General features: G+C 44.0%; 3 protein-coding genes and 7 non-coding genes across 10 annotated transcripts; 4 read left to right on the top strand and 6 right to left on the bottom strand.

The window, feature by feature from the left end:
* Positions 1–6,453: 6,453 nt before the first annotated feature.
* Positions 6,454–6,527, bottom strand: TRNAN-GUU. Its single transcript has one exon. It is a non-coding gene; the product is annotated as a tRNA-Asn (tRNA).
* A 12,611-nt stretch (positions 6,528–19,138) lies between these two features.
* On the top strand, positions 19,139–40,486 carry LOC111161994 (putative neuroblastoma breakpoint family member 7). The gene is made up of 8 exons (XM_022526121.1): positions 19,139–19,316; positions 22,048–22,147; positions 24,147–24,382; positions 27,795–27,846; positions 28,974–29,134; positions 31,090–31,197; positions 32,199–32,373; positions 40,129–40,486. The coding sequence occupies exons 1-8, from the start codon at positions 19,139–19,141 to the stop codon at positions 40,484–40,486; spliced, it is 1,368 nt and encodes a 455-aa protein (XP_022381829.1).
* Positions 40,487–56,031: 15,545 nt separating this feature from the next.
* On the top strand, positions 56,032–56,104 carry TRNAV-CAC. Its single transcript has one exon. It is a non-coding gene; the product is annotated as a tRNA-Val (tRNA).
* Positions 56,105–58,660: 2,556 nt separating this feature from the next.
* On the bottom strand, positions 58,661–58,734 carry TRNAN-GUU. The gene has a single exon. It is a non-coding gene; the product is annotated as a tRNA-Asn (tRNA).
* Positions 58,735–64,041: 5,307 nt separating this feature from the next.
* TRNAH-GUG lies at positions 64,042–64,113 on the bottom strand. The gene has a single exon. It is a non-coding gene; the product is annotated as a tRNA-His (tRNA).
* Positions 64,114–64,717: 604 nt separating this feature from the next.
* On the top strand, positions 64,718–64,791 carry TRNAN-GUU. The gene has a single exon. It is a non-coding gene; the product is annotated as a tRNA-Asn (tRNA).
* A 4,116-nt stretch (positions 64,792–68,907) lies between these two features.
* On the bottom strand, positions 68,908–68,980 carry TRNAV-CAC. Its single transcript has one exon. It is a non-coding gene; the product is annotated as a tRNA-Val (tRNA).
* Positions 68,981–72,803: 3,823 nt separating this feature from the next.
* Positions 72,804–72,875, top strand: TRNAE-UUC. Its single transcript has one exon. It is a non-coding gene; the product is annotated as a tRNA-Glu (tRNA).
* An 18,112-nt stretch (positions 72,876–90,987) lies between these two features.
* Positions 90,988–99,503, bottom strand: LOC111161935 (myomegalin-like). The gene is made up of 4 exons (XM_022526007.1): positions 99,311–99,503; positions 93,989–94,222; positions 92,544–92,675; positions 90,988–91,223 (listed from the first exon to the last, which is right to left on the bottom strand). Exons 1-4 carry the CDS (start codon positions 99,477–99,479, stop codon positions 91,144–91,146), a joined length of 615 nt encoding a protein of 204 aa, XP_022381715.1. The 5' UTR covers positions 99,480–99,503; the 3' UTR covers positions 90,988–91,143.
* An 82-nt stretch (positions 99,504–99,585) lies between these two features.
* LOC111161993 (myomegalin-like) lies at positions 99,586–114,073 on the bottom strand. Its single transcript, XM_022526120.1, has 4 exons — positions 113,976–114,073; positions 101,497–101,732; positions 100,322–100,373; positions 99,586–99,697 (listed from the first exon to the last, which is right to left on the bottom strand). The coding sequence occupies exons 1-4, from the start codon at positions 114,071–114,073 to the stop codon at positions 99,586–99,588; spliced, it is 498 nt and encodes a 165-aa protein (XP_022381828.1).
* Positions 114,074–118,829: the final 4,756 nt, after the last annotated feature.

Here is a 118,829-nt window from a genome sequence, read left to right as displayed (position 1 = left end):
CGGTTGAGGGAGGTTGGTTGGGCTGCGTGCGTGGAAGGCGTCGGGAGTCTCAAGAGTGGTGGGGAGAGAAGTGGGCGTGTGTGAAGAGTGCAAGGCGTGTGCTGCTGGTGTGGGGCGTAGGGCTTGGAAGTCATACTTACCTGGCAGGGGAGATACCATGATCACGAAGGTGGTTTTCCGAGGGCGAGGCTTATCCATTGCACTCCGGATGTGCTGACCTCTGCGATTCCCCCAAATGTGGGAAACTCGACTGCATAATTTGTGGTAGTGGGGGACTACGTTCGCGTTTTCCCCTGAAGTTTGTAAGTTTAAACGGTAGTCTTAGTTTTTTTCTTGGTAGTTTTGTGGTTTTACTACTTGCGCAACGGAAGTATTTTACATTGGCATTTATGTTCTTGTACGTATTATAGGGTGTCTTGTCAGGTATGGTGCTTTTAGAAAACATAATAGAAGAATGCCTTTTTTTCTTTTTAAAGAAGAATTTAAGGCGGAGATTTTGCCTGAGTAATTGTATTAAGAACTGAAAAGTGTTTGGAAAGCACAGAAGGGTCAAAGGTTTTCAGAATAGTCTCATACCTGTTATAGGAACTTTTACATACGTGTATTTTCAAAAGAAAAGAGACTGTTTCTTTCATTTTTACCATTTTTATTTTTATTTTTACTTGTTTTTTTTAAGATTTTACTTATTTATTTGGAAAAAATCACAAGTAGGCAGAAAGGCAGGCAGAGAGAGAGGTGGAAGCAGGATCTCTGCTGAGCAGACAGCCCGATGCGGGGCTTGACTCTAGGGCCCTGTGATCATGACCTGAGCTGAAGGCAAAGGCCTTAACCCACTGAGCCATCCAGGTGGCCCTTCCACCATTTTTTTAAACAAGGGAAGTATTAGTGGTTTTGAGCCTATCTTCTGGAGCCTGGCTATCTTAGGCTCAAACTCTTGCTTTCAAGTCTCGCCCACTCAAGTGTCCAGACTAACAGCATTCTCTCCGTATCTGTGTTCTCACGCGGCAAATGAGGGCAATTTGGTATCAGTGGTGTCTGTCGAAGGAGTCATTGAGTAAGTAGCGCATTTAAATTTGTAGATTAGGCCTGGGACCCAAGCACTCTACCTATCATCATTGACTGGTAGGTCGTTACTTGGGGAGCCACACTGCAGACACACTGGACATGAGGAAAACTGATTTTATCAAAAAGTTACACCAGGGATCATTGTTCAGTGGCTGTGGACCCCCCAGGGACTGTGAAGTAACGCTTTCTGTGGTCAGAATGACTGTAATCTCCTGGGCTGGGAAGCATCTCCGAGTTAAGACATTAGCTCAGCCGACCGGCTCGGTAAAAGCGGAATAAGGATTCAAGGCCTTGCTTCAAAAACAGGCTAGTGCACTTCCAATTTAGGTCTCCGAACCATCGACCTCAGAACTACAGCACCCTCCAGTGAGTGAGCAGCGGCAGCACAACCTGACAACCCGTGCAAAGAGAGGTCGTTCGGCGGAGGCCCTCGCGGTGTAGCATTTAGTGGGGGCAGCCGCCAGGTTTTACCGGAGGCGGACCCCCACGAGAGGCGGCACTGGCAGCGATCCTCTGGTGGGGAGGATGTGATACGCGTCCTTGAAGCTGGTGATGCCAGGCTCGCTCAGGGCGGAACCCGCCTGCTTCCCTTTTCCGTTGTCTCCCCTGCCCCAGAGAAAGCCCGCTGTTAAGGTAATCCCTTTAAGTGCTCTACTCTCCCACAAATTCCAAGCTGCTCGACCAGGCACACCCTCGTTAGTACTCTTCTTGTTTACTTGTAAGACTTGCGATTAAGTATGACTCAACATTCCTTGTTTACCTACAAGACCTATGACTCATAAATAACGGTTGTCTTCTCCTATGTTGGTTGTTAGGTTGTATCTAATAAATATGGGACGGAGTTGTGGTTTGGGGCGATGGTACCGTCGTCACCTGTCACCTGCTCCCTCTCTGGCAGCTGACGTGTTTGTGCTTCATTCTTCTCCCGTGAGCGGTCAGGAAGCGGCAAAATAAATCTTAAAACAAATCTGAAAGGAAATCTGTAACTTTTTTAAAAAAAGATTTTAATTTATTTGATGGAGAGAGAGCGAGCACTGGTAGGCAGAGCAGCAGGCAGAGAGAGAAGGGGGAAGCAGGCTCCCTGCTGAGCAAAGAGCCAGATGCGGGGCTAGATCCCAGGACTCTGGGATCATGACCTGCATTGAAGGCAGAGGCTTTAACTCACTGAGCCACCCAGGCACCCCCCGTTCTAATTTTTCTAAGGAGTCACCTGTGTTAATAAAAAAAATACAACATGACATAAACTTTTTCCATGACCTTTATATGTCACATATTTAAATTATTTAAAAATACTAATTCTGGCACCTAGGTGGCTCAGTCGTTAAGCGTCTGCCTTTGGTTCAGGTCATGATCCCCGGATCCTCGTATTGAGTCCCACATGGGGCTCCCTGCACAGCCAGAAGCCTGTTTCTCCCTCTCCCACTCCCCCTGCTTGTGTCCCTCTCTCGCCGTGTCTCTGTCAACTAAATAAATAAAATCTTTTAAAAAAACACTAATGCTCCTCTCCATTATCAACTTCCATTTCTCTTCTCTCTCTCTCTCTTTTGGGTACCACGCAGTCAAGGTCGTGAATTAAATTTGGGTTTTTTCCGTGTTGCAAATTCAGGAACAAAATCTTTAAGGAAATATCACATTTAGGGGTGCCTGGCTGGCTCAGGTGGCAGAGTATGTGACTCTTGATCTCCGGGTGATGAGTTCAAGCCCCATACTGGGTGGGGGTGGGGTGGAGCCTACTTTAAAATGATTAAATATCATACTTATAACATACATAATAATTTTCCCAGATAGTCTTAATTTCTTATTTTAGTTTGTACATAAATTATTATTACTACCCTGATCAAATTTTTTAAAGGTTTTATTTATTTATTTATATGACAGAGAGCCATCACAAGTAGGCAGAGAGAGCGCAGCAGACTCCCCACAGAGCAGAGAGCCTGATAGAGGCTCGGTCCCAGGACCCTGAGATCATGACCCAAGCCGAAGTGAAGCCCGAGCCAAAGGTAGAGAGGCTTAAACCATTGAGCCCCCACACGCCCCCACCCTTATTAAATTTTTAGAGACCTAATTGTCTTTCCCTGCAGAGGAAGAGAAAATATACTGATTTGTTTCTAAGAAAACATATTTATTAAAGGGAAGAATTCCATCAGACTAATGGGCATTCTAAAGGAACTAATTGTGGTAAGTAACATCATTTAATGTGGAAACAAAGGCGACCTGTCTATGAACAAGTCTTGCTAGTGAAGGACACAAAAGGAAATGATTAAACAGTAGGAGGTCCCTGAAGGACCCCCTCACTGCTGAAAATCAGAGTAGTTCTGTGATACCCTTTTGAGTCTAACAGGACATTCTCTTTCCCTGTGTATATATCTGCCCATGAAGTCATTGCTTTTCATCCATTCTTATCAAACCAAACTTGCTTACCATTATGAAAAGTAATAAATCTTGACTTGTCAGAAAAGCACATGTTGTTGATTTAATTGCTTGTCTGTTATATGTTTTTCCTTTACTTAGTGTTGTAATTTAAAATAGAATCCTTAATAGACATTAACATTTTTTACTCAACTATTTAGAAAATTGTATATACTAATCAAAGAAGGTTGCCCCTTGCATGTTAAAAATTTTGTTTTCTTCTTAAAAAAAAAAANAAAAAAAAAAATTTTGTTTTCTTCTTGTGCTAAGATCCCTTTTAGATATAGTAGTTATTAAAGCCAAGAGTTCCTACAGGGAGATCACTATGTATTAAGGTCATCCTTATCATAGACATTCCACTTTTGCAGATATTGATAAGTACTGGGTTCATACCAAATATTGGGAAGATAAGCTTCTTGTTGCTGTAGTATCAAATACCGGAAAGTACTGACCAGAATCCTCGGGACAACAATCAACAAGACTCAGAGGCCAGATTAGTTGTCATCTCTGACCTAACAGGGAGTAGATCCCCATCAACCATCACTTGGTTGATCCCCATCAACCAATAACTCATCAGAGATTAGCTCCTGGAATTTATTTCATAAAATTAAACCACAATCACACACTGATGCCTGCTGACAGGAGAAAACAATGATGCACAATGAGAGAGAGAAAGAAAGTTTTCCAGTCACCCCACTTAGTATATAAAAGGCAAAGAGCTCACTTTCTGCTCATGAGATTTAACAGAAGACTGAGCCAACAGCACCAATGGTCCAGGTGTGCAGGAGCTGGTCAAGGGCAGGATTCTATTGGCTCCGGTGAGATGTCTCAGATGGGCTAATTTTTATGGACATCGCAAAAAGCAAACTGTCAAGGAATACTGTAGTTAAATCTGCATGCCAGTTCACCATTGCATAGCAAGGAAGACAGGCATGAGAGGTTGTTTCCATCAAATAAAAGCAAAACCAACATTTATCTTTTTAAAGTTTTATTTATTTAAGCAACCTCTACAGCCAACATGGGGCTCACAATCCCGAGAGGCACCCCCAGAGAGAAAAAAACATCTGGAGTCTGGAGCCAGAGGGATTTTTCTCCTCTTGGATAAGCTACTTGGCAGGAGGCAAAGCCATCACTCTGAGCAGTCCGTCCTAGACTCAGCTGAGTACAGAAAACAATGACAGTGATTGGAGGACTCTGTATTCAATGACTGCATCCTGAAAGGTTAGCTGTCCAACATATGCAGTAGAATGTCTCTGTGTGATGTTCACAAAGACCCTGTGTTGTACCTGCCCTTAGTTAAGTCAGGAGGGCACCATTTCCCTTTTCAGAATATCTTAGAGGTTCAGAGAGATTGTTGTCTTGGCATGGAAACAAAGGGACATGGACAGGTTGGGAAATAAATGGAAATACAATTTGGTTATTGCTTCTGTGGAAGGCGAAGTTGCAGGATTTCCTATAATTAGGAGCCTATGAATATTATAATATATAGCACTTCCAGGTCTGTAAACTATAGGAATACCTGTACAGGTGGCCAAAGGCATGTGTGTGAGCATGATGGCTACAGCCTATTCAGAATCATAAAATCATATAACTGACTTAAATGCAAAAGCAATATGAAAGAGGTTAAATAAACAGTACACATACTACGGAAGAAATGCCTCTGTCAAAAGAAATACAGAGGATAATTATGATGAGGGTTCCAATGATCAGGACATTATTAATGGAGCAGTTACCAAGTCCAGGCACTTCCTGGGGACAGGTTACCATTGTTGGCCTCATGACACATATGAAAAAAACTGAGGCACAATCAACACGGAAATGTTGGTGAAGACGTAGAGCAACAGGAACAGTGGTTTACTGCTGGTGGGAATGCAAAATGGTACAACAACTTTGGAAGACAGTTCGCAATTTCTTACAAAACTAAAAATATTTCATTAATATAGGTGCCAGTAGTCAGGCTCCCTGCTATTAGCCAGAGGAGTTGAAAGTTTAGCCCACACAAAAACCTGCCCACCCATGCCTATAGCAGCTTTACTCACAATTGCCGAAACTTAGAAACAACCAAGGTGTCCTTTAGGAGGTGAAGGGATAAGCTGAAGTAATAGTACTCAACACTTACAAGAAATGAACTGCCCTTGAAAAGACATCAAAGAATCTTAAATGCATATTACTACATGAAACAGCTGATCTGAAAAGGCTACATGGTATGATTCCAACTATAGGACATTCTGGAGAAGGCAAAACTGTGGAAACAGTAAAAGGATCAGTGGTTGCCAGAAAGGGGGCACAGAGGATTTTTAGGGGCGTGAAAATCCTTTGTGTGAAACTAATGGTGGATAGTTATCTGTTTGTCCAAACCCAAAGAATGTAGACTGCCAAGAGTGAGCCCACAAGGTAAACTATGGCCTTTGGGTGATTATGATGTATTAATGTAGGTTCATCAGTTGTAACAAATGCAGCACTCCAGTGGGGGATGTTAACAATGAGGGAGTCTATTCATGTGGGGGTGGAGGGCAGGAAGTATGTGGGAAATCTCTGTACCTTCCCCTCAATTCGCTGTTAACCTAAAACTGCTCTAAAAAATAACAGCCTTAATATTTTTTAAAAGTAAGCACCCTTAAGAACAATCCTCCCAAAGTAAGCAATTTTGAACAATGAATGCAAACAAATTTACACTTTTTAAAAATTGAGTCACCAAAGTCTAAGTTATTCATCCAATCTTTTAAGGGCAGAATAAAAAATTGTACCCCACCAGATCCTGGGTTCTTCTGTCAGGAGTTCAGGTTGAGGGGTATAAAGCTGATAGGTTAGCAGATACTCTTTTATTACGAGAATCAGGTTGGGGAGGTGGGTCTTAATTAAGAGTTAGCTGATACGAAGCGGATAGGACCCAGAATCAAGTAACAGATTTCCTGTGAGGAAATGTGCAGGTGATAAACAGCAGGAAAGACACAGAACTGAGTTAAAAGTCACGCACACCGTCCCTGGGTGGGCTCGAACCACCAACCTTTCGGTTAACAGCCGAACGCGCTAACCGATTGCGCCACAGAGACTTGACAGAGTGCTGTGGTTGATTCCATAAGCAATTGGAACTCCCACCCCGGGATGTACTGTGCCCATTCTGCGGGAAAACCGCAATTTCTAAGGCTTTGCAGAACAGAAATGAATCACGTTGTCCGTCTCATTTGAAACTGGGTGCGCTGGGTGATTCCGAAACTAAAAGGGCAGCGGAAAGGCCTTGCGCACCTTGCTCCTTACCGGCCTCATGGCCAGCACCTGCAGAGACCCCGAGGCCGCAGTTCCCCGCACCTGAGCTCCGTGGGGTCTGCGGGAAACTGAAGGCCTGTTGTGCTCCCTTGGTGGCTTTTTCCACTGGTCCACCTTCACCCGAGAATGAAAGTTTGCCTGCCCTTCCTCCAGAGCCCTACGGGAACGGTGTGTTTGGTTTCCCGTGTCTAACACCGGACTCCAGGAAGGTTGGGGTCGTGGGGTCTCCCCTCAGAGAACAGAGTCTGCAACTCACCAGGAAGCACTGTCAAGACCTGTTGAATACATTGCTGTTTAGCTTCTAGTCCCACGAAGAACCCTGAGAATGGAAATAAGGAAGTTTTTCAAAATAGAAAGTTCTTTGTATAAAGCCTTTATTCGGATTGCTCAGCCTCCCGTGCAGCGGCAACGGGAAAGGCCCAGGGAGCCCCCTCGGCGCCTGAGCTTCCCACTCCCAGCCCCGCGAAGTTGTGTACGGGTTGGAGTAGGCGGAAATGAAACCTCAGCTAGGGGAGGGAGCCGGGGGAGGGGAGGAAAAACGCACGAGACCTCCTAGGAGGCTTGTGCGCGGGGAGGTGGGGGGGGACGGAAGGCGCGTCCAGAATAGTAAGAATTGTTTTTGTTTTATAACTGTGGGGGAAGGGTCACAGCCGGTGCGGGGGTTGAAAAAGAGGAGGGAGAGAGGAGGAGGGAGGGAGGAAGACAGGAAGGGGATGAAAGCATTTATAATTCCATCTCTCCCTCATTTGCGCTCTCCCTCTCTTTTTTCTTCCGATCGCTGCAGCTGAAGAACTCTGATACCCTGAGGTCTGAGAAGACAGACCCAACTACTGTATGCTCCAGAGGACGAGCTCTTGGTTGTAAAGATGGTTCTGTCCTTGGTGGCAGGGTGGGGGGTGAGGGGGGGGGATGAGTGAAATAGATACATGGGATTAAGAGTACACGTACATGTACACGAGCGCAGAGTAATGTATAGAAAATTTGAATCATCATATTGCACACCCAAAACTAATAACAGTAATCATGCTTAAGTTAAAAAAATGCTTTTTGCCCTTGTATGGCTTGGATAAATACACTTCAATGATCTCATTCTTTGTTCTGTAAAATGGGACTAAGAGCGTTCTACTTAATTCTGTTGTCATTGTGCTTGGATTTAGGAAATACTGGATCATTCATGTTAAAAGCTGCAGAATCATGAATATTGCCATTATCTTCTGAATCTTTTGACAACCACTATCCTTATTTATTTCACCTTAAATTAGTTTTGCTCTTTCTAGAAACTCCTGTAAATGGGATCATACATACAGAGTATGTATGCTTATGTCTACTTACTCTTCCCTGTATAACGTCTTCGAATTTAACCCATGTTACTGAGTGTATCAGATTTTCATTCCTTTTTATTGCGGAGTAGGATTCCATCGCATAGATATTTCAAAATTTCTTTACCATTCTCATAATAATAGATATTTGGGCTGTTTCGAATTTGAGCTGTTGTGAATAAAGCTGCTCTGAGCATTCTTATAAGTGTTTCTGTAGACACATTCTTTCTAAATTTCTCTTGGACAGACACCTAAGAGAGGATATTTGATGGAATCAAAAGGGGAGGGGTGTATGTTTAATTTTATAAGAAACTGCCAAAATGTTTCCCAAAGTAGTTGTACCATTTTATGGTCATGCCAACAATGTATGAGGGCTCTGGTTGTTGACAAAAATTCTCTCCTTAACCAGACTCTGTCAGGCCTCTAAACTATCTTCTCAAGTAAGCCCTAATTTTCAAGCTTCTAGGTTTGTCTTTGTGTGTCCAGTTTTAGCAAGAAGCCTGCCAAGTCCTGTCAACCGGGATTCCCCCTCCCCAGATACTTGGTCAGGTTCCTCATCCTCCACCATCCTCCAGGGTGGTGTCTGATCATTTTTGGCCAGCCTGCAGCAAGAGTCCCTTGGATTGATTTAGCCATATTCTCCCTTACTTCCCGTGTTTCTTTCCTCTTAGTAAATTTTCATTCAGTAACCTTCTCTCTGTTCCTGCTTTAGGCTATACATTCCCACAGTATACATACATTCCATCCCTTGTTGGAAGAAAGGCAGCTTTCTGCCTTATTGTTCATTAACAAATGTCATCAATGATTTTTTTCACATTGTTCCACTTCTTTACCAAGATTTGGTGTTTTCAGACTTCTAATTTTATTTCTTCTACTGAGTGTAATGGTATCTCAATGTGGTATTAATTCCCATTTTCTTGACAACTGATGATACTGAGCACTCTTACGTGTTTATTGACTATTGTATCTTTAAAGTGTCTGTTCAAGTCCTTCAGCCATATTTTAAAAGATGCATTATTTGATTTTTAAAAAAAATCAGGAGGTCATAATATATTCTGGACACAGATACTTGATCAGTTACATTTTTTGGATACTTAGTCTATCGCTTGCTTTTTTCCTTTCATAATGGTTTCTTTTTCAGTAGATTTTTTAAAATGCCGATAAAGTCTGATTTACTATTGCTTTCTCTTATAATGATTTTTTTTCCTATGCCCTGTGCTAGGATTATTTGCCTACCCAGTTCACAAAAGTATTTTTGTATGTTTTCTTCTAAAAACTTAATGTTTTGATCTGTGAGTTACAAAAAATTAACTTTTGTGAGGCAGGAATAGAGTTTCTTCCAGCACCACTGGTTTTTTTTTTTTTTTTTTAAGATTTTATTTATTTATTTGACAGAGATCACAAGTAGGCAGAGAGAGAGAGAGAGAGAGAGGAGGAAGCAGGCTCCCTGCTGAGCAGAGAGCCCCATGTGGGACTCAATCCCAGGACCCTGAGATCATGACCCCAGCAGAAGGCAGAGGCTCAACCCACTGAGCCACCCAGGTGTCCAACACCACTGGTTTCAATTACATTCCTATACCCACTGAATTGGTTTAAGTCTTTATTGAAAAACAGCTGACCATATGAATGAGTCTACAGGTAACCATAGGTGTGAGTCTATTTCAGGCCTCTCAACTCAGTTCCATTTATCTATATTATCTTCCATATGCTTACGGCCCACTGTTTTGCTTAGAAGAGCTTATAGTAAGTCTTAAAAGTTAGGTAGTTTGCCAGCTTTTTTTTTTTTTTTTTAAAGATTTTTATTTATTTGAGAGAGTGAGAGCCAGAGCAGGGTGAAGGGCAGAGGAAGAAGCAGACTCCCTGCTGAGTGGGGAACCTGATGCCGGGCTCCATCCAGGGACTCCAGGATCATGACTTGAGCGGAAGGTGGTCGCTTAACCAACTGAGCCACCCAGGCACCCCCCCTTCCTTTTTAAAGAGAGAGAACAAATGAGGAGGGGCAAAGGGAGAGACAGAATCTTAAGCAGACTCCATGCCCGGGGCAGAGTCCAATCTTAAGAAACCTGAGATCATGACCTGAGCTGAAATCAAGAGTCAGACCCTTAACTAACTGAACCACCCAGGTATCCTTAAGTTTGCCAACTTTGTATTTTTTTTTTTTTGCACAGCTCAATAAATTTCAAAATATGCATATGCTTATGTAATCACACAGATCAAAGTATGCTGTATTTTGCCCCTCTCACTTTAGTATTGTATCCATGTCCTTACATGTCCTGGTTGATCATGTGGCTAAAGATACTCTTTTGTACCCTCCGAAGAGAATAAATACTTGGTTTTCTGCAAAGATAATGGAGAGGCACAATGTCTACAATACTTAACATTTCCTCTGGATTTTTTCTTGAAGTAAAATTAGTTCACTTTCAAGGCCTTTTGATTATTGCTGATCATGAAAAATAACGTGTTATTTAAATTTTCTGCTTAATTTATAGGAAGAGTTATGGAGAGCCCCATTTATTGGGCTGATTTGTCAGGCATAAGGTTGCAAAGTGGCAACAGGAGAGTGGATTTTTTTTTTTTCTTTTTGGCATATGAAGGAAGATGGGAATGAGGTTTACATACAGTAGGAGAAAGAATAAGCTGGAACCAGTAAACTGATTTTAGGGTTTGGCCATGGATATCATCAGATTTTGGATAAAAGGAGGCTAAATGGTTATATATAAGAGAGCAAGAATTTTAATGGACATACCAGGTACTTAAAGGCTATCTTACCACACTTTATCATTGATTCTTCTTTTCTGTGTAAAGATAGCAAAAGGTGGACTTGATGTATTTGTTACATATTCTTTTAATGCATATTTAGGTAAGTTCCATAAACAATGCATGGAAAGTAAGACAGGCGCAACCTGGGGGTCAAACCTAGCTGAAGTGCCGCAAGGTGTGTGACACTCTCAGCTGTAGTTGCTGTGGTGTCCCTTGTTGGAATGGGGCCCTCAAATGTGGGGCCTGCCTGATGGGGTGAGGGGGGTGGTGGTACCGGTGGTAAAAGCATTCACCTGAGGCAGAACAAAGGAGATAGAAGTTTGTTGAATACACCTCAAGGAAGCAGTGGGCAGGTCAGCAAAGCAGAGACTTCTGCAACCAGGCAGTGGGTGCCGGCTGTATTTAGAGGAGGAAGATGAGGTATAGCGATGTATGGCATTTTCCCTTTTTTGGTAACTGTGTCTGGTTGTAAATAGCCCACTGGTTATTTAGGGCCTACAGATATTTTGAGGGGGGTCACCTGGTATTCAGCTGGAGGGGGTGGCATGGGCCCTTTCTACATTCCATCACTCAAGCCGGTTGCCTAAAAGCGGTTTCTACAGTTGCTCCCACACCTTAAAGTCTTCATTTAAAAGCCATCAGAAACAATTTCTTTTGAGGGGCGCCTGGGTGGCTCAGTCATCAAGCGACTGCGGCTGCCTTTGGCTCAGGTCATGATGCCAGGGTCCTGGGATTGAGCCCTGGATTGGGCTCTCTGCTCAGTGGGAAGCCTGCTTCCCCCTCTCCCACTCCTCCTGCTTGTCCCTCTCTCCTGTGTCTCAAAGAGACAAATTAATATCTATTTTAGACAAAATAATAAAATTAGTAAATAAAATCTTTTAGAAAAGGAAATTGTTTCCTTTTCTAAAGTACTCTTTAAGTGCATTGAAAATAATCTTAACCAGGGGTGCCTGGGTGGCTCAGTTGGTTAAGCTTCTGCCTTTGGCTCAGGTCATGTGCCGCTTCCAGTCAGCAATGGGAGAAGAATTAGGCACAAACAAGTCAGCTGCCAAGAGATTGGGAGCAGGGGACAACAGTCGAAAAGACTGCTGCCACAAGCAACTCCACAGTCTCACTTTTATTAGATAGAAACAATAGCCAACAGAAGGACCCATGAAGGTCAAACGTTAGTCACATGTCTTGCGGATAAGCAAGAAGGAGGACAAAGTTTATAGTTAACCAAGCACATTCAAAGGACACATCTAAAAAACAACAGCCGCTGCTGGGAAGAGAAAGGAGCGATAACGGAAAAGGGCAGCAGGCGGTTTTCGTTCCACCCTGAGCTGACCAGGCTTCCCGGCTGCCCAGCTTCTGTGAAAGGGCGGCCTTCCGCCCTGAGCAAGCCGGGTATCCCCAGCTGCCCAGCTTCATGGTCGTTTATCGTCCTTCTCCCCAAAGACCTGTTGCCAGTATATGTTTTTCTTAAGGCCATCTCTAAATGTGCTTGGCAACTAGGAAAATCCTCCAGGGGTTTAAGTAACAAATTGTTCCGAGGGGCAGTAGCAGTCATGATCTCCTGGGACCAAGCCCACGTTGGGGCTCCCTGCTCCTCTGGGAGTCTGCTTCTCCCTCTCCCTTTGACCCTCCCCTCACCTGCCCCCTCATGTTCTCTCTCTTTACCAAATAAAATCTTTAAAATTTTTTTTAAATAAATAGACTTACCAGTTGTATGCTTGGAATCCACAGAAAGCCCAGGGAGAGATGTTCAAGTGCCAAAAGGAACAGGGGCTGCTTACTCAACTGGTAGATGATGTGGGGAAAAAGGCAGAAGAAAAGTTACTAAATTTCCTTACCAGATAACAGCCCATTGACAAGTCCTTGAAACAGGCAGAGTGACATTCCTTTAGGAACTCAGCTGCCTGGATGTTAATATTTTGCTAAGACCAAAAGGCAATCTTAGCCCAAACCCCAGGATCCTGTAAGTCTATCTTAACAAATAAAAATTCTTTTGGAAACTTCTTTCTCTACCCCCAAAATATATGTTGGCAAACATCTCCAAAGTATATGACCCACCAATATATCTCTGAAGGATTTCATGACTTGGGTTTTACTAGACAGTAATAAATTACCTTTTCCCAACAATAACTAGTCCCCTCAAGGTCTTGGAAACCTTGCTTCCAAAATTCCTTAGAGATTTACGCTATTCCTAATCCCCTCCCAACGTTAGAGTGTGTAGTCAGCCACTCCTCATGACCCCACAGGGCAGCTCCTTCTGCCCACAGGTCCTGAACCCCTGCTGTAATAAAATCACCTTTTTGCACCAAAGACATCTCAAGAATTCCTTCTTGGCCCTCATCTTCAAACCCTAACGTCTCTCCTCCACCAATAGCCAGGCAGGCTTTGGCTCCCACTGGAGAGGGGGACTCGACTCAACCGTCACCCGCGACCGGACCCCAATTTCATCTTCATGCGGTTTTTAGATGAGGAAAATCCCATGGAGTTCCTCCTTTCTCTTGGCTCTGTTTCCACCTCTCCTTTTCTGTCCCTTCCAGAGCGTTCTGGGAAGCTAATATCGGACAAGACCGAAAGGTGAGGCTGCCCTTCTCCTCCGGGTCCTTCCTGCTGGGGCGTCTTGGGTGCTCAGTCCCGCCGGGACGTTAGGGCCCGCGGGTGCGGACTACGGGGCCGCGAGGGTAGTCGGCGCGGGGCTCGCGAGTTCGCCGCCTGCGGCCGCGCGCGTCGCAGGTCCGACCTATTTCATCGACTCTGCCCGGAGTTGGCGCGCAGGCAGCAAGCAGGGGTGCGGACCTCCGACTGGCGAGAAGGGCCGCGCTGGAGGGCCGGACCCTGCCTCTCGAGGCCGGACCCCGAAAAGGCTCGTTGAACGCGTAGAGCCCAGGAAGAGGCTCCAAGGCGGCCCAGCCCGGGGTCCGAGCGTAGTCCTCGCCGCCGGTGTCGGGAGAGTTGTTCGCCACAGGGGGGCCGCCGGAGAAGAGCGTGTGGCTCCGAGACCGCGGCCGAGAAGAGAAGAAACGCGATTTCGGATGGAGCGGCTGTGTGGTGCGAGAGAAAGGTCGGCGTCTAAGAGGAGTGTTCAGGCCGAGCGTGCAGAGCAGCGGCTAAGATAGGGGGGAAGCGAGGGCGGCGGTTTGTACGGGGGCGGGACCCGGGGTCCGGTTCGGGGTCGCCGAAGCTTCCTGAAAGCGGTCTCGGTCCGCGCCGCCTGGGTTGCTGCGTCCCCCGGAGTCCACCGGCTGATGCTGGGGACCCCGGGGTGTCGCGCCGGGCGCCTCTCCTCGGCAACCTCGCCCACTCTTTGCAGAGGAAAAGAGTTGATGAAAACAGGACTAAACAAACGACTGGACTCCAAGAACCTTCCTTTTCCAGAGTCTCCCCCTCCAGAGCCAGAGATTGTCACGGCCCTCCCCCAGTGCTGCTTACCCAGAAGCATTAAAAATGAGGCTTCTCCCAAAGGTCTCGCTTAGGGGAATATAAAATAAGCAGGGTGATAAAAATGATTTTCTCGTATGTGCTGCTCTCTACGTGTTCATTCTTGTCCGTAATTTTACCAAGACCACGGAAAAGTCTGTAGCTTCCCTCACACCCACACTAATTCCTCCACACAAAGCTTTCCTTTCCTTAGGCGGCTAATGCCTTCCTAATCACCAGGGTGTCTGCTGGGCCCCACAGCTTCTCTCCTTCCTGGACCTTCATTTCTTGATATTCGCTGCAGAGTGAGACGCTGCTCAGTGGTCAGCCCGAGATCCAGCATGGGTGGACCTGAATACAGTGATCTGATGACACCTTAAATTCCAGATGCCTGCCAGCATAAAGATCAGAAGTAGCAGTGGCTTTGGTGTCAGGTATTCAAAATGACCCACCATACTCACCTGTCCTTTCAAAGACAGAGAGCTATGAAAAATATTTCGTTGTTGAGACCCCCCAGCCTGTCCTGCTCTGGAATTAACCTAAGGGATATAGTTGCCCTTTTTCCTTTTTAGCGTTGCCTCCTGAGACCCACAACCCTGTAATAAGCTGTCTTGTTAGTGCAATAGGTAATAGAGAGCACTGGGCACATAGAAGTGCAAGGAAAACCCTTCTTTGACCAGCAGTGGAACCCAGACCTCCCACATGGAAGGCCAGAATTCTGCTACTGAACCACTGATGCTTGTTTCTCAACTGCAGGTCTACTCAGAGTCTCTGGAAGGACTTCGAAAAAGCAATTCTAAAACAGCTTTTTACACAGCTGTTCTCTTTGGAAAACAGGTGGCACGTAGAAAACACTTGCGGCAAAGCCTTGCAATGGGGATTTATGTAAAGTAGCACTATAAAGTAATGTCACTCAAATAAAAATGTCTGATTTGAAAGTGCCCAATTCTGGAGGGGGGTATGCGGGACTCTCTTCCCAAATAGATAATAGACTTCTAGAAAAATATCCAAAAATGGGGTTGGCTCAGTTGGTGGAGCATGTGTCTCAGTCTCAGTGTTGTGAGTTTGAGCACCATGTTGGATGTAGAGATTACTTAAAATCTTTAAAGAAAAAGAAATTAGTTAGACTCTTGTCTGGTCCTAAATCTAGTGTGGACCTACGGAAAGCTAATTTCCTCCCTGGCTGAAGCAGTCTCTTTGCTCTCCCATTGCTTGGTGCCTCCCAAACCCTTTCCTTCCATTTTTTTCACCAGTTCTTTACACAGTGAAAGTTCAGGAGGCTGGCTCATTGGGTATGGGCTGAGTTACACAGGAAAATTGGGGTAATAATTGAATATTGCACCTCTGAAGCTTCTTTTGAGTGTATAGAAAAGAGCAACACACCATCTTGGCCACAGAAGGTAGCCAGGGAAAAAGAATTTGACATTTCCTATTGACTCTAGAATATCCCTTCTTCAACCAATTTGAAAACTTCCCCCTGCCTTTGTCTTTGTATGAGAGTCCAATCTTCACTTACAGTTAGCCTGGTACAGACCTGCACTATTTTTGATATATATAGCTGGAACTGACTTTTACACCTAATTTGAGAGGATCTGAATTCTTTGTAATTGGTTGTATTTAGTGTTGGTTGGAGATTGCTGACAGTTGTTTTTCACTTCCACCACCTCATTGTGTGATTTCTATTGCTAAAAAAAAAAAAAAAAAAAAAAAAAAAAAAAGAATTTCTCCCTACCTGAGTCCTGAGATTGAGTCCCACATTGGGCTCCTTGCTCAGCAGGAAGCCTGCTTCTCTCTCTGCCTGCTGCTCCCCCTGCTTGTGTCTCTCTCTCTCTCTGACAAATGAATAAACAAAATCTTAAAAAAAAATCTTGCAGAAGATCAACAAGGAGATAGAAGACTTAAACAATATGACATAACAGACATCTATAGAGTGCTTCAGCCACCAAGAACAGAATAATACAGTTCCTCTCAACTGCGCTTAGAACATTGTCCAGGATAGACCATACACTAGGCCATGAAAAAAGCCTCAGTATGTTTAAAAGGACTGAGATCTTTAAATTTTGAGACATCTCACAAACCAGTACTATCACATAGTCTAGTTGCAAGTTGGCAAGTGTGCTGGGTAGTTTGTTTGGTCCTTTTTCACTTTGTCATAATTGTTCAGTGACACATACGGAGGTGGCCATGGTCACACATAATGTGGGCCACTAACCTGGGAAAGCAAAACAGCTAAACGGAAGAGACAAATATTCCAGAGAAGTTTCTCTAGTGTCAGGCTCACAAAACCAGGGAGAAATTGCTCCATGGAAAGTAAGGAGGTGTCAGAGGATCACTTTCTCTCCTAACTGCGTCTCTCTTTAAAACTTCAGCCTCTATGTCACAACATGTCATTGCATAGAAATGCTGTGAATCACCACCAACCACCATACACCCATGACCTTGATTTTTACCTTGCTCTGACAAAACAACCACAAGTCAGCAGATAGGGGTCAACACAAACTGTCAATCTGTGTTCTACAAAAACTGCTCTGGACATAAGAATAATATTACTTTGGGGCTCCTGGGTGACTCAGTTGTTTAAGCCTCTGCCTTCAGCTCAGGTCATGATCCAGGGTCCTGGGATGGAGCCCTGCATCTGGGCTCCTTGCAGGGAGCCTGCTTCTCCCTTTGCCTGCCACTCCCCCTACTTGTGCTATTTGTCTCTCTTTGACAAATAAATAAATAAGATCTTAAAAAAAAAAAAAGTAACACTAGTGTATAAGTCACCACTGCATGTATTCAAAGACATGTACAAAAACTCTTTAAATGACTTTGACAAATGGGAAAGATACCCTGTGGAGCTAGAATGATTTTCATAAGTGACAATCACAAAATACCTGTATAGAAATTAACACAGAACAATCCACACATACAGGAGGAGGGCAAGGCTAGGAAATAGGGATGTCAAACTTGACTTCAAGTTTAATGAAAACCTAATATACTTCCTCAATGAGGGAACAGCAGCAGACATAACCCTGGGCTATGGCAAGAAGAAAATTCAGACAGGATAGAAATCTTTATAAATTAATTATTCACACATTGAATATTATACTCATATTTTTTCTTATAATGTTAAACTAACCTGGAATAAAACTAGAGAACCAAAGAAGAACACCAAGACCCGGGGCACCTGGGTGGTGCAGTGGGTTAAAGCCTCTGCTTTCGGCTCAGGTCATGATCCCAGGGTCCTGGGTGCTGGGTTCAGGGCCGGCATTGGCATCGGCATCGCATCAGGTTCTCTGCTCAGCAGGGAGCTTGCTTCCCCTCCTCTCTCTCTGCCTGCCTCTCTGCCTACTTGTGATCTCTGTCAAATAAATAAATAAAATCTTAAAAAAAAAAAAAAGAACACCAAGACCGTCAACAAGTTTTAAATTTTTTTTTTTAATAGGAAATAGTTTTATTTCAAAAAAGTATATACTGAGGGCATCCTACTATCTTAAATAGGATCCCGGGACAAGTTTTAAATTTTAAAACTTTGAAATTTTGGGGCACCTGGGTGGCTCAGCGGGTTAAAGCCTCTGCCTTCGGCTCAGGTCATGATCCCAGGGTCCTGGGATAGAGCCCCACATCGGGCTCTCTGCTCAGTGGGGAGCCTGCTTCCTCCTCTCTCTCTCTGCCTGCCTCTCTGCCTAGTTGTGATCTCTGTCAAATAAATAAAAAAATAAAATCTTTAAAAAAAAAAAAACTTTGAAATTTTTCCTGACAGAAAAGTGACTTCATGACAATCTTTAAGATGATAAAAGAATTTGGGAAAATATTGATTCCTTATGTTTTCTATGCACTTACAAGAATAAACAATGAAAAATATGCTTATATTTTAGAGAGAGAGATGTGGTATCAGCACCTGGGCACACAAATACTGAGAGTGGCTGCTGGGGGTGGGTGGGCTCTGCATCAATGGTGACCTTCACAACAGACCAGGTGACCTTGTGTATAGGCAAGGCCTCAGCAACTGGAAGACAGGGGCTCCTAAGATTCCATGACAGCTCTGACTTTCCAGTTCTGTTATTGTGACTCCGAACAGTTACCTGGCAGCCTGGGTGCTCTGTCTGGCATTCTTACCAGAGCCTGAGCTGTAGGCAGTGCCCCAGAGGGACACAGCTATAGGCAGTGCCTCAGAGCTCTGAGCTCTGGTATCTTCTGCCTTGTTTTTGTGGTTAAGAATTCTTCCAGTTGTGGAATGCTGACAAAGTTTGGCCCCAACGTGAGTATGAATTTCATCTACATATTTTCAACTTGTTTAATTCCATTTTTTCCCTCGCTTAATGAAACTTCAAGGTATAATTTACAAATTATAAAACTCACTGGGATTGTATATTTCAGTGATTTTTTTTTAGTAATTTACCGGGCAGTGCAGCCATCACCATAACCTTTTCTCTCTCTCTCTCTTTCTTTTTTTTTTTTAAAGATTTTATTTATTTATTTGACAGAGAGAGATCACAAGTAGATGGAGAGGCAGGCAGAGAGAGAGAGAGAGAGAGAGAGGAAAGCAGGCTCCCTGCTGAGCAGAGAGCCCAACGCGGGACTCGATTCCAGGACCCTGAGATCATGACCTGAGCCGAAGGCAGCGGCTTAACCCACTGAGCCACCCAGGCGCCCTCTCTCTCTTTTTTTTAAAGATTTACTTATTTACTTGACAGAGATCACAAGTAGGCGGGGGTCGGGGTGGGGGTGGGGAGCAGGGTCACCGCTGAGCAGAGAGCCCTATGCAGTGCTGGATCCCAGGACCATGAATCATGACCTGAGCCGAAGGCAGAAACTCAACACACTGAGCCACCCAGGCACCCCACTTTTCACTTGTTTCTAATTATTTGTGGGATTTCTGCTCCCCAGGTTCTGGCTATACTTCTTCTACCACCACAAGCTTCAGCATGGCAGAATCTCTCACCACCTTCTCTGATCCAAGGACAGAAATGAGCATCCTGGAAACCAACCAGTACTTGTGCTCCCAGCTGGAAAAAAGCAAACAGAACTTCCGGGACCTCATGGAGAAATTCCTCACATCCAAGGCTACTGCTTACGTCCTGGCCAACCAGCTGCAGAAATACAGTAAGCCCCTGGGTTCACAGTCACCAGAGTCATAAATGATGGCCTGTCTTCCCCATGAGAAACTAAACACTGTCCAAACGTTGTTCTCCCTCCATCCAAAATCTTATCCTGAATATACTCCTGGAAAGGTAGAAGTGGGTATTTTACCCTCAATTTGCAGAAGATGGAAACATTGAGGCACAAAGGAATAAAGTTTACAGTGAGAGGTGGGAGGCGTAGAGGCTAAAACCTAGTTCCGACACTGAATTATTTTTTCTCTCTTAGGAACATGTGTCAGATTCTAGAAACGTATAACGTCAATGTTGGCTCAAATATCTCAGGGATTCAATTCCAACTTTGACTAAGTACCCCTTTGCAAAGCATTGTGCTAGCTGCACTAGGAGTGTATGAGTATTCTTTCCTGCTTTATAGGAGCTTAAAGCTGTCTGTTCCCAACTGAACTGCAGATATCTGGAGATCAGAACATCGATAGCAGACTCAGAGGGAAGTCCTGATGCCTGGAGCAAGATTTTTTTTCCCATATGAGTTCTAAGAAGCTGTTCCTCACACTCTGGTGAGATTGAAAATATTTCCAGGAAAATCAGAGACTGTAATACCTTTTTCGTCTCTCCCTGAATATGAACTTTGCAGACAGCAAGCTAGTCCAGGATCTGGGCTTTGAGACGGGTAGCCAGAATAAGGGTGAGGCTAAGGGGCAAGCAAGGCCTCCAGTCCAGCAGACCCAGTCAGTGTAGGAGCTGGCCCTTTCCTCTCCATGCTCAGCTCTCACATTTGGAAATCCTTGGACAATCCCAAACCTGTTGGTAATGGGGGCCAGGGAGGGGGTTGATGTAGTGACCAAGGGAACCATGATGGAGTGAGGACACATGAGAGACAGGAATATTAGAGGAAGATTCTTGCTGATATTAAAGTGTGCTTTCAGATTTCTACAGTTATTTTTCACTAAATCAATGGGGGATAAAATTTGCTATCCAACTTACTAGACATGGAGAAAAAAGCTAAAAAGCCTACTTATTGGGGCTCCTGGGTGGCTCAGTGGGTTAAAGCCTCGGCCTTCGGCTCAGGTCATCCCCAGGGTCCCGGGATCGAGCCCTGCATCGGGCTCTCTGCTCAGCAGGGAGCCTGCTTCCTCCTCTCTCTCTGCCTGCCTCTCTGCCTACTTGTGATCTCTGCCTGTCAAATAAATAAATAAAATCTTTAAAAAAAGAAAAGCCTACTTATTAAAGAAGGAAAAGATGAGATTTGGGATGTGGAAATATAAGGTTTTCTTTTTTGTTTTGTTTTTTGTTTTTTACATCACTCATTAAAATCACAATTGTAAGACAAATTTTTTGAAGCTAGAAAAGAAAAAAGATACCACCCTAGATCTTAGTGTAAAGGTATTACAGTGCAGTGATTAAGAGCACGTATCCTGGGGCCAGACTTCTGGGGTCAAATCCAAGTTACCCTCTTTGTACCTCAGTTTTCTCATCTGTAATGGTAATAAGAATAATAATTACCTTTTCAACTAGTAGTGGTGATTACATGATACTAATTTTTTTCTTTTTCATTTCTCATTTTTTTTTTTAAATATTTTATTTATTTGACAGAGATCACAAGTAGAGAGAGAGAGAGAGAGAGAGAGGAGGAAGCAGGCTCCCTGCGGGAGCCTGATGTGGGACTCGATCCCAGGACCCTGAGATCATGACCTGAGCTGAAGGCAGAGGCTTAACCCACTGAGCCACCCCCTTCTTTCTTATTTTTTTTTTTAAAGAATGTTTATTTAGGGACACCTGGGTGGATCAGTCGGTTAAGCGTCTATCTTTGGCTTAGGTCATGATGCCAGGGTCCTGGGATTGGGTCCTGCATCAGGATCCCTGCTATGTAGAGAGTCTGCTTCTTCCTCTCCCTCTGCCTGCTGTTCCTTCTGCTTGTGCTCTCTCTCTTTCTCTCAAATAAATAAAATCTTAAAAAAACAAGGCAGCTGTTTAAAAAAAAAAGAATATTTATTTATTTGACACAGAGAGAGAGGGAGAAAGAGAGCACAAGCAGGTGGAGTGGTAGGGAGAGGGAGAAGTAGGCTCCCTGCCGAGCGTGGGCTTGATCCCAGGACCCTGGGATCTTGACCTGACCCAATGGCAGACCCTTAACCGACTGAGCCACCCAGTCATCCCTACATGATACTAATTCTTGAAAATCTAGTAGAACAATGCCATGAAGGTACTATGTATTAGTTTTCCCTCTAACACAACACCTGGTAGCATTTGAACATACATCTTTCAGATTTTTGCCCCTCGGGATACCTGTTACATAGTTGTATCCAGATAAACTTGGAAATCTTTGAAATTTTGGGGGCATTATTGAAACTCTCAACATGGAGAGCTATGGAGACTTCCCCAAAACACAGGATATCAGTACTTCATGTCCTAGGTTAACGGTTTACCTAAGAGGCTATGAGGCTTGGTAAAGTGGCCCAAGATTTGGAGTCAGACCTCAGGAGATATGAATTCTGACTTGTCTCCTTCCATTTCAGTCATCTTGAGTAAGTTACCTGCCCATGAGCTTCTATTTCCTCATATCTAAAGTGCCATATAGTGTGGGAGATTGAGGAATGAGATGTGGGAATCCCAGCATGGAGCCTGGTAATGGGGTTCCATTTGTCCTCGGGATGGACCCTGCCGCCTCATCTGAGGGCAGCAATCACAGCAGCATGTCCAGCTTTCCACTGAGGCAGGTGTGTGTATTTTCTCAGAGAGTGAAGAGTACAAAGGCCTCATCAAATCCGTGCTGGAGGAGGAAGTGCAGTTTGACGGGGAGCTGGCAGAGAAGACGAGACGGACTGCAAGGCTTGGGTAAGGAGGTACCTGTGTGGGAAAGTGGGAATTACTATGTGAAGTGGGGCAGCCCAGGCTGCTGGTATAAAGAGCGCTTTTGTCCAAGGAGAGGGATAAAAAAGTCCATGGCAGGCACAGAACTAGATAAAGACCACTGGCGGGGCTGTGGGAATTGGGTGGTAGAGTAGCTAGGTGTCTGGGGTTCTCCCTTAAATAGCATATGAATGAAATGGAGACAGATACCTGAGATGGAACACTAGCAGTGTGGCTTCTAGCTGTGTGAGCTTGGGCAAATTTACTTGACTTTCCTGCATCTCAGTTTCCTCCACTACTTTACCTGTAAAATGAAAATACAAACAGTATCATAACCCTCAGAGGGTTGTGAAGATTAAATGCATGATTCCGGGGCACCTGGGTGGCTCAGGGGGTTAAGCCTCGGCCTCCAGTCCAGGTCCTGATCAGGGTCCTAGGATGGAGCCCCTCATCTGGCTCTTTGCTCAGCGGGGAGCCTGTTCCCCCTTTCTCTCTGCTTGCGTCTCAGCCTCTTGTGATGTCTCTCTCTCTCTCTGTGTCAAATAAATAAATAAAATCTTTAAAAAAATGCATGATTCCAAGTTAGAATCATCTCTGACACATACGAAGCTCTCAACAAATATTTTTTATGATTATTATACTTTATTTTTTATAAGTGTGGTGGTTATCATTAATGGACTAACATTTTCTACCACAAGAGAGATTTTCCCAGCTTTCCAAAATGCCTTTTCATGATATGTTTCTTCTCAACTTTGATTTTTTTTCCCCTAAGTACCATACTATGTGGAGCACTAAATGTAGGGCTATTGGGCAGATGGATGACCAGGCAGCTGTTATCTGGAAAATAGGTTATTAATGTGCTGAGGACTAGCATGGTCTATCCTCAGAGGGTTTCAAATATAGGCCGGATTGTGGAATTCAAGATGTCTTTTAGCCCTCTGTTGAAATGAAATCTGAGAAGCTCAAGTGTGTAAAATCTACTAAACCAGAGATACCTGATTGCAGGAAGCCTAGGTCTGGAGCCTTCACCAGCTCTGACACTTTATAAAAGCTCTGTGGGATAGGGTTTGAAAGACGGTCTGTGGAATATCACTCAGTAGGAAAGCAGGGAGGAGATTCAGGCATCAGATGAGACAGATGACTATAAATGTCTAGTCCAGCTTTAGGATTATGTGGTTCTCAGTATTAACTGAATACCTGTTTGTGTGTGTACACTCTGTCGAGCGCTGTAAGTTGTGTGATATGTGGTGCTGTCTCACATTTTGGATTGAAGTCCATGCTAAATATTTGTATAATCATTCAAAAATGGTGAAAACCCACTTAGTGTGATGTAATTGTTGTTACTCAGAACTAACTTACTTCATTGTCTCCTGATTATGGCTTATTTTCATGGCACTCAAAAGAATGCTATCCTTCTTGACCCTTTCATTGATTTTTCTTTTCATCCTTTGAATCAATACCACGTGCACCCAGCCAACACTTCTATATCTGGCTTGTGTGTGTGTGCACCACATTTTCTGCATAATGATTGATGACCTATAGTCCATGGAAATGGATGTGGGCTGAATTGAGGAACTGCAGGGGCATCTTTTCAAAGTAAAGTTAATTAAAAAAGAAACAAACCCAGTACTGTTTCCTCATTCCCTCTGCCATAGGCAAGTCACACAACTTGTGTAAAAATTCAACTTGGGGGGCGCCTGGGTGGCTCAGTGGGTTAAGGCCTCTGTCTTCAGCTCAGGTCATGATCCCATGGTCCTGGGATCGAGCTCCACATCGGGCTCTCTGCTCAGCAGGGAGCCTGCTTCCTCCTCTCTCTCTGCCTGCCTCTCTGCCTACTTGTGCTCTCTGTCTGTCAAATAAATAAATAAAATCTTAAAAAAAAAATTCAACTTGGGAAATTTCTTAGGGGCCTTCTATGAGATGTCTCTGCTGAAACTCCCATAAGCTGTGTGCCATTATATTTTACTTTTTTTTCTTACTTTAGGAAATATGATCCCCTGATTCAGGCTCAGGCACGAGAACTGACCCACTTACGACAGAGGATACAAGAAGGGAAAGGTGTCTGTTATCTTTTCATTCAGCATACAAAGAGCACGGTCAAGTCTTTTAAGGGCATCCTCAGGAGCACTGACATTGCCCATTACCAGGGACAGAGATTCTGTGAACAACTGGCCCACGGAAGCCAGCTGGCAGAGAACCTTGCCAGCAAACTCGTCACTGGTAAGTTGGCTTACAAGCTATGGAGACCCTTAGATCCTCCCAAAGGTCCTCTCCTCCCGTAAGTCTCCATGCTTCCATGACTCTAAGAGTGACTTTTTATCCAGATGTCCTGTTTTGTGCCCTTCTCAGCCTATTGATAGTGATGCTGTCGGGTAGAAATACCTAGGAGCACTCACCTGGGCCGAACGTGAGCCCCCACAGACATTTCCTCTTTCTTTTAAGGATAATTGATTTACAGTAAAATGGCACACTGTAGTGTCAGTGCTGTGAGCTTTGAGAAAGGCATACACAGAGGTGTAAGCATGGCCACAACCAGGATACAGAACAGTTCCATCACCACTCAAAGTTCCTTTGTGCCTCTGTGTAGTTGAACATTGTCTCCCGCCCCAGTTTCTGGCAGCCACTGGATCTGTTTTCTCTCCCTACAGATTTTCCATCTCCTGAATGTATCAGTCATTTCTTTGTTTTTCCACTGTTGAGTACTATTCCATTATATAGATACACCACTTTTATTTATCTACTTGCCCAGTGCAGGGCATTTGGATTATTTCCAGTGTGCGGCAATTATGAATAATAGCTATCAAGATTCACATACAGGTTTTTGTGTGAAAATACATTTTCGTTTCACTTCACTTGGGTAAATACCTAGAAGTGGGATTGCTGGGTCACGTGGTAAGTGTATGTTTAACCTAGAAGAAACTGCCACACTGTTTTCCAGTGTGGCTATACCATTTCAGAGTCCCGCTGGCATTGTGTGAAGGTTTCAGCTGTTCCCCTATATCAACTTTTAATAATTTCAGGTTTTTGTTCTTTTGCTTTTTATCTTTTTAGCAATTTTAATAAGTGTAGGTGCGGGAGAAGACACTGTGGTCTTAATTTGCATTTCCTTAATAGCTAATGATTTTAAGGATCTTTTCATAAGCCCATTGACTGTCCTTATATTTTTGGTGAAGCCAGTATTCAAACATTTTGTCATTTTAAAATTGAGTTGTTTGTTCTTATATTATCAAGTCTTGAGGGTTCTTTACATTTCTGGATTCGAGTCCTTTATGAGATATTTAACTTGCGAATATTTTCTCCCGGACTATGGTTTATCTTTTCATTCTTTTAGCAGTGTCCTCAGAGAGCAGAATTTCTTAATTTTAATGAAGTCCAATTTATGGATCATGCTTTTGTAGTTACATATCTGAGAACTCTTTGCCTAAAACAAGATCCTTTTCCTTTCCATATAAATTTTACATTCAGCTTACCATTACCTGTTTTTTTTTTTTTTAAGATTTTATTTATTTGACAGAGATCACAAGTAGGCAGAGAGGCAGGCAGAGAGCCCGCTGAGCAGAGAGCCCGATGAGGGGCTCAGTCCCAGGACCCTGAGATCATGACCCGAGCTGAAGGCAGAGGCTTTAACACATTGAGCCACCCAGGCACCCCCATTACTGTTCTAAAAAAACAGCAGCAGCAACAAAATCCTCTTGGGATTTTGAGTGGCATTGTTTTGAATCTATGAAAAGTTTGAGGAGGATTGACAGTTTTAATAATGCTGAGTTTTTTGTTTTTTGGGTTTTTTTTGCCAGACAGAGATCACAAGTAGGCAGAGGCGGGGGCGGGGAGCGGGGTGGGGGTGGTGGTGGCGAGGAGCAGGGTTCCTGCTGAGCAGAGACCCTGAGATCATGACCTGAGCCCAAGGCAGAGGCTTAACCCACTGAGCCTCCCAGTGCCCCAGTGCTGAGTTTTCTGGGGCACTTGAGTGGCTCAGTTGGTTGAGTGTCTGACTCTTGGTTTTGAATCAGGTCATGATCTCAGGGTCCTGGGATTGAGCCCTCTGTGGGTTCTCTCCCTCTGCCTCTCCCCTGCTCGCTCTCTCTCACTCAAATAAATAAATCTTAAAATAATACTGAGTTTTCTAATGATCATAGTGCCTTGTTAGGTTGAGGAAGTTCCCTTTTTAAATTTATTCATATTTGAATGAACAAACAAATCTTTTGTTTTTTGTTTTATGATGGTGACTGCTGACAGTAGGGAAAAAAATTAAGTCTCCTAATGAAACATGAGCAGGCATGGTCCAACCAAAAATGTTTCCAAGTTATTTGAGAAAGTTCCTTTTTATTCCTTATTTTCCAAAAGTTTTATTTTGAATAGCTGTCGAACTCGGACAGATGTATTTTATTTATTTATTGAAATGATTAGATATTGTATCATAAGACCCTGGGTCCTATTAAAACCCTGTGGAAATTATTTTTTAGCAGGCAGTCAACCCCATTAGGTTCAGACTCCCAAGTTCTGTCTCACCTTTCAGTGCCTCTGATAGGCAGCTGTTTGGGTTGGTCCAGCAAATATGTTACTCAGGTTTAGTCTGGACTAGGTGGTAGTTTATGTGGTGATTCAGTTCTCTAATCCTTTGTCATGATTCGTTGGGTCTATTCCACACATATTCGGTTTGGGGGTGAGTCCTGGCACTTTTGTCAGCTCATAGACCATTTTCTAGCCTTTCTTCTCTCTGGTATTTCTTCCATACTTTTTAGTTTCCCAAGGGTCCCTTTTCCAAATTCCTCTGTTCAGAAAGATTGAGTTCACTCAGAGATTTCTCTTCTCACACTATGTTGCAGTTCTGCATCACTGGGGCTACTTTGAGAGCAAGGAGACAAGAAAATAGAGAAATAGAAAATAAAAGGGAGCATTCTTCACACTTTTTAGGCAAGAGGTCCCTTCTTCCTGGTTCTTTTGATCAAAAAGAGTTAGATTCTCTTTTGTGATTTAGGTCACAATTCAGCTGCCTTGACAATATAGTTCTGCAACTGTGGTGGTCTCTAGTTGGGGTCAGGGAAAAAAAAGGAAAAAATAAAAGAAAGGGAGATTCTCTTCATACACTCTGGCATGCACAGGTGCCTTTGTCCAGTCATTTGGTTAGAAGGGCTAGGTGGGTTCTCCTGAAGTTTTTGCTCCTCAGAGATCGCAATGGGTTCTTTATGAGAGCCAAATAGGACACACAACCATGGTCTAGCCAGCAGCTAGCTGTGTGGCAAAAATGGATGTTACAGCTGGAGAAGTCCACAAGGCAGCTAAGCAAGGATTCTGTGCATCGGACAAAAGACATTTTAAACTTTTTGCCTTGGCTTGGTAGCAGATGTCATGGTAATGATTTGCCATACCAGGAAAACACCATTCAGTGTTTCTCAGGAAAACCTGCCAGGCTACTTCTCTAAAGACACAACCTAAGCCGCCTCTCTCAGAGCCTTCTGAACAAACATGCAGAGTGTTCGTTTCTGATCATATAGGCCCTCATATTTGTGATCAGATAGGATCACATATGATCAGAAACACAGTACTGATCATACAGGCCCTCATATTTGTAATGTGTGAAATGGGACTTGCTCAATTTCTGACTGGCTATTTCTGTTTTTTTGGCTCACAGAAAATTACAATGATAAGAAGGATGAAGATGGACAGGAGCCATTGGCACCCAGGTAAATGAATATGAAGTGATGATAGAATGGTGAAGTTTAGAGAAGATTCCAGAAGCAATAGCCAAGAGGTCAAATGCCCAGATGCAGGGAAAAAAACTCAGAAACTGCTGATTGTACCTATTTCTTTTTTTTTTTAATTTTTAAAAAAGATTTTATTTATTTGAGAGAGAGAGAAAGCATGAGAAGGGGGGGAGAGTCAGAGGAAGAAACAGACTCCCTGCTGAGCAGGGAGCCCCATGCAAGACTCCATCCTGGGACTCCAGGATCATGACCTGAGTCGAAGGCCATTGCTTAACCACCTGAGCCACCCAAGCACCCCTGATTATACCTGTTTCATTCATTCATTGTACAGTATTGTGTTTGTCTTTTGAAACAATGTTGTCTGTTCTCTGTGCAGTTCTTATATTGGTTACCATTTCCTAATAATTCATGAAGTTTAGTTAGTTAGAGTCAGTCTGACATAAGGGCCAGAGATCCCTGGTTTCTGTATTCTGAAAACCTGTACGGTTAAAAAAAAGAAGAAAAAAACAAACCAGAGTGAGACATTGTCTCAGGAGCCAGTATTTAGGGGACCACTTCATATTATATTAAACAAAAGTTGTCCACAACATTTTGAAACTGTTATCCTAGGTCTTTGTGTGTCCTTAAGTATATTTTCTCAAATAGCCGGGTCTACTTCCTTATCCACATGTTATGCAATCAGCACACAGAACAGCTGCTGCTGCTCCCTTCTGCCCAGCTCTATGTACAGTAACCCCCTGTCAGAAGTGGATTGTTTTTTTTTTTTAAAGATTTTATTTATTTACTTGACAGAGAGAGATCACAAGTAGAGAGGCAGGCATAGAGAGAGGGGGAAGCAGGCTCCCCGCTGAGCAGAGAGAACCCGATGCGGGGCTCGATCCCAGGACCCTGAGACCACGACCTGAGCCGAAGGCAGAGGCTTTAACCCACTGAGCCACCCAGGTGCCCCAGAAGTGGATTGTTAATGCTTTCTTTCTCATCCAGTTGGCCTCTTTGATTTCTGGTGTCTCTTCCAGGAGCTTCAGATAGGACCACTTCTAAAGCTGAGGTTCCAGGTTGCCTTAGTTTAATCTCCTGATTTCTCTCCTTCCTTGCCCCCACCCCAGGCTCAGCAGGGAGCTCCAGGAGGAAGTGAATGAAGCCCAGGAAGACTCACTAGATGAACAGTATTTGACTCATTCCAGTCGCTGTGACTCTGACCAGCCTCCCAGCAGCAGTGCCTTCCCCTCTGATGTGCAGGAAGCCAGCTCTGCTGTGGAAGTCACCAGTGAGTATTCCCATTGTAAAGAGAATAAAACCACCAACACTGGAAGAATGGAGAATAAAGCTCCAGTAGCTTCTACATGCTTACTGCCTCTGTCTAGGCTGCATGAGATCATCTCTGCAGGCAGGCCCTAAAGATTGACCTCGAAATAGTGCTTAGGCTGAACACAGTTCTGGTACCAAGTTTCAAGTACAGGTCCCTGGTGGCTCAGGTAATTTGCATTGTTCCTGGTCCACACCTCATCTCAGTCATTCTGGCCCCCGCTGGCATGTGCGAGCTGGTGGACTCTAGGCAAGCCAGACTGAGGGTGAGGGGATCATGACAGGCTCTCTGCTCTCACTTCAGCTGTGTACAGAAATCTAATAGACCTCCTCTAAGATGAAGCATCTTAGTTGTATGTGTATAGGTATTGTTTATGTATCTGAGCATTGCCTGAGAAATACCAGCAGTTTTGCCTGTATTTTTGGAGGTGGAGTATCATTGTTCTAGTCTCCAGTCTTCATCTCCCCTCAGATGACTTGCTTCCTTAAAAAGTTCCATCTTAGTACCAGAACATCTGCTGGCTTCCCTAAGGACAAGACTCAGCTCTTAGTAACCCTTGGGTACATGGCTAGGGTTCCCATCCTTTGGGTGACACCATTTTTTAAAAATGTCTGTGGGTTTAGTCTCAGTGCTATAATCTAAACCAACAACCAGCCTATCTACTGGGAAAAAAAGGCCTAATCTACCAGCCATGCCGCTAGCATGCCCCTTTCCTAAGAAACCCCAAACTAGTCAGTGTAGTTCCTCCAGGCATATACGAGTCCCTAGGGGAAGCAGCCTCACGGATGTGTGTGTGTGTGTGTGTGTGTGTGTGTGTGTGTGTGTGTGTGTTTGGAGATTAAAATCTCAACCTTCATCTCCTTTTCCTTTTTTGACTTTGACTTTTCTTTGAGGATAAAAGTTTGGACTGTTAGAGAATTACATGTCTTAAGTCCTCTTGTAGGCATGAGTAAGAGATTTTTTAAGATTTTATTTATTTATTTGAGAGTGAGGAGAGAGCAGGGGGAGGAGCAGAGAGCGAGAGGGGCAAATAGATTTTTTGCTGACCACGGAGCCCGATGTGGGGCTCGATCTCACAATCCTGAGATCATGACCTTAGCAGAAATCAAGAGTAAGATGCTCAATCTACTGAGCCACCCAGGCACCCCAGAAGGAGACTATCATTTTTTAATTTTTTTTTAAAGATTTTATTTATTTATTTGACAGACGGAGATCACAAGTAGGCAGAGAGAGAGGAGGAAGCAGACTCCTGCTGAGCAGAAAGCCCGATGTGGGGCTCGATGTGGAGCTCGATCACAGGACTCTGGGATCATGACCTGAGCCGAAAGCAGAGGCTTTAACCCACTGAGCCACCCAGGTGCCCCAAGAAGGAGACTATCTTAATCCACTCAGTGTTCGCTGAGTTTTTTAATGTGATATAAGCCATGTTAGGTTTTGTCTTTTTGCCAATGGTGGGTGCCTTTTATTACCCAGGCAGTCCCCTTACAGAGGCTTCCTCATTCCTACTTTCCATTTCACCTAGAGATGTGACATCTATTAAAGATGTTCAGTCATAAATCATGTGGGAGAGGTATTTAGTAGAGACATTCCCTGTACCGGAAAGTCTTACCTCAGAGGTGCCCACACCTCCTCTCCCTTCTGAGTAGGGTTCTTTGGTATTTTTCTGCCTTGTGTCAACCCCCTTTATGCTTCCCAGATCCTTGTGTGAGAGGTGGTCCTGTGGAGTTTGCTTAGCACTGGACCATGCTTTGAAGTTCTTTAAAGGGCTGTTAGAGGAAGTTCCTTTGTTTTCCCTGATGAAAGAGGAGGTTGGCAGAAGAATGGCAAAAGGCAGGGATCTTATTGAAAGGCCACCCTATTAGCGATAAGGATTCTTCATCTTCTACCTCATTCCCTGTCTGGTGGAATGGCTGCAGAAGATGAGATCCACAACCTGCACCAACACCTGAAGGAAGTTCTTTTAATCAATGACTGCCTTCAAGAAAAGCTGGAACATCATTTCAGCATTTCTGACCAAGGAAACGGTAGGGAGGGGCCCAAGACTGCCTGATTCTGGCATTATGTACCTTTCCAAGGATTTGCCATGTATGTTTCAGGGCTTCACAGATTGCAAGAACTTGATATACCTCACTTCATTTACTCTTAACAAATGGCCCAACTAGGGAGAATAGGGCAGTTATGAATATTCCTACTTTTTAGGTGCGTAAATAAGCTCAGATAGAGATTTGCCCCAAGGCTGAGCTATGCCTCCATCTTTGAGTTGTCTGGCCTCCTAAACCCTTCTTATGACTCCTCTGCTATATCCTTTCTGTTGCCCCTCTCCTCTCACGTGGTGGTCATCCAGTAGGACTCAGGTTGCTGAGTAGCACATTCAGCAGAGTGAGGGTCTCTGCTGCTGCCATCCTCATCCCCTTCTCTAATGTCTTCATTACTCTTCATTGTCCTCAGCGTGGTTCTCCTCACATCCTTCTCCTGGATTGCACTCACACAGGGGCCATCATTCCTCAGTCTTGGATTGGGTCAGAACAGTGACTGGGCCTCTCTCCACACCAAAGCAGCAGCTATATCGTGAGAAAAGTGTCCTTCATAATTTCAGCCATTGGGTGTGATAATAATAATGAGCTGTCACTTGTTAAGGGCCTTGTGAAAATGAAGCTTCTCTCCCATTACACCAAAGACCCAACCTTTGAGTCCCCTAAGTTTTCTTTTCTTTTCTTTTTTTTTTTTAAAGATTATTTATTTGACAGAGAGAGAGAGAGATCGCAAGTAAGCAGAGAGGCAGGCAGAGAGAGAGGGGAGGAAGCAGGCTCCCTGCGGAGCAGAGAGCCCGATGCGGGGCTTGATCCCAGGACCCTGGGACCATGACCTGAGCTGAAGACAGAGGCCTTAACCCACTGAGCCACCCAGGTGCCCCTCCCCAAAGTTTTCTTATGGGCTGAGAAAGAAGAGAGAAGGAATTGCAGAAAGCATTATCTCAAGTGAATGTGTTTAACTTGGCCTAAACTGTAATTATTTCCTGGACTAGGATGCACGTCTAACCTTAACAGGCAGAGCTTGGAGTCTGCTGCCCAGCTGTACAATGAAAACAGAGGTATCAGGGAAGAAAGTCTGAGCCTTCTGGCTCACCTGAATCGTATTTCCAGAGGTAAGTGGTCAAAACCCACAAGAGACGGTCACTCTCAGCCTTCTTGTCTCTTGCCGTACCCAGCTATAAAAACAAAAAATGATCAGGAGGCCACAGCTTCCCAAAGCCTCATGACTCATAATTCTCAATCTAGAGAGGGCTCCCTCCTAGGTGCTCCCTCTACAGGTCCCCAGACTCCAGGCTCCAGGAAGGAGTACCTCTGAGAAATGCACCATTTTAGATACAAACCGCACCTCACTAATGCAAGCCTGAGAAGAAAAGAACAATCCTCAAAGGTGAGAAGACATAAGAGAACAATTATTTTAATTGAGTAAAATTTGACAAGATTAGATAAAGTCTGTCTTAGAATGCTGAAAGAACAAGCAAACAGAATTTAGATTCTAGGTCAGTAGTCTTTGAGGCAATGTGAGGACCAGAAATGAGCTTAAAAGGAGCAAAACCCCAATTTTGAAACGGATGAAAATAGAGTACTAAAAAATTGAGATAAGTGTAGCTTATATTGATCCTTGGAAAAATACAAATTTATTGCACTCAAACGATAATATTCCAGTCACCGTATGGTTCCCAACTCGTACTACTGAGCAAAGTCAAATCAAACCAAATTACCCTCAGATTGGCAAAAATATTCACAAACCTGCAAAGTATCTTCCACCTATGCCCTATACACCAGACTCAGTATTTACGAAGTTTTTGCTGTGTGTAATGCCCACCCCGATAGACATTCCTGCCTGATCTTGTAGGTGTCAGTTAAGAAAGCTCCCGTAAGGGGTACCTGGGTGGCTCAGTGGGTTAAGCCTCTGCCTTCGGCTCAAGTCATGGTCTCAGCGTCCTGGGATTGAGCCCCACATCAGGCTCCCTGCTCAGGGTCCTGGGATTGAGCCGTGCATCAGGCTTCCTGCTCATCGGAAAGCCTGATTCTCCCTCTCCCTCTGCTGCTCCCCCTGCTTGTGTCCCCTCTCTTGCTGTCTATCAAATGAATAAATAAATAAAATCTTTTAAAAACAAAAAATTAAAAAATGATTTTACTTACTTGAGAGAGAGAGCACGTGTGTGTGCACAGGCTGGGGCAGGGGCGGTGGGAAAGTAAGAAGCAGACTCCCGACTGACCCACTGAGAGGGAGCCCCATGTAGGCTCTCAGTCGCAGGACCCTGGGATCATGACCTGAGCCAAAGGCAGACAAAACTGGGCCACCCAGGCACCCCTCCTTTTGCCTTCTTGTACCTATGTTGCTTTTGTTTCCAAGGACTCTTCTAAATAGGACAGACCTCAGATTACTGGAACCAGTTGCCTGGTGGCTCAGAGAGTGGAAGGACCTGGGAGTTTGTATCAGTTCCAGAGACCCTACCTGTAAATCATTATCCATGATCTATAGGTATAGGCAAAGGAAAGCCCAGCTGCTTGACTTGAGGAAGACTTTGTGGTGAATTAACTTTGGGAAGATGTAATCTAGAGGTGAACTTGGTAAATAAAGACCCAGATAAATAAACAGAAGGAAATCCAATTGAGAAAGAGATTCACCTCAGATCAAAAGAGGGAAGAGTTAAATCTTTAGGTCCCATGGGAAAGCAGCCCATGGTGGGACAGCTAGAGAGAAAGAGAACCATGGGAAATAGGGCTGGTCTCCCAAGTAGCTTAATTTTTTAAAATTTTATTCTTATTTCTTTATTTGACAGAGACACAGCGAGAGAGGGAACACAATCAGGGGGAGTAGGTGAGGGAGAAGCAGGCTTCCGGGCTGAGCAAGGAGCCCCATTGTCAGATGCTTAACAACTGAGCCACCCAGGCGCCCCTCCTGAGTACCTTTAGCTCATGCTGTCATTGTAAGAACCTGGTCAGGTTTTGCCTAACACAAATGCCCAGATATCACAGCTAGAGATTCTGATTAAAATGGTTTCACAGGTGTTTGGGGTATTAGTTTTTAAAAGTTTCTAGGTGATTCAAATATGTGGCTACCAATGAGCAGGACCACCAATCTACTAAGATCTCAGCTCATCAGTACAGAAGTATCCCAAATAATGCAGTTACTTATGAAAGGCCCATACTAGCCATTAATGGGATTTGCATTCCTCTTTCAACAGTCTTGTTTGTATAGCACGGAAAAAAAGAGAAAAGAGGTAGATGAATGGGTTAGATCTATAACCGGTCTCTCTAGAGCAGATAAAGGAGATTAAGGTTTTAGATATTTTGGGGGGGGGGGATTGGATGTTTTAACTTGAAAATAATCTTTACACCAAATCTAATGCCTTCAAAAGCTTTTAGATCTTACTGTCCTAAAGAGAATATAGCAGCAAAAAATCTAAAACTTTACAGAACAAATTTGTATTTATACTTGGCTTCCCTATGCTGAAGTGAAATATCTAAAAATAAAATCTTTCGGGACGCCTGGGTGGCTCAGTTGGTTAAGCAGCTGCCTTCGGCTCAGGTCATGATCCCAGCGTCCTGGGATCGAGTCCCACATCGGGCTCCTTGCTCATCAGGGAGCCTGCTTCTCCCTCTGCCTCTGCCTGCCATTCTGTCTGCCTGTGCTTGCTCTCTCCCCCCCTCTCTCCCTCTGACAAATAAATAAATAAAATCTTTAAAAAAAATAAATAAATAAAAATAAAAATAAAATCTTTCCCCAAGAATTAGTTTGGAAAGAATTTAGTGATAAGGAACACCTAAGAATGAGAAATTACTTTTTGAGTTTTCACTTAGAAACTCAGTTGATCTAGTGGAAATATTCCTCCAAATATTCCTAAGGAGCGTCAGTGTTGCCATGTGAACTGGGGAGACCTCCAGCCTTTGGTGCTTCCACCTAGCCAGACCAGAACGTGTTACTGAAGGTTCTTGGTCTTGTCACGAGAAGAAATTCAAAGACAGACACGTAGCCCAGTGGATTGAGTAAAGAAGCAGGAAAGTTTATTAAAGCAAAAAAGTACACTCTTAAGCTATGAGAGCAGGCAAGCTCAAGAGAGAGGTAGAGCAGCGTCCCCTGGGGGTTGGGTTTCTTATAGTTGTTAACTAGGGGGCGGGAAGCAGGGCTTTGACTTTTTCTTCCTAATTTGGTCAGGGGGTTCCTGTAATGGCATTGCCATCTTAGCTGGTCTGGTTTGATCTCGCTTCTTGTAGTGTGTTGGCCAGGACAGGCCTCTGACCCTCCCAGTAGCTGCCCTGACCATCTCGTTGACCTCCATATCCTGTCAGACCCTAACTTCCTACTCTAACAACCTGATGGAAAATTAATGTTACAGGCTCTTGGCTCTAAAGGGTGTAAATGGATCAGTACAAGCTTTAACTTTGCTTTTATTTGCTAATTTTCCCTTTTCTCTTTCTGATGACTCCTTTCTTTCTCTGTAATCTCTTAAGAAGAGACTCTATAAAAGTCTTATTCCTGTCCCAGCCAAGGTACTCAATATAGCTTGGAGCCTGTTGGCTTCCTCCAGATTGGAGCCTTTCCTCTCCCTTTTTTTCTTAAACTTAGTGACATAGTAAAAAGGCTCAAAGCATGGATTTTAGTCTCAGGATTTTCATTTATGGGTCTTGTGTCTTTAATTACTGCTTGACCTATTGATAGCACGGTTTCAAGGCCAAAAGTGGAATTGGATTTGGATAAATAGATTCCAGTACCAATTCCAGCTTGGAGGGGGGATGTTTCCACACCAACAAGCAATTTTTGGGATACCAAAAATTGAATTCCATTCTGATATTACCTACCAGGTTTACAGAGTAGAAGATAGCATTAGGTTCCACAGGTTAGGGGTTCAGTCCTGTGAGACTGCCCCCACCCTGGCCCCCACTTCAGATTCTGGTAGCAAATCCAGGTTGTCACCTGTGTATCTTGACTATAAATCAGTTCCCTGAGAACCCCCTCCTAGGGTCTGATTAATTTGCTAGAGTGTCTCACAGAAGTCAGAGAAACATTTTACTTACTAGATTACTGGTTTATTTTTTCCATGTATACGTGTGTGTGTGTGTGTGTGTGTGTGTGTGTGTGTGTGTGTGTGAGAGATCTCTGCACCCAGTGTGGGGCTGGAACTCATGACCCCAAGATCAAGAGTTGCATGCTTGGGCCGCCTGGGTGGCTCAGTGGGTTAAGCCTCTGCCTTCCGCTCAGGTCATGGTCTCAGGGTCCTGGGATGGAGCCCTGCTCTCTGCTCAGCGGGGAGCCTGCTTACCCCCCTCTCTCTCTGAGTCTCTGCCTACTTGTGATCTCTGTCAAATAAATAAATAAAATCTTAAAAAAAAGTTGCATGCTCTACTGACTCAGCCAGCCAGGAGCCCTGATTACTGGCTTATTTTAAAAGGGTGTAACTCAGGAACATCCAGAGGAAGAGATGCATAGGGCAAGTCATGGGGAAAAGGTACAGAGATTCCATGCTTTCTGTGGGAGCTCTACTCTCCCAACACCTCTACGTGTTCACCAACCCAGAAACTCTCTGAACCCACATCTTTTGGGTTTTTAATGGAGGCTTCATTACGTAGGCATGATTGAATATATCACTGGCAGTTGATGACTGAAGTCAACTTCAGCCCCTCTCTCATCCTCAGAGGTCAGGGGGATACGTAAGACTAAAAGTTCGGGGCACCTGGGTGGTTCAGTGGGTTAAGCTTCTGCCTTCGCTCAGGTCATGATCTCAGGGTCCTGGGATAGAGCCCTGGATCAGGCTCTCTGCTTAATGGGAAGCCTGCTTCCCCCTCTCTCTCTCTGCCTGCCTCTGCCTACTTGTGATCTCTGTCAAATATATAAAATCTTTAAAAAAAAAACAAAACAAAAACTAAAAGTTCGGACTTTCCAAATCGTACTGTTGGTAATCACCTTCCATCCCTCCAGGGCTTTCCCAAAGTCACCTCATTAATATAACAAAAGACTAATGCCAAGCATTTTAAGAGTTCTGCCAGAAACTAGAACAAAGATCAAATTTACATTTCTTATACATCACAATATTACAGATTATATGTAAGGACTGTGTTGGTTTTCACGTTCTAGGACTCCTACCTTGGCACCACCCTCCTATTTAAAAAAAAAAAAAAAGAATACACACACACATAGACGTACATATATGTATACTATTATATATATATACACACACACACACACATATATATATATAAATGACGTATTAGGAGCATGAAAATCTTTTTTCATGCAAAATATGCTCTTATTTCTAGAACAGACTATTTCTGAATATACATGTTTGAAGCAAGGCACATCTCCTGGGAGGTGTGAAAGGTCTTCATTTTTCTTCAGGAGAGAAGAATGAAGAATAAATTGATCCTAAGGGAGGTGATGGTAGGGATCTGTCTAGCCCACTTGCAGCAGTTTGAGCAGGGCTATCAGCATTATGAGGTGGTGCGACCCTGTATTCCACACCACAGGGCACATGATATATTTTAGAGGACTTACCCTCTAATCTGCTAGTGTAACTCTTTCCAGACTGTAGTTTACCACCACAACTTACCCACTTTTCAGGTTGCACTCAGCTTCACTTCTTCCTTAGCTGTCACTTCAGCCTCAAATACCAGCAGAACTAATAAAAAATTCTCATTTAATTTTTTTTCTCTTCTATTTCAGGTAAGAACTAACAGTGGAAATACGAAAAGTTCTTATTTCAGCTATGCTTAGTCACAGTCTCCCCATTGATGAGAAAAACTAAAAAAAAAAAAAAAAAAAAAAAAAAAGTGAAATTCCCAAATAGGAAAGCAAGAAGACTTCATCTCTCAGAATCAACTTTCACAGCCACTCTAGGTTTTTACTCCAGATGGATCGTTTGCAGAAATCACAGCTCTTCAGCCTGCAAATTTGACAACTACATAAGAAACAGCAATACGCAGATTCACTGATGATCGTGAGATGCCTCACCCTTTTCTCTCCCCATCCCCATCCTGTGGATAACTGGAGTCAGCAGCAGCTGGAAGAAAATGTCAAGGACTTGGATCAAGAATAAGTCAGAATAATGTCATTGCTGACTGTTATCAGCTCTTCAGCACATGTCCATTTCCTTGAAGGATGAAAGTTTAGAAATCTCAAAGAATGGAGTTTATTTTATATATAGTCTGTTGCCTGTCATTTTTAACAAATCAAATTTACAAAGTGTTCTTTCTCCAGCTAACAACAGGAAACTCGGTATGTCTGCTATATTTATACCCCAGAATGACAGCAACCAAGGCTGGATGCATCACTTCATTCCAAAATTAAATGTTATTGAGCACCTGGTATTAGATACAAACTTCATTGTGTCTCACACTCTGGGAAAGGAGATAACTCAGGCAAAAATTCTGCCTTTACAGGTGTCTGTAAGCAGGGCAGCAGTCTCATACGTGTCTCCTGGTGAGGAACCCAAAGAAAGGATGATACAATCACTGCCGGAGAAGGGTCCTGAGATTTTTATTCACCCTTGTACTTCCTGCGTAGGTCTGGCAAAAGTTGCATCCTAGAGGTCTCTGTTTAGAGTACACAGGGAGAAATAGTATATCTACAGGAACTGGTAGGTTTCAGATAACTCCACTCTCATTTGGATTTTTTTTTTTTAAAGATTTTATTTATTTGACAGAGATTGCAAGTAGGCAGAGAAGGGGGCGGGGGGCCCTCATTGGATTTTTTTCCCTGAATAAGTATCCATTGATTTGTCTTTTGCAATTAAATATGAAAGCCAGACATCATATTCTGAAGCTTTGAAACATTAAAGTAGCCTCAAACTTACCAGATTTCCAGGCTTGAAGGTTGATTAATGTAGGCAGAACAAATCCTAGGTGGCAGGAAAGGATCCTTTAGATGGGTGTGTACAGCAAACTAGTGACTTACATTTTCTTGTACTGGTAGGTAGTATTGAGGACTGCCATACCTTCCTGCAAGGGGAAGACCCATAGAGGGCCAATTTTTAGTCCAGGACTGAGCTGTTCAGTATCCTAAATTTTACAATCAAAATTATTTTCTTTGAAACATTTCCAACCTACAGAAAAGTTGAAAGAATATAAAAGGTCCCCCAATAATGGGTCCGTGATTAAAGGAGCGAGACTGATACAAGGCAAAGGTCAAGCAAAGCTTTATTTCGAGCCAAGCATCCAGAATCAAACCGACCTTCAGACCGGTTGGGGCCGCCTCTTACAGAGAGGGCGACCCCTCCCTGCCTTACAGACTACCTTTTATAGAGCAAAGGCCATGTGGTTGGGCCTGGCCACGCACAGGTGGCCAATGAGATTATAACACACAGAGAAAGCTGCACAGTCGTGGTAGGTCCCACATGGGTGGCCAATTGAACTACAATTCACCCCATAGTAGCTATTTGAACTAGCCTATCACCTTGGTCAGAATTGGCGCTCAAAAGGCACCCAAAAGGCGGGGACCACACTCCTTGGTAGCTAGGGAGACAGTATGTGAGGTCTACTGATAGGATGTCTCCACCTGACCCGACTCATCCCTGCATTCGGGCCATTATCTCCACCTGACCTGACCCGCCCTTGTATTTGGGCTTTGTTACCTGGGACTGGCTCCCGGGACTTGCTTTTAAGTAAGTTCCCCTGGACTCGGTGGGGTGGGGCGGGGCAGGGTCAGTTTAAGTTTTACTGCGTAAACAACAAAATGGCTGTTCAACCGAGGTGGGGCCGCTCTGGCTAAATAGGCCCTTACATTCCCCCATTTGCTTTGGAGATTAGTCAAATCCTTGACTCTTCTAGTCTCTTTTCATGGCTGCCAGCCTGTTTTTAAGGACTCCAGTGTGATTTACCCAGAAACAGCATTCCTCTCCTAGGTCTACGCAGAGCCCCCCTTTTCTTAGAAATAGTATGTCAAGCCCTAATTGTCTATATTTCCCACCTATACTTTACTAATAGGAGCAACAATGAACTTAATGAACTCATCATTTTGAGTCTTAGCTTTAGTCCACGATCAGCAGGGTCCAACGGCAAGTGGCATCCATCTCTGGAGGGCGTTCTCGTCCTTGGCTCGTTTGACCTAACCTGCACAAATCCAGGCTCCGTCGCCCTCAACTTCCACCGCCGTGGGGGTGGTTGGGATGATAGCAAACGGTCCCTTCCAGTGAGGCTCCAAGCCTCCCACTTGGCGGCGGCACATCCAAACCAAGTCCCTAGGTTGACAAGGATATGGCTTCACCTCCGTCTCTGTCCCAGTGTGGGCAGTTCAGATCCCTGCAAAGGCTCCTTCCAAGACAAACTGCAATGCCTGCAGTGACTGGAGTATAGACTGATCAGTCATTTCTGCTAGGGCAACCTCTTGTAGCCGAGGGCAGAGCGGCAGGGCGGGGGGTGGGGTCTCCCAAATATTATTTTAAATGGGGTCACCTTGTTTAAGCAGGGTGTACATCACGCCCTGAGAAGGGCTAAAGGAAGGAGATCCACCCATCCACCGCCAGTCTCCAGAATTAGCTTTGTCAGTGTCCCTTTAAGAGTCCAGTTCATGGGGCGCCTGGGTGGCTCAATGGCTTAAGCCTCTGCCTTCAGCTCAGGTCACGTTCTCAGGGTCCTGGGATCGTGCTGCGTCGGGCTCTCTGCTCAGCGGGGAGCCTGCCTCCCCCTCTCTCTCTGCCTGCCTCTCTGCCTACTTGTGATCTCTCTCTCTCTGTGTCAAATAAATAAATAAAAATTAAAAAAACAAAAAACAAAAAACAGAAGAGTCCAGTTCATTCTCCCTCCTTGCCTGGAGCTCTGGGGCCTGTAGGCACAATGTAGTTTCCAATTAGTGCCCATGGCCTTGGCCAATGCCTGTGAGACTGAACTCACAAATGCAGGGCTGTTGTCTGATCTGATCACAAGAGATAACCCAAACCTCTAGTAACTTTTGGCTACCACTCCTGCCATCTCATGTTTGGCAGAAAAAGCCTCTACCCAGCCTGAAAAAGTATCCACAAAAACTAACAGATCTTTGAGGAAGAATTAACTTTCCTGTTTTAGTCTTAGCCCAATCCCCTTCATAGTCTAATTTAGTCCATTTCTGTAAATATACTTGCATCCTTGACCAGGAGGGCTGTGCAGCAATTATGCGGAGGCAACAGGGAACCCAGCCACTACTGGATCTAGTTTCTTGCTAAGATAGGCTACTGGCCTTTGCCAAGGCCCCAGAGTCTGAGTCAAAACTCCTTCGGCCACCCCTGCCTTTTCATCCACATACAAGTGGAAGGGCTTGGTAACGTCTGGGATGGCCAATGCTGGGGTACTCAGTAAGGCTGTCTGTAATTCCCGAAATGTTCTTTTTGCCTCAGCTGTCCACTCCATCATAGTTGAGTCCTCCCTTAGTTCGTAGAGAGGTCAGGCCATCTCTGTGAACCGCGGTATCCACAGCCTACAGTAGCCCACCGTCCCAAGGAACTCCCTCGTAGAGATCAAAGACTAAGTAAGTGGCGTGGCTCTGACAGAGCTGTGTTTTCATTGCTGACACCTGATACCCTTTGCCCTGCAGAGTCTGTAAGAGAGCTCTCGTCCCCCGTCCCCCGCAAGCATGACCCATAGTCCTCAGCGGCTATTTCTGCTATTCCCACTAACTCAGTAAGATTCTTTCCTTAAAATCCTTTAATTTTCTGAAGTTTCCTCTTTATATTTGGGGCTGACTGACTGGCAGAAGCAAGGTCATCTAAACGAGCTATCGTGCAACTTCTCTGAAGTTTACCTCAAGTTGTCTAGCTTAGGTAAACAAGCATTTAAAAACAATCAAATCCAGAATTTAACACCCATAAAGGTATGTTATTAAAACATAATTTTTCTCTCTAAAATAACCCTCATTTCCAGAGATAGCCAAATCAGAACTAATTCATTTGAAAAACAAGTCCAGTTTTAACAAACTTGGCCTAATTATTTACATAGGCTCAGCAAGAACAGTTAAGTGATCATATTGATCTTTTAGAATTTGCTTTGCTGGAATTTCTTATAAGGAATCTCTAGGTTGAACTTTTAGTAGCCTCTCCGGGCCAGAAGCCAAGCCACGTACTTGCCATCAGACATGCCTGCAGTACCTGTCAGATTTGGGCGAATTACTCTTCCTGAGGTTCCTGAACCTGCCAGGAAGGACATCCTTTACTCACTTGGTGAGGCTGCTGGGAACTCTGTAAGCAAGGTATCAGGCCAACAGTTCCAAAGGGCTTTACGGCTCCAGGTTTATAAAGTCAACCTTAGTTCCTTTAAGCTGTCTGGTCATTTCTGAGTCTTTTCAAATATGACATTCCAGTCAGAGCCTTGGTAAAATAACCAGTGTTTCCAATGGTGTCCTGTTACAAGGAGAACAGATTCTTATTGAACTTATGCAAATAACTGATTGCCATGGAAGAAAGAATGCTTGCTGAGACCTTGAGTTTCAGAGGGTTCAGACAGAAAGAGTTGAATGCCTTGATTTGTTTACAAATGAGTACTTTTACATCTCTGTAAGTTACAGGTAACTTAAGAAAAACTTTCCCTAGTCTGGAGGAGCAAACATTACAGAACCAATAATTGTTTAAAACATTAAGAGACACAACATTACAATCTTTCCGTTCATCTAGTCCCATGTTGCTAATTCTGGTTTAGTCCGAATGCAGCTTTTACTTCTGGAAATTCTTACCCATTTCAGTTCCAGGATTTTAACATATCAAAGACCTGTATTTGTCCTGAAAGTCTTCCATATGAATTTTCTTCAGGGCGGAATTCATCTTACAAGAGAACTAAAACAATTACAAATGACAAAAACTCAGAATAGATATGGTTACATACCAAGTGATGACCCTTATCAAAACATTAAAACTTTAGGAAATGTATAGAACCTCTAGAGTAGTTACAGCATTTACCCAATGTAACCCAAGGTTTATCATTGGTTTAGCAGTACTCCCTGAGTAACTTAGCATATCAAGGAAAAAAAAGCCTTATGAGTCAAAGAGACCTCATTTACAACTCTGCGCAGGCAAAGAGAAAACCACTTACATTTTTTAACAGATCAATTAACCTAAGAAAACTTTGCCCTTTTAAACAGAGAGAAAACCAGCTTTTTTATACCAGTGTCTTTCCTTTTTATTCTTAAGCATGCAGTCTTAAGATAGTGGGTTTACTGGGTTTCCTTCCCATTGTGAATGATGTCGCAGACAAAAAGGAGGGGGAATCTTTCAGATGTTGTCCTGCTTGCGTCCCTCGCAGGAACTTAGGAGCGTCTTAGCTAAGGTCTGTCCGTGTAAGACCCGGACGAGGCTACTCTGTGGAGTAGGTGACTGGTATGCCATATCATGCCCTGCGAGACTCAGGGTGCAGCCCACTTAGACTCCATAGCTGAAGCAGTGGAGCCATACAGACAGATTCACACAGTCAGGCACTCTTCAAATTTAAACAGGTTGGACACCCCCCTCCCCCGCCCGGGTATCCCTGGCTAATGGGAGGTGATCAGTCTCCCCTTCCATTCTTTATGAATGGGTCTGGCTCAGACAGTGGCCCTGGGGCTTTCCTGGCTCAATGGGCGGATCCAGTCAGTTGTCCCTGCCCTCCTATGGTTGGTCCAGCAGGGCGGAGGTGAGCCTCGGCTGTCCAGGAGAGCCCAGGCTTGGGTCCGCTGAAATCAGTGGGGCACACCTAAACCCTAGGGCAGGTGCTCCGTTTGCCCTTCAAGGCCCCGCTCCTGTCCCACACCAGTGGTACAATGGGGGATGGTAATGGGGTGTTTTCACAGTCTCTCAAGGCCAAATGGCCCTTTCATGTGGAAATATAATATATATAGATGCACCTCAGGAGGGTGCTAAATCACCTTGGGGCTGTTTTTCTTTCTTTCTTATTCAAACAGGATCAGGCACCTGGTCTTTTTCTCTCTTTTTTTCTTAGTCCGTCCTGACCATACCTAAATTTTTTTCTCCTGAAGATTTTCCTTCACAAACCTGTAACTTTCCTTTACATTCAGGTTTTGTCCCAAGTCACTTTCTTCCAAACAACCATTTCATTTAGGACAAAATTACCTTTTCTTACTTTTAACAAAATGTATTCCCATTCCTTATCTTTTTTACATAACTCCTACTTTTCTACATACAGAGTTGCTTCCCTTATTTCCATCAGTCTTACACTTAACAGAATTTTGTACTCTTAGAAATACCTTAACCTCTAGTGAAGACTAAATATAAACCAATTGTGAACTGTTACAACAGAATTCTTAGAAGGCAAACTTAGGAATCAGTTAAGCACAAAACATGTTTACCAACAGATTTCAAAAGCACAAACCTAGTTCCAGCAACCAACGCTCTAGCATTTTATCACACTTGGTTTAAAGTTTCAAGTTACCAAAGACTTTGAAAGCTACTTTAACAATTACCCATTAGGGACGCCTGGGTGGCTCAGTGGGTTAAGCCGCTGCCTTCGGCTCAGGTCATGATCTCAGGATCCTGGGATCGAGTCCCGCATCGGGCTCTCTGCTCAGCGGGGAGCCTGCTTCCCTCTCGCTCTCTCTTTGCCTGCCACTGTCTACTGTGATCTCTCTGTCAAATAAATAAATAAAATCTTAAAAAAAAAACAATTACCCATTAAAACTTTGAGACAGACAATTAACCATCAGTTTAGTCATCTCTTTGTTAACAGATTTTAACAAATAACACGAGTTTATTTGACCTTAAGTAAATACTCTGAAGTTTCACATTTACTACTGTTAACTCAAAAGATATGTTCATCCTAACTAACCCAACAAACTTAACTTAGTTCAAATACTGATTTACGTTCCATCTGGGCCCACTCCGCTTTGAATATTTACCTGAGACCCGGGTGGGAAGATCCGGAGTGGGGGGTGTTAGGTCCAGGAGGCGCTCTTTTTGTTTCCCAACAGTGAAGAACAGAACAAAGTGCCACCAGAAGGCAGAAAAAGGGTTCCCAGTTCTAGAGCTCACCAGCTCCAAGAGAGGAGCAGACGCCATGCTTTCCCACCAGCAAGGGGGAGGGGCTAGTCAGTCCCCACCGGGCCAGAGTGGGCAAGGAACTTCCCCGAAACAAAGGGAGTTTCGGCAGCTGCTTGGAAATATTCCTTAAAGTCTCTGTCTCGAGTTAGACTAACCACAGTTGGCTCCAGTTATAGCCAGCCATTAACACAAGAAATGAATAAGGGAGAAGCCCCACATCTATTAGGAGGAACAGAGAGATGAAAGTCGGAGTCCTCTTACTCTCTGCTTGCCCCAATTCTTCAAACACAACAAACAACACAACAGACAACAAAAAGACAGGACAAAAACAACCGCAGACCCAGCGGTCCTCACCCAGAGCCTGCTGCTGGTGGGGGTTTTCTCGGCTCCCTAGAGACTCTCGCCAGTGGGGATTTTCTCGGTCCCCTAGGGACGAGCAACACAACAGGCAACAAAAAGACAAGACAAAGACAACCAGACCCAGCAGCTGGTGGGGATTTTCTCAGTCCTCTGACTGCCTAGGGGCACTCGAACCCCTAGACGATCTACCGGAAGAGGGATGGGGCATCCCCGCATCCACTCCAACCCTGGGGAGCATGGCTGCATCCAGCTTCTCCCCGGTGGGCCATACCCTGGAGCTCCGCAACCAGACAGACAGACCGGATCTCACAGAATAAAATCTGGAGATCTTACCTCTGGAGGCTTTTCCCAGAAATTCTGATGCTGGCTCAGTTCTCGTCGTTTGATCGCGGACAAGCCCCCAATGTTGGGTCCATGGTCAAAGGAGTGAGACTGATACAAAGTGAAGGTCAAGCGAAGCTTTATTTCACACCAAGCATGGAGAATCAAACTAGCCAGGGCTGTCTCTTGCAAAGAGGCGACCCCTCTCTTCTTTACAGACTAGCTTTTAAGGGCAAAGGCCATGTGGTTGGGCCTGGCCATGCACAGGTGACCAATGAGATTGTAACACAGAGAAAGTTGCACAGTCCTGCTAGGTCACACATAAGTGACCAATTGAATTATAATTTACCCTATAGTAGATATTTGAACTAGCCTATCACCTTGGTCAGAATTGGCGCCCAAAGGGCCCCCCAAAGGGCGGGGCCCATACTCCTTGGTAGCTAGGGAGACAGTATGCGCCCCCACCGATTGGATACTTCCACGTGGCCTGACCCACCCTTGTATTTGGGCTTTGTTACCTGGGACTGGTTTCCGGGAGGTTTTTTTTTTTTTTTTTAAGATTTTATTTATTTATTTGACAGACAGAGATCACAAGTAGGCAGAGAGGCAGGCAGAGAAAGGAGGAAGCAGGCTCCCCGCTGAGCAGAGAACCCAATGCGGGCTCGATCCCAGGACCCCGGGATCATGACCTGAGCCAAAGGCAGAGGCCCTAACCCACTGAGCCACCCAGGTGCCCCTCCGGGAGTTGTTTTTTTTTTTTTTTTAAAGATTTTTATTTATTTATTTATTTGACAGACTAGATCACAAGTAGGCAGAGAGGCAGGCAGAGAGAGAGAGAGAGAGGAGAAAGCAGGCCCCCTGCAGAGCAGAGAGCCCGATGTGGGGCTCGATCCCAGGACCCTGGGATCATGACCTGAGCCGAAGGCAGAGGCTTTAACCCACTGAGCCACCCAGGTTCCCCCGGGAGTTGTTTTTAAGTAAGTTCCCTGAAGGGGGGCAGGCAGGTTCACGAGGGAGCCGCTCTGGCTAAATAGGCCCTTACAGTACTGACTGGTTTTTTGGTTTGCTTTTAATCCCAGCACTGACTGTGACTCCTTTGCCGCCAGGGATTTACTGTGGACTCTAGAGCACAATGTGGTCAGAAGGGAAGGAAGACCCACAGTATAAACACTCCTAGAGCCAAGTGTTTGGGAAACTTGAACATGCCCCATGTATGAGCATGTGCAGAAACAACTCCAAAATGCTTCCTCTCCAGGAGATTGTAATTGCCACTGATGAAATAGTGCCCTCATAGCTGTTTTTCTGATTGAGAAATGTAAAATACTGTTTTGTTTTTTTTAGGAGAAATGAAGATGAACTTAGTGCATTTTAAATAAAATCCAAACTCCTGTAGCCATAGGCCTACACAGATTTATCTCCATTCTCTATCAAAATGGACACTAGTAGTTCTAACACCATGTATTGAACCTCTTTGAACTGGTTTTTACTGAAAACCAGTTGACCAAACAGAGGTTAGTTTTAGGGGTATTCAGCCTACTTATTGGTGTATCCTGTTGTCACTAGTACATTGCCTTGCCTGCTGTAGCTTATAATAAATCTTTTTAAAGAAAAGATTTGTTTTAGAGAGAGAGGGCAGGGGTGGAGGGGCAGAGGGAGAGGGAGAAAATCTCAAGCAGACTTCCTGCTGAGCACGGAGCCCACTGCCAAGGGGCTCCATCCCATGACCCCCGAGATCATGACCTGAAGCAAAACCAAGAGTCGGATGCTCAACTGAGTGTCCCAGGCACCCCAGTGAGTCTTAAAGCAGGTATTGCTCTTCCTCTTCTTTTCAACAGCTCAATTTTGAAAAATGAAAAACTATGTTAACAATTTTATAGATTAAGACATGCTGTCATTTTCATCCCTCTCATTTCAGTGTAGGACACATCCCCACCTAGTTATTGGTTGACCCCTGTGGTCCAAGGTTCTCTATTGTACCCTTTAGGAAAGAGAAATCTCCTGTTGTCTGCAGGCTGAGGAAGAGGCAGAAAGTCTGCAACACTCAGTGGAGTGTGGATTTTTCCTGAGCAACAAAAAAAAATTTCGATCATGTTTCTGGACTTTGATCTTAGGAAATGTTTCCTTTCCTTACTTCTGGAACATTTCCAATTGTGAAATAAAGCCTCGTGTTATTTATAATTTTTCTTTCTAGGAAAATAGATTTCTATGGAAGATCCCTTATTTGCTAACCTGATTGTAAGATCTAATGTTGCAAATTGAAGATTAAGGTAGACTTGACTTTTCTCTGCATATGAAAGAGACAGGAGAGAGGCAGAGGACCAAAGTGGGAAGAATAGTTTGGAACCTGAACACTAATGTTAGGATTTGGCAGTGAATGTCAGAGTTTGGAAAAGGGAAGAGACTGGATGGCATATCTAGGGGGAAAAAAAACTTCAGTGTAAACAACAGATAGTTGGAGCACCAGGGCAGATAGTTGGAATGCCTGCCTGACTCAGCTGGTAGAGCATGTGACTCTTAAACTCAGGGTTGTGAGTTCAAGCCCCATGTTGGGCATGGAGCATACTTAGGAATAAATAAAAATTAAACAACAGATATTTAAAGTCCCTTTTATGACATTGCTTATTTGCTAATAATATAATTATTTTCCATCTTTGTAAATGTGGTATAGTTGAACTTGATGTGTTGTATGTTTTTTTAGAATGTATATTTTTATTTTTTTAGGTATGCTCTACGCCCAATGTGGAGCTTGAACTCACTACCCTGAGATCAAGAGTCCCACGTTGCTCCAACTGAGCCAGTCAGGCGCCTCCTTTCTTCTTTAAATAAGGGCAAATGACCTCCAGTTGTACCCTTGGAATCCACAGAAATTCTGGCTAAGGAAGTTCAAGGCAAGGTTAAAGACTGCCTGCTCACTGGTAGCCTGGCCAAGTTTGTTTGTTTCCCTTACTTGAGTAAGGAGACTCAACTCACTTTAACCAGCCATGGGAAGACAAGGGTCAGATGAGGCTGACTTATGGTAACTTTAGATCCTGAAATCTCACGGGACTTCTTCCCTTCTCTTTGAACTATCTCTTGCTTACCTAACAGGAGGGATTCACTGCCTTTCTTTGTCCTTTTGCGGTCCCTTGTGGACATGTCTGAGGTAGGCAGCTGGTTTCTTCTATGTGTCTTTCCCAATCTGGTTGATTTTCAATGACCAGAAGTGACCCACGACATAACTCGCTGCGTGTGGGACCAAATGGATGTGGATAGCACAAACTCTAAGAGATTACTCACAGTTAAGGTCTGGGTCCTGAATGCACAGCTCACTTGCTGCCTGGGTTTTCTGGTAAAGAAGAAAATACGATCTCTAAATCCTCTCTGCAGGACAAACTGAATGAAGTGGGAGGTTCCAAAAAGGTCAAGAAGAGCCTTACTGAGTCCACCCAAACCCCAGCCTGGCCTTCCGGGACAGGCTTGAATGAGGCTGACTGTAGGATAAACCCAAAGAAAGAGAGCAATGGTATAGCACAACCCGAGGATACAGAGACCAAAGACTCCAATCTTAACCTCTGAATGAGGTAAGGGCCATGAGTTGAATCAGTTTCCCACATTTATGAAGAGAGTCTTTAGTCCAGCTTCAGGGAGTGAGAACGCACATCAGGGATTCTGGCCCATCCCACCCCCTTTCCCACTAGGACATTTGGCAATGTCTGAAAACATTTTTATTATCACGACTTGAGGGTGTGTTTGGCTTCTACTGGCATTTAGTACACAGACATCTGGGAAGCCCCAGCCCACAGTGCACCCAAATAGCACACAATGCACGGGAAATCCCTCCCCAACAAATAATTACCCAACCAGTATCAGTTGGGCGAGGTTGAGAACCCCTGGTGTAGATCAATGTCCACACTTTATTTACTAGACAACACTGATTACCGGATATGGAAGCTGAGGAAAACTGGTGTCAGGGAGAACTCAGATTTTGGCCTGGGCACACGGAAGGATGGAGATCGCACGAACTACGGCGGGAGAACTGCAGGGGCAGCAGGTTGTAGGGTGTAGGGGGTAGATCCGGAACCGAGTTCCGGGACGCCAAGCCTTCCATGAAAGCGGTTCCAGCGGGCGATGTCGCGGACCCCGGGGTGTCACGCCGGGAGCCTCCCCTTCCGCGCCCTGGCGGCGACCTCCCGTCTGCACGCGGCCGCCTTGCGAAGACGCGTCACCAGGGCGGCTCTGAGGGGCAACTGGACCGGGGCAGAGCGACTGGCGCGCCGGGACTTGCGGACCTGGCTGGACCCGCCGCGCGCCTTTGGCTTCTCCCAGTGCTCAGTGCGTCGCCTGAGGGCTTCGTTTTGAGGAAAGCTGGAAAGGAACAGTCTTCTGGATCTTCCTCGGAAGGAAGGGCGGCAGCCCCAAGGGTAGGTGAGTAGTCGAAGCTTCTGGGTGCGCAATTCTAACGGAGCTACAACGGGTCGCAGGCTGCGAGAAAACTAAGTGGCACGGGGTGCCCTGGTGACGCGGCGGCTGGGACCCGGCGCTTCCCCCCTCCCCCCATGGCTTGGTCCCGTCCCGTTTTGGCAACGGGCCCCTTCCCTCAGGAATTGTGTTTATCTCTGGGTCCTTGGTGTGTTGCAAAGGACGGATGCAGAAGCGGCTCCGCAGCGAGTCCCCAAGCTCCGGGTGAAGAAAGGGAAGTAATGGCGGTCCGCGGGGTTGCTTCTCCGACTCAGCGCTGAGCACCCCGCTCCGCCCGCTCGCCACAGCAGGCTCTCTTACCCGCGCGCGCTTTTTGCCCTCGGAGCATCCTTGTTCTGATCGTATCTCCATCTCACACGAGGGCCCGAGCGGCTCTACCGCGAGAGTAAGCCGACTTGTCCAAACTTCCGCAGCCAAGCGCGAAGGCGAAGTCTCGCACTGGTTCAGGCCGAGCCACGCTCTTGCTCTCGCCGCTCCTGAGGCGCTCTGCAGACGGTGACAGTCACAGCTGGAAGCGGGCTGGTCGGCTCAGCTTCTGTGGTTCTCCTTGCGTGTAAACTGCGTGTTGGGCGTGTGCAGCAGGTGCCTGCAGGAGACCTGGCGAGGAAGGGAAGGAGCCGAGCCAGGGGTGAGGTCCTCGTCGTAAATACATATTTCTCAACAAATGGAGATAGCAGTTTCTTTTCCTGCCTCATTCTCCCGTTCCTGTTCTCGAACTCCAAATCCGTTAGAACTTTTGATATCGCCCTATAGGTTGCTAAGGTTCTGTTTATTTATTTTTCAATAATTACCAAGCACATTTAGATAAGGCCTTAAGAAAAACATACACTGGCTACAGGTCTTTGGGGAGAAGGACGATACGTGACCGTGAAGCTGGGCAGCTGGGGAGGCCCGGCTTGCTCAGGGCGGAAGGCCGCCCCTTCACAGAAGCCGGGCAGCCGGGAACGCCCGGCCCGCCCAGGGCGGAACGCCGCCTGCTTCAGGGAAGCCGAGCACCCGGGAACGCCCGGTCAGCTCAGGGTGGAACGAAAACCGCCTGCTTCCCTTTTCCGTTATCGCTCCTTTCTCTTCCCAGAAGCGCCCGTTGTTAGTTAGATGAGTCCTTTGAATGTGCTTGTTTAACTATAAACTTTATCCTCCTTCTTCCTTGTCCACAAGACATGTGACTAATATTTGATCTTCATGAGTCCTTCTGTTGGCTATTGTTTCTATCTAATAAAAGTGAGACTGTGGAGTTTCTTGTGGCAGCAGTCTTTTCGACTTGTCCTCTGCTCCCAGTTTCTTGCAGCTGACTTATTTGTGCCTAATTCTTTTCCCGTTCGCCAACAGGAAGCGGCACTCTCTCTTGAAATTCATTGCATTTTTGTCATTTCTAATATGCAGTTAAATCCATCAGTGGTTGTTTTTTGAGTGGCAGTTAAATCCATCAGTGGTTGTTTTTTGAGAATTTTGCTTTCCAATTTCAAAATTTACATTTGGTCTTTCATTTTCTACTTCTATTTCAAATAATTTTTTCTTTTTGTTATGGTTATATTTTCCTTCACATTCTTGAAATAGTTATAGTTGTGGCTTAGTATTTCTTGCCTCCTAGTTTCAACATTTGGTCAGTCTCCCATGATTGTCTTATCTTGAGCATGGGTAAAGTAATATCAGAGTAATATGTCAGTATTTTAGATTGTATTGTGGATACAGTGAATGGTACACATAGAGATTCTGGATTGCTGTGTATTACAAAAGCACCGAATTTTTATAAAAGCAGGCCTGGTTGATATCAAACTGCAAATTCTCTCCCTTGTAATGGATGACAGGTGAAATCTCAGTTGTCACTTTAGCTTTAACTGAACTACTTGGAGGCTGCCCAGCATGCATTATGCAGGAGTTAGCCAGAAACTTGGGCAGAATTTTATAGGCAACTTTCCTTTTCCTTTCTGAGATTCCTTTCCACCTCTTGGTTTTTCAACTGCCATGCTTGCCCAAACATTGTCCTCTGCTCCTTTAATCCAGTAAGACAGTTTGGTTTTGTACTGGAATTTAGCTGACCCGAATAGGGCAGACCAAGGTGTGTTCTCAGCCAAAACCTTGTAAAATAGAAAACTCACTATATGCAGTTCTGTCTTGTGTCTGCCTGCTTTGTTCAGTCTCCCCAGCACTTTGAGATAATATTTTAGAAACGTATTTTATCCTCAGTTTATAGTTGTTATCTGGAGGAGTACTCTTGAAAAAAAAGTGAGCAGCCATGACCAGAAGCTTACCTCATTGTTTCAGTAATGGCAGCTTAGCAAATTGGACTTGAATCTCTGCATGACTGTCTAAGCTTTGACAGATGCTGCTTAATGGGTCTCTAAAGTCACTCCTGCCCCAAGTGTGAAAAAGGAGATATGACTAAAACCAGGATGTGTGGAGGAAGATAAATAGGGCATACAGGTAAGGGGATTGACCCCTCCAGAGGGTGAGGAGCTGGGCCAACCTCAGCACTTTTGGGAAGGGACTAGAGTAGATCGCCATCATTTTTCTTCCTTCATCCATTTTAGGGCTTCCCAAATTGCAGGGAGACCAGATTCTTCTGCATCTACTACATTATGGTACACCGCCAAACTGCTCTGTACACAAAGGATATTGCTCCTGGGTACTGAGACTTTACAAGAAAGCACATTCCCTAGCCAGAAATAGAGTCTGGTCCGCAGTGGTGAAAGCCTTGAATCCTAACCACTAGACCACCAGGGAATTGACCTCTAGGTCTTCTCTCCAGCCGTCTGATGAGAACTCCATTGGAATGGTGCTCTAGCTGGTTTCTTCGTCTCATCCTTCCCTGTCTTGCCTGCCCCTCCAGGGATGGCCTAAAGATCCTACCCTCCAAATTTTCTCCAAGAGGCAAGCCCACAGGGGATTCACCAGGTGCTCTGTCCCCCAAGAGGCACACCGCCTAGGCAGCCAGGTATACAAGTCACAGAGGGAATTTCCACCTCTAGGCTACAGACCTGGAGATGCGCCTTTTCACTGCAACCAGGAGGAAACCATCTGATTGCTGGGAGGATGCAGGAGGGGAGGCTTCCAGGTGAGGTGAAGCTGAGCACTTAGACCCAGGGATCAAAAACAACAGGATTCAGACACATGCAGGAATGGAGACAGGATGGATGGAGATCTCTTTCAAGGTCCTGAACAGAACTCCCTGTATTCTCCCTAACATATTTTGTACCTTACAGTGTTTCCTTCTCATTTGGAATCCTTTGTTCCCGTCCTTCCAGTGCTCTGAACAAAAAAATTTAAGAGTTCTTTTTGACTCCAGTGTTTTGCTCAACCCTCACATCTAATTAGTCAGGAATTCGTGTTTTCCTGTCAGGCAAGTATGGGTGTTGGTCTGTACTATCCGCCTCTTTCTTGATCTCTGAATTAGAGTGAACAACTCTCTTGATAAAAGTGGAGAGATCAATTTAAACAAGTGATTCTTGGCTCGCTCAAGGTCTTAGGTTCTAGACACTTAGTCTCAGGATGGTTGGGTAATGTGAGTTGATGTTTGGGTCTGAGAGTGAACAGTAAAGAAAGAATTGTTGAGATGTTTTCAGTGCAAAAAAGGGGTTTTATTAAAGCAGAGGCATAGGACTCGGGGGAAGAAAAAGTTGCATTATAACTGAGAAACGACTGATAATATAAGGTTTTGTTTTGTTGTTGTTCATGTTTTTTTTTTTAGTCCTGTGGAGGGAAAGGTGACTTTAGGGCCCCAGGAAGTTGAGTCTATAGGTTCCTGGAGGTCTGGCTATTTTTAAGATCGAGTTTTTCTTGTAAATCACGAAGACAATAACAAACTGATAGAGTTTCATGTCCTGCATGACAGTGATCTTTATCAGTTGACCATTACCATTTGTTTTTTTCTTTGTTCTTGGGCAGTCGTTAGTGCTTGAGGAATGTCACACTTTATTGCACCTTGGGTGGGAGGGGAAGGAGTTTGTGGAATGGCAGTTTGCCTTTCCCCTCAGCTTGCCTTTTGTTAATCTCACCAGTGGGGTTGGCTTATCTTCGCACCTTTTCTTTGGCTCAGCCCTCAACTTCAGCCTCTTATTGGTGCCTCCTTATTTGTGCCTCCTCTCCTCTAGCAGAGTCAGGAACCCCATACTCTCCTGTTCAGCCTGCTGCGTGGTGCTTTGGTGAAGTTTGGCAGGATCCTGAGAGGCTCAGGTGCACTCGAAGTGAGTTCGTGGTTTCCCCAGTGACGGCAGCCCTTCACACTCCTGTAAAGGAAAGGCAACTGCTCCCTTTGTTTTGTCCAATAGGGACCCCAAAGTGTCCTACAAATAGAAGAGAATGAAAATAGAAAATAGAAAATAGAACAACAGAACAATAGAAGAACAGAAGAACAGAATAGAAGAGCAGAACAATAGAAGCAACAGAAAATAGAAAATAGAAGAGAAGAAATAGAAGAGAATGATGGATCTTCTCTTCTGACTGGGCAGTGAAAGAGGGAGATAGATCAAGGAGAGAAAGAAAGGGGGGAAATATCATGGAATTTCCTGATCTAAAGCTACCCTGAAGTCCGCCTCTTCTGGAAAGATGCCCTCCACCGTGCCCCACAGTAGCTGATGAGAGTGATACGGCTCATTCCTGCCCTGGTCTCCAGTTTGAGCCAGAGTTGAAAAAGGGCAACCACCTCGGCCTGGTGTCTAATAAACCCATTAGATCTTTAATTACTCAGTTGCATTTTTGCTGTTTAACTGAGACAAACCTGAAAACTTTTCAGACATTACCTTTTTCTGAAAACTGGCCTTAACCTCTTTGCTAATAAAACTTACATTCCAAAACCTGTTCGAGTTTTCCTCTGAGCAGGAAAACTAAAAAGGCAAGTAAAAAGATGTTTTGGGTGTTGTAAAAGTTGAAATAAAGCTGCCCCTAACAAAGAATCAAAAGACCAATGAGGGAGAAATCTTGTGATCATAAAATCTGCAGGGGGCATCCCAGGCTCCTCCACCTTCAGGCAAATCTGAAAGCTCTCTGGTCTATGTTCCGCCTGGCAGCCTGATCTTCAAATGAATTTAATATAAAGCAGAAAACACGGTTTGGCCTATGTTGGACATCTTCAAACAGACAAATGCCCTAGGGACGTCAGCTTCTACTAGGGAATAGGCTAAAAGATGAAAGTGTGGTTAAAATATTGGATTTAAGTTAGTTGACTAGAGTAAGTGACAGCAGCGGGAATCGTAATCGTAATCGTAATCGTAATCCAGAGGACCGCGGAGAAGCGCAGAGAGAAAGGGCCCGCGAGGGCAGAGCGCGCAGGGCAGGCGCGGCCGGGCTGGCGGGAGGCCGGGCAGAGCTCGTCCGCCGGTTCCTAGCACCGAGCAGCGGCCACGAGCCGAGAGCACCGACCGCCCCGCAGCGAAAAGGGGCCACCGACAGCCCGGGAGGGCGGGTGACCCCCGGCCGGGCGGAGGGGGCGCCTGGGGCTCGGACGCACGTGACCCGCCCCCTCCCGGAGCTGGAGAGTCGGCGGGGCGCCTTCGGCACCGGGGCGCGTCGTTCTGGATCTGGAAGCCCTGCGTTTGATGCGGATCCCGAAGCCAGAATGACGGCGGCCCCCGGGTCTTCGCTTCCTGGGGGAAGACGCGGGATCCCAAACCGGCGCCGCAGCGGGGCTGCGGTCCCTTTGCCTGGAGGGTCGCGAGGGCTTTCAGGGGCTTTTTGCACTTAGGAAAGAAGGTGGTGGGCACAACAGTAGGGGTAGGATGGAAGCTGTTCAGGCTCCGGCATGATTTCCGCCGCGTGTTTCGTTTCCGTAGTGTAGTGGTTATCACGTTCGCCTCACACGCGAAAGGTCCCCGGTTCGAAACCGGGCGGAAACAACATTTTTTCCCCCCTCAAAGTTAATCCTCCGTTAGGTAACGTTAGGAAAAAAGACAGGGACATTGGGAAGCAATAGCTGCACCTGTGATTCTCAGGAACTTTGAAAGAAAGTGCCATTACTGCCCAGCTCTGTGATTCTCAGGAACCTTGAGAGAAAGTGCCATTACTACCCAGCTAGCCCACTATCTATGAGCCAGTACCCATTCTCTTCTCCGAAGCAGGTTGAACAGGCCAGAAAGTGACGGGGTTCCCTCCGGAAGCAAGCAACAGTGCCCACTTCGGGTTAGATTTTATATCAGGCAATCCCTTAAAATTCCCTTTGTTACCTTCTACCCGCGAATCTTCTCCATTGGCCGACATCGGAAAACGATTATGTATCTCAAGTATTTCCTAAAGGATACTGTTGAGCTTCCCTCACTCTGGAGCAAAATTGCAAAACAGGTTAATTTCCATGATAAAGCCAAAGTAAATAAATCTAAATCCGTATCTGGATCTCAAGCCAAGGATTTATGGAATCAATATTCCGTATGCATACCAATTAAAGGTATATATTTTTGTATTTTACCACAGTTAAAATAATAACAGCCAAGAACCGCTATATATATTTTTCAAAGACATTACCTTATTTACATATACAAAGAGATACTGGAATAAAAAGACATGGTGAACCCCAGAGAGTGTAAAATTCTGGAGGTGGAAAAGGGAATGGGTGTGGATAAACAGAAAATAACTGAAAGACAAGTATGAAAGAACCTTGTTAGGGCATCTATGTTAATGTTTCCCGAAGTAAGGAACATAATACTTAATCATGTACCCGGGATCTAAAAAATATGTATATTAACTAATCAGGGGGATGGAATTTTTTTAAAAGATTTTATTTATTTATTTGACAGACAGAGATTACAAGTAGGCAGAGAGGCAGGCAGAGAGAGAGAGGAGGAAGCAGGCTCCCTGCTGAGCAGAGAGCCCCATGCGGGGCTCCATCCCAGGACCCTGGGATCATGACCCCAGCAGAAGGCAGAGGCCTTAACCCACTGAGCCACCCAGGCGCCCCGGGATGGAATTTTTAAAAAAAGATTTTATTTATTTAATCGACAGAGAGAGAGATCACAAGTAGGCAGAGAAGCATGCGGGGGTGAGGGGAGCAGGCTCCCTGCTGAGCAGAGAGGCCGATGCCAGGCTCAACCCCAGGACCCTGAGATCATGACCTTAGCTGAAGGCAGAGGCTTAACCCACTGAGCCACCCAGGCACTCCAGGAATGGAATTTTTTAAACGCTATAGGAAAACAGCAATTTTTATCTATGTAAATCAGTCTAGTGAAAAACAAAAGGAAAATATTTTTTTAAATATACGATATGGTGGAAATGAGACCAACAATGTCAGGGATCCCTAACACAAAGACTAAATACTGCTAATTATAATGGATTCAAGTCTCACGGCGGGTATAAAAGTAAGTTCCGGTTACAGCAGTGTAGTAGACAAAAAGGGGATAAATATTAAGAGTAGCACAAATCTGTTCTAAGCTACGCATGAAAGAACTAAAAATGGGGGAAAATATTGTTTCAGGATTTCTTTTTCTTTAGTGCCCACAGGTCTTGCTCACACTACTTCTAAGAATGAAGAGGTAGAGCAAAGAGCAGTGGGCAACAAAGCGCAATTTCTTGAGTAAGAGTATAAAGCTCCTGGAGAGGGAGGAGGGGGGCCCAAGTGGGTTGCCTTTGGTGTTTCTAAGTTTAGGGGTTTTCATGAGCTCTTCTGCATAATATCTTAAGCAAGCAGGATGTGCTGAGTCGTGCCAGTCAGGGCTCTGGTCAGGCATCTGCCTACCTATTAGGTTAATGTCTCGCTGATGGTCTTTTTTTTTTTCTTTTTTAAACATTTTATTTATTTATTTGAGAGAAGAGAGAGACAGTGAGAGAGAGCATGAGCGAGGAGAAGGTCAGAGGGAGAAGCAGACTCCCCGTGGAGCTGGGAGCCCGTTGCGGGACTCAATCCCGGGAATCCAGGATCATGACCTGAGCTGAAGGTAGTCGCTTAACCAACTGAGCCACCCAGGCACCCCTCTGCTGATGGTCTTTTTTTGCTGATGTCTTAACCTCCCCTTGCCTGTGATATCGACAAATGCTTTGTAGTTAATTGTCTTATCTCAGAACACTTTGCAGAATTAATTTCTGCAAGGGCTGCAAAACAGAATGTTAGGGTGGTCCTATCTAAACTGCAAAACAGGATGTTAGTGCTGTCTTATTTTAGCTGTCCTGACTCCATATTTTCTTGTTGGGGACTCTGGCCCTGACTACTTGTGCAACTAACTCTTAATACATAGAAGGTTAAATAAACACTAGTACACAGGGTATGGAAAGTGAGGCAGAGAACAACACTGGTTGTTCTTGCTTTCCCACATATGCTTTAAATAGCTCTTCCGAGAATCTGGGATGATCTTCCCATAAAGGATCCCATAAAGGATCTGCACAGGACAGAATGGTCATAAGATAGACCTCCTTCATTTTGAGAGAGAGAATGCCACAGAACAAAGACTTCCCAAGAGCAAGCACCATGTCCCTGGGTGGGCTCAAACCACCAACCTTTCGGTCAACAGCCAAATGCGCTAACCAGTTGCGCCACAGAGACCTGTGAGAACCCACTTACTCCTTCCAACAAGGAGCAAGCCGAACTGCTGGTTGCTGTGGGGGGAACCAGAAAGATAAAGGGACAGGGGAGCGTAGGGGGATAAGCGGGAAAGAGATCAAGGGAAAAGAGGAATGTGAAAAGGAGCAAAAGAAACAAATATGGATGAGACGAAGGGACTGCTAGGAAATCTGTGAAGAGGCAGAGTTGGACCTGAGAAATGGAAGTTGTTTTATTATGTAGAAGAACAGGGAGGGAGAAACAGAGAACAGTATGAAAGAGACCGGCACAAACATCTGCAGGCGTCCAAGAATAAAACAGCCAAAGAAGTGTAAATAAAAATTATAGTAAGCGCAGTGGCTGCCAGTGGGATTGTGGGGCACCATTACTGTATACGGGTTAGTGCCCTTGTGGCTACAGCAACCTCGGTTCAAACCAAGGTGTAGGTGTTCGTAGTAGGTGCCTAACCAATCTTTGGGCTGCTCTTCATCCCAGCACCGGCTCGGCGCCTTAGTTAGCTGCAGTCAGAACACAGGATACTTAGGAGCCAAGTACACCCGCTAGCCCCACGGCAGGTGCAGTCAGAAGAGGGATAAATTCCACAGTGTACAAACCTTTGGGTGGCGGACCAAAGTGAAACCTTGGAAGTTTCCTTGTCTCCTTACTGAGCAGAAAATATCCCCAAAGATGAAATACTGCCTTTCAAGGAGACTGGCCTATAGTTTTCATGAATGAAATAGTGTCCTCATAGCCTTTTTTTCTGGTAAAGATATTTCAAGTATCAGTGTGTGTGTGTGGGGGGGGGAGGGTTAACACTAAATGAGAACAGGTCTCTGCGTTTACAATAAAATGCAAACAAGTTGTCAGGACAACTACATGACAGCTTGTCTCCATCTGCCACCTGCTAATTTTTATGGAAACAGTAAATTATTGAACTATAGTTCACACAGAGTAAAAAATCACAAATCTTTAGTGTACACTTTGTTGAATGTGGGCAAATGTAATCATCACCCAAATCAAGTTATGAAAAATTGCCATCATCCCCGAAGTATAGGTTGAGCTCCTTTCCGGGTAATTCATACCCTATCTCGCTTAGTTAATTATTATTTTGAGGTCTATTTGCTATAGGTTACTATTGATTATTCTCAAAATTCAAATGAATGAATGCTTATTTTTTGCATTTGCCTTTTTTTTGCATTTGCCTTTTATTTATTTATTTATTTATTTTTTTAAAGATTTTTTTTTATTTATTTATTCATTTGACAGATAGAGATCACAAGTAGGTAGAGAGACAGGCAGAGAGAGAGGAGGAAGCAGGCTCCCCGCTGAGCAGAGAGCCCGATGCGGGGCTCGATCCCAGGACCCTGGGATCATGACCTGAGCTGAAGGCAGAGGCTTTAACCCACTGAGCCACCCAGGCGCCCCTGCATTTGCCTTTTAATGCAATATTCTGTTCATTAAATATATCCATATTGATAGGTACATAACTTGATTTTGGTATTATTGGAGAAACTTTGGTGTTATTTGGTATTAATTAGTATTATTGATCAATATTCTTAGTGTTTGTTGAATATTCTGTACCAGTCTTTCTATGTACTTGTGCATTGATAGGTATACTGCAGTTGCTGGGTCATGGAGTAGGTATGAGTTTAACTTTATTATAAACTGCCAACAGTCCTCTAGAATAGTTTTGAACAGTAACTACAGTTGCAATTGTTCCACAGTCTTATCAGCATTTGGTGTACTAATTCTTTTTATATATAGCCATGTTGGAGAGTGGGTAATATTATCTCCTTATATTTTAATTTGTATTTCCCAAATAAATAAAATATCAAGAATATATTTTTTAAAATAAGTTCCACACCTTGGACTCACAGCCCCGAGATCAAGATCTGACCTGAGCTCAAGAGTCAGACACTTAATCGACTGAGACACCCCTCAAGAATGTTTCATATAACTTTTGGTCATTAAGATATCTCACTTTGTAAAGAAAATCTATTCAATATTTTGCCTTTTATTTGGTTTAGTTTTTTAAAATTAACTGATTTAAAAAATCGTCATATATTTGAATAATCAAGACATTTTAAAGTAATATGGCTAATATATTTTCTCAGCTTGTGATTTAACTTTTTTTTTTTTTTTTTTTTTTTTGGTCAGAGAGAGTGAGCACAGGCAGACAGAGTGGCAGGCAGAGGCAGAGGGAGAAGCAGGCTTCTTGCTGAGCAAGGAGCCCAATGTGGGACTTGATCCCGGGATGCTGGGATCATGACCTGGATCCCGGGATGCTGGGATCATGACCTGAGCCAAAGGCAGCCACTTAACCAACTGAGCCACCCAGGCGTCCCTAACTTTAAAAAAAAAAAAAAAAGATTTTATTTATTTATTTGACACACACAGAGAGAGAGGGAATATAGCAAGGGAAGCGGGAGAGGGAGAAGCAAGTCTCCTGCGGAGCAGGGAGCCCAATGTGGGGCTCAATCCCAGGACCCTGAGACCATGACCTGAGCCAAAGGCAGAGGCTTAACCCACTGAGCCACCCAGGAGCCCCTAGAATTTTAAAAGTTTTAATTAAAAAATCTGTGACATATTCTCAAAATAAAAATATTCTGGGGAGCTATCAATGACAATGCACAGAAAACACTTCTAAAATGCTCTTAGAAGAATCCATTAGGCTCCTGTACTTGTAGGAATGATGGTATTAGCATACTCTATGGTCCCAGGAAGATTCAGATATTATCTTTCAAACCTGTCAAGTGCTGAGTGAAAATGATTCTTTTGGAAATCTTTACAACACAGTTTTCCCCTAGTTGAAACGGATGTTTACTGGATCCAGGGAAAGTCTTCGTAGATTACTTGCACAGGTATTTTCTTCCTTGGTCTCCGCCTCCGGCTCCCTGTCTGTCTCCTTTTTTTTTTGTATTTTCTGAATTACATTCTTCCCAAGGCTATCTCCAGTGTTTCCTCCATAGGACATAGCATTTTATTTTTTAGATGGCACTTTAAAAAGCCCTGAGAATGCATCATGCAAACACACGCATACAAACTCACATTCGTCATATTTGAACACTTACCTCACTTACACATTCCTCTTCCTCACGCCCATCTAGGGCAGGTACCTGATCCACAATCCATCCAGGACCAATTCTAGAAGGTCCTGGGATGGATCCAACATCCCCCAGAATTGATCATCCAACCAATTTCATGTATCTCCTACTCCAGACCTTGATGACAAACATTTGTGGCTGCCTCACACCTACGTTACAAGGTGCCCGTGGGCACGGGTTCATAGCTCCAAAGCACAGGAGCCAAAGGCCTCTTCTGCGCTAGGGTTTGTGTGGAAACACTGAGGCTGGTTGGGTCAAGTGCGTTTCTCCCTCTTGGTATTGGGTCCCCACCCTCATACCCTGGCTCTCCTCCCTCATCCCCCCGGGCTCTCCTATTTCGTAACCGAAGTCCATGATGTAACTTCTCGCACAACGCCTCCTGTCCAAAAGGTGCCAGAGGTACACTCGGCGCATTCCCTACAGCCGAAGTGTCTGTGGGCGCTCCTGCGCCGGGACCCTGCCCATCGAGCTCCGCACCAGGCGCGAAATTTCTCGCAGGTTCGTGGGCGAATACCTGCCGAAGAAATTCCACGCGGCGTATAATGGTGAGAAAGCACGGGGGACGTCGCCCGAAGGCCTCTACATTCCCTCTGGGGCCAAGTCAGAAGGAGACTCCCCTTCCAGAAACGTGGGGGCCCGAGACCCGCCTTCGCATTCAGGCTCCCGGTGCCAGCGCGACCTCTCGGTCCCTGCCCCGGCTAGCCAGCTGTTCCTCGCCTCTCCTGGCTTCTCCCTCTCCCTCCTTGTTTTCCGCTCCCTCTGTGCTCTTTGGGAACCGGAAGCCGCCACCCCTCCCACCCACCCATCTCCAACCCGCGGAAAGGATCCAGCCTCCTCTCCCGTGCCTGCGGAGGAAATTGGATCCATGTTTGCCAAACAAAGGGAGGAGAGAAAACCTGCGGCAGCTCGCAACCGGTTCGGTGCTCGTGCTCCTGGCTCAGCCCTTCGACGGGCCTGGAACCCGCTAGAGACACGCGCGGCTCACGGAGCTGGCCCAGTTAGCGTCTCTCCCACCGCACCTCCGGAAAGAGCAGGAATATCCTGTGGGGGTCGCTCTTACGGTCCAGAAGACGCACCTGACAACGGGTGCTGCCGGAGCCCAGACTTTGCACACCGGACCGCTTCTCAACGTCGTTTCGTCGTCTGGTCCATCCCCGGGAGGGCCTTGGAGACAGGACGAAGGATGGAGGAGGACGCACTCTTCAGTGGCAATAAAAACTCCACTTTTCTGTGACTTGCCTCACTGTTCCTCTCCATTCTTCCGGTCTAGCATAGAAGAACGGTGGTCTTGCTCACCTTGGAGACGTGTGTATGTGTGTGTTTTGGTCCATGGCTCCCTTTCCTTCAGTGGACATTTAGTCACATATACACAAGTGACTTGTAGAATGGCATTTGTATGAGTCCTCAATTGCTGCAGATTGAAATCACTCAAATATCTATCATTTGTCTTTAGTTTTACGATAATATACTTATCATCACGCTAGCATCATTATCTTTAACACCAGAATTAAAGTGTGACAAATGCAATAACATGTATAAAAACTATAATGTTGCTTGATAATGGCTAGATAGAAAAAGTGTATATTCATCCATGTGAATTTGAAGAAACGACCAGGCTAATCTGTGGGGGTAGACATCAGAATAGTTTAAAATAGCAGGGATGGGTAGCCATTACCTGGAAAAGTGTATCAGAGAGCCATACGTTGGCTTGGCTGATGGAAAATTTCTGTCTTGATCCTGGTGATAATTGAGCATTTCAATATTTAAATAGCTGTCCCTTAATTATTTGGGCATTTTGTTCTGTGAACACACATTGCTATTTTCCTTTTTTAGGATAAAAATTAGCTATCCAACGTTAGAGAGTCCAACGTAGGCCAGGACAGTTCTGGAGTGTATATTGCAGACTCTCCAAAATCTGCTCTTTTTTTGTGTACGAAAGTCTCACTCATGTGTAAAATATTTCCACCAGAAAAGCCCCCGATATGACCAGACCATTTCCTTAGCGGAAGCGATACACAGGGCTTATTGAGAGCTTGCACGTCACATCTTTAGACATTTTGTTAAATGGTGACGTGGGGCACGCCCGGGGTTCTCCTCTCTTCTACTGACCATGTTGCACTGGTGTCCAGCGAAAAGCGTGGCCCCTTGCCTTGCAGGTAAGGGGAGCGGCCCGTGCGGTTTGAGACACAAAGAAAAACGGAAGTTTTGCCGTGACTCGGATTCGAACCGAGGTTGCTGCGGCCACAACGCAGAGTACTAACCACTATACGATCACGGCGCGCCACAGCCCGGGTGGCAAGCTGAGAACTTGCTCTACTAATTTTGACAAATTCATTCCAATCACCGCGCCGCTTTGTTCTCAGGTACTCGTGCTGTTTCCCTCCCTATTCTGATGCATTTATCATCTCCACTGCATCCAGCCCGTGCATCTGTAGGGATCTCCTGGGAAGTAACTTTGCAGCGTTTATGTCTCTCCCATTTCTTTCTGTCCTCCTGACATTTCCTCTCTTGATCCCCGCACCCTCCCCTCCGGCTCCTATCCAGCCGGCCGCAGCCGAGTGGGGCGCCAGCAGGGCAGATAGTAGGCGGGTGAAGGCAAAGCAACTGGTAGAGCCATTACGCGAGCCCACCAGGCATTCCGCTTCTCTTGGGCCCCTCTTGCCTCAGGCCGGGGGATCACCGGCATGGAATGCTGACTGCCCTTCCGCCTTCGGAAACGCCCAACGTACGGGTTTCAAACGCGACAGACACCCTCCCTCGACTCCTTTCGGGTTTTCGGAGACTTTGGAGACTTAACGGCTGTCCTGCAAAGGTGGGTAGCTCCCTCTAGCGTTGAGTGCATGTGCTTGCTCTCTGTTGGATGGGGAGGCGCGGTTCCACTGGTCTCTGTGGCGCAATCGGCTAGCGCGTTCGGCTGTTAACCGAAAGGTTGGTGGTTCAAGCCCACCCAGGGACGAGGTGGTATTTTTAGAAGGTGACAGTGTTTGCAGTTGTTTCTACCCTGTGCATTCTCTCACCTAATGGGAGAGAAATGCCTCTATCACCCTCCGGTCCTTAAGTGTTTTGTGTACAAGAGAAGGACCTAAGCCAAAATCGTCACGGATCCTCAGATCCAGAAGAGCTCAGGAGGAAAACAGGTCACCAGGAATCCTCAAGAGTAGAGTCATCGTTGTTAACCTGAATTCCTTTTGACAATGAAGCTTCTTTGTGTTAGTATTTATTTAACCCTTTCCATTTACTTTTGAAATTAAGTTGGTTTTATGCTATTCGTATCATAAATAATACCTTGGTCCTATGCAGCTAATACTGTACACATCCTTACCGAAGAATGCTGGAAGAGCAATTACATGGTTTCTACACGATTCCATGTTTCTCCTTTTGTTGGTTTATTAGCTATAATTCTTTCGTTATTTCAGCAACTGCTTTAGGCTTCATAGCTGCATACATCTGTAATTTACCGCAATTGGCCTTTAAGTCAACTCATATCTCTTAACATTTCTCCTTTACCTGTCTTTATGCTAGTTTTGTCATGCATTTTATGTTGCATGTTATAAACCTCACAATCCATCGTCATTACCTTTGTTTAATCTGTTCCTTGTTTTCAGAAATTTGAAGATTTTATTTATTTATTTATTTGACAGACAGACATCACAAGTAGGCAGAGAAGTGGGCGGGGACGGGGGAGGTGGGGGGGTGGGAAGCAGGCTCCCTGCTGAGCAGAGAGTCCCATGCAGGATGCAGGCCTCCATTCCAGGACCCTGGGATCATGACCCCAGCCGAAGGCAGAGGCTTTAACCCACTGAGCCACCCAGGCGCCCCCAAGATTTAAATAAAAAGGATAAAAAATTAATAAAAATATTTATTAATTAAATAATAAGTAATAAATAAGTAAATAAATAATATTTATTAATTAAATAATAAGGAAAAATAAAAAGTATTTTCCCATGCCAATATCATTTCTGTTGTCCTTCATTCCTTAGGTTACATGCAGAGTCCCATTTGGTATCAGTGTCCTTCTTCCTGAAGGACTCCTTTAACATTTTTTGCAGTGTGGGTCTGCTGGTGATGAAGTCTAACAGCATTTGTATGTAAATGTCATTATTCACTTTCATTTTTGAAAGACTTTTTTGGGGGAAGGAATCATAGAATTCCATGTTGACTCCGCTCCAGTCATTTAAAGATATTTTCTATAAACAAGCACTCCAGGAAAAACCAGGCCTCCGGGGCGCCTGGGTGGCTCAGTGGGTTAAAGCCTCTGCCTTCTGCTCAGGTGATCCCAGGGCCTTGGATTGAGCCCCACATCGGGCTCTCTGCTCAGGGGTGAGCCTGCTCCCCGCCGCCCCGCCACCTCTGCCTGCCTCTCTGCCTACTTGTGATCTCTCTCTGTCAAATAAATAAATAAAAATCTTAAAAAAAAACAAAAACAAAAAAAAAACCCAGGCCTCCAGTAACAACTCCTTACTTCCAGACATTGCATGTATTTTATACTTCCTAAAATGACAATGATGACCACCTGTACCAACACCCCCTAAAGGTATTCACACTTCCTATCAACCTGTTAACCTGTAGCCACTCTATAATTTATAAAAATATGCAGCAACATTATATTAAAAACAGTATTTTTTTATTTCTCTCTTTCTGTATATATATTTTAAAGATTTGTTTATTTATCTTAGACACAGGGAGAGATAGCAGCAGGGAGGAACAGAGGGAGAGGACATCTCAAGCAGACTCCCCACTGAGCAGTGAGCCTGATGCAGGTCTCAATCTCTGGACCCTGAGATCATGACCTGAGCCAAAATCAAGAGTCAGATGCTTAACCAATGGAACCACCCAGGCACCCCTGTTATTTCTCTTTTAATTAGAAGTTGTCCAGGCAAAGATTACACATTAATTCAATTTAATATCATTTAAAGAACTAATAGATCTTAAAATCTCAAAGGAAGCTAACACATAGTAGAGAAATATATGTTGGAATTATGTATTAGATTATACCTAAAACATTTACTGAAGTTTGTGTGTAGAATAATTAATTATGATGATTTCTAGAATTTTAAAAACTTAATCTTCACTTAAAAGATACTATATGGTATATGTTAGGTATCCAGTATATTTAATTTACTGGAACACATAATTTTAAATTGTGTAAAGTTAGTTATTGGAATTACAGTTTGTCAATGACCAATAAAACCAGGATAGGTAATTTAGGATGTTAAGTGTCATTAGGATTCTGAAGAGAAAATTAAACCAAGACTTGTACAAACTAGAATACTATGCTATCAATATTTTCTAAGTTGTTAGAAAATCGGGAAGACAGCATAGAGCAGTTTTTAGACCAAAATGATTAAACCAGTCTGATGTATACAAGGAGCTCTCTTTAGAAACATGACATGAAAAAAAAATGACATGACATTAAACATTTTCTATGCCATAATATGTCAACTATTAAAATTCTTTTTTTAAAAAGATGTATTTATTTATTTGAGAGAGCAAGCGCATGGAGCAGGGGAAGGGGTAGAGGGAGAGAATCTCAAGCAGACTCCCTGCTGAGCAGTGGAGCCCAACATGGGGTCTCTCTATCTTATGACCCTGAAATTATGACCCTGAGATCATGACCTGAGCTGAAATTAAAAGTCAGTTGCTTAACTGACTGAGCTGCCCCTCATTTATTAAAATTATTTGATTTGTTAAAAGTATTTGAGATTTATCCTTACTAACATCTTGAAATTTTTTCCCTTGTACCTAGCACTGAGACCACTAATTTATCCACAGCTAAATCGTTTTTCCCCTTCTGAGTTACAGATTCAGCAAGAAAACAAGTGCAAAGTATAAAACCTCAATGGTAGCATCCTTGGGCTCCACTGAGGTCATGAAAATGAAAGCTCAGTCACTACCCCACTTGAGGGAGAGACACAATTGAACACACACCAATCAGTATGTGTCTGGTTGGACTCAGACTGAAGCTAGGACCAGGTAAAGGCATAACAAGACATAACATCTCACCTCTCCCTGCCTGGGAGATGGCTCTGGACCCTCAGGCTAGGCCTCACCAGACTTTAGGGATTCAGAGCAGGGGCTCTCTGCCCCTGGAACTTGGGACACACCTACCTCTGGGGATAAAGAATAGGCTTCTTCATGCTGGCAAGCTGGGAAAAGAGTTTTCTTGACTTAGGTAGTGGCTGTGAAAGAGGGGAATGCTAGCCACTAGACTATCAGTAGACCTTGCAAGATCTCTGCTTTGGCCTTTGCAGTAAAAGTTGGATTTACCAGAGGGACAAACCAAAAATGGGGTCAATTCCCAGCGGCCCAAGGCTCCCGGCTTGCCTGGCTGCTCAGCACCTCTCCCAGCCTCAGCGGCACTTTGGGCTCTGAAGTCTGACCCCAAGCTAACTGGTCGGTGCTCCTAGTCTAGCTTTACCCCTGTGTGTGGCAGAGCCCAGGCCATGCTCTCTTGGTGAGCCTCGGTTTCCCGATGAGTAAGGTGCGGGTGAAGAGCAGAGTGTCCCTCTATTGGTGACCTCCCAACTAGCTCAAGGGCTGTCCTGATGATGACACCTGAAGGGCTTCTCCGCGCCCCCGTGGGCTCATCGGGTGGAGCCTGAAACGCTGACTCGACGAGTCCCAGGTGCAGTTCGTCTTCTTTGGTTCTGTCGGGGCAAATCCACCTGTTGCGCCAGCGGGCTGGGCTCGGGAAAGCCAAGTGTACGGCTCCGGGAGGACGTGGTCGGTTCTCCGAGCCCGGGTGCCCGTCCGCCTGTAGAGCGGGTTGAGGCGCCAGAGGAGCAGGTTAGGGGGTTTCTGGATGTAGAGGAAACATGCGTTGGGCTTTGTCCCCGGTGCCCTTCTCGGCCTGCTTGACTGGTTGTGGCCGGCTCTCCACTGAGGCCGGCAGCGGACGAACGAGGCCAGGTTGTCAAGCGCGGAGCAGGCTTTCAGGAAGCAAGGGAGCAGCAGCCTGGCTTCGTGTTTGTTTCTCTGAAAGGAAAATGAGGCTGCGCACGCTGCCTTCCCCTTGGCTCCAAGCGTCCTCCTTGTGTGTCGTCAACAGGAGAACTAGGGGGCAAAAAGACATTGTTTCCGCCCGGTTTCGAACCGGGGACCTTTCGCGTGTGAGGCGAACGTGATAACCACTACACTACGGAAACGAGACGCACGGCGAGAATCATGCCGGAGCCTGAACAGCTTCCATCCTGCCCCTACTGTTGTGCCCACCACCCTCTTTCCTAAGTGCAAAAAGCCCCTGAAAGCCCTCGCGACCCTCCAGGCAAAGGGACCGCAGCCCCGCTGCGGCGCCGGTTTGGGATCCCGCGTCTTCCCCCAGGAAGCGAAGACCCGGGGGCCGCCGTCAGTCTGGCTTCGGGATCCGCATCAAACGCAGGGCTTCCAGATCCAGAACGACGCGCCCCGGTGCCGAAGGCGCCCCGCCGACTCTCCAGCTCCCGGAGGGGGCGGGTCACGTGCGTCCGAGCCCCAGGCGCCCCCTCCGCCCGGCCGGGGGTCACCCGCCCTCTGGGGCTGTCGGTGGCCCCTTTCGCTGCGGGGCAGTCGGTGCTCTCGGCTCGTGGCCGCTGCTCGGTTCTAGGAACCGGCGGATGCGCTCTGCCCGGCCTCCCGCCAGCCCGGCCGCGCCTGCCCTGCGCGCTCTGCCCTCGCGGGCCCTTTCTCTCTGCGCTTCTCCGCGGTCCTCTGGGCAGCGGGGGTCCTTCCGATTCCTGCCGCTGTCACTTATTCTAGTTGACTAACTTATGCCCAACATTTTAATCATGCTTGTACGTTGTTTTAGGCAGTATCGTAGCAAAGGCTACGTGTTAGGACATTTGCCTGTTTTAAAATATCCAACACTATACGGGCCAACTCACGATTCCTGGCCAGTACTGAATTCGTTTGAAAACCTGGTAGAGTATAAATCTATTCAGGACCCAGGGGGAGTCCACTCAAATTTCAGGATTGTTCGATTTCTCCCTAATTGGTCTTGAGATTCATTTTGAAGAGTTTTTTTTTTTTTTTTATTTAAATTTTAGTTAACATAACAGTGCAACATTGGCTTCTGGAGTAGATTTCAGTGATTCATCACTTACATACAACACCCAATGCTCATCACAAGTGCACTCTTTAAGACCCATCACCCATCTAGCCCCCCCCCCAACCCTCAGTTTGTTCTCTATCCTTAGGAGTCTCTTATAGTTTGTTTCCTCTTCCTTCCCCCCCATATGTTAATCTGTTTTCTTTATTAAATTCCAAAATATGAGTGAGATTATATGGTTTTTGTTTCTCTGACTGACTGACTTCATTTAGTATAGTACACATAGTTACAAATATGAAGCTTTCATTTTTTAAAAGATTTTATTTATTTGACAGAGAGAGATCACAAGTAGGCAGAGAGGCAGGCAGAGAGAGAGAAGGAAGCAGGCTCCCCACTGAGCAGAGAGCTCGACGTGGGGCTCCATCCCAGGACCCTGGGATCATGACCTGAGCGGAAGGCAGAGCCTTTAACCCACCGAGCCACCCAGGTGGCCTGAAGATTTCATTTTTTGAAGGCTGGGTTATATTCCATTGCATTCCACATCATCTTTGTCCACTCATCAATCCATAGATATTTGGGCTCTCTCCACGGTTTGGCTATTGTTGATAATGCTGCTATAAACATTTGGGTTCATGTACCCATTCGAATCTGTATTTTTGTATCCTTTGGGTAAATACCTAATAGTGCAATTGCTGGATCCTAGCGTAGTTCTATTTGTAACCCTTTGGGGAACCTCCATACTGTTCTCCAGAGTGGCTGCACTGGTTTGCATTCCCACCAACGGTGCAGGAGATCCCCTTTCTCCACATCCACTAACACCTGTTGTTTCTTGTGTTGTTAATTTTAGCCATTTTGACAGGTGTGAGGTGGTATCTCATCATGGTTTTGATTTGTATTTCCCTGATGATCAGTGATGCCAAGCATCTTTTCATGTGCCTGTTAGCCATCTGGATGTTTTCTTTGGAGAAAAAGTGTCTATTCATGTCTTCTGCCCATTTCTTAATTGAATTGTTTTGGTGTGTTGAGTTTGAGAAGTTCTTATAGACTTTGGATACTGACCTTTTGTCAGATGTGTCCTTTGCAAATATCTTCTTCCAATCTGTAGGCTGACTTTTAGCTTTGTTGACTATTCCCTTCCATGCGCAGAAGCTTTTTATCTTGGTGAAGTCCCAATAGTTCATTTTTGCTTTTGTTTGCTTCTGGCGATGTGTCTAGTAACAAGTTACTACTACTGAGGTCAAAAAGGTTTCTGCCTATGTTCTCCTCTAGGATTTTGGTTTCCTGTCCTTTAGGTCTTTCATCTATTTTGAATTAATTTTTGTGTATGGTGTAAGAAAGTGGTCCAGTTTCATTTTTCTGCATATTGCTGTCCAATTTTCCCAACAGCATTTGTTGAAGAACTATTTCGTTTTACCTTGAACAATACCTGAAACTTCCTTTAATTTGCCTTTTGTAGTTTCCCTGTTCAACAGGTCGCAGAGTGCAATTTTTAACTTAGGAGGGACAAAGAGGTGAAGGCGTTTTCACAGAAAGCCATGTCTGGAGGGCTTTTCACGTTTACCTCAGAGCGAAGTGCTAACAGGCGGAAATGCTGAGAAATGCTCTCTCTCTCTTTCGTTTTCCTTTAGAAGTAAACGTTTGGGGGAAGAAATGTGCCACTTTCTCCAGCAGTTGCGCCTCTTAGTGCGGTGTTTACGGAGTTTTCTCCACACTCGGAGTTCAAGCGCTCCCACCCTGAGGAAGTGAGGCAGGACGCTCACTGGACACCGCCCTCAGTGCTCTGTCTTCCTCTCTTCGGCTCAGAATGCAGTTGAGGATGTGACTGGACTGCCTCATCTTCACCAGCAACCGGAGGGCTTAGTTCCAAAAGATCATTCCATCCCGAAATTTCATTACTTTTCCCTCCCTTTCCTTCCCTCCAAATTCTATTTTTCTCCTCCCCCGTCCGGGCAGTGGAGAGGATTCACCGTCTTACTGTCGCATTGGGGGACCCTTTGCGGTCCCGCGTGGACAGGAGAAAGGAAGGGCAGTCAGCCCTCAAGGACCACAAACTAACACATTCGCGTCACTGACGCTGGGTTCCCGCAAACCCAACCGAGCGCTTCTTGGAGCTTCTCTGTAGGCGGAAAGGGAAGACGCGTGGGATTCTAGACCCGGCGAGAGGGGCCGCGCTGCCCCTGCCCTGCTCCTCGGTGCCCGCCCCGAAGAGGCTCGTTGGACGCGCAGAGCCCGGGAAGAGGCTCCAAGGCGGCCCGGCCCGGGCCCGAGAGTCCTCGCCGCCGGTATCGGCAGAGTCGTTTGCCACAGGCGGGCCGCTGGGAGAATGTGTGGCTCCCGGACCGCGGCGGACGAGACAAGAAACGCGACTTCGGACGGAGCGGCTGTGTGGCGCGGAAGAAAGGCCGGCGTCGAAGAAGACTGTTCGGAAGACTGTTCGGGCCGAGCGTGGAGAGCAGTGGGGAAGCGCATGGCTGCGGGTTGTGGGGGGGCGGAACCCGGAGTCCGGTTCCCGGCCGTGGAAGCTTCCTGAAAGCGGTCTCGGTCCGCGCCGCCTGGGTAGCTGCGTCCTCCGGAGTCCACCGGCTGATGTTGGGGTCCCCGGGGTGTTGCCCCGGGCGCCTCGTGCTCCCGCGTCCTCTTCTCATCTTGGTGTTGGCGCGCTGCCGCCTCGCGAAGGCGCGTCCCCAGGGTGGGTATGAGTGGCCGCCAGGCCAGGATTGGTGCCCGGACTTGTGGACCAGAAGGGGCTCGGGGCGCGACCGTTGTCCCACACAGCGTGAGGTCTTTCTTGTAGGGCTCTTTTTATTAAAAGAGCAGAGAGGGAATGGCCTTAGGGGTCAATTCCTGAGAGGGGCGTGCGTCACCCAGAGGAATGGACAGACAGGAATCAGTCACAATTTAATGCAGAACGTACCTGTATTTCTTAAAAACAAAGTACTGGCGGCTCCCTGGTGGTCTAGTGGCTAGGATTCGGCGCTTTCACCGCCGCGGCCCGGGTTCGATTCCCGGTCAGGGAATGCTATTTTGCAGTGGCTCCCAGAGGCACACATCCGCGGGTGAAGAGCCTCTGCCTCCGCGCTGAGTCCTTTAAATGCCGAGGAGGTCAGGCCCCGGGGTCTGTGCCAACTCCCATGCTGGGAGAAAAGAGCTGGAATGAGCCTGGACAGAAACTCCTCTTAATCTACTTACTTCAGAAACCTAAGGTGTCACTTTGGGGATTTCCATCTAAAGAGAACTTGGAACTTCCATTCATTCCTTCAAACAAAACTAACCAACCAACCAAACAAAACCCAGCGACACACGAACTGTGAAATATAAAAAAAATGTTGCAAGAATAGTAATAACCTATATCCCTCACCTCAGTGCACCAGTTAGCATTTTCCCACATTTACTTTCTCTCTTTCCATATATTCAGTCTGGACACCCTTTGAAAATACCTTGCAGACATCTCAAGATAATTGGTTAGGCCACTGTTTCTCCTTTTCTGGACAATGTCCCTCAAAACCAGCCTCTGCAGGACCTCTCCTCCAAGGCTAAGGAGAGGGCTTGTCCTCTGGAGGAGGCCTCTCTAGTCCCTTCAGGAACCAGACACTTGTTGCCCTCCGGCTGTAGAGAAGCTTCAAGCTGACTGTTATTGCCTCTCCTGGAAGGTGCAGGCCAGGTGTGCCCTGTGGCTGTAGGAACACGATTAGGATGTCGTGCCCTGCAACCACTTCCTCTCTGGACTCCTTCTGGTGGCTTTGGTGGGCAGGGGGTCTAGGGTCAGCCTGAGCTCTAGAACCCCCCCACCCCAGGACAGTCCCTTCAGGGAGGTGTAGCTCCCCCTTAGCTCCTGCCCTCCTGGCTCTCTGTGCTCTGCAGGGATCTGAAAGGGTCCTGGCGGAACAAATGGGGAAGAATCCTTTCCTCTGGGGGGAGGGTGAGGGGAGCAGGTGGAAAATTCTTCAAACGGAAGGGGAGAGTTTTCAAGAGCTTTTCAGAGTTGTCTGTGTTGGTGCTGTCAGGTAGGTGGTGGCCCTGTGATGATGGTGCCTAGTCTTCTCTTCTCCTGGCCTTGAGCTGGTCCTGGCTTCAGTCTGAGTCCAAGCAGACACAGGCAACTTAATTTGCAGCTTGTATTCAATTGTGCTTTGTCCCCAAGTGGCTTAGTGACTGAATTTCTGTTTCCAGGGTCTTAGAGGAGTTGAAGGATGCCTTTGATATTTTTTCCTTACATTTCTGTAGACATCCCTGAGAAAATGGATACATGAAGGTCTTTCACAAAAGCAGTTGCTGCCTGCTTTCCCTCTAGGATACTTTCCTGTAAGAAGATCCAACCAAGGGAACAAAATTCATTTGACTTAAGGCTGCTTCTGTCTGTTACAGTTTCTTTAATCCTGAGTAAAATTTCTTATTTGGTGACCTCTGGGTCAGCATAAATACACACATACAGGGGTGCCTGGGTGGCTCAGTGGGTTAAAGCCTCTGCCTTCGGCTCAGGTAATGATCCTGGGGTCCTGGGATTGGGCCCCACATCGGGCTCTCTGCTCAGCGGGGAGCCTGCTTCCCCCTCTCTCTCTGCCTGCCTCTCTGCCTATTTGTGATCTCTGTCTGTCAAATAAATAAATAAAATCTTAAAAAAAAAACCAATACACACATACGTCCACACATATATACATACATACAGGGCAAGACAATAGATAGTGCAGCTATTGAGAAGCTAGAAATAACAACTGCACCCTTATAAAACATCATTATCTACATCAAAACAAATAATACAAAGTCAAAAGAAGAGAAAGTAGAGCCAACATGGCTGTGTTTCCTGAACCTTGGCCCTGCACTTGGGGGTGGCCTGTGATATGAATAATTAACACTTGCTCTCATGGCTTGTGTTCTGGCCAGTTCAAGCATGTAATCAAGGACTGACTTGGGTGGAATGTTCACCATTTTACAACAGCCAAATGCCCTTGAGACCTACAGCCTTGGCTATGGAGCTGTTCAAAACATGAAGTCTGGATTAAAGTGTTTGACTTAAAATTTGGTCAAATAAAAAAAATAAAACCCAAAGTGACAGAAGCCAAAGGGATTCTCTATTTCTGAAAGAAAGGCAGGGCAGAGTCATTGCAGGTTGAGAGGAATGACCTGGCAGAGCAATGTCATGGAAGGGAAGGGAAAATGGGGAGGGAAGGAATCTCACGGCTCTTGGCTTGCAAGGAGCTCTCCCAAGCCTCAGAGCGTGCAAGTCCCCCAGCTTCTGAAGCTTCCAGAAGCTCCAAGGTCCAGGGGATAAAAGCTTTCAACTTCTGCTTTGTTCTAAATTGGGAGTTATGACTGAAATGTGGGTTTCTGAATCTAGGATGTGAAAATTCTGTGCTCTTGCTTCAAGGGAAAGCCAATGTGGCCCCTAAGCAGGGGCCTCTGCAGGGCTGAGCTCTCATTTGGCTGAAGCACTGCCTTAGTTCTTTCTGAAGTCATTGCTTCTGGTTGAATTTTGCATGTCACATGCCCTAAATTTGGACACAGCAAAAAGTTCTGTATTCAGGAAGGGGTGGAGACACTACAGTGGAGAGGTTGCCTCACATGTGGAAGATGAAACTAATATAATACCCTGTATTAGTTATATTTGAATGAAAAAAGAGAAAAAGAAAAAAAAGTCCTTTCAGAAACTGGATAAAGATTTTTTTTTTAAAAGACCTTAATGTACTCTTTCTGAAGAGTCTTGCTTGAAAATGTAAGCAATATAAAAGACATCATTTGTGTCCTGGGAGGACTCCAAAGGAATCCTGTAAATAGGTCTAAGCTGGCTGAAGAAAACAAGAGTTGGAAACCAGTTTTGAGCGCACCAAACCTGCCTTCTGAGGAAGGATACAGAGTTACAAATGGCCAAATTCTGGCAATACAAGAAAACTACCTTGTAGACAAGTTTTACCTTTATTTCTAGAGCTCCAGATGAAAATATTTCAGTTATATCTACTAATACTCCACTCATTAGGGCTTTATTTATTTATTTATTTATTTATTTGAGTGAGAGAGAACGTGCCAGCCCAAGGCGGGCTGGGGGCTGGAGGCTTGGGGGGAGGGGCAGAGAAAGAGGGAGAGAAAACCCTAAGCAGACTCCACCCAGAGTGTGGAGCCTGAGTTAGGGCTGGATTGCTTGACCAGGAGACCAAGACCTGAGTGGAAACCAAGAGTCAGCAGCCCAACAAATGCACCACCCATGCACCCATAGTTTAGTAATTCATTTAGTCTTTTTTTTTTTATAAGAGGATATTTTTTCTTTATTTATTTTTAAAGATTATTTATTTATTTACTTGACAGACAGAGATCACAAGTAAGCAGAGAGAGAGAGAGAGGAAGGGAAGCAGGCTACCCACTGAGCAGAGACCCTGATGTGGGGCTCAATCCCAGGACTCTGGGATCATGACCTGAGCCAAAAGTAGAGGCTTTAACCCACTGAGCCACCCAGGTGCCCCAGTAATTCATCAGTCTTATGTAACACCTAGTGCACATTACATCTCATGCCCTTCTTAATGTCCATCACCCAGTTACCCTATTCCCCCACCAACCTCCCTTTCAGCACCTTCAATTTGTTTCCTATAGTTAAGAATCTCTTATTTTTTTTTAAGATTTTATTTATTTGACAGAAAGAGAGAGAGAGAGATCACAAGTAGGCAGAGGCAGGCAGAGAGAGAGAGGAGGAAGCAGGCTCCCTGCTGAGCAGAGAGCCCAATGTGGGGTCCAATCCCAGGACTCTGAGATCATGACCTGAGCCAAAAGCAGAGGCTTAACCCACCGAGCCACCCAGGTGCCTTGAGAGTCTCTTATGGTTTGTCTCCCTCTGTGATTTCGTATTATTTTATTTTTTCCTCCCTTCCCCTATGATCCTGTTGTGTTTCTTAAATTACACATATGAGTGAAACCATATTATAATTGTCTTTCTCTGACTGACTTATTTTGCTCAGCATGATACCCTCCAGTTCCATCCACGCTGATGTAAATGGTAAGATTTCATCCTTTATGATGGCTGAGTAATATTCCACTGTGTGTGTGTGTGTGTGTGTGTGTGTGTGTGTGTGTGTGTACCATCTTCTTTATCCATTCAACTGTCGATGGGCATCTGGGCTTTTTCCATAGTTTGGGTACTGTGGACATTGCTGCTATAAATATTGGGGTGCAGGTGCCCCTTTGGATCATATTTGTATCCTTTGGGTAGGTACCCAGTAATGGAATTTGCTGGGCTGTAGGGTAGCTCTATTTTTAAATTCTTGAAAAACTGGTCAGTGCAAATGCCTGATCCAATATATGGGCAGGAGGGAGTAAGGTGCGTGGTGTTGGGTGTGTGTGTGTGTACATGCGTGTGTACACAAGAAATCACAAGAAAGTAGCATGGTAGCAGAGATCAAATTTGCTAAAGTTCCCAGTACTATTTCTTTGTGAGGTGCCACTGTTCAATTGTATATAACATCGTTCTAGTGATATCCTTGGTTAGAACTGAGTTATAGTAAGCGAAGTGGTTCCAGAAGAACATAAGCCTAAATATGGGTTCTCAGAATTTTTTCTGGATTGTTTGGAATTGGGTCTTAGACCTGATTAGATTTGAAGGTATTAAGGATCCTGATGTCAGGGAACATCGACAGTTTGTTGCAGGAATTCTCCACCTTTAGTGCCCACAGTTTTTGGTCACACTACTTTCAAGAATGAAGAGGTAGACTGGATGAAGAATGGTAGGTAGCAAAGCGAAGTTTACTGAGCAATAGTATAAAGCTCCTGGAGAGGGAAGAAGCCCGAGAGGGTTGCCTTTGGAGTTCCTAAGTTTAGGTTTTTTTTTTTTTTAAAAAAGATTTTATTTATTTGAGAGAGAGAGAGAGAGAGAGAGAGAGATCACAAGTAGGCAGAGAGGCAGGCAGAGAGGGGGGTGGGAGAAGGCTCCCTGCGGAGCAGAGAGTCCGATGCGGGGCTCCATCCCAGGACCCTGGGATCATGACCTGAGCGGAAGGCAGAGGCTTTAACCCACTGAGCCACCCAGGCGCCCCAGTTTAGGGGTTTTTATGAGCGCTTCTGCTGAACTATATTGAGCAATCAGGGTGTGCTGAGTTGTGCCAATCAGGGCTTTGGTCATGTATCTGTCTACTGATCAGGTTAATGTCTCTGTGCTGATGGTATTTTTTGCTGACATCTGGGGGCTTATGTCTTAACTGCCCCTTGCCTGTGATACTGACAAATGCTTTGTGGTTAATTGTCTTATTTTAGGACATTTTGCAGAAGTCATTTCTGCAAAGGTTGCAAAGCAGAATGCTAGCGTAGTCCTGTCTAAGCTGCAAAACAGGATGTTAGTGCTACCTTATTTTTGCTGTCCTGTCTCCATATTTTCTTGTTCAGGACCCTGACCCTGACTACCCAACTGTCCAACTAACTTCTAACAAGTTCATGGCATGCAGTAGCAAGACATTTACTCAAGAGGCTCTCACTGTTCACTTTCTTGGTTGACTGAAAACTTGCACCAAAAAATGGCCTATTGTAAATGAAGTTCAAGTGCCAGAACTTCTTTGGTATATTACAGAGGAAAGTATCTAAAGGCTTAAGGAGATCAGGATGCTAGAGTGGATTTATCATGTAAGACAAACTCATTCTCCCCTATCTACATCCTCTGGAAAGATAAAGAAGAACACTACTTTGAAGAAGGCTGTGGGATATACATTCAAGAAGGCTTTTTCTGCATCCTCAAAGTACTCTGTGGTGGCTGTTTTGGAAAGGACAGTGGGAACTGCTGCCAGTGAACTGTGATCCCTGAAATCAATGGGGATAATAGGGAGATGGAGTTGAGAGGGTCATGTGTGAATAATTAATCATCAAAGACAAGGTGATCACAGTTAATACGATGGATAGCAGACCTGAAGCATTAATCAGAATGGCTCAGCACTTTTTGTCATTTGACTCATCAGTGTCCCTAGATCTGAAATAGATGGGTAGCTTAGAGTTTTACTTGATCTATAAAAGCAGAAACATTTTTTTAAGTTGAGTGAACGTAAGTCAGACTTGAATCACAGTAGCCACAGATGCTCAACAAATTCACAACTGGTAGAGCCTTTTGAATGAAGGGAAAATAGTTCCCCTCAAGGAAAGATGCTATTTATATTCTCGGACCTTTAGCGGAATAGCATGTTTGTGCCAGAGTCATCTGAGTAGAATATTCTATTAGTAAAAGATAACTTTATAACAGAATATTTGACAATTCTACCATGATAAATATAACTTTATCTTAGCTTTTTTGGTTATGCTTAATTGCTAAAAATATTATATAAGGATTATCCTTATGGTTATTACCAGTCAAATCAGAATGAGGCAAGTTTAGAATTTGAACATCTATTTGACTGTCATAAGATTTACCTTTAGTAGAAAGCCAGAATAGAGGAGCTAATTACATATTTAAGCAACATTTAAGAATTTTATAGGAACATACAATGAAATTATTTATAGCAACATTTGATATTTTTAACTTTAGCCATCCCAGATAGGTGTGGAGTGATATTGTCTTAATTTGCCTTTGCTAATGGCTAGTGATGTTGAATGGGTTTTCATGTGCTTATTTGAAGTCTTTATTTCATTTCAGGTGAAATATCCGTTCATATCTTTGCCCATTTTCTAATTGGGTTGTCTGTTATTTTATTATTGAGTTTTGAAATTCTTTTTGTATTCTAGAGATGAGTCCTTTGTGGATATATGGTTTGCAAATATTTTCTCCTTGTCTTTTCATTCTCTTAACAAAATCTTTTGTAGAGCAACAGTTTTTAATTTTGATATGGTCCAATCTATCTATCTTTCCTTTTATGGATTGTGCTTTTGGTGCCAAGATTAATAACCCTTTGCCTACTCCTAAACCCTGACCATTTTTTTCCTACTTTTTTATAAAAGTTTTATAATTTTATATTGTACATTTAAGTATGTGATCCATCTTGAATTACTTTTGTTTAAGGTGTGAGGTTTAAGGCAAGGTGCATTTTTTTTTTTTTTTTTTTTTGCCTGTAGATGTCCAATTGCTTCAGCATCATTTGTTAGAAAAGGCTATCCTTCCTTCATTGAATTGCTCTTGCACGTTATAAAAAATCAGTTGGACATACTTGTGTGGGTCTGTTTGTGGGTGCTCTGTCCTGTTCCATTGTTATATTATGTGTCTATTCCTTCACTAATACCACACTGTATTGCTTACTAGAACTATATAATAACCCTGTATAATAACCTACCTAATCAGGTAGAATGATTCCTTCCACTTTCTTCTTTTTCAAGATTATTTTAGCTATTTAAGAGTCTGTTATTTACACGTAAGTTTTATAATATGTGTGTCTATGTCTGTAAAATATTTTGCTGGGATTTTGATAGGAATTATACTAAACCTATAGATCAATATGGGGAGAGTTGACATCATTACTGTCTTGAGATGTCCAGTCATAAACACAGTATCTCTCCCCATTTATTGAGGTTTTTATTTTATTTTTAAAATTAAATTTAATTTTTAAGAAAGATTTTATTTATTTGACAGACAGAGATCACAAGTAGGCAGAGAGGCAGGCAGAGAGAGAGAGGGGGAAGCAGCATCTTATAATTTTCAGCATACAAGTTCTTTATTTGCTTTGTTAGATTTGTACCTAAGTATTTTATTTTCTTTGGGGCAATTGTAAATTGTATTGTTTTTTAAATTTTTTTTTTTTATTTGACAGACAGAGATCACAAGTAGGCAGAGACGCAGGCAGAGAGAGAGGAGGAAGCAGGCTCCCCATTGAGCAGAAAGCCCAATGTGGGGCTCGATCCCAGAACCCTGGGATCATGACCTGAGCCGAAGATAGAGGCTTTAACCCACTGAGCCACCCAGGTGCCCCTGTTTTTTAAATTTTAAATAGGGTACCTGAGTGGCTCAATTGGTTAATCGACTGCCTTTGGCTCAGGTCATGACCCTGGGAGTCCTGCATTGGGCTCCCAGCTCCATGGGGAGTCTGCTTCTCCCTCTGACCTCCCCTCTCATGCTCTCTCTCGCTCTGTCTCTCTCTCTCTCTCAAATAAAAAATCTTCAAAAAAAAATAAATTCAATTAAATAATTTCCATGTATTCATTGTTAGTGTACAGAAATGCAGTTGATTTTTCTGTGTTGATCTCATATCCTGCAATCTTGCTGAACTCATTTATTAGTTCTAGGTTTTGTTTTTTCCTTGGAATTTTCCTTTTTTTCCTTGGAATTTTCTTTATAGACAGTTATTTCATCTGCAAATAGGGCCAGTTTTATTTCTTTCTTATTCATCTATGTGCCTTTTATTTCTTTGTTCTTGCCTTAGTGCAGTGGTCAGAATTTGTGGTATGATATTGAATAAAAATCCTGAGAGCAGACATCAATTTCTTTCCCTAATCTTTGGGGGGAGTGATGAGATAACAAAAGGCAAGGGGAGGATAAAAGGGCAAACTGACTCCACAGAACACCTCCCAGTCTCAAGGTGGGAGTGTGATATATGTGTCATTTTTCAGGCACTCAGGACTGCCCAAGAACAAAGGAAGGAAAAAGCAAATGGTCAACTGATAAAGATCACAGTCCTACAGGACATAAAACTCTATCAGTTTGTAACTGTCTTAATGATTTACAAGAAAAGCACAATCTTGAGAATAGTCGGACCTCCAGGAACCTATAGACTCCATTGCCTGGAGCCCTAAGTCACCTTCTCCCTCCATAGAATAAAAAACCCTATATTATCAGTTACTTGTCACACTTAAAGTGCAGCTTTTTCTGCCCATGGGTCCTATCCCTGTGCATTAACAAAACCACCATTTTGCAACAAAAACATCTCAAGAATTCTTACTTGACATTTCACTTTTGGACCCAAACACGAAGTTATATCAGAAAGCATTCAGTATTTCACCACTAAGTATAATGTTAGCTGTAGGTTTTTTGTAAATGCTCTTTATTAAATTGAGAAAGCGCCTCCTAGTCTTATTTGTCTGAGAATTGTATTCATGAATGGGTATTGGATTTTGTTGAATACTTTTTCTGCATCGGTTGGTGTACAGTATGTTGTGTCTTCTTTAGCCTGTTAATACAGTGAATTATGTAGAGGCCACTTTAGACAACAGACTTGAGCAATGGAAACCTGATCACTGCAGAAGGGCCCTCAGCCACCCCTGGCTGGATAGAGACAGGCCTATCAGGCCGCCCACCTCAGAACATCCATAGGCTTTAACTAACCAGTGGCCTACTTACAACTAGGCACAGTAACCAAAAAGGAGAAAATTCCATGCATTGCCATACTTCATCTTCCCTCTTTAAAAATAGCAGTCTTGTGGCAGACAGCCTCTCCTTTGCGTTCTTGCCCACTGCTCTCTGGTGATAGATTCAATAAATTTCTATCTCCTTTGTTCTGCCTTGGGTGAATCCTTTCACTGACCATGCCACCGGCTTCCACCTGATCGTCGCCCCACATTTGGGGCTCCCATCTGATCAAAAGGGAGACACCACAAATTATATCAATTATTTTTTATTGTTGAACCAACCTTGGCAAACACTTGGAATAAATCCCACTTTGTCATGATGTATAATTCTTTTTATACATTTCTGGATTCAATCTGCTAATATTTTGCTGCTGATTCAATTTGCTACTATTTTTGCATTTAAGTTCATGAGGGCTATTGGTTTATAGTTTTCTTTGGTATCATCTTTGCCTGGTTTAGGTATCAGGGTAATATTAGCCTCATAAAATGAGTAGGAAGGTGTTCCTTTTTCTTGTATATTCCAGATTAGATTGCGTATAATAAATGTTACTTCTTTAAATGTTTCATAGACTTTTCAGTGAAACCATCTGGCCTGGAGATTTGTTTATTGGGAGTTATTTAAGTACAAATTAAATTCTTCAATCTTTACAGGATTTTCAGAATGTCTATTTCATCTTGATTGGGTTTTGCTAGTTTGCAGTTACTGAGGAATTAGCCCACTGCTTTTAAGTTTTGGAAGGTGTTTTTTGTTATTCATAACAAGCCTCTTCCAACCACACCTGAGTTTATGTTAATGTGGGGGACACTTGGAAAGTAAAGGGCTGGTTGCCAGGGGAACTAACTGTGATTAGAAGGTTGGAGTTTCTGTCCTAACCTCCTACCCTTGCAGAGGGGAAAGGGACTGGAGATGGAATCAATCACGAACATTCAATGATTTACTCAATCTGGCCTATGTAATGAAGCCTCCATCAAAAATCCCTGATGTACAGGGTCTGGTGAGCTTCCAGGGTGGTGAACACATGGAGGTGCTGGGAGAGTGGCGAACCCAGAGAGGGCATGGATGCTCTTTACCCTTTTCCACATACTTTGCCCTATGCAGCTCTTTCATCTGATTGTTCCTGAGGTTTATATATATTTTTGTAACAAACCACTAACCTAATAAGCAAATCGTTTTCCTGAGTTTTGTCAGACACTCTAGCAAGCTAATTGAACTCAAGGAAGGGGTTCTGGGAACCTCTGGCTTATAGCTGGTGGGAAGCACGGGTAGTAGCCTGGGCTGATGACTGGCATCTGAAATGGGAAGAAGGCAGTCTGGTGGGACTGAGCACTTGACCTGTGGGATTTGACACTATCTCCAGGTAGACAGTGTCAGAACTGAGTTAAATTGTAGGACACCCAACTGGTGTTGCAGAATTACTTGATATGCGGAAAATTCATATAGCTGGTGTCAGTGAAGTAGTGTTGTAATACTGAGACCAGAGGAGACAAACTAGGGATGTTTTTCTTTTACAGCAAGTTCACTGAGGTAAGTTACTCCCCTAGTTCTCACTGCTTCCCTCAGGGTGCTCTATGAGGCGTCTGATGATGCTATAGGCATTCCTCAGTGTCCCCTGAATTTTTTGAACCTGAAGAACATCTTTATTTTCTCCAGCATTTGCTACCCCATGCTCTGCCATTATCTTGACTTTCTTTGGATAATTTCATTCTCCAAACGTGCTGACTTTCTTCCATTTTTTCTCTTAGCTTTGGACTCTTAGGGCATTGGCTCAGTTCAGGTTCTTAGAGGAAACACACACAGTAGGAGCCACAGTCAGGTCCCAGCTGCAGTTCCTAGGGCGTGTTTAATACACATTCCAGGGCCCCACAGGCTCAGAGAAAACATAGTGGGAAAAGCCCTCAAAGAGCAAAAACAATAACCTTATTTTACTGATGAGGAAAACAGATCCAGAGACTAAGAGATTTTTCCCAAGCTCCCTCACTACTAGATGGCAGCAGAGTTACCACACAAACCTTGGCCTCAAGCTTCTCTGTCCAAAGTACATAACACATCCCAAGGAACCCACACCCAAATTTCAGGGGAAATTTGGGTCAAATTGGGTCAAAATTTGGTCAAACACAAGCATTTCCACTGTTAAACCAAAGAGCCTTTCCTGGGACAATTCTTTTGTCACAATTCTGTAGTCCTATTACTTATACTCAGTTTTCAATGGTGGTTGACACAGTGGGATCAAGGAACACAAGTATTAAGTAAAATTTATCACAGCCATAATTAAAATGTATTGATGTGCTTAAAAGACATCGGGCTCCTGTGCTAGAAGATCTTCCTCCTTAGAGCGGGCACTCAGTCTGCCTTGTTCACCCCACCTCCCCAGTGCCTCCACAAGAAACTGGCACATAAAACATTCAGTAAATATTTGTGGAATAGGTAAATAACAGTTACCAGGAACAACTAACTTTTACTGATGTCCAGTTCTAATCATGTTTCCAAACAAATCCTGTCCTGGGTCTATGCTGAAGAAATAAAAGCATGGCCCTAGGAAAAGCAGTCCAGGATTTGGTATTTTCATTTATTTACTATTATTTTTAAGGTAAGCTCTACCCCCAACATGAAGCTTGAAATCACAACTCTGAGATCAAGAGTCACATGCTCTACTGACTTAACCAGATAGCCAGGCACCCCATAAAGCAGTCTAAAATTTCAGTACCAGTTTCATCACATATCACATATGCTTTAATGGATGATTTCACTATCCTCTTTCAGCCTGTTCTGCTCACATCTAAAATAGAGAAGGAAGCACTAACCAGGAGAGTTTCTGGATGTTAAAATTAACATTAGCTGAGAAAGCTCCCAATCCCAGCATCATAGTCATCAGTGTGCTTGTTAAAAACATCTGGGGAATATATGAAAAATGCACAGCTAACATTATACTCAGTGGTGAAAAACTGAGAACTTTTCCTCTAAGATCAGGAATAAGATAAGGGTGCCCATTCTTACCACTTTTATTAAACCCAGCACCAGAAGTCCTAGCCATAGCAATCAGACAAGAAAAAGACATAAAAGGCATCCAATTTTGTCAGGAAGAAGTAAAATTTTCACTATTGGCAGATGACATGATACTGTTTATAGAAAACCCTAAAGACTCCACCAAAAAACTTTTGGAACTCAGTAAGGTTGGAGGATATAAAGTTAATAATCAGAAATCTGTTGCATTTCTATACACTAATAATGAAGTAGCAGAAAGAGAAATTAAGAAAACAATTCCATTTACAATTGCACCAAAAAGAATACAATACTAAGGAATAAACTTAACCAAAAGATGAAATACCTATACTCTAAAAACTATAAGATGTTCATGAAAGAAATCAAAGATGACACAAACAAATGGAAAAATATTCCATGCTTATGGATTGGGAGAATAAATATTGTTAAAATGTCCATACCACCCAAAGCAATATACAGATTTAATGCAACCCCTATCAAAATACCAACCACATTTTTCACAGAACTAGAATAAATAGTTCTAAAATTTGTATGGAACCACAAAACACCCTGAATAGCCAAAGCAATTGTGAAAAAGAACAAAACTGGAATTATTGCAATCCCAGATCTCAAGACATACTACGAAGTTGTCATAACCCAAACAGTGTGGCATTGGAACAAAAATGATACTTAGATAACAGAATAGAAAGTTCAGAAACAGATGCATGTCATTTTTTTTTTTTTTTTTTTTTTTTTTTTTAAGTAGACTGCATGCCCAGTGTGGAGCCCACTGCAGGGCTTGAATTCATGACACAGAGATCATGACCTAAGCTGAGAAGAGTCAGATGCTTAACCAACTGAGCCATCCAGGCACTCCTAAACTCATGCTTTTATGGTCAAGTAATCTATAAAAAAGGAGGCAAGAATATACAGGGGGGAAAATCAGTCTCTTCAATAAATGGTGTTGAGAAAATTGGAAGCTACATGCGAAAGAATGAAACTGGACTGCTTTCTTATGCCCTACACAAAAACAAATTCAAAGTGGTTTAAAGACCAAAATGTGAGACCTGAAACCTAAAATTCCTCAAAGAAAACATAGGCAGTGACCTCTTTGACGTCAGTTGTAGAAACATTTTTTCTAGATGTCTCCTTTGGCAAAGGAAACAAAAGCAAAATTAAACTATTGGGATTATATCAAAATAAAAAGCTTTTGCACAGTGAAGAAAATCAACAAAACAAAAAGAGAGTTCACTGAATGGGAGAAGATTTTACAAATGATGTATCCAATAAGAGGCTTAATATCCACATATGTAAAGAACTTATACAACTCAACACCAAAAAAAACAAATAATCCAATTAAAAAATGGACAAAAGCCATGAATAGTCATTTTTCCAAACAAGACATACAGATGGCCAACAGACTCATGAAAAGATACTCAACATCACATCATCAGGGAAATGCAAATCAAAACCACAATGAGATATACACTTGTCAGAATGGTTAAAATAAAAAGCACAAGAAGTAAGTGTTGGCAAGTAAGGATGGTGTGGAGAAAAAGGATCCCTTGTGTACTGTTGGTGGGAATGCAAGCTGGTGCAGCCACTGTGGAAAACAGTAAGGAGGTTCCTCAAAAAATTAAAAATTGAACTACCGATATGATCCAGTAATTCTACTTCTGGGTATTTACCCAAAGAAAACAAAAGCATGAACTTGAAAAGATATATGCAGACCTATGTTTACTGCAGCATTACTTACAATTGCTAAATTATGGAAGCAAGTGTCCACCCATAAAGAAATGGATAAAGAAGAAGTGGTATTTATGTACAATGGAATGTTACTCAGCCATAAAAAGAATAAAATCTTGCCATTTGCAACAACATGGAAATAACTACAGGATACAATGCTAAGTGAAATAAGTAAGAGAAAGACAAATACCATATAATTTCACTCATATGTGGAATTTACAAAACAAAGCAAATGAACAGAGAAGAAGAAATAAACAAAAAACCAGACTCTTAAATATAGAGAACAAACTGGTGGTTGCCAGAGGGGAGGTGGGTGGAGGGACTGGTGAAGTAGGTAGAGGTTAAGAGTAGACTACCATGATGAGCACTGAGAAATGTATAGAATTGTTTAATCATTATATTGTACACCTGAAACTAATATAACACTGTATTAAGTATCCTTGAATTTTAAAAAATAGCTGGGGATATAGCCCAAGAAACCACATTTCAGACAAATTCCCTAGGAGTCTTTCTTGCAAAGGAAAAGCCCCACCATTATGCAAACAACTTGAGATGAAAACCCCCAAAGCCCTAACTACAACAAGAGTGACTCAGCTAAAGCACGGGAGTCCTTTGTTCAGGGTGGTCTTTCAATGGTACCTGTTCCCCTTTTCTGGAAACAGTGTCCCAGCTGATTTGGGAAACAAAAGCACTGCTTCCCCAGTGCATGTCTTTGGCTCCTTCTGTTCCCCACTGCCCCTTTTTTCTCTGCTCTAACTGCTGGGTGATCTCCGCTCTCTATGGAGCATTTCCATCATGAGGTATCCTGTTATTGTCTTCTCCTCTTGGTGAAAGAGAGGATGGAGATTAGTCTGGATCTCCATAGTTCTAGGATTTCTGCTAAGCCACCTCAGTGAGCTGAAAGAAATCACAACTGATATAAGTCAGGTCAAACAATAGGATCCCAGAGGACGAGGAGATCATAAGGGCAGCCCCTCCTGGGGGGTAGAGCAGTGGCATGATCAATGTCAGATCTTTTAACATGGGGAAAACATAGCAGCTATATTATGAAGAGGATGCTGCCATGGAGAGAGAGGAGGGTGAGGACCATTGCGAGGAGTGTGAGAAGAGACAAAAAAGTAGATTAAATGAAGACGGAAACAAATGGTGTTTAACTTGGGTGGGGAGGAGGATATTTACCATTGAGATAGAGTTCCGTGAGACTCCTTTTCTGGGAGAGTGCTGGATCTGGGAGAGGGAGGCTCAGCATGCCAGAGCTTAAAGACTGGGGGCTTGCAGCCCCCAAATTGCCAGCAACTGTCTGGAGTTACAAGCACAGACTTAGAATGTAAGGAGAGCTTCTTACCCAGAGAGCCTCTGCCTTTTGGTTGTCTAGCTAAACCCAACACCCAGTGCAACCTGCTCTAAAAGTCTACTCTCTGGGCATTGTCTATTTTAGCAGCCATTTGCAGTCTTTTTATACATTTCTGCCAAAATTGCCAACCAACCACCTCTAAAAACCCAAAATACTGTTGCTTGTTCAATCCTCTCTATGTAAGTACAATATCAAGGCATACATATTCCCACCTTCCCACCCTTACTGAGGACTGTCAAAAAGTCAATCCTCATTCCCTTGTAATTAAAATAGATCGTATGGCTCCTTCTCAAGTAAAAAATCAAAGAGTTTTAGATATTTCTTTTTGAGTTCTCTCCAGTTTCCGGATGTTCACATTCTTCAAAAAATGAAACTAACTTAAACATAAATGCAATATTCTACTGAGATATGACTCATTAATTCAGTAGAAGGTTTTTCCCCCCTGACTTTTGATATTCTTCTTAATATACTCCAATATCATTTTCTTGTTTCATTTAAATTGAGGTCAATTTTGACCTCCTCATGTCTCACCTCTCACTACCACCCCTGCCTGTGGGATGCTTTTTTGTTTTTGTTTTTAAAAATATTTTATTTAAAATATTTTAAATATTTAAAAATATTTTATTAAAAATATTTTATTTATTTATTTGACAGACAGAGATCACAAGTAGGCAGAGAGGCAGGCAGAGAGAGAGAGAGAGAGGGAAGCAGGCTCCCTCTGCTGAGCAGAGAGCCTGATGCAGGGACTCCCTCCAGGACCCTGAGATCATGACCTGAGCTGAAGACAGAGGCTTAACCCACCGAGCCACCCAGGCACCCCGATGCTTTTGTTTCTGCCTTTTTTTTTGGTATGAATTTTATTCTTATACTTGTTGGTTTTACATTTCACTCTGGTTGCATAAGGTCAATTTCCAATAAATCTCCTTGAATATGGAAGTGGACACACGTTTTTGATGTTGATTTGCCCAGCTGATGTTTTTTTTATACTTTTATTCAGGTTACCAGTATGCTGCACATGAGCGCACTTGGGAGGTATCTTGATTGATTTGCTGAAGGTTGTCATAGAGCCATTGTATATGGCTCATGAATGGGACCTACCTAGAGGGCATGGTACAATCTGGCCTTAGGTACTTGGTGGGTAATCCATGAGCTGCTTGTGCAAGGGTGTTGAGGGGTGTTATGGCTGAGATTGCCAAGGGAGGCTCAAGTGTGGCAAGGGAGGGACTTAACGTGACCCACCTCATTCTCACTGAGGTTGAAGCGCGAGACTGCAGAGGATGCCGTAAACCTGAGGCAAAGGAGGAAACTAGCTCCAGGTCAGGCTTTCAGTGGGTATTGTGGGGCAGAATACAGAGATAAGAATTCAGATTCTTCAGGTCAAGGAGTAGACCGACTGCAAAAGGTGACCGATGCAATCCAAACCAACCCTGGTGATGGAAGAATCATCCTGGGTGGCGGAATCCAGGGCATCTGCCTCCCCTCCATGATCTCTGCCGGCACTATGCGGTGAAGGTGAGCTGTCCTGCCAGTTGGGCCACGGGTTTCGAGACATGGGCCTACGTGTGGCCTTCATCACCCGCTACCTGGGCCCTCCTCACCTACATGCTTGCACACATCACAGGCCTGAAGCCAGCTAACTTCATAGATACTTTGGGAGATGCATATATTTACCTGAATCATGTTGGGCTGCTGAAAACCCTCAAAATGCTTCTAAAAGTTGAGACAATCGATGACTTCAAGGCTGAAGGCTTTCAGATTGAGGGGTACGATCCTCACCCTACTATTAAAATGGAAATGGCTGCTTAATAAAGTGCTTTTAAGGAGGTGTTTGAAGGATGGACAATCTTTAGGGGTTGGATGAAATGCCCAGGTGAAAGTTCGTTTGCCCTCAAGGAAGAAGGAACTAGGTCAAAAATCTATTGGTGACCACAGTTATTATTAACTTTTAAGGATATTGCCACTGGCAAACATAACCTTGCTGGTGGTCTTAGTAACAAAAGGCCTCAAGTTTGGTTAACTCACCAAGGATGTGTGAAAATGCCAAGGTTGGGAATAAAGTCAGGAGAGTGAAAATTTAGATATTCTTAAAAATGTGTACATGCATTTCAATCCCACATTTTAAAAAAAGATTTTATTTACTTATTTGACAGAAAGAGAGACAGCAAGAGAGGGAACACAAGTAGGGCGAGTGGGAGAGGGAGAAGCAGGTTTCTTACCGAGCAGGGAGCCCAATGCAGGGCTCGATTCCAGGACCCCAGGACCATGACAGATGCCCAACGACTGAGCAGAAGGCAGATGCCCAACGACTGAGCCACCCACATTTTTATAAAGAAGGTCAGTGAATTTCAAGAATTACATATAAGCTATTCCCCCAAATTTGAGCAAGCTGAAAAACACCAGCAGTCATAGTAATGTACAGTCATGGTCATAAACATTTAAAGTTATATTTGCTTTAGGGACCCCTGGGTGGCTCAGTCAGGTGGGCGTCTGCTTCCAGCTCAGTTCATGATCCCAGGGTCTTGGGATCGAGTCCTGCATCGGGCTGCTTGCCCAGCGGGGAGTCTGTTTCTCCCTCTGCCTGCTGCTCCTCCTGCTTGTGTTCTCTCTCTGACAAATAAGTAAATAAAATCTCAAAAAAAAAAAAAGGTTATATTTGCTTTATATATTGCTGTAATAAAGAAGTGTTTTGCAAAAGAAAAAAAAAGAAGAAATAGCTAATAGATGAAACTCATTTTTCCTTTAACCTTTTCTATGAATTTTTAGGCCATTACTGGTTTTAGCCTTTCCTCACAAATTTGACTCTTTGTATTCAATACCTATAGACAATAATTTTTAAATAAGAATTTACTAATTTGATCCATTCATTTAAAGGTCAATGTCGATGCCTCCAAGTTCACAGCCAAGAATGCTGTTGGATAGGGCTGGAAAAGTTCTGGAGAACATTCTTCTAGACCATCCAGACATCATGTCACAAGACATCCTAGGCAGAGCCAGAAGAGTGACTCTGAGAGTAAGGATGAGGGGTTGCCAGGGGGACACCTGGAGCAGACTGTGTCGTGCCTAGGGAGGGAGGGAGAGACAGAGCGGCGTGATGTCTGCAGGGACGGAGGGAACTCTTCACTGACTACTCCTTCACTGACTACTCGAAAAAAGCTGACATTCCTTTCCCTCCTTACTCACATTCAGCTGGAAGTGAGAAAGGGAGGGAGAGAGCGCTAAGCAGGGATCCAGTTCGCAGCTAGTGACTCCCTGGTTATCTGCAAAGATGGAACAAGGGACTTATATACTAACTGTGAACTTCCCAGAGCTATTCACTCCTGCATTCCTAGGGATGTGTAGATAGGACCTTATAAGAAGCAGCCATCGTATTCAAATTGAGAATAACTATTACAATTTTGGCTCCTGTGGGTCTAAGCAATTTTTGTACCTTCCACCCTCTTCTCTTTGTCTCTATAACTGGGTACTGCTGTGGAAAGGGGGAACATGGAAGTGACCAGGTTTGGGCTTTGCCCTCTGTAAGCTGAAAACTCCAGTTTGCTTTCCCAAAGGCCCTTTTCTTGTGGTGGAGCTAAGGCACAGACTTTGGGTTCTACCCATGGAAGCCAGATGTGGATATTATCAGAGGGAGTTAAAAAACTCAGACAATCATAGCCCTGGGAAGCAGATGCTCTCTAAGATATACTTTCCTGCAACCACCAAAGTTAGAGCCTTAGAACCTTAGCCACAGAGAACCCCTGGGGGCTTCATGCAGTGGCACGAGAGCGTGATGTGGCTGAGTCACACGCGAGCAGGCTGCACACTCATGCGCAATGGCTGCAGCTCTGGGACAGTCTCTCCCATGAATTAGCTGCTACTGTGATGTTTTAGGGGCTCTGGCCGCCATTCTCCTGAACTTGACAAGGGAGAAGGGATGTGGAAGTACTGGTCTCCGAGTGACAGCCTCCTGTGGCAAGTATGGGATTATGGGCCCTTCATGTAATGGGCAGTGGCAGGTGGTATCTGGGGCATGGGGCCGTGGTAAGAAAGTGGGATGTGGTCCTCCCTCTGTTGATGGGGACATCGTGGAAGTCTTGGTTCTATCATGTGCCAGCCAGGCCATAAGCCAGGTGCAGGACCAGGTAGTGTTGGGAGTTACATGAATGGGCATCGTATCAGACAGCCCTGAGCATGAGACCCAGCTCTGCCTGGGGCAAAACACTCAGTGTCTTCATGTATAAAGTGGGGACAACTGTGCCTGCCCTGCTTCCCTCTCTGGGCAGATTGTCAGGAAGACTAGGGTACTGCACACACACCGACATGCCTTTTCACTGGGAGCCTATGTGCCCTATGTGCCCTTTGAGACTCTAGATGTGGACAGAACCAGTTTTTCCCCTTTCCTACTTTTTCCTTGGTCAGCACTGCTGAGCACGTGTTCCAGCCTCTCCTGCAGGCGTTCATTGAAGCAGATGGACTCCTCCAGGCGCTGGCGCAGGTTCTGGATCTCCACAAGATTCTTTTCCAGTAGGTCAGCCCCTGTTGCATCCCACCAAGACACGGGAGAGGTAAGAGGTGGGGAAAGCCAGTCACTCGTGGGCAGCTATGGAGGCTGCCCAGAACTTCTCTTCCAGATCCCTCCCATCCCTGTAATTCTGTCAACTTCTTTCTCTCACTTGGGCACTCAAGAAGCAGCAGTCAAAGAGCTCGTGGGCTTTCAAACACAAGATGGCCCTCTGTAAGGAAACCCCACAGAGCCTCCTCCGAGATAGAGGCCGAGTACATCTGAGAGAGATGGACACTGGGCTGGAAATCAAGGGTGAGAATCTGCTACAGGCCTCCAGGTAGGACTGGCCGAACAATGAGAAAGTTGGTCTATTTCCTGGTAGTAATCCAGAAGGCCTCTCTCTCTACCTCATACCTATCTTACCTGATGATCCATGACTGAAAGTCTTTAACATCCACCCACCAATAGAAAGGCAAAGGTAAATGCATATTAAATTAAATAGGCAGAGAATAATGAGAGACACTGAGTGTTTTCCTTTAACCACTTTCAGTGAAGAGTGACAAGGAGGGGACTGGTAAGGTGTTAGGACCTGAAGGAGGAAAAGGAGAGAAGGGGACTCCTCTGAGAAAGGCAGAGGATGCACTAAGGGAAGGGGAAAGAGGCAAAAAATGGGCTTCATTTACCAGGACATCTTGCTTAGGGCTAGGTTTTTCTCTGAGGGTTTCAAATGTCTTATTGTTGCACTGTCTGGGTCCCCGAAACTGACATGCTTCAAGCCATTCCTCTTTATGGCTGTACCTTTAGTCACTGGTGGCCAGGACACCTGGCTCTAAACTCAATAGCAAAGTTTGAGAGGCAAGACTGACTTATAGTTGAATACAAAGGATGTGTGAGTGTACTTGGAGAAATAGTCTCCCATCCTGCAGTAAAAAGCTCTTGACCTAAGGAAGAAGACCTTTCCCATGGAATCCAGAGCTAGGAATTCTAAGAACAGTTTCAGTGTAGGCCTAGAAAGATTATAGCCCAGAGAAAAGGGAGCCCACGAATGTGAAACTCCACAGAGAGCTCATCCTCTCTGTGGAGTGCCTCAGAATGCCCCTGACTTCCTGTATTCTCCTGCTTAGCATGAATCCCTGTGTAGGGGGAATGGGAGAGGCACTTAGAAAGGACCAGCACTGGGCTGGCATCTTATTCTCTGGCTGAGCCACCAGATAACACCCCCTTCATCTCACCCAGTTCTGTGAGCCAGGATCTAACAGAAGAATAAAAAAGTCCTTGGGCCGGGAAAGAATGTGCTCATTCCCAACAATGGGCTCTACTTCACGATCCGCTCCTTTGTGTTTACCAGAGGGCTTGGAGTTGGGCCGGTACAAAGAGGAGAAGGAGGATAGGTGCCCAGACGCATTCATTTTCTGAGGCTGCATCTCGTCCCGTGGGCCACTGCTCCCCCGGTGCCCTGGGTCTGGCATCCTGCTCAGTTGTGTGGCGCCGCTTGGAGGGTAGGAGGGCTGGGCAGATCTGGCATCTGGATGGTTGCTGAGCAACGAAGCTGAATCAGCAGGAGTGGCCCGGCTGACATCTGTCCAGAAAGGAACATGAGGGAGAAACCAGTGGAAAGTCAGAAATAAAGTATCTTAAAGATAATTATACTGGGTTGAATAGCGTCCTCCAAAAAGTCATGTCCACCTAGAACCTCAGAACGTGACCTTATTTGAAAATGGGTCTTTGCAGATATAATGAGTTAGAATGAGACGATACTGGATTAGGGTGGACCTTCGTCCAACATGACTGATGTCCTTAAAAGAATAGGAGAGGAGACACAGATAAAGAGACACACAGGGTGAGAGAACCCCATGATGAGGGAGTCAGGAGGCAGACACTGAAGTGATCCATCTACAAGCCAAGGGAGGCTCCCAGCGACCACCAGAAACCAGGAAGAGCATGGCCCAGCTGACACCTTGATTTCAGACTTCTAGCCTCCAGAACTTGGACAGAACAAATGTCTGTTTGTTTTAAAACACACAGTTTGGGGTGCCTGGCTGGCTCAGTGGGTTAAAGCCTCTGCCTTCGGTTCAGGTCATGATCCCAGGGTCCTGGGATCGAGCCCCGCATCGGGCTTTCTGCTCAGCGGGGAGCCTGCTTCCTCCTCTCTCTCTCTACCTGCCTCTGCCTACTTATGATCTCTCTTTGTCAAATAAATAAATAAAATCTTTAAAAAAAAAACCACAGTCCACGACACTTTGTTACAGCAGCCTTAAAAAAATGAATACAGTAATCCCTGGACTGAAGACTAGAGCAGATACCAGAACTCAAGCACAGGCAGTGATTTCTCTGACTCCGCCATAGTAACGTTATTCAAGATACGTCTCCTTTAGCAAGGGAAACAAAAGCAAAATTAAACTATTGGGACTACAACAAAATAAAAAGCTTTTGTGCAGGAAAGGAAAGCTTTAACAAAACAAAACGACAACATACTGAATGAGAATATCTTGCAAATGATATATCCAATAAGGGGTTAATATCCACATATATAAAGAACTTACATAACTCAACACCAAAACCCCCCAAATAATCCAATTAAAAAATGGACATGGAACACAAATAGACTTTTTTTTCAAAGAAGACATACAGATGGCCAACAGACACATGAAAAGATGCTCAAAATCACTCATCATCGGGGAAATGCAAATCAAAACCCCAATGAGATACCACCTCTCACCTGTATGAATAGCTAAAATAAAAAACATAAGTGTCAGCGAGTGGGAATGTAGAGGAAAAGGAACCCTCATGCACTGTTGGTGGGAATGCAGGCTGGTGCAGCCACTGTGGAAAACAGTATGGAGGTTCCTTAAAAAATTAAAAATAGAACTAACAATATGATCCAGTAATTCTACTTCTGGGTATTTACCCAAAAAAACCCAAAAGCATGAATTTGAAAAGATATATGCATCCCTATGTTTACTGCAGCATTATTTACAGTTGCCAAATTATGGAAGCAAGTGTCCACCCATAGAGGAATGGATAAAGAAGATGTGTATATATACAATGGAATAATACTCAGCCATAAAAAGAATAAAATCTTGCCATTTGTGACAACATGGAAGGAGCTACAGTATATAATGTTAAGTGAAATAAGTTGGTCAGAGAAAGACAAATACTGTATGATTTCACTCATATGTGGAATTTAAGAAACAAAAGAACCAAGGAAAAAAAGAGATAAACAAAAACCAGACTCTTAAATATAGAGAACAAACTGGTGGTTGCCAGAGGGGAGGTGATGGGACGATGGGGGAAATAGGTGAAGGGGATTAAGAGTGAACCTATCATGATGAGTGCTGAGAAATGTATAGAATTGTTTTTTGTTTTTGTTTTTTGAGAGAGAGAGAGAGAGAGAGGATGGGGGAAAGAGAATCTTAAGAGAATCTTCAGCAAGCTCCGTGCCAAGCATGGAGACCGATGTGGGGCTCAATCTCATGACCCTGAGATCATGACCTGAGCTAAAACCAAGAGTCAGATGCTTAACTGACTGAGCCACCCAGTTCCCAGGCACACCAGAGAATTGCTGAGTTACACTGTTGTACACCTGAAACTAATATAACTGTATCTGACTATACTTGAATTTTAAAAAAAGGAAAAACAAAGAAGTAGTGGTTAGATGTAGTATTTGATGGTTCCAGTGCGTGCACATGAGAAGAACAAAGGCCTCTCTCCTGGCTCCCTCCAGGATTCCCAGTGCTGGAATGATCCCAGGGAGGAACTGCAGAAATGTCTCCTCCAGTAGTAGGTCTCACTGCCCCTCTTAGAAATCATGAGATGAAGGAGATGGAGCATTTTGCTGGTCTGTGAACAGGTAATATACTCACCCTTCATGAGACCGTTCTATACTGGGGATTGTTGGAGGAGGAAGAGAAAGGGAAAATGGCTTCCATTAATAGCCAATGTGCAGAGAACTTAAACAGGTTGATGCTACTGGTGCCTCCCTCTCCTCCTGTCTCCTACTCTGGATGCCTATTGAGGCTGAGGGAGTCTCGGAGGATGGCAGGTGGTGATTTGGATCCCACCCAGAATGGCTCACGAGACTGTAAAAATAATTCTTAAATATAGCTTAGATTGCCTGACTCCTGTCCAAAGAATGACTGGTTTTCTTCTGCATGGGGGATTGCAGAAGCAAAAATATATGGCACCAATGATGCCATGAGAACCTGGCTATGCCCTTTGCTGTCTCCCTTTGCAAAAAAAACCCCTCCTGGGTAGCAGGGCCATAATTCAGCTAAAAATATGAGTCAGCTCCCTTTCAAGGATTATTACCAAGGGCCACAGAGTAGGCAATTTCTCCTCTGAGAAGATAGGAGTGAATCCTCAGTTCCCTTCAACCAAGTCAAGTTCCTCTAAGGAACTGTGCACTTAAGTCAACATCTGGTAGATCTTCTCCTTCCATTATGGATGGCATTACCTAATAACCGATTAATTAACATCACTGTGAAAGAAAGAAGAAGGTAAACTACATAAGCCTTTAGCACAATGCCCGACAATGTAGGCACTCAACAAAAAGGTGATTCCCAGCTCCTTCCAAACCTCCTTTACCCCCTCTCCAGAAAACCCGCTTACTCTCAACCAAGGCCACAGGAGGTCCAATCCATCAGTAATAGTGGTCAGCCTTCTCATGTCCCGGTCTCCCCCAGCCACACAACACGGAAAATATGCCCTACACTGTACACAGAAGGCAATGGGGAACAGCCTCTTGCCAGGATACTTTTGCCTCACAAGGGAAGCTCCCACATCAATCACACTTTTTGTTAAATACTCTAGAAGTTTTGGCTCAAAAAAGCAAAGGAGGAGCAAGTGATAAGCCATTGCCCCTCTGAGAGGATAATGACTTCAGATGGAAAAAAGAAGGGCTTCCATCTCCCTCAGAAAAGCTAGTGGTGGTGGATAAGAAGGCCAATGCCACCCCAGAGGCCACATCTCCAGTGTGACCATTCCTACCAGTCATGGCAGGAAGTGCAGGTGAGGGGAAAGTGTGTCTGCTCCTCTGCCTCTGTCTCTCAGGGTAGCGATGAGGAGGAAGCAAGTGCCTTTGGGCAACTGAGTTCAGGGATGTAGGTAAAACCCCATGGGCCCATTGGAGGAGGTCATGTACATAGCAAGGGCAGCCCATATATTTATAAATTCTTGGATGAAAGTGCAATGTGTATAGGATCTTTTCTCACGTGCAGAGTGTCACAAAGAGTGGAGTGGGGCAAACACTAGCTCCAGAAACCCAGCAAAAGAGGTGTGGGAAGAGTGACTGCCTCCCTGCTCCGTCCCTGGCTGCTCAGGCCACAGTGCAGGGGACCGTCTGAGCTTTCGTGTTGTGCAGGCTCAAGGTGAATGGCACCCCCAGCTGGGCGCTCTTCCGTAAGTTCCCTGACTTCGTTGAGCATCAGTGTCCTCGGCTGTGTTGTAAAATTGGGATACCACCACCTACCTGAGAGATTGGTTGGTTGTGCCGATTAAATGAGGCAAGAGATGTAAAGTAGTCAATAATGTGAGCATTAAATGTGTGCTCAATAAATGTAAACTCCTCTCTTTCCTTGGTTCTTTTTTTTTTTTTAAAAAAGATCTTATTTATTTATTTGACAGACAGAGATCACAAGTAGGCAGAGAGGCAAGCAGAGAGAGAGAGGAGGAAGCAGGCTCCCCGCTGAGCAGAGAGCCAGATGTGGGGCTCAATCCCAGCACCCTGGGATCATGACCTGAGCCAAAGGCAGAGGCTTTAACCCACTGAGCCACCCAGGCACTCCTCTTTCCTTGGTTTCTATCGTCCTGGGAGAAACACTATGTTGCTCTCGTCCTCAGGGTAAAATGAGAAGCAGGAATAGTACCAGGTGAAACCTACTATGGTTTATTCATTGCCTAAAACAGTCAATTCAGGGGAAAAAAAATCAGATCTAGCCAGAGGCAAAGGATGGTTTCTCGGTGTTGTCCTCACTGGGATTTGCTTGCTATAGTTCCCTAAAAATAGAAATGCTTTTCCTGGGAGGGAAATTAAAGAAAACCTGACCAGGAAAAAATAAAGGTTTGATTTTAAATGTACTCTCCTCCTCCTACCCCCCACCACAGCTACCCAAAGCCCCTGCTTGGGGGATTCTGGGGAGGGGCAGGCTGGTGATGGATACAGCCTGAACCCAAGACACGTCCCAGTTAATGAAGGTTCAGAGGACATTGTGGCTGAATTATTAGAATGATGGATGGGCTCTGCAAATCCACAAATGATAAAGAATATTTAGTGGCAAACAGAAAATAGGAACCTTGACTGTTTACCCCAAGGATTTCAAGATCAGAGGCCCAATGTGAGTGAAGTTCATGCCCAAGATGTGAAAGGTGACATGACTGGGTTACAATGATAAGGGAGTGCTTGCCCCTTCCTCTTCCCAACTCATGATTCCTCCCCTCAAGTCCAACACCATGTATGTGCCAGAGAGGGTCTGGTGGCTGAGGACGTGTGGGACTAGGAATGGAAAACAACCACCTGACACCCCTGGGGCCTACGCTTGGAACTTAGTCCTGGGCCTGTGCTCTCCAGGGACATCAGGGTGGATCTGCAGGGCCTGGCTGCAAAGATACCTGCTTTTGGTGTAGACAAAGGAGCAAGCACCTAGCAACTGGACACGGTCTGGGTGCTCACCGGTCACATCCACTGAAGGGCATGCTTCTGGCTCTTCGTGAAGCAGGGAGGTGCTGCTGGAGGATGGATGGGCAGCAGACTGGCCACGGTTGCTGGAGTGTATCTGGGGCAGAGTCTGGGGCTGGGCCTCCTGCATGGTCCTTAGGACTTCCGTCACTTTACCCTTCATATGCTTCTCCCTTAAGATACTGGTAGGGTAAGAAAGAGGAAAAATAAAGGTCACCTGAATGACATGGCTGTAACGATCTGGTGGCTCAAAAGACAAGCTCCAGAAGTCAAGGAGACTGTTCCTTAGGAGGAGAAGCCAAACAGTTCATTTTTGTCTGGAAGTGGAGAGTGGGGAGCAGGGGAGAACAACAGTGGCCCAGAGCCTTGGCCACAAACATCCTGAGGAAGAGAGAAGACCCATTCAGCCCTTTCAATAATGCTCCTGGCTCTTTTACAAGACAACCAGAGCTCTTTGAAGGTTTGACACACTCCGTGAACAATGATGCTTTCAGTAATATTTGCTGTGGCCCATTTAAAACTGCTTCCAAGGCAATGTGGCCTCCCAGGTGTCTTGTAGTTTCTCGACCTTCCCGAAATACTGTCATACAGTGAAAAGCTTTTTCTTCTTTTGTGAGGAAAATCTGTAGCTATTTAACATCTGCCAGCACCTCTGGGGTCACCATGGAAAAAACCAGATACAATTTCACTCTGGTCTTTAAAGATCTAGGGGAAATCAGAGGGGGTCCCTGAGGACTCAGGAGACTCACAAGACTGGGTAGTTAGGTTAGAACAGGTCAGTATCGCTAAATTGATGAACTAATAGAGAATGGGACCAAAATAATAATAAATTAAAAAAATAGGAAACATGACAACTTCATCACTAGGGACACGTAATGATTTGATATTATAATCAGCCATTTGCTTTTTGTGGGGTGTAAGAGCTCCGGCTTTGAGTTTCTGTCCCTTACTTCTAAATCCTTCACCAGATTATATGATCTACAGCCCCTGAAAATTGGGAGTTACCTGAGGGTTCGCAGCATCTGTCTTGCTTGATTCTTCTCACTTGTACAGTCATCTGAAAACCAGATTCAAAAAGGACTAGTTATAATTTAAGCAGGTCTCATTCCTCAGATTACAGAAAGACACTGACTTTTCTCTGGGATCAGATGTGACTACTTGATTTTCCAGTCCAGGATACTCTGAATTTTCTCAGGAGACATTGGGTTGAGACTTTGGAGAACTTACCTGACAGGCTTTCCTAACTTTCCAGAACTTACTCACCACAGAGATCATCATTTCTTTTTGCTTTGTCCTAGGTCGGAGTCAAAAGCTAAAAATGTCATTTTTCCTACAGGCCATGAGACACTTGTCCAGAGACCTCTGGACCACTCTAACCAGAGTCTCCAGGTCCTGCCAAAAGGCTGGGTTTTGGCCTCACATCTGTATACCCTGTCACAGCTTTCATGCAGAATCTACTCCTGTCTCTGTAGGGGTGACAGACATCCCTGTCCTGCCTCTGATCTGGTATCAGAAACCCACACAGTGACCTCAAGCCTGCTCTTACTATGTGCCCCCAGGTGCTCTAGGGAATATTCTATGAAAAAGGCACCTGAAACTAAATTTCCCACCACCAGGTTGTAGTACATACAGTATCTAAACCATGCCCAAATCAGCATGATTCTTTTATCATTTTTTGAAATGCACTGATTAATATTGCTGATTTGATCCTTAGAACAATCATGCTGGTATTACTTGACCTAATTTTTTTAGGTGAGAAAACAGAAATCAAGAGAAGTATGAATGTGTCCAGAACTAGCAATGAACACATACAGACTAGAGCCATGGTCTTCAGATCCTAATTCAGCGCTCTGTTCACAGCAACCAGCTGCCCCCATTCTACCTATCTTGCTGCCAGTTAGTTTCAGATAAATGCTATCACCCCCCAGAGATGTTTTTTGCCCTAGCGACCACATTCCGCGAGAGATAAAGGAGCTGGTGATCATCCTGGCATCCCCATTCCTGTGTGATTCTCTTCATTGTTCCTCTCCAGCCAGTCCTGACTCCACCATGGTTCCAAGATGGTCATTACAAAGCAGGACATCAGATTGAAAAGTCAGTTATAGATGAGTTTGGGCTTGTCTGAGGCTGGGGTCCTTGGGAGGGACTGAAGATCCTCCTGAGCCCTGGGACCAGCTTACCTGTGCTGAATTTGCTGGCAAGGCTCTCTGCCAGCAGGCTCCCCTTGGTCAGCTGCTCACGGAAGTGCTGTTCCATGTAGCGGTCAACTTTATTGCTGCTAAGGAGCTCCTCAAAGGTTTTCACCGTATTCCTGACATGCTGGATGAGAAGGGAAGAGAAAGCTCTCCCCATCCTCATCTTTTGCCTTAGGTGGGTCAACTCTCGAGCCTGATCCTGGATCAAGGAATGGTATTTCCTAAAGTGGGAAAGAAACAGTAAATAGGAAAAGAGGTGACTGATAGGGTATGGTACTTCAGCAGAAGGTACTTAGAGAACTTCACCCCAAAATCCCCTACACTGAATTATATAGCACATGTTTCATGACCTGAATGTGGTAAAGGGAATGAAGAAAGGAATACAAAGCTTTCTTCTGCTTGGAAGATCTCTTCCAAATGTGTCTTTCCCCAGCCCCACTTCTGAAAATGGAACCAGACTTTCTTCTCTAGTTCTGCTTTCAGATCTGCTCCCAGTCGCTCTTTTTGGTTTATAAACCATCTCAATACAGTAAACAAAGCCAGGCATTAATTGGAAAGTTGAAAGGAAAAACCATCATCTGAGAAAAGGAACCACTTGTTCCAGGCAACAGGATTCTTCCATCACCAGGATGGACCTATCTGTGTCTTTCCTGTAGACAGCCAAGGCTCCATGGGTAGGACATCTTCAGGCTCCTTTAATTTAACCACTGTATTCTGCCACTTCTGTATGCTCCAGCGTAACTAACCAGCACAGTGTTTTGCTTACAGTATTCAGAAGAATGATCTGAAAAATGACTTCCAAAAAAATGACGTGAACTAACTTCATATCCCATAATATCCTGGCCAACATGGCGACTATTTGTTATAGAGGAGAGTAAAAGAGGAGGTTTTAGTTCATCTTGTTCCTGAGAGAGGCAGCATGGCTGGATGGATGAAGAGGAGGCAGCAAGCCCAGATTGTAGGCCCAGGGTGCTCCCTTTACCCTCCTGCTGCAAACTTGGGAAGTCACTTTACTACTCTGTGCCTCAGTTTCTTCATCTGCAAAGTGAGGGTAAGATGACCACTTGCCTTTTTAGAAATGTGATCGAGATTGAACTTTATTTTAAATGTTGGGATGGGTAGAGCAATGCCAGTAATGCATTTGTCTTATCAAAAAGAAGACAGTTTATCACTCATGACTTTGGTAATGGTGAATTTATCAGACCAACTTGACATCCCTTGTGCTTCTGTAGGTGTGCTAGAGCGGAACCAAGGACTTCCAGTTTCACCTGTTTTTCTTGGAGACTCTGAGCCAGCAGGGTGTACAGGGGCTAGTGGTTTCCTGAGAAGCTGAAATTTGCCTGAGGCCCCAGTCACTGGTTTAGAACAGGGAATCCAGGAGTTAGAAGGAGCCAGAATGGGGATCAGACAGGTCATCCCCCAGGTAGCATCAGATCCTTTTGAACCTTTTTTTTTTTTTTTAATTTTATTTATTTGTCAGAGAGAGAGGGAGAGAGAGCGAGCACAGGCAGACAGAATGGCAGGCAGAGGCAGAGGGAGAAGCAGGCTCCCCGCCAAGCAAGGAGCCCGATGTGGGACTCGATCCCAGGACGCTGGGATCATGACCTGAGCCGAAGGCAGCTGCTTAACCAACTGAGCCACCCAGGCGTCCCCCTTTTGAACCTTTTAAACCATGTTATACTTTATTCATATTTCTTTCTTCTTCTTCTTTTTTTTTTTTTTCCTAGAATTTAGTTATTTGACAGACAGAGATCACAAGTAGGTAGAGAGGCAGGCAGAGAGTGGGAGGGGGAAGCAGGCTCCCCGCTGAGCAGAGAGCCTGATGCAGGGGTCGATGCACGGTTCGATCCCAGGACCTGAGATCATGACCTCAGCCGAAGGCAGAGGCTTTAACCCAATGAGCCACCCAGGCGCCCCTTACTCATATTTCTGACCAATGTTTCTAATATCATTAGGCAGTGGCTGGTTCTAGAGTAAGAGCGCTTTCAGAGCTGGGAGTATTTTAGTCGTCTTATATACACAGCCAAACCCAGAGGAGGCTCTCAGTAAACATTTCTTCCAGTTATGGGAAACAGAATCCTTACAAACCGCCACTCAGCTCTCACTGTGTTCCTGTCCTAAATGTCCTCTCAGGGATCCTATGCATTTTCCATTAATGCGGAAAACCCTTAAGAAAGATCCTGTACTCACTTGGGGAGCTCTATGAAATGGGAATGTCCTCTAAGACTTGCAGGATATTGTTAGACCTGGGTCCCTGACATTTCCTAGTTAGCTTCTTCACTCTAGGCACAATACTCAAGAACCTCTTCTTTGGAAAACAAGTAGGAGGAAGCATTTACTGAAATTAAATGGGCTTTACAGAATTCTCCTGTGTTGGGACTTCCTGACTATCCTAAACCTTTTACGTTGTTTGTTCAGGAATGTAATAATCAGGTTCAGGGAGCCCTTAACTCAAGAAAAGGAAGGGAAAAATAGCCCTAAAGACTATTATAGCTTACAATTGCATCCAAAGACCAGGATATACCCAAATTGTTTATAAAGGGTGTAGCTGCTAAATTTACAGAATTTTAGCAGCCGCTAAAATTACAGAACTCTCCCTGAAACTTGTTCAGGAAAATGAATTAAATTTACAGTTTCTTCATGCTGTAAAAAGTTTGCCAAACACAGCATACACACCATTTCTCAGCTAGTAGACAACATTTTTGTGAGATTCTACTCTTGTCTCCTCAGTATTCTTTCCAGCAACTCTTTTTTTTTTAAGATTTTATTTATTTATTTGAGAGAGAGAGCGAGAGAGAGAGAGAGAGAGCACAAGGTTGGGGGGGGTGGAGAAGCAGGCTCCCTGCTGAGCAGGGAGCTGGATTCCTGCGACTCTTTAAATCCTGCTACTCTCCTATCCTTACATAACAGAGGAGAAACTCATAACCGTTGAGTTGATCTCAAATCAAACTCCCAAATTAGATTTACAAGAAACCCTATTAAATGCTAGTCCAGATTTAGTACTCTGCCTTGATATCTCCTATGCCAAAAATTCTGAAGGAAAATATCAAGCCAAACCTGCTGTCATGACACAACATGAGTTTTCAGGAAGGGGAGCCCTTTCTTTACTTAATTCAGCCCAACCTGCAGAGGTGTTGGTTCTCATTTGGGCCTCTAAATTGACAAAAGAAAAAACTGCAAATATTTATACCAATAGCAGGTATGCCTTCAGAGTAGTTCATGATTTGGTATGCTCTGGAAACAAAGTTTTTTTTCTTTTCCTTCCAAGTAGTTTCTATACACAACGTGGGGCTCAAACCCACAACCCTGAGATCAAGAGTCATGTGCCCTAACATTGAACCAGCCAGGTGCCCCTGGAAAGAGAGATTTTCAACATCAAGTGGTACAGCTATAAAATAGGATCTCAGGTTGCTGACCTTCCCTCTACATTATTAGTGTCCTCACAAGTTGCTATCACAGAAATTGAGGCTCATACCCTCTCATGAGACGCTGAATACCAGGGAAATGCGATAGCTAACTTTCATGCTAAGGATCCCAATGTACCAAAACATGAAATAAATTCCATAAAATGGCCAAGGGATAGATACTAAACCTTTTGGTAAAAGCATTTTCCTGAATTTCCACAACCTATGGTCCACTGTAGGTTCAAGTCAGATTACTTAAGACAATTTGTATACTAGACAAAAAATTGTAAAAGTGGCACCAAGAAGGATGCACATTTATCATAAAAAGAGGACTTTGGAGGGTGCATATGACTGGCTCGTGCTTCCTGGATCTCTCAGTTATCACTCTTGCAAGTGCTTCAAGTGACTACCCACCACAGAATTGACTTTTCATATTATGAAAAAATATCATGGGTGATTGTTCTAAACTAGCATGACGAGTATATTCAATCATATAACCTGGTTAAAACCATTAAACTAACCCCAGGGACTGCTCCCCAATATCTGGACCATTTGAACATTTTCAGTTATACTTTTTCAACTGTCTCCTTCTATGTGCTATCAATATGTACTTGTGGTGGTATATTTCTTTTCTGGATGGGTAGAAGCATTCCCATGTGGGCAAGCTGATGACACCACAGTAGCAGAGAAATTACTAGAAAATGTTTTCTATTCTGGGCAATCTCAAATGAAATTTCAAGTGACAAGGGGCTCACTTTACCTGGATGGATTATAAAACAACTAAACAAGGTTATTCAAACTTCATGGCCCTATCATTGTCTCTTTCATCCTCAGCCTTTAGGGGAGGTCGAATGTTCCAACGATATTCTAAGATTAAATTTGGCAAATTGACCGAAACCACAGGAGTACCTTGGCCTAAAGTGTTACCCTTAGCCCTTATGACAATGAAGTCAACATCTTTTGGGAAACATAAATTAACACCTTATGAATTTATCACTAGGCAGCCCATGCCTTCGATGATAGAACCCCATGCACATCTTGCCCTTGTAAATTCTAATATGACCCAATACTTTAAAGTATGAATGCAATATTCAAAAACTTATATTTAGCAGGTCAAGGAGGCTTTTAGAGACCCTCTGCCTGATGATAACATTATACTTCATACCCTGGAACCTGGAGACTGCAGGTTCTGAAGGAGATATCAGTTAAAAATAGCACTTGTGCCTTGATGAAAAGGGCTCTATCAGGTTCTATTTTTTCACACAGCAGTTAAATTATAGGGCATTGAACTTCGGGTCCATGTCTCTCAACTAAAGAGAACCTCCCCACTCCTCAATTCTTGGGCTTATCAATCTATGGTTAACTTCAAATTAAGGATTTCCAGGAAAAACAAACAATCTTCCCTCAAAGCAGAAACAAGGCAAAAGTGGATAGCTTACACCCAAGACCACTGAAAAAGTTTCTGCTAGATCGCTTATCTTTTTCCAGGACCCATTTTTATAACAATTATCATGATATTACTGCTCTACAAACTAACACAGGACATTTACAGTCATGTCTCTTTTCTGTTAGGGATTTTCTCTACTCACTAAGGCCTACCATTCAATGCATACCCTCCTTTACTAAGCAAAATGATTGTTGGTGTATACCTGCTTACATGCTCAGGAACACTCTCAGTGAATATTAGAACCAACTCCAGAACCATGCTCAGATGGCAGGAAAGTAGCTTTACAAAAAGGTTTGATATCCATCCCTTGGCCATTTAACTAATACTTATGGCCAATTAATCTGGTATTGGGAGGAAGCTTGGAAGCCATAGGATAGCCCATAACCACTGCAAACTGCATTGCTGGAAATTTGTTCCTATGCATAGGAATGGCATTGGACCTAATTTAGGTTTGTTCTAGACTCACTCTATAATCACACACTTTGGTTTGACTCAAATGCTGAAAATTGGGCTTCTATATATAACAACATAGATTTTTAAAAAAACATTTTATTTATTTATTTGAGAGAAGAGAGAGACAGTGAGAGAGAGCATGAGCGAGGAGAAGGTCAGAGGGAGAAGCAGACTCCCCGTGGAGCTGGGAGCCTGATGCAGGACTTGATCCCGAGACTCCAGGATCATGACCTGAGCTGAAGGCAGTCGCTTAACCAACTGAGCCACCCAGGCGCCCAACAACACAGATTTTAAAATAGATAATGACAATGATACTTTTGATTATGCTATAAGGAAAATACTGAATCCAAACTTAGCTTATTTTGCAAAAACAAACAAACAAACAAACAAACAAACATTACCTTGGGCCACTTCTTGCATATGCCTCTGAAACTCATAGATGACATTCTAGCCGTTCTCCCACATTGGAATGAGGCAGTCACTTTAAACCAATCCTCAATCATTAGGAAAACTCTAATGATATAATCAATCATTGAAAATAACAAACAACCTCTGCATTCTCACTCTATAAGCTGTTATAACAATACACCTCTGAGCCTCATTCCACGGTCAGTTTGAGAGCTCCCAGGGGTAAACTATTTTTATGTGCACAATAAATGCTGACTAATATTTTAGTGGTCTAGTGGTTTCAATCTTGCTATGTCTAGATTTTTGACACTCAGTTCTCTCTAACTTGATCATTCACACCAACTTTGGCTATGTAGGCACCCCCAACACCTCTCTCTTTCTTCTCATTCCCTTTTTCCAACCAAGAAGATGCTCCTTCTGTCTGCTCTTTCACCTCTGAGATCTCAGGATATAATGTTGGCAGTGTTCCTTGCAAAATACACACATGTGCACACACATATACATGGACATAGACGTGCACAGGGGGTCAGGGCTTGGTCCTGGCTGCAGTAACTAAATTAATAGATCTTTTAACATCCCAGTCCTTTAAGATGTAGAAAATACTAGTGCAGGAAAAGGCCTCATTTTATTTTACAGATGAAGACATTGAGATCCACAAAGAGTAAGAAATGTATCTGATATATGTAACTAATATATCAATAAAGCTGGAGTGGGAAGAAACACAACTGAGCTCACATCATTAGTTGGTGGAAAAACCATTTAAAAATGTTGGATCTAAACTCTCACTCCAGTGTTCTTTATCACCATCAGTATTCTCTTGCTGCGTTTCAGGGGTCTCTGAGATAAACAAGGCTGTTCTACTTTTAAGACAAGTCCTTTTTCTGGAATACATTTATTTTTCTGGATTCTATAGGTCTATTATTTATTTTCAGTCAGTTTCCCAATAACAAATAATATTTATCACAAGGACAGTTAAAATGTATTTAGGTAGGGATGCCTGGGTGGGTTAGTCATTTAAGCACCTGACTCTTGATTTTGGTTCAGGTTATGATCTCAGGGTCATGAGACTGAGCCCTGCATTGGGCTCTACTCTGAGCATGGAATCTGCTTAAGATCCTCTCTCTCCTTCCCCTTCTGCCCTTCCCCCCCACCCCCTGCTCATGCGTGCTCTCATCCTCTCTCTAAAAAATTTTTTTGAGGTAATTTTATTTTAAAAATTTGGTTATTTGAGAAGATCAACAAAATCAAGAAGCCTCTAGCCAGGCTAAGGAAAAAAGAGAGAAGACACAAATTATTAATACCAGAAATAAAAGAAAGGATCACTATAGAGCTGATGGACACTAAAAGAATAATAAAGAAATACTATGAGCCACAGATTTGATGACCTAAATGAAATGGTCCAATTCCTTGAAAAATAAAATCTGCCAAAGTGCTCACAGAAGAAATAAACCATCTGACTAGACCTATGTCTATTAGAGACAGTGAATCGATAATTAATAACCTTCCCGGGGCTAGGCACCCCGAGATGCTTAGTCGATTAAGCATTGGACTCTTGATCTCAGTTCAGGTCTTGATCTCAGGGTTGTGAGTTCAAGCCCCATGTTGGGCTCCACACTGGGTATGGCATCTACTTAAATTTAAAAAAAAAATTAATAACCTTCTAAAACAGAAAGCACCAGGTCCAGATGAGCTCACAATAAATTCTACCAAATGTTTAAGAAAAAAATTATACAATTCTCTACTGTCTTTCTATAGATTTAGAAGAAGAGGAGATACTTTCCAACTAATTTTGCTGGAATGGCTTAACATTACCCTAATACCAAAACCAAAGGGAAAAAAAAAAACCTTACGGAACAATATCTCTCATGAACACAGATACAAAAATCTTCAGCAAAACATTAATAAATTGAATCCAACAATGTGTAAGAGGAATTATGTAATATATCAAGTGAGATTCATTCCAGATATGCAGAGCTGATTTCAATATTTGAAAATCAGCTGATGTAATTTGTCCCATCACAGGCTAATGAGAAAAAAACTCACATGATCATATTAACAGATGCAGATAAAGCATTTGACAAAATCCAGCACCCATTCATGATTAAAAAAAAAAACAACAAACTTTCGTTAAACTAGGAATACAGGGGGAAATTTCCTCAACTTGATAAAGAATATTTACAAAAAACAAACAGCTAGCATCATACTTGGTGGTAAGAAACTATAAGTTTTTTTTTTAAGATTTACAAAAACAATTTATTTAACAGAGATCACAAGTAGGCAGAGAGGCAGGCAGAGAGAGAGGAAGAGAAGCAGGCTCCCCGCTGAGTGAAGAGCCCGATGTGGGGCTCAATCCTAGGTGGGGCTCGATCCCAGGACCTTGGGATCATGACCGGAGCTGAAGGCAGAGACTTTAACCCACGGAACCACCCAGGTGCCCCAAGAAACTATACTCAGATCAGAAACAAACTGAGAGTGTCCCCTCTCACTACTCCTTTTAAGCATCATATTGGAAGTCCTAGACTATGCAGTAAGACCAATAAATAAATAAATAAAAGGTTTATAGATTGGAAAGGAAGAAATAGTTAAACTGTCTTTGTTGCAAACGGCGCAATTGTCTATGTAGAAAATCTGAAAGGATGACCAAAAACTCTTGAAACTTGAAAGGGATTAAAGTCAGGTTGCAGAATACAAGGTTAATATACAAAAAGCCATTGCTTTCCTGTATACCAGCAATGATCAGGTGGAATCTGAAATTGAAAACAGTACCATTTACATTAACATCTCCCAAATGGGATATTTATGTAAAAATCTAACAAAATATGTGTAAGATCTAAATAAGGAAAATGAGAACTGATGAAAGAAAATCAGAAAGAACTAAATAAATGGAGAGATAGATATTCCATGTTCATGGATAGGAAGCTTCAATATTGTCAAGATGTCAGTTCTTTCCAACTTCATCCAAAGATTCAAAGCAATCCCAGTCAATATCCCACCAAGTTACTTTGTGGATATTGACAAACTGATTCTCACGTTTATATGGAGAGGCAAAGGAACCAGAATATCCAAAAAAGAACAGAGTCACATGACTGATACTACTGACTTCAAGACGTACTGTAAAGTTATTAGTAATCAAGAAAGTGTAATATTGGTGAAAGAATGAACAAACTGGGGTGCCTGGGTGGCTCAATGGGTTAAACCTCTGCCTTTGGCTCAGGTCATGGTCTCAGGGTCCTGGGATCAAGCCCCGCATCGGGCTCCTCGTTCAGCAGGGAGCCTGCTTCTCCCTCTCCCTCCATCTGCTTACTTGTAATCTCTATCTCTCTGTCAAATAAATAAATAAAATCTTAAAAAAAAATGAACAAACCCAATGGAACAGAATGGACAGCCCAGAGGCAGACCCACCAAAATATAGGTGACTGATCTTTGGCAAAGGAGCAAAGGCAACACAATGGAGAAAATATAGTCTTTCAACAAATGGTGCCGGACAACTGGACATCCATATGCAAAAAAAAAAAAAAAAAGGAACCTAGACAAGACTTAAATCCTTCACAAAAATTAGCTCAAAATACATCATAGAACTAAATGTTAAATACATAATATAAAACTCCTAAAAGATAAACAAAGCAGAAAGTCTAAATGATCTTCAGTTTAATAAGGACTCTTTAGATACAAATACAAAAAGCACAATCCATAAAAGAAATAATAATCTGGACTTGATTATAATGAAAAACTTTTGCTCTGTAAAAGACATGGTCAAGAGAATAAGAAGACAAATCATAGACATGGAGAAAACATTTGCAAAATACATATCTAATAAAGAACAATTCTCAAAAATATACAAGGAACTCCCCAAACTCAACAAAAAGAAAATGAATGGGGGTGCCTGGGTGGCTCAGTCAGTCAGTTAAGCATATGCCTTTGGCTCAGGTCATGATCCAGAGTCCTGGAATTGAGGCTGCTCAACAGGGAGCCTCCTTCTCCTCCTCCCTCTGTCCCTCCCCCCACTCATGTTCTCTCTCTCAAATAAACAAATAAAATCTTACAAAAAAAAAAAAAAAAGAAATGAACAAGCCAATCAAATAATGGGGAAAAGACCTGAGCAGACATCAAAGAAGATACACAAATGGCAAATAAGCATATGAAAAGATGCTCAACATCATAGGTGAGTATGGAATTGCAAATTAAAACAATGAGCACCACATATTAGAATGGTAAAAATCTGGAACATTGATAGCACCATATACTAGTGAGGATGGGGAGCAAAAGATCCTCTCATCATTGCTGGTGGAAATGCAGAATGCTACAGCCACTTGGGAAGACAGTTTTGTGGTTTCTTACAAAATTAAGCGTACTATTAACATATGATCCAGAATTGTGCTCCTCACTATTTATTCAAATGAGTTGAAAACTTATGTCTACGTAAAAATCTTACACAATGCTTATAGCAGCTTTACTCATAATTGCCAAAATTTGGCAGCAATCAAGATGTCCTTCAGGAGGTGAATTTATAAATAAATGGGCACATCCAGAAAATGTAATATTATTTAACACTAAAGAGAAAGAAGCAATAAAACCATGAGAAGACATTAAGGAATCTTATATGTATATCACTAAATGAAAGGACCCAATCTGAAAAAGCTATATAGGGTATGATTGTAACTAGATCATATTTTGGAAAAGGCAATGCTGTGCAGACAGTAAAAAGACCGGTGGTTGCCAGGGATTAGAAGGAAAGGAGGGGAGTGGGCGTCTGGGTGGCTCATTGGGTTAAGCCTCTGCCTTCCGCTCAGGGTCCTGGGATGAAGTCCTGCATCCTGCTCTCTGCTCAGCAGGGAGCCTGCTTCCTTCTCTCTCTCTGCCTGCCTCTCTGCCTACTTGTGATCTCTCTCTCTCTGTCAAATAAATAAATAAAATCTTAAAAAAAAAAAAAAAAGGGAAGGAGGAATGAGTAGGCAGAGCACAGAGTATTTTTTTTTTAAGATTTTATTTATTAATTTGACAGACAGAGATCACAAGTAGGCAGAGAGGCAGGCAGAGAGAGAGGGGGGAAGCAGGCTCCCCGCAGAGCAGAGAGCCCGATGCTGGGCTCGATTCCAGGATCCCGGGATCATGACCTGAGCCGAAGGCAGAGGTTTTAACCCACTGTGCCATCCAGGCGCCCCGCACAGAGTATTATTTTTAAGGCAACGAAGAGTCATTCTATATGTTACTCTAATGGTGGATACATATCATTGTACTTTTGTCAAAAGTACAAAAGAATGTATAACACCAAGAATGAATCCTAGTGTAAACTATGGACTTGGAGTGATAATGATGTGTGAATATATGTTCATTGATTGTAACAGATATACCATTCTGGGACAGCATGTTGTTGGGGCGGGGGAGGCTATGCATGTGTGGAGATGGGGGAGGGTTGGGGGGATATATGGAAACTTTGTAGTTTCCACTCAATTTTGCTTTGAATTTAAAACTGCTCTAAAAACAAAGCCTTTTTTAAAAAAGAATAATTATGCGATATAAATTTTTAAAATGTATTTGACAAAGTGGATGTAGACTTTGTAAATTAAGATTCCAAGTTTCTCATATTACTTCTGCCAAAGGCTGCAACTTTAATCAAGCAACCATATTTTGGGCCTGAATGTTCTCTGGTCTGAAATGAGGAAACAAGACGAACTGATTTTAAGATTATTTTTAGCTCTAATGTTCTTCTCTGGTTCAGTGAAATTTAAGTGGTTCATACTGACAGTGACCCAATGAAGCATGAAGCAGAATTTTATCACCTTCAGAGCTGTGCCCAACCTCTAAGCAAGTTACTTATGATGTGGCATGTCAATAACTGGTGTTCACAGGTAACTGTATAATGGATTAACTCCATATTATTTTAATGCCTTCAAAAAATTGTAAGCAAACTGGGCCTCCTGGGTGGCTCAGTTGGTTAAGTGTCATGATCCCAGGGTCCTGGGACTGAGCCCCAGGTCATGCTTCCTGCCCAGTGAGGAGTCTGCTTCTCCCTCTCCTGCTTCCCCTGCTTGTGCTCTCTCTCTCTCTCTCTCTTTCTTGGTCAAACAAACACACAATGACTTTTTCAAAAAGCTGTAAGCAAACAGCCATTAAAAACACTGACAAATGTAGCCAACAGGCCATTATTTGGCAATTTCCTGAGCTTATTTCAAGACCTGAACTTATCATGATTGCCATTCCAGAAACCAGGGACAATCTGATTGTCCTGGAATCTCCTGAGATAACAGGAGATTCTTAGGTGCTCTCATCAGTGCAGAAAAGAGACATTACTGATGTGACTGGAAGAGTTCCATGAAATCCCATTCCATTAAGATGGTATATTTGGGGGCTGCCTGGGTGGCTCAGTGGGTTAAGCCTCTGCCTTCAGCTCAGGTCCTGATCTCAATGTTCTGGGATCAAGTCCCACATCAGGCTCTCTGCTAGGCAGGGAGTCTGCCTCCTCCTCTCTCTCTCTCTCTCTCTACTTGTGATCTCTCTCTCTGTCAAATAAATAAAATCTTAAAAAAAAGATAGTATATTTGGTGAATATATATGCATTGTTACTTAGAATAAAACCAACTTTCTCAGGATAATAAAAGTAACTGATAATAAAAAACACTCTAGGCTTTTCTCTAAAGAATTTCCAGAAAGATCTTAGAAAAAGCCCTATAATTAAACTACAGAGCCTGGATGCAGACCCTGAAAGCTGCTGTGAGAGCAATGATTTAATTCTGACAGTGGAAATCTCTTACCCGCTGTGGGACACAGAGGAGGATCCTGCCTCCTCGGGCTGAGTCTGCTGCCCATCCACTCTCCTCTCAGCAGGTCCCTTTTCTAGGGGTCGCTGCATTCCAGCTTTTAGTTGGAGCATTTTCTCATGAAGAACCTCTTACTGCTTCCTTTAAAAGGAAAGATGGAAGAGATGTGTGTCTGGGTCTCCACAATGGCCAGGCTTTCCTCTAAAGGTACCTAGAGGAATCAAAACAAAATTATGGTTTATAGAGTTGGGTTACTAAAGAGGATCCCATAGGAGAATAAGGGAAGGTAGGGGAGAACCTACCAGGAGGTAAAAGATGACACCTACAATGTGCCCCCTTGAAGAGTTCCTCCTCAGCCATGAGGACCCTGGTTACTCATTTGGTTGGAGGAAGGATATAGCAAGTAGGGGGAGATGGTGCTGTGAGGAGGTAGAGGAGGGTCCAGAGGTGTCTTAGGTTAAAACAAACAAGGAAACAATGAAATAAGCAAATGAAGGGCACTTGGGTGGCTCAGCCAGTTAAGTGTCTGCCTTCAGGTCATGATCTCAGGGTCCTGGGATCAAGCTTCATGTCAGGCTCTCTGCTCAGCAGAGAATCTCCTTCTCTCACTCCCTCTGTTCTCCCTTCTGCTTCCCTCAAATAAATAAATAAAATCTTTAAAAAAAATAAACAAATGAAATCAAATGGGCTTTAAACCGAGTAAGAGTTGAGTATTTTTTTAAAGATTTTATTTATTTATTTAGAGCACATGTGAGTTGGGGGAAGGGGAAAGGGAGAGGGAGAGGGAAAGAATTTCAAGCAGACTCCATGCAAAGCACAGAGACCAACATGGGCCTCAATCTCATGACCCTAAGGTCATGAGCTGAGCCAAAATCAAGAGTCCGTCGCTTAACTGACTGAGCCACTCAGATGCCCCAAGAGTTGAGTATTTTTTTTAAAGATTTTATTTATTTATTTGATAGAGATCACAAATAGGCAGAGAGCAGGCAGAGAGAAAGGAGGAAGCAGGCTCCCTGCTGAGCAGAGAGCCCAATGTGGGGCTCGATCCCAGGACCCTGGGATCATGACCTGAGCCAAAGGCAGAGGCTTAACCCACTGAACCACCCAGGCGCCCCAAGAGTTGAGTATTTTTGATTCTTACAGTTGAGATAAAGTTTCCTGGGAGTGTCCCTTCAGAAATCAGAAAGCCTTTATATCACCGACAAGTTTTGAGAGTCATGAAGGGAGAAACAAAATTTGAGATACCACAGGTCAAATCCGAAGTCACTGGGACATCAACAATAGTGTCATGGAAAGGACTCCGGTTTCCATGTCTCAAGTTGTAATCACAGAATTAGAATGTTGGTAGCTACAGAACCTGAGAAAGCGATGCCTTCTGAGGACCTGCCATATACAACACAAGGCTGCCTGTTTCTCCCTAGATGTCTCTATCAGTGGAGACCACCCCTCTTACCAGCCAGTTTTTTTTAAAGCTTTTATTTATTTAAGAGAGAGCGAGCAATAGAGCAAGTGAGGGAGCACGAGGAGCAGGGAGAGGCAAAGGGAGAAGCAGGCTTCCTACTGAGCAGGGAGCCCGATGGAGGACTCAATCCCAGGATCCTGGGATCATGACCTGAGCCAAAGGAAGACACTTTGACTGTGAGTTACCCAGGCACCCCTCTTACCAGCCAGTTTTAATATTTGGGTGCCCTTTTACTGATACTATCAATCAACTTTTTTAAAGTACTCTCTATTCCTAGTGTGGGGCTCAAACTCACCACCCGAAGATCAAGAGTCTCAATCTTACTTTTTTTTAAAATTTAATTTAATTTTTTTATTTGACACAGAGAGGGATCACAAGTAGGCAGAGCGGGGTGGGGGGGAAGCGGGCTCCCCGCTGAGCAGAGAGCCCGATGTGGGGCTCGATCCCAGGACCCTGAGATCATGACCCGAGCCGAAGGCAGTGGCTTAACCCACTGAGCCATCCAGGCACCCCTCAATCTTACTTTTGTACAAAAACCATCAAAACAATATTTTTTCAAGATCTTTATTTTCTTGAAGATAGTTGCAATAAAAACGATTCTTCTGGCTTTTCCTTCATCAATTTTTTAAAGCCTCTAGTGATTCTTTTCTTGGGGGTGGAGGGGCAGAAGGAGAGAGAGAATCTTAAGTAGGCTCCGCACCCAGCATGAAACCTGATGCAGGACGCAGTCTCACGACCCTGAAATCATGACCTGAGCTGAAGGCAGAGGCTTAACCCACTGAGCCACCCCGGCATCCCTGATGTAATTTATTTAATTGTTAAGTTGATATACTTTAATTTTTAATAATGGTGGATTCCTGTGTGTTCCACAGTCAGCTCTGAGAGCCAGTGCTACCTGCCTGTACTACTGACAGAGTCCTGTCTAGGGCTGAAGAGCCTACAACTTGGGTGGGATGCCCTGGTTAACTGTCTCTGTGGCTCTGCTCTCAGGCTTGGAGAGGCCAGTAGTAGGACCTGTTGGTGTGACCATGGCCATCTCCACACATCCTTCAAAGGATTTGGAAGAAGATGAAGAAAGGTAGTTTGAAAAACTAATTTTGAAAGTTGTTACTGCTGCCTTATCCTTGCCTAACTCCTAATGGACTGTGTAATGATACTGCCGTGTGGTGTTGGACTGTAAGCCAGCACAACCACTTTGGAAAGATTTTGAGGAGTTCTTCATAAAGTTATATATACACCTATCCTATGACCCAGCAATAGTACTCCTATTTATTTCCCAAGAGAAATGAATGTATATATCCAAAAGATTTCTACGAAATGATTATAACAGTGTTATTCATACTAGGCAGAAACTAGAAACAACCCAAATGTCTATCAGCAGGGGAACTGACAAATTTTTCTATTCTGTGGATTACTATTCAGCAATATAAATGATCAAATGACATATGGTCACATGAATAAATCCCTCCAAAACAGTATGCTCAGCAAAGGATGCCTCTGCAAAAGGATGATTTTGAGTATCTAAAACAGCTTTAAAGAAAAGGTTTATTCATTTATTTAAGAGAGCGAGCAGGGGAGGAGCAGAGGGATAGGGAGAGAGTGAGAGAGAATCGTAATCAGGTTCCAGAGCCTGATGCGGGGCTCAATCTTACGACCCTGAGATCATTACCTGAGCAAAAATCAAGAGTCAGATGCTTAACCGACTGGGCCACCCAGGCGCCCCTAAAACATAGCTGTTTTAATGTTCCTGTGAGTTACTCATGTATGATTCCAGGTACATAAAGTCCCAGAACTGGTAGAACAGGCAAAACTAAGTTGTAGTCTAGAAATCAGAAGAGTGGTAGCATCTTTGAGGTATTGTGAATAGTAATTTACATGAGGAAAATTTAATGAGTTGATGTTCTGTAAAGTTTGGTCTGCACACATTTGTTGAGATTCATCCAATTATATACTTTACATAGGTGCATTGTTTGTAAATTACATAATAGTAACATATTGTTAGCATAAGAACAAGATTATCTTTTTTAAATTGTTGAAATTACACAAAAATAATTGTTTAGCTTTTAGTTACCTCCTGACACATACTTTTTTTTAAAGTTTCATGTCTTCTGTAAAATCTAAACAAAAGACTCTAATATAAATTAGAACTTTCATATTTTCTAGACTATGTTAGTGTTGGAGTAGGCAGTTAAGTTAGGTTCTAACAGGATAGCTAGAGCCCAGCAGAGAGTAGTAAGTCATGGCCAGCTATCAGGAAAGTCAGAGGCCTGTCCTGGCAGCAGGCCACAGAAACTGGATCAAACCAGACATGAAGATGGTTGGTGCCATGACAGGAAACCCCTGACCAGATGAGGAAAAGATGAGAAACCCTGCTTCGAAGAAATCCCCACCCCAAGTATGAATATTCCATTCCTTACTAAACAACTGTCAATAAAAGATTGAAACCCAACCCCGGAGCGCATAGCTAGAGCGCGCTCCCTCTCTCTCCTTCCCTCTCTCACCTTCCCTCTCCCTCTCTTTCTCTCTAGCTCACCAGCTCTCCTATCCTGAGAGCATACTTTTAGTTTAATAAACTTTCTTGCTGGTGTTACTTACTCTTCCGCTATGTTGCATGTCTGTCCTTGAATTCTTCCTTGGGACAAGACCAAGCACCTTCAGCAACACCTTTGGGACAGACTGGGTCAACCCAAGGCCCCCAGGGTCTCCCCAGTAAACTTGGCAACACTAGGACTTTACTGATAATTTCATTTGCCCTCCTGTTGTCATTAATTTTATTTCAAATATATTTAAATCACACAGACATTGTAATTATTGCTTGGGACAGTAATATTTATTCGATTTATTTAATAAATAAATATTAACACATATTTAACATATCCAGCATAAGAAATATTATCAACAAATATATTAACATAATTATCAATTATCAATAATCACTTAATAATAAATATATTAACATATAATATTATCACATATTTAACATATCCATTGCTCTTCATTACTTTTTTCATTTCCATGTTTCCCTTGGGATCACTTCTGCCTAAGGAATTATCTTTTGTATTTCCTTTTCTGAAGGTATTCTGCTTATCTGGAAAGGCCTTTATTTCACCTTCACTTTGAAAGATATTTTGTCAGGGATTAAATGTGGATCAAAATGATAGTATTTTAGCCTTTTTTTAAAATTTAATTTTATTTTTTATAAACATATAATATATTTTTATCCCTAGGGGTACAGATCTGTGAATCGCCAGGTTTACACACTTCACAGCACTCACCATAGCACATACCCTCCCCAGTGTCCATAACCCCACCCCCCTCACCCAACCCCCCTCCCCCCATCAACCCTCAGTTTGTTTTGTGAGATGAAGAGTCACTTATGGTTTGTC

Source organism: Enhydra lutris, unplaced genomic scaffold, assembly GCF_002288905.1.
Source record: "Enhydra lutris kenyoni isolate GAN:26980312 unplaced genomic scaffold, ASM228890v2 scaffoldscaffold88, whole genome shotgun sequence".
In the NCBI taxonomy this organism is placed as follows: domain Eukaryota; kingdom Metazoa; phylum Chordata; class Mammalia; order Carnivora; family Mustelidae; genus Enhydra; species Enhydra lutris.
This window is presented reverse-complemented; position numbering and strand designations above follow the sequence as displayed.

Coding starts and splice junctions, on each gene's coding strand:
- LOC111161994 (XM_022526121.1), top strand. CDS start 19,139: ATGGCAGAATCTCTCACCACCTTCTCTGATCCAAGGACAGAAATGAGC. Junction 31,198..32,198: donor CATTTCTGACCAAGGAAACG/GTAGGGAGGGGC, acceptor TTCCTGGACTAG/GATGCACGTCTAACCTTAAC. Junction 32,374..40,128: donor CAGCCTTCTTGTCTCTTGCC/GTACCCAGCTAT, acceptor CTTTACTAATAG/GAGCAACAATGAACTTAATG.
- LOC111161935 (XM_022526007.1), bottom strand. CDS start 99,479: ATGAAGGGTAAAGTGACGGAAGTCCTAAGGACCATGCAGGAGGCCCAG. Junction 94,223..99,310: donor CCCTTCAGTGGATGTGACCG/GTGAGCACCCAG, acceptor CTTTCTGGACAG/ATGTCAGCCGGGCCACTCCT. Junction 92,676..93,988: donor GCCCAACTCCAAGCCCTCTG/GTAAACACAAAG, acceptor GGGATGCAACAG/GGGCTGACCTACTGGAAAAG.
- LOC111161993 (XM_022526120.1), bottom strand. CDS start 114,073: ATGCAGCGACCCCTAGAAAAGGGACCTGCTGAGAGGAGAGTGGATGGG. Junction 100,374..101,496: donor TGCCAGCAAATTCAGCACAG/GTAAGCTGGTCC, acceptor TCTGGTTTTCAG/ATGACTGTACAAGTGAGAAG. Junction 99,698..100,321: donor CAGATGCTGCGAACCCTCAG/GTAACTCCCAAT, acceptor TCTCTTCCTCAG/GATGTTTGTGGCCAAGGCTC.